Here is a 144,179-nt window from a genome sequence, read left to right as displayed (position 1 = left end):
AGTTGTTTGTGCTACTTTGAAAACTTTCAAGTAAATTCTATTAGTCATAGTACTGTAAAGTTTCAAAGTATATCTTTATTTTAGAGTTTGGAAACCTAAATGGTATTTTTCAACTGGTGCAATTTCACTGGAATGATAGAGTTCTATAGTTATGACTTATATCTTTTAACTGGGGTATTTCTCACAATTAGGTAGACTAGAATACATATTCTAATTCAGTGCACTATAAAACAGGTTCTGGGCTTGCTTTCACTTAAATTCAAAAATCCAGGACCTGTTTAACCAGGTCATGGCACAGTAGATAGAGCATCAGCCTGGGACACTGAGGACCCAGGTTCAAAACCCCAAGGTCACCAGCTTGACCATGGGATCATAGACATGACCCCATGGTCACTGGCTTGAGCCCAACAGTTATTGGCTTGAAGTCTAAGGTTGCTGGCTTGAGCCCGCCAGTCAAGGCACATATGAGAAGCAATCAGCAACAACTAAAGTGCTGCAACTATAAGTTGATGCATCTCAGCATCTCATCTCTCTCCCTTCCTGTTTGTCTCTCTCTCTCTTGCTAAAAAAAAAAAAAAAAAAAAAGTAGGACCAAGCCTATAAGAGACTGAGTATTTCCTCTTAGGTCGAAATGGCAAATAGTTTTCATATAAAGAGTCAACTCTGATAAACATTAAAATTGATATTGGGAAGGCCTCTGGAAGGAAAAAGCTGTTAACAATTAGTAATGTTTGCCACAGACAAAAGAATAGTAATGACTCTGAGATGCATTTATACTCTTCAAAATATAGTTCTCAATATCTCTTTGTTTTCTTTATTTTAGTTAAATTTTAATTTACATCAAATATATATACATATATATGTATATATGTATATACAGTTAGAACAGCGGTTCTCAACCTGTGGGTCGCGACCCTGGCGGGGGTTGAACGACCAAAACACAGGGGTCGCCTAAAGCCATCGGAAAATACATAATGCATATCAGGTATTTACATTCTGAATCATGAAATAGCCACCAAAATTATTTTTTGGTTTGGGGTCACCACAACATGAGGAACTGTATTGTGGGGTCACGGCATTAGAAAGGTTGAGAACCACTGAGTTAGAAAGTCAATAGCAGGGGTCCCCAAACTATGGCCCACAGGCCGCATGCGGCCCCCTGAGGCCATTTATCTGGCCCCTGCCACACTTCCAGATGGGGCACCTCTTTCATTGGTGCTCAGTGAGAGAAGCACAGGATGCATCCGCGTACTCTATGTGGTGGCACCGCAAAGCACAGTACTACTTCCGGTGATGCAGGATGCACGCATCATGGCTCCAGAAGCGCATCATATCACTTGTTACAGCTAGCAGTGACAAATATGGAACCAGACATTGACCATCTCATTAGCCAAAAGCAGGCCCATAGTTCCCATTGAAATACTGGTCAGTTTGTTGATTTAAACTTACTTGTTCTTTATTTTAAATATTGTATATTATATTTGTTCCCATTTTGTTTTTTTACTTTAAAATAAGATATGTGCAGTGTGCATAGGGATTTGTTCATAGTTTTTTTTTATAGTCCGGCCCTCCAATGGTGGGGGACAGTGAACTGGCTCACTGTGTAAAAAGTTTGGGGACCCCTGGTCAATAGTCATAATTAGAAAGCCCCATAGAAAGACAAAACGCAACAGAAAGGCTTATAATAAAAAAGCAGTTTCTTAATCAACCTCACCTACTCCTCAATTTCATTTTTCTAAGTCAGTATTTTTTTAACTTATATTTTTTAATTGAATTTATTGGGTGACATTGGTTAATAAAATTATACAAATTTCAGGTGTACAATTCTCTAGTACAATTCTCATCTATATATTGTTTTGTGTGTTCACCTTCCCAAGCTGTCTTTTTCCTTCACCCTTTATCCCCCCTTTACCCTTTTCTGCTTTCCCCCAACCCGCTTTCCTTCTGGCAATCACCATACTCTTGTCTGTGTCTCTGCATTTTATTTTTTTTTTTTGCTTAATTCTTTTACCTTTTTCACCCAGACCCCCACCCCCTTCCCCATAACAATTGTCAGTCTGTACTCTGTATCTATGAGTATGTTTTCATTTTTTTGTTAATTTATTTTGTTCATTAGATTCTATATACAAGTGAAATCATATGGTATTTGTTGGCATATTTCACAGAACTAGAACAAACATTCCAAAAATTTATATGGAACAACAAAAGACCCTAAATAGCAACAGAAATCTTGAGAAAGAAGAACAAATTTGGAGGAATCAGACTACCTGATATCAAACTATACTATGAGTCCATAGTTATCAAAATAGTATGGTAGTGGCATAAAAACAAATATATAGAACAGAATTGATAGCCCAGAAATACACCCACACTTTTATTGTCAATTAATATTTGACAAAGGAAGCAAAAATATACAATTGGGTAAAGATAGTCTATTCAATAAATGGTGTTGGGAAAATTAGATAGATACATGCAAAAAAAGAAAACTAGACCGCCTCCTTACACCATACACAAGAATAAACTCAAAATGAATTAAAGACTTAAATGTTAGACTCTAAACCATAAACTCTTAGAAGAAAATATAGGCAATAAAATCTCAAATATTTCTCAGAGCAATATATTTTTTAAATTTTTTAAATCATTTTTTAAATTTTTTATTATTCTGAAGTTGGAAACAGGGAGGCAGTCAGACAGACTCCCGCATGCGCCCGACCGGGATCCACCCAACATGCCCACCAGGGGGCGATGCTCTGCCCCTCTGGAGCGTCACTCTGTTGCAACCAGAGCCATTCTAGCGCCTGAGGCAGAGGCCACAGAGCCATCCTCAGCGCCCGGGCTAACTTTGCTTCAATAGAGCCTTGGCTGCGGGAGGGGAAGAGAGAGACAGAGAGGAAGGAGGGGGGGTGGAGAAGCAGATGGGCGCTTCTCCTGTGTGCCCTGGCCGGGAATCGAACCTGGGACTCCTGCATGCCAGGCCAACGCTCTACCACTGAGCCAACCGGCCAGGGCCTTAGAGCAACATTTTTTTCTAATTATCTCCTATAGCAAAGATCACAGTAGAAAAAAAAAACAAATGGGACTACATCAAACTAAAAAGGTTTTTATAGCAAAGGAAACCATCAATAAAATGAAAAGCAACTCCCTAAATGGGAGAACATATTTGCCAATGATATAACTGATAAGAGGTTGATATCCAAAATTTATAAAGAACTTATAAAACTCAACACCAAAACACCCAACAATCCAATTGAAAATGGGTAAAGAAACTGAATAAACACTTCTCCAAAGAAGACATACACATAGCCAATTGACACATGAAAAGATGCTCACCATCACTAATCATTAGAGAAATGCAAATTAAAACCACAATAAGCTATCAACTCACACCTGTCAAAATGGCTATCATCAGTAAATCCACAAACAACAAATGTTGGTGAGGATGTGGAGAAAAGGGAACCTTCATACACTGTTGGTGGGAATGCAAATTGGTTTAGCCACTGCAGAAAACAGTATGGAGTTGCCTCAAAAAATTAAAAATAAAACTTCTTTATGACCCAGTAATTCTACTTCTGGGAATATATCCAAAGAAGCCTGCAACATTAATTTTAAAGACAATATACATTCCTATGTTGATTGCAGCATTATTTACAATAGCCAAGATTTGGAAGCAGCCAAAATGCCTATCAGTTCAGTAATGCCTCAGTTTTTGTCATTGACTTCTGTTATTGTCGGTTTCAGTTTTTGTTGATTTTTTTTCCTGCGAAAAATTTGTCTCGGTTTTTGTCAGTTGCCTTGGATTTTGTCGGCATGCCCATGTGACCTCGCTGCTATTTTTGTGAAAACAAAGGGCAACCCAGGCATTCTCCTGCTCAGTGTGGCATTGCTTCTCATTGTGTGAGCATCACCGCGCATCTAGCCAAACAATTCCATTGCTTTCCAGTGTTTTTGTGATTTTTCTTATTGATTGTGAGTGCTAATACTACAATTACATGTAAGTGATTACTGCATATACAGTATTGGGTGTAATGTGTTTATTTTGTGTTTTTCAGTTTTAAAATGTACATAACTCACGTAAGATAAAAATCACATGTACTCTATTTTCATTGTCCCTATTAACTGTTTCCCTTGCTAATAAGTTAACCCTTTTCTTTTAGCTCCAACATGGGGCCAAAGAAAGTTTCCAGAGCCAGCAGCCCTTTGAAGAAGAAAGCCAGGAACACAATCGAGTTGAAGAAGGAAATCATTGAAAAATATGAGAGTGGCTTCAAGATTGCTGAAATCAGCCGCATGTACAGGAAGTCACCATCCACAATAAGTTCCATTGTGGTGAAAAAGGAAGCAATAAAGGAGGCTAATGTAGCAAAAAGTGTGAATGTGCTAATGAAACAGAGATCACAAACAACTGAAGATGTCAAACAGTTATTATTAATCTGGATCAATCAAAAACAGTTAGATGGCGATTCTGTTTCAGAGGCCATCATATGTGAAAAGGCCAGACTGTTGTATGCTGATCTCATTAAGAAAATTTCTGGGATGAGTGCTAGTGTACTTAGTGATTTTAAGGCCAGCAGAAGCTGGTTCAAAAAATTCAAGAGGCGCACTGGCATACACAGTGTTACTAGGCACGGCGAAGGTGTGAGTTCGGACAAGTCTGGGGCCAAAGAATTTGTGTCCGAATTCAAAGATTATATAGAGGCTGAAGGATTCATCCCCCAACAAGCCTTCAACTGTAATGAAACTGGCCTCTTTTGGAAGAAAATACCAAAGAGGACGTTCACTACGCAGGAGGAAAAGGCACTGCCAAGACATAAACCTATAAAAGATAGACTAACTTTTGTTGTGTGGTAATGCCAGTGGTGATTGTAAAGTGAAGCCCTTACAACTGGTGTACCATTCAGAAACTCCTAAAGTGTTTAGCAGAAACAATGCTATTAAAAGTAAATTGTGTGTGATGTGGAGGGCAAACAAGAAAGCATGGGTCACGAGGCCAGTTTTCATTGAGTGGATGAATAAAGTGTTTGGCCTGAGTGTGAAAAAATACTGTACCTCCAGGATAATCAGTTGTCCCGTAAGTGCCTCCTGGTAATGGACAATGCTCCTGCACATCCTCCAGATCTGGAAGACACATTGTTGGAAGCGTTCAGTTTTATCACAGTGAAGTTCTTGCCTCCTAATACCACACCACTCATCCAACCCATGGACTAGAATGTCATTTCAAACTTCAAGAAACTGTACACAAAAGCAATGTTTCAAAGATGCTTTGAGGTGACATTAGATATAGAATTGTCCCTAAAAGAGTTCTGGAAAAAAACATTTCAACATTGTCAACTGCATTAACCTCATAGAGAAGGCTTGGCAGGCAGTGACATGCAGAACGATGAACTCTGGCTGGAAGAAATTATGACCAGGATGTGTGCATGAGATGTTGAAGGGTTTGAGCCTTCCCTGATGACCCTACACATGTGGTGCAGTCAATTGTTGATTTGGGGAAGTCCATGGGTCTGGAGGTGAGTGGTGAGGATGTGGAAGAGTTGGTGGATGACCTCAGTGAAGAACTCACCACTGAAGAGCTGCAAGACCTTCACCTAGAAGTGCAGCAGATGGCAGATGAAGAAGTTGCTTCAGATGAGGAGGAAGAGACAGGGGAGAATGTGTCTTCTTCAGAGATTAAGGACATCTTCTCCCTGTGGAGTAAGGTACAGGGGTTTGTGGAGAAAAATCACTCAGACAAAGCTGTCACAGGCTGTATCTGCAACTTGTTTAATGATAATGTCTTGCCCCATTTTAGGCAAATCTTAAAGATGTGGCAAAAACAGACCTCTTTGGACAGCTTTCTTGTGCGACATGGGTCCACTGACTGAAGCTGGTCCTAGTGCCAAAAGATCAAGAAAGGAAGTGACCCCAGATAGTGCCTTGATATCTAAGATCCTTATGGAGGAGATTCCCCTTCCAAACAATAATATCTGCACCTCTCTCTCCCCTCCTTGCTATCTTCCATACACCAAGAAAAGTATTCGGAAAGGTAAATGCCAAGATAAATGTTCATTTATTCTTTACATTAGTCTTTTATATTCATTTTATATTAATTTCTTATTGTTTTTAGTATTAAACACTACATTTATTCTCTATAAAATGTGTTTTTGGTATGTATTTTGGAGTGTCTAGAATGAACTAATTGGATTTACATTGATTCATATAGAAATAACAATACTTGCCTCGGTTTTCGACAGTTTTGGATTTTGTCAATTGTTTTTGGACAGATTTTTTTTTTTTTACAGGGACAGAGAGAGGGATAGACAGGGATAGACAGACAGGAATGGAGAGAGATGAGAAGCATCAATCATTAGTTTTTCATTGCGACACCTTAGTTATTCATTGATTGCTTTCTCATATGTGCCTTGACGGGGGGCTACAGCAGACTGAGTACCCCTTGCTCGAGCCAGTGACCTTGGGTCCAAGCTGGTGAGCTTTGCTCAAACCAGATGAGCCCACGCTCAAGCTGGCGACCTCAGGGTCTCCAACCTGGGTCCTCTGTATCCCAGTCTGATGCTCTATCCATTGTGCTACTGCCTGGTCAGACTGGATGGATTATTGATGAAAATCTAAGTATCACTGTACATAAATGGATAAAAAAGCTGTGGTTCATTTACACAATGGAATACTACTCAACCATAAAAAAGGACGGGAATCTTACTTTTTGTGACAGCATAAATGGATCTGGAGAGTATTATGCTAAGTGAAATAAGACAGTAAGCTAGTATTTTTTAAAAATATTTTTTTCCCATTGATTCAAGCAAAAGAGAGAAAGGGACAGAGTGAGAGGGAGAAAGGGGAAGGGAGAGAGAGAGAGAGAGAGAGAGAGAGAGAGAGAGACATGAACTTGTTGTTTCACTTAGTTCCATTTAGTTGTGTACTCATTGATTGTTTCTCCTATATACCCTGACCCAGGTTAAACCTGTGACCTCTGAGCCCTGGGTAGACATTTTATCCACTGAACCATCCAGCTAGGGCCTATTTTTTAACATATTTCATTTAAACTTCTTAAGTTACTTTTTTGGTATTTGCCTTTATAGTTCTTAGGGTTGTTAGTAGTAAACAACAGACTGACTCCAGATATTGAGTAGCTCTCGGGGATGCCCAGCTTCCAAGAATGACAGTTAAAACAATGCAGCAGAACTGCCCTGAAAAAAGAAACACATTCTACCATGACTAGCCCCACTGATTCCAATTCTGCTCTGAAACTCACCCTATGGCCCCCTCCGAAGCTGAACGATGCTGTCACAGCGCTCACCACTCGTGTTTCCTATACAGGACCACCTTCCGCCTGTTCTTCACATCGTAGTCAAAATCTCATGTTGAGTGTGGTGGTGAAGTCCAGGTCACAGGTGTTTGTGTTAGCTGCAAAGGACACTGAGGAATAGAATTTTCTGGGTGTATTTTGAGAAAACAGGGCTCATATGGCAACGAATTCCCCCAAAATAATAGTATGTTGTTCAAAAGGTGCTGGACAGCTTGCAAAGAAATGACAAATAGCTACCATGGTTTTCACATTTCTAAAGAGCAAGTTTATCCTACTCTTGCATTTTGTATTTTAGATGTTAACCAGGCACTCCCCGCTGTTAAGTGGGCATTCCTTGCTGTTAAAGACAGATCCCACTCCCCTGAACACCACAGAGACATCCCCCTCATCCACCTACATAGATAGCGGTGTCACATTTTTTCATAGATTAATATAAATATTTGGGTTTACATTAGTTGATCTATGTAAACATTACTTTTACCTGGACCAAGTGCTTTATTACATTCTTTTCTTGTATAATGTTATGTTTTCTCTGGAATGAAAAAATTATCTTCTTCACTTGTGAGGGCTTTGAGGAAGAGTGGTAGTAAAAGCCTAATGAAACCGGCACAGAAGCCTGTAGCCACAGGGCATCAGAGGCTGAGGGCTTACAGGAAAGAGAGGGAAAGCTCTTTAGGAACTGGAGTAAAGGGATCTCGCTTTGCAGCAGCAGAAAGTTTAGTAATGCTGTTTTAACTTGGAAAGTAGAACATGAACCAGGTGATTTAGCTAAGGAGAGTTCCAGAAAAGGTGTTGGAGGTGCTACCTGGTTCTTTTCTTGTTGGTTATAAGAAAACTAGAAAGCCTGGTGGTCATACGAAATGACCGCTGTTCTAGATATTATAAATTGTAATTAAAATGATTTGTGCAAAGGTGTCTGCTAATTCAAACTGAATTACCCAGGGCAGGCAGCGAGGACGCCCCTTTGCTTACTGCCCCACGGGGTTTCCCCCTTCTACTTGCTTAATTGCTTAAAGTAGAGTGCAATGAAGGAAACCACTGGCGGTACATTTCTTAAGAGCCAGCACTAGCTCAATAAATAAAGGTGATTTAAATAATAAAATGTTAATTCACATGTCAAAGATCTCTTTGTACACAACATTTCTTGTGTAGATCTTTCCATCATTTTTAAGCTCGCCTTGCAGAGGACCATCAATTATTTTTAATTTTACGTTTGTTCTTTTGCAAACTCTTGAACAGGCAACATAAAGTTTACCGTGTCCAAATGCAGGCTCAGGTAAAAAAATGCCAACATGCTTAAGCGTTTGGCCCTGAGACTTATTGATGATTATAGCAAAGGCAAGTTTTACAGGAAATTGTCTACGTCTCAATTGTAACGGCAACCCTGTTTGAGATGGAGCCAAATCAATTCTTGGAATGACATGTATTTCACCTTTAGAGGAGCCAGTCAAGGACTTAGCTATTATGACATTATTTTTCAATTGGAGAACCTCTAGTCTTGTACCATTGCAAAGACCCCTTCTGGTGTTAAGATTTCTTAACAGCATAATAATTGCTCCAATCTTTCAGTGTTTTCAAATATGACAGCCACTTCGTTGGCTTGCTGGACATTATACCACCTTTGATCTAAGTTACGATCACAGACAATGGCCATGGCAATGCTGATTGCTGGCTCATTGCTTGCTATAGCATTAGAGGCCAACTTTTTTTCAACTTCGTGCATCATCTTATATGCAGTAGCAAATGGGTTAATATCTTGAAATAATTCCCCCATTTCATTAAGTAAGGTCTCAGGAACTCTTTTATTCCATTCTAAACGTGCCAAACTGGCTTCTGAGGGATCAAGTATATATAATTGAGCAAACTTTCTTTTTCCGTCAGAAGGATGCAAAGTTCCAGTTTGATGGTAAACTTGACCATGAAGTCGAAGCAATAAAGTCCTGGTCCAGGCAAGTCAATTGGTTTGTTTCCCATGGACACAAAAGCAAACGAACTATTAATGGATCGAATGCTATCCATGTACTGTTTGCTATTTGGATGCTGATTAGTCAATAATTTATTGAAGAGTGGTGGATAATTCTCAATGAGTGGAACTACAATGTTTCCATACTTGCAACATTGAGAAAATCCTTTCTTGCCACGGTCAAATCGATTAGTTTCTAACTTGAAGTTTAAGGACTGACAGTGTTCACATTTAATATTCATGTCACCGGAGGAATGCTCAAAAATTAAAGTTTCTCCATTTGAAACTGTTTTAATCCTTTTTGCGTTTCGGTCAGCATTACTCTGTCGTTTTTTTTGCATTTCTCTCCTGCCTTTGTACAAGAGACTCATTTTGTCGAGACAGGCTTTTTTGTCTTGCATCTGAGGCAAGCCTTGTTTCTCTATGCTCATCAGTCTCATTTTGCCAAGAAAGATGCATTTGCTCTGCGACTGAAGCAAGCCTTGTCTTTCTCTGCTCAGTGGTTTCTTTTTGTCGAGAAAGTCATTTCTGTGCAGCTTTAGCTCCTTTTCTCTCCTCTTCAGTGCTGTATTTTCTAGGAGGCATTCTTAAAAGAAATTACATTAAGACGTAGTTTTTATGTAAAAACAGATGATTGCCAATGCAAACAAATGTTCACCTTCCCCCTGACCCGCTCAATTTGCATTCAGCCATGGCAACTTCACCCCATTAGCTAGTAGGGTTACGCAAGCAACCAATAAGCTATCGGCGACAAACAGACACTTAAGCCGCATATAATAAAGATGTGAGAGGAAAAAGAAAAATGAAGGGAAAGCTTGCTAAACACAGAGAAGCCAGAACTTGATGGCTTTGAAAATTCCTAACCTTTCCAGATGGCAAACAAAGCTAAAATGAAGAAATTACAACCTTTTCCAGCAAAGATCAAATCTAGGTCATTTCCAGGAAAACATGGTCTAGCGATGAGGTTGAGAATGTAGCTATAAAATATCTTGTTTACAACCTCATAAAGCAAGCGTAAGATCTTTCTAGGCTTCAGAATTGTTCAAACAATAGAGTTTCAAAGAAGCTTAGGGATATTGTCCTTCCATATTTCAACAGAAGGCCAAGATAGAGAACTTACCATGAAGGGATTTGTGGGTGGGATGTTTACTTAATGAAGTGAACTTTAGTAAAAATTTCTAAAAATAATTATCATTAAAGAAACACTAGCAGCTTAGACTGAAGGAGAGAGACTGTGCACTCGCGCACACGCAGACACACACGCATGCACACGCACGCATGCACTCATGCTCATGCACAAGCCAAAATCTTACTGAGAAAACTACACAGATCTAAAACAGGCTACCTTCCAGGCAAAGGAAGGATGAATCAGAGGATGGAAACACGAACCCAAAGGGTAGAGCAGAGAGCCATGGATAATTATTCCTAGAAAGGAGTAGAACTGAGTTCAAAGCAAAAAACTTCTAACATGTACATGAGTAGGTTTCAGAATTGCTATATAACAGTGATTGCTTTAGGCCTTCAATTTTTCCTCTTTTTAAACAAAAATCTCCAGAGCGATTATCCTATGCCTGTTCCATATATGTTTATTGGGTATGTATGTGAGCAAACAACTTGTTTCTTTATCTCACAGGACTGGAGATAGAAGGAACTGAACTCAAGGAGCTGCACTTAAGAAATGACACCTGAGCCTGACCAGGTGGTAACACGGTGGATAGCACACTGAATTGGGACCCAGGGGACCCAGGTTCGAAACCCAAAGGTCATTGGCTTGAGTGCAGGCTTACCAGCTTGAGCACGAGGTCACTGGCTTGAGCATGGGATTACAGACATGACCCTCTGGTCGCTGGCTTGAGCCCAAAGGTCACTAGCTTGAGTCCAAGATCACTGGCTTGAGTAAGGAGTCACTTGCTCTGCTGCAGCCGCCCGGTAAAGGCACATATAAAAAAGCAATCAATGAAAAACTAAGGTGCCGCAACAAAGAATCTCTCACCCTTCCTATCTGTCTGTCCCTGTCTGTCCCTCTCTCTGTCTCTGTTATAAAAAAAATGACACCTGAGAAGCCTCATCCACACCTTGATCTGATTAAGATCACACATGTCTAGACTATAAGCTGATGCTGTGAAGGGTTGAGACTTGAGGCTGTGGGAGGGTGTAGGGTTTGGGTGAGATGTGTATATTTTCCATATAGAAAGGATTTTAATAATTTGTGACCAGAGAACAAGTGGGAATAGTTTTAAAATATAGACACAAATCATTCGAAATGTTTCTCTCCAAAAAGTGGGGTCTAATTTGCCTCCACCTGAGTTGAGACTGGACTTGGTAGCTTAGTGCTAATGAATAGAATATAGTAGAAATAATAGTGTGTGACTTCTAAAACTAGATACAAAAAGGCATTGGAGCTTCCTCTTACTATGTCCTAGATTACTCTCTCTGGGAGAAGCCAGCTGCCATGTCATTAGGATGCTCAAGCAGCTCTATAGGAAGGTCCGCGTGGTCCATGTGCAGCAGGACTGAGGTCCTCTCAGGAAATATGTGATGTGAGCGAGCCATGTTAGAAGCTGATTCTCCAGTTCCAAACAAGCCTTCAAATGACCACAATCCTGGCCAATATCTTGCCTGTAGTCACATGAGAGACCCTGAGCCAGAATCATCCAGATATGCTACAAATTCATGATCCATAAAAGCTGTACAATAATATATACATTTGTTGTTTTGAACAACTAATTTTGGACATAATTTGTTACATAGCAATACATGACTAATGTACTATTTTGTTGTTCTCTGCCATTCCTCTTTTGCAATTATAAACAATGCTTCAACAAGCCTCTTTATATGTATATCTTCATGTTTTCAACATATTATTTCTGTAGGATCAATTCTTTTTTTTCTTCTCTGTAAGATAAATTCTTAAAATTGAAAATTTTGGCTATGCACATTTTATTTAAAAAATATTTTTTCATTGATTTTATAGAAAGAGGAAAGGAGAAACAGACAGACAGACAGAAATATTAATCTGTTCCTATGTGTGCCCTGACTAGGGATGGAACCCACAGCCTTTGGGGACAATTCTGTAACCAACTGAACTATCTGGTCAGGGCACATTTTAAATTTAGACATTGTGAAATTACCTCCCCCAAATAATGTAAAAATTATGTTCTTCTAAACATTAGATAAGAGTGTCTATATATCTTTGCCAATTTGAAATGTCTAATTTTTTTCAACTATATAAAAGTATCTGAAATTTTTATTAATTTATAGTTCTTTCAGTGAGGGTAAGCATATTTTTTATGGTTTCAAAAAAGCACCTTGCTTACTTCAGATAAAACTTTCTTTGCATTTTCTTTTTTTTTATATATATTTTATAATTTTATTTTTTTAATGGGGTGACATCAATAAATCAGGATACATATATTCAAAGATAACAAGTCCAGGTTATCTTGTCGTTCAATTATGTTGCATACCCACCACCCAAAGTCAGATTGTCCTCTGTCACCTTCTATCTTGTTTTCTTTGTGCCCCTCCCCACCCCCTATCCCTCTCCCATTCCCCCCTCCCCCCCACTTTGCATTTTCTTATCCCCTAGTCATTCCTCTTCTACAATGCCTAACATACAGTTCAGGATACATAAAAATGCAGTTTTTGAATAAATAATGGAATAAATGAAATTCAGATATACGGAAAGTCTTCACTTAACCCGAAGGAACTGAGTTTTTTTGTTTGTTTTTTTTTTCTTCTGAAGCTGGAAACGGGGAGAGACAGTCAGACAGACTCCCGCATGTGCCCGACCGGGATCCACCCGGCACGCCCACCAGGGGCGACGCTCTGCCCACCAGGGGGCAATGCTCTGCCCCTCCAGGGCGTCGCTCTGCTGCGACCAGAGCCACTCCAGCGCCTGGGGCAGAGGCCAAGGAGCCATCCCCAGCGCCCGGGCCATCCTCGCTCCAACGGAGCCTTGGCTGCGGGAGGGGAAGAGAGAGACAGAGAGGAAGGAGTGGGGGGTGGAGAAGCAAATGGGCGCTTCTCCCATGTGCCCTGGCCGGGAATCGAAGCCGGGTCCCCCGCCTGCCAGGCCGACGCTCCACCGCTGAGCCAACCGGCCAGGGCCCAGAAGGAACTGACTTTTAATTGGGGGGAAAGAAACTTTAGCAACCAATAAATTTAATTATCTTTTTCCTTCCCCTTAATCACTATTCTATTCTCATTCATGAGTTCTATAACTAAGCTCTTTATTTTAAAACCTGTTCAAGCTAATCTGTTTCTGAAGGTGGCAATATATTTTTTTCTCTGATATTTTCCACAGAGCAGAATAGTTATATAACAAATAATTGTGATAATAATACTAGTAACAATAATATAATTATGCTAATTCCAACTATTTTGGGTACCTACTATGTGACAAGTGCATTATATACATAACTGCTTTAATTTAATATTTACTATAGCCTTATAAGTATTGTTATTTCCCACTATAGAAATGAGAAAACTAATGTTTAGTAAGATTAAATAAGTTAGCCACATTTTTTTAATTTATTTTTATTTTTTATTAATTTTACTAGGGTGACATCAATAAATCAGGGTATATATGTTCAAAGAAAACATGTGCAGGTTATCTAGTTGATCAATTATGTTGCATACCCATCACACAAAGTCAGATTGTCTTCCGTCACCTTCTATCTAGTTTTCTTTGTGCCCCTCCCCTTTCCCCTCCCCTCTCTCTCCCCTCCTCCCGCCCCACCCCCTGTAACCACCACACTCTTGTCAATGTCTCTTAGTCTCGTTTTTATGTCCCACCTACATATGGAATAATGCAGTTCTTGGTTTTTTCTGATTTACTTATTCACTCTGTATAATGTTATCAAGATCCCACCATTTTGTTGTAAATGATTCGATGTCATCATTTCTGTGGCTGAGTAGTATTCCATAGTGTATATGTGACACATCTTCTTTATCCAGTCTTCTATTGAAGGGCTTTTTGGTTGTTTCCATGTCTTGGCCACTGTGAACAATGCTGCAATGAACATGGGCTACATGTGTCTTTACGTATCAATGTTTCTGAGTTTTGGGGGTATATACCCAGTAGAGAGATTGTTGGGTCATAAGGTAGTTCTATTTTCAGTTTTTTGAGGAACCACCATACTTTCTTCCATAATGGTTGTACTACTTTACATTCCCAAATACAGTGAATGAGGGTTCCTTTTTCTCCACAGTCTCTCCAACATTTGCTATTACCTGTCTTGTTAATAATAGCTAATCTAACAGGTGTGAGGTGGTATCTCATTGCAGTTTTGATTTGCATTTCTCTAATAACTAATGAAGATGAGCATCTTTTCATCTATCTGTTGGCCATTTGTATTTCTTCCTAAGAGAAGTGTCTGTTCATGTCCTCATCCCATTTTTTTATTGGATTGTGTTTGTTTATAGTTGAGTTTTATGAGTTCTTTGTATATTTTGGATATTAGGCCCTTATCTGAGCTGTTGTTTGAAAATATCATTTCCCATTTAGTTGGCTATCTGTTTATTTTTTTGTCAGTTTCTCTTGCTGAGCAAGAACTTCTTAGTCTGATGTAGTCCCATTCATTTACTATTGTCTTCACTTCTCTTGCCTTTGGAGTCAAATTCATAAAATGCTCTTTAAAACCAAGGTCCATGAGTTTAGTACCTATGTCTTCTTCTATGTACTTTATTGTTTCAGGTCTTATATTTAGGTCTTTGATCCATTTTGAATTAATTTTAGTACAAGGGGACAAACTGTAGTCCAGTTTTATTCTTTTGCATGTAGCTTTCCAGTTTTCCCAGCATCATTTGTTGAAGAGGCTTTCTTTTCTTCATTGTGTGATGTTGGCCCCTTTATCAAAAATTATTTGACCATATATATGTGGTATTATTTCTGGACTTTCTATTCTGTTCCATTGGTCGGAGTGTCTATTTTTCTGCCAATACAATGCTGTATTGATTGTCGTGGCTCTATATTATAGTTTGAAGTCAGGTATTGTAATGCCCCCAGCTTCATTGTTTATCTTTAGGATTGCTTTGGCTATACGGGGTTTTTTACAGTTCCATGTAAATCTGATAAATTTTTGTTCCATTTCTTTAAAAAAATGTAATTGGAATTTTGATGAGAATTGCATTAAATTTGTATATTGCTTTGGGTAATATGACCATCTTGATTATATTTATTCTTCCTATCCAAGAAAAAGGAATATTCTTCCATCTCATTGTATCTTTTTCAATTTCCCTTAACAATGCTTTGTAGTTTTCATTATATAGGTCCTTTACATTCTTTGTTATGTTTATTCCTAGCTATTTTATTATTTTTTTTGCAATCATGAAGGGGATTTTTTATTAGTTTGTTCTCAAATGTTTCATTGTTGGCATATAGAAAGGCTATTGACTTCTGTATGTTAATTTTGAATCCTGCAACCTTACTGTATTGGCTTATTGTTTCTAGTAATCTTTTTGTAGATTCTTTGGGGTTTTCAATGTATAGGATCATATCATCTGCAAAAAGTGATACCTTTACTTCTTCTTTTCCGATATGGATGCCTTTATTTCTTTGTCTTGTCTGATTGCTGTGGCTAGAACCTCTAGCACCACATTAAATAAAAGTGGAGAGAGTGGACAACCCTGTCTTGTTCCTGATTTAAGGGGGAAAGCCTTCAGTTTTGTGCCGTTTAATATGATGTTGGCTGGTGGTTTATCATATATGGCCTTTATCATGTTGAGATATTTTCCTTCTATACACATTTTGTTGAGAGTCTTAAACATAAAACTGTGTTGTATTTTATCAAATGCCTTTTCTGCATCTATTGATAAGATCATGTGGTTTCTGTTCTTTGTTTTGTTGAAATGGTGTATTACAATAACCGCTTTACGTATGTTGAACCATCCTTGAGATTCTGGGATGAATCCCACTTGACCATGATGTATTATTTTTATATGTTGTTGTACTCGATTTGCTAGTATTTTGTTTAGTATTTTAGCATCTGTATTCATTAGACATATTGATCTGTAATTTCCTTTTATTGTGCTGTCCTTGCCTGGTTTTGGTATGAGGGTTATGTTAGCCTCATAAAATGTGTTTGGAAGTATTGCTTCTTCTTCAATTTTTTGGAAGACTTTGAGTAGAATAGGAACCAAGTCTTTTTTGAATGTTTGACAGAATTCACTAGTATAACCTTCAGGGCCTGGACTTTTATTTTTGGTGAGGTTTTTAATAGTTTTTTCTATTTCTTCCCTACTAATTGGTCTGTTTAGACTTCTGCTTCTTCATGACTCAGTCTAGGAAGATTGTATTGTTCTGGGAATTTATCCATTTCTTCTAGATGTTGAATTTAGTGGCATTAAATTTTTCATAGTATTCTACAATAATTCTTTGTATATCTATCATATCCGTGGTGATTTCTCCTCTTTCATTTTGGATTTTGTTTATATGAGTGCTTTCTCTTTTTTCCTTGGTAAGTTTTGCCAAGGGTTTGTCAATTTTGTTGATCTTTTCAAAGAACCAGCTCCTTGTTCTATTAATTTTTTCTATAGTTTTTCTGTTCTCTATTTCATTTATTTCTGCTCTGATTTTTATTATCTCCTTTCTTTGGCTGGTTTTGGGTTGTCTTTGTTCTTCTTTTTCTAGTTCCTTAAGGTGTGAAGTTAAGTGGTTCACTTGGGCTCTCTCTTGTTTGTTCATATAGGCCTGAAGTGATATGAACTTCCCTCTTATTACTGCTTTTGCTGCATCCTATAGATTCTGATATGTTGTATTGTCATTTTCATTTGTCTATATATATCTTTTGATCTCTGTGCTTATTTCTTCTTTGACCCATTCATTTTTTAAAAGTATGTTGTTTAATTTCCACATTTTTGTTGGGTTCTTTTCCTCTTTTTTGCAGTTGAATTCTAGTTTCAAGACTTTATGATCAGAAAATATGCTTGGTACAACTTCAATTTTTCTAAATTTGCTGATGTTATTTTTGTGGCCCAACATATGGTCAATTCTTGAGAATGTTCCATGTACACTAGAGAAAAATGTATACTCTGTCACTTTGGGATGAAATGTCCTGTAGATGTCTATCATATCCAGGTCCTCTAGTGTTTTGTTTAAGGCTAATATATCTTTATTGATTCTCTGTTTGGATGACTGATCTAGAGCCGTCAGCGGTATATTGAGGTCTCCAAGTATGATTGTATTTTTGTCAGTTTTTGTTTTTAGGTCAATAAGTAGCTGTCTTACATATTTTGGTGCTCCTTGGTTTGGTGTATATATATATTAAGAATTGCTATGCCTTCTTGATTCAGTGTCCCCTTAATCATTATGAAATGGCCTTTTTTGTCTCTGAGTACTTTTTCTGTCTTGTAGTTATCATTATCAGATATGAGTATTGCTACGCCTGCTTTTTTTTTGGATGTTATTTGCTTGGAGTATTGTTTTCTAGCCTTTCACTTTGAATTTGTTTTTATCCTTGTTGCTTAGATGAGTTTCTTGAAGGCAGCATACAGTTGGATTTTCTTTTTTAATCCATTCTGCTACTCTGTGCCTTTTTATTGGTGAGTTTAATTCACTTACATTTAGTATAATTATTGACACTTGTGGGTTCCCTATTGCCATTTTATACATTGCTTTCTGTCAATTTTGTGTCTTGTTTGATTCTTCTCTTTTGTTTTTCTATTCTTTGTTTTTGTTTGGTTGTATTCCATACTTCTTTCCTCTGTTGCTATCTTTTTTAAATCATGTGCTTCCGTGGTGGTTTTTTCAAGGGTGGTTACCATTAAGTAATGAAAAGGGTTCCTAACCTGTTCATTGTAATGCACTATTTTGTGAGTACTACTTTCCTTCATCGTTCTTTGCTACTATTAATTTCCATCCTCCCCCCTTTTTTTTTGTTTGATTTTGTTGTCACAGTTTAAATTTGGATTTATTGTTTTCTTAGTGGAGCTTTTACTTGTGGTTTTGTTTTGTTTTGTTCTTTGTATCTGGTTGGAACACCCACTTTAGTATTTCCTGGAGTGGGGGTTTTCTGATGATAAATTCCCTCATCTTTTCTGTATCTGTGAATGTTTTTATTTCTCCTTCATATTTGAAGGATAGCTTTGGTGGGTGTATTTCTTGGCTGAAAGTTCCTCTCTTTAAGGACTTTAAATATTAGGGTCCACTCTCTTTCTAGCTTGTAGAGTTTCTGTTGAAAAATTTGATGATAATCTAATGGGCCTTCCTTTATATGTTGTATTCTTTTTGTCCCTGGCTGCCTTGAGAATTTTTTGTCGTTGGTTTGTGCCAATTTTATTATGATATGTTTTGGAGTAGTTTTGTTGTGGTTAAGAAAACTTGGAGTTCTGTTAGGTTCTTGAATTTGAGGCTTTAGTTCTTTCCACAGCTTGGGAAGTTCTCATATATTATTTGTTTGAATATGTTCTCCATTCCATTTTCTCTCTCTTCTCCCTCTGATATACCTATTATTCTTATGTTATTCTTTTTGATAGAGTCAGATAACTCCTGTAGAGCTTTCTCATTTTTTTAAATTTTTTGAGTCTCTTTCTTCTTCTCTCTGTTGTGCCCCAAGTTGTTTGTCTTCTATTTCACTAATCCTACCTTCTATCAGGCCTGTTCTATTAGCTAAGCTTGTTACCTCATTTTTCAGCTCGTGAATTGAGTTTTTCATCTCTGTTTGATTTGTTTTTATAGTTTCAATTTTCTTGGTAATATATTCTTTGTATTCGTTGAGTTGTTTTCTGAGCTTCCTAAATTGCCTTTCTGTATTTTCTTGTATATCTCTGAGTATTTTTAAGATTTCTATTTTAAATTCTCTGTCATTTAGCTCCAAGTTTTCCAATATATTAAATTTTTTCTCCATAGATTTTTCCTCATCTATCTGTGCTACCTCTCTGTATTTTGTATCCATGATATTCAATTTCCTTTTCCTTAATGGCATCTGAGGGTGGTTTTGTTGATAGTACTTTGCGTTTAGTGTGGAACTGCTGGAGGCTTCAAGGATAGATTTTTCTGTCTCTGGTTGAAGATCTTGTTGAAGTTTTAGGGAGATTTATCAGTATCGCTCCTTACGGCGCCATTTCTCTAATGTCACCTCCAAGTTAGCCACATTTGTTTAGTTAATAAATAGAATTGGAATTCCAACTCTTCTTTGTCTGAATTCTAAGTTCATATTCTTCTTATAATGCTCAGCTAACTTTCTTAGATATAAATCATTTGTAGAGTTGTTTTCACATATTGTATGCTCAAAGAAAAAGAGGGCTAAAGAAAAAAATTCCACAATTTAAAATTATGAGCATTGAAATTACATGATTTTTCCATCCTAGAAGGCACTGCATACAGCTATTGATTCTCTTTTCAGAAGAATGAACATTTTTCTTCATGGTTTACAAACTTAATTCAACCATCAAAGGGTAAATGACTTATACCCAGTTAAAGTAAGAAAATGCAACCAAAACATTTAACTATGAAAAGGAAAAGAAAAGAAAATGTGTTTTCTTTTCACAATGAATATCAGTTTCTACCATCGAGAAATTTGTGTCAAGCTGAGAAAATTCTCTCAATCAGTTCAGAAATAGGATTGCATAATGAATTTTAACACAACACCAGGATAATGAGGTTGATACCTTCTTCACGAAGCAATTTTAAAACTTTCAGAGATAATTTGGGTTTCTGGATATTGAGGTCACCACAGACTGAAGGAGAGTAGATTTTTCAGGTGACATTCCAAAATGTTTCATCAGTGTGTTGTAAATTTATTTTTAAGAGAAGATAACTCCTCTAACTTGTCAAAAGTTATTTTCTCACAAGTCTTATACAAAATCATAGCACTGTAGAAAGCAACCATGGGGAGTGAACAGCACAGTATGATGGCACCAATGAACAAGAGTTCATGGTACACATTTCACTGCTTCCTTTTCTGATATATTTCTCAGAGTTTTCATAATTGGCATCCAGGAAAAGAAAAAGAAAAAAAATGTTTGGGTTTTATTATTTTCCTATTGAATGTGGCAAACTCATGTTCCCTCAATGCTAAACTTGGCTGTCTCCTAGAATAGTGTTTTATTATAGGCATAACAACCCATATTCAGTAGCACCAGCAACAATGCTAACATGCTTTACACAAGGAACACCAAGAGGCTTAGTGGTGGCAACATGAACCTAAGCAATGAGAGTCCTGGTAGTCCTTTTTCTTCCACCTGCATGTTGTTCCACATGATCACTGAAAGGCGACACTAAAATGGATAAAACACTGGTATCTCCCTAAAACAGGTGCTGCAGTCTCTCATGATGATGACAAAATGTTTATTCATTAATACTTATTTAAAGTACTTCTTTATATATCTCTAGCTGAGTTTTATTCATCCAACTGCATGTTAACCATTGTTTAGAGGCTAACCAGAAAACAGCACTCTCAGATGCACTGGAAGCAATTCTCATTTCATAGAAATTCATTTCAACAAAATTAAAATAATTTTAATATTAAAATAATAATAATTGAATTTCCTAATATAAAATCCTGAATTATATATTTTAAAGCCATATTCTTTTAAAAAAAATGGCTATATTGTGTTTTTTTAATTTTTCACTAACATCACAATTTATAGCAGATGGGAGTCTGAAATTGAATCATAATTATTTAACCCAATCATAATTTTCACCCTTCTATTCCCACAAATAAAGAGTTGAGGGAACTTAAAGACATTTATATATAATAAAATGTGAAAAATTTTAAAATAATATAGAAAGGAGTACCATTTCTGACAGTATGTTTGACAAGATATCCAAATAATACTCATTAAACAAATAAAATATTACATAAAATATATGTATACTGTTGAGTTGGAATGAAGAAATAGAATCAATATATTCTAAAACCCAAGTGAAAGCAAAATCTCTAACAAAGGAGAGAATGCTAAAAGAAGATTTTCCCTGAGTGCTTCTGCTTATCCTATAGTGGCTACTATGCAGAAGGCAATAGGATAGAAGCCCAGGACTCGCCCAGGTGGGGATTCCAACAAGAAGACATCTGCATAAACCTGGGATCCCACAAGGCCCTGTAAGCACATGAGGAACTATAAAAGGAAATGAGGCACAAAAAGTGAACCTGAAGGTATTCAAATTTTTAAAAAAATTACTTAGTAGGTTGGAGGATCCCAAGATGGAAGACAGAATGTGATAAAAGAATCTAATTGTGTTATAAATATCTGAAATAACCTCACTGAAAAAGACGGGTGTACAAGGTGCTGACTAAATAACTTTGGAAATGAATAGAATCTGTAAGACCAGAGGCAAAATTAACTGCACATAAGCACTGTACTCTAATCAGTTAAATTGTTTCCCACTTCTAATGGGAATTCTAATACTACCATACCTGTACTACAGTTGGATAATTAAGTAAATTAGATGGTGGAGGGCAGAAGCCAGTTTTCTACTGTTGCAGTAGGAGTTTATAAAGGGAGAAGGCTAGAATACTCTATCTGCACAACAGATTAGAGGTAGAGACTGCAGGAACTACTGTTTAGCCAAATCAAGATACAAATGGCTACATATTAGAAATATTTATAGATATTTGTATTTACATGAATTAGTATAGATACATACATTTCTTTGATTTGTTGGCTAAGAGGGCCTAGAATCAATGATACACAAATAGCAATGAGCACACCTACTGTCCAAACTTGGTTTCTTTTTTTAAAAAAAAATAAATTTTTATTAATGTTCATAGGGTAACATCAATAAATCAGGGTACATATATTCAAAGAAAACATGTCCAGGTTATCTTGTCATTCAATTATGTTGCATAACCATCATCCAAAGTCAGATTGTCCTCCGTCACCCTCCATCTAGATTTCTTTGTGCCCCTCCCCCTCTCCCTCCTTCCCTCCTGCGCCCCCTCCCCCACACCCCCGGTAATCACCACACTCTTGTCCATGTCTCTTAGTCTCCTTTATATGTCCCACCAATGTATGGAATCATGTAGTTCTTGGTTTTTCCTGATTTACTTATTTCACTCGTATAATGTCATCAAGATCCAACCATTTTGTTGTAAATGACCCGATGTCATCATTTTTATGGCTGAGTAGTATTCCGTAGAGTATATGTGCCACATCTTCTTTATCCACTCTTCTATTGAAGGGCTTTTTGGTTGTTTCCATGTCTTGGCCACTGTGAACAATGCTGCAATGAACATGGGCTACATGTGTCTTTACGTTATCAATGATTCTGAGTTTTGGGGGTATATACTCAGTAGAGGGATTGCTGGGTTATAAGGTAGTTCTATTTTCAGTTTTTTGAGAAACCACCATACTTTCTTCCATAATGGTTGTACTACTTTACATTCCCACCAACAGTGAATGAGGGTTCCTTTTTCTCCACAGCCTCTCCAACATTTGCTATTACCTGTCTTATTGATAATAGCTAATTTAACAGGTGTGAGGTGGTATCTCATTGCAGTTTTGATTTGCATTTCTCTAATAACTAATGAAGATGAGCATCTTTTCATATATCTGTTAATGTGTTGGCCATTTGTATTTCTTCCTGGGAGAAGTGTCTGTTCATGTCCTCTTCCCATTTTTTTATTGGATTGTGTTTGTTTGTTGTTGAGTTTTATGAGTTCTTTATAAATTTTGGATATTAGGCCCTTATCTGAGCTGTTGTTTGAAAATATTATTTCCCATTTAGTTGGCTGTCTGTTTATTTGGTTGTTAGTTTCTCTTGCTGTGCAAAACTTTTTAGTCTGATGTAGTCCCATTCATTTACTATTGTCTTCACTTCTCTTGCCTTTGGAGTCAAATTCATAAAATGCTCTTTAAAACCCAGGTCCATGAGTTTCGAACCTATGTCTTCTTCTATGTACTTTAGTGTTTCAGGTCTTACATTTAGGTCTTTGATCCACTTTGAATTAATTTTAGTACAAGGGGACAGGCTGTAGTCGAGTTTCATTTTTTGCATGTGGCTTTCCAGTTTTCCCAGCACCATTTGTTGAAGAGGCTTTCTTTTCTCCATTGTGTGTTGTTGGCCCCTTTATCAAAAATTATTTGACCATATATATGTGGGGTTTTTTCTAGGCTTTCTATTCTGTTCCATTGGTCTGAGTGTCTATTTTTCTGCCAATACCATGCTATTTTGATTGTTGTGGCCCTATAATATAGTTTGAAGTCAGGTATTGTAATGCCCCCAGCGTCATTCATTTTCCTTAGGATTGCTTTGGCTATTCGGGGGTTTTATAGTTCCATATAAATCTGATGACTTTTTGTTTTTTGTTCCATTTCTTTAAAAAAATGTAATTGGAATTTTGATGAGAATTGCATTAAATTTATAAATTGCTTTGGGTTAAAAGGCCATTTTGATTACATTTATTCTTCCTACCCAAGAACAAGGAATATTTTTCCATCTCATTGTATCTTTTTCGATTTCCTTTAACAATGCTTTCTAGTTTTTGTTATATAGGTCCTTTATATTTTTTGTAATGTTTATTCCTAGCTATTTTTGTTGTTGTTGCAATCGTAGAGGGGATTATTTTTTTTTGAGTTCGTTTTTTAATATTTCATTGTTGGCATATAGAAAGGCTATGGACTTTTGTATGTTAATTTTGTATCCTGTGATCTTACTGTATTGGTTTCTTGTTTCTAGTAATCTTTTTGTGGAGTCTTTGGGGTTTTCGATGTATAGGATCATATCATCTGCAAAAAGTGATACCTTTACTTCTTCTTTTCCGATATGGATGCCTTTTATTTCTTTCTCTTGTCTGATTGCTCTGGTCAGAACTTCTAGCACCAAGTTAAATAAGAGTGGAGAGATAGGACAACCCTGTCTTGTTCCTAATTTATGGTGGAAAGTCCTCAGTTTTATGCCATTTAATATAATGTTGGCTGATGGTTTATCATATATGGCCTTTATTATGTTGAGATATTTTCCTTCTATACCCATTTTGTTGAGTGTCTTAAACATAAAGTTGTGTTGTATTTTATCAAACGCCTTTTCTGCATCTATTGATAAGATCATGTGGTTTTTGTTCTTTGTTTTGTTGATATGGTGTATTACGTTAACCGTTTTATGTATGTTGAACCATCCTTGAGATTCTGGGATGAACCCCACTTGATCATGATGTATTATTATTTTTAATATGTTGTTGTATTCAATTTGCCAGTATTTTGTTTAGTATTTTAGCATCTGTATTCATTAGACATATTGGTCTGTAATTTTCTTTTTTTGTGCCGTCCTTGCCCGGTTTTGGTATGAGGGTTATGTTTGCCTCATAAAGTTTGTTTGGAAGTATTGCTTCTTCTTCAATTTTTTGGAAGACTTTGAGTAGAATAGGAACCAGGTCTTCTTTGAATGTTTGATAGAATTCACTAGTATAACCATGTGGGCCTGAACTTTTATTTTTGGGGAGGTTTTTAATAGTTTTTTCTATTTCCTCCCTGCTAATTGGTCTGTTTAGGCATTCTGCTTCTTCATAACTCAGTCTAGGAAGGTTATATTGTTCTAGGAATTTATCCATTTCTTCAAGATTGTTGAATTTGGTGGCATATAGTTTTTCATAGTATTCTACAATAATTCTTTGTATATCTATCATATCCGTGGTGATTTCTCCTCTTTCATTTTGGATTTTGTTTATATGAGTCCTTTCTCTGTTTTCCTTGGTGAGTCTTGCCAAAGGTTTGTCAATTTTCTTGATCTTTTCAAAGAACCAGCTCCTTGTTCTATTAATTTTTTCTATACTTTTTCTGTTCTCTATTTCATTTATTTCTGCTCTGACTTTTATTATCTCCTTTCTTTGGCTGGTTTTGGCTTGTCTTTGTTCTTCTTTTTCTAGTTCCTTAAGGTGTGAAGTTAAGTGGTTCACTTGGGCTCTCTCTTGTTTGTTCATATAGACCTGAAGTGATATGAACTTTCCTCTTATTACTGCTTTTGCGGCATCCCAGAGATTCTGATATGTCGTATTGTCATTTTCATTTGTCTATATATATCTTTTGATCTCTGTGCTTATTTCTTCTTTGACCCATTCATTTTTTAAAAGTATGTTGTTTAGTTTCCACATTTTTGTTGGTTTTTTTCCCTCTTTTTTGCAGTTGAATTCTAGTTTCAAGGCTTTATGATCAGAAAATATGCTTGGTACAATTTTAATTTTTCTAAATTTGCTGATGTTATTTTTGTGGCCCAACATATGGTCAATTCTTGAGAATGTTCCATGTACACTAGAGAAAAATGTATACTCTATCACTTTGGGATGAAGTGTCCTGTAGATGTCTATCATATCCAGGTGCTCTACTGTTTCGTTTAAGGCCAATATATCTTTATTGATTTTCTGTTCGGATGAACGATCTAGAGCCATCAGCATTTATTGAGGTCTCCAGGTATGATTGTATTTTTGTGTTTTTTTGTTTTTAGGTCAATAAGTAGCTGTCTTATATATTTTGGTGCTCCTTGGTTTGGTGCATATGTATTAAGGATTGTTATGCCTGCTTGATTCAGTATCCCCTTAATCATTATGAAATGACCATTTCTGTCTCTGAGTACTTTTTCTGTCTTGTAGTCAGCATTATTAGATATGAGTATTGCTACTCCTACATTTTTTTGGATGTTATTTGCTTGGAGTATTGTTTTCTAGCCTTTCGCTTTGAATTTGTTTTTATCCTTGTTGCTTAGATGTGTTTCTTGAAGGCAGCATACAGTTGGATTTTCTTTTTTAATCCATTCTGCTACTCTGTGCCTTTTCATTGGTGAGTTTAATTCGTTTACATTTAGTGTAATTATTGACACTTGTGTGTTCCCTATTGCCATTTTATAAATTGCTTTCTGTTAGTTTTCCATCTTCTTTGATTCTTCTCTTTTGTATTTCTATCATTTGGTTTTTTTTGTTTATATTCCATACTTCTTACCTCTGTTGCTACCTTTATTAAGTCATGTGTTTTTGTGGTGGTTTTTTCAAGGGTGGTTACCATTAAGTAGTGAAAAGGGTACCTACAATATTCATTGTCGTTCCCTATCTCATGAGTGTTTCTGCACTTCATCGTCCTTTGCTACTGTTAATCTTTGGCCTCTCCCCTTTTTTTTGCTTTTGTTGTCACAGTTTAAATTTGGTTTTATTTTGTTCTTGGTGGAGCTTTTACTTGTGGTTTTGTTTTGTTTTGTTCTTTGAATCTGGTTGGAAAACCCCCTTTAGTATTTCCTGGAGTGGGGGGTTTCTGATGATAAATTCCCTCATTTTTTCTGTGTTTGTGAATGTTTTTATTTCTCCTTCGTATTTGAAGGATAACTTTGATGGGTATAGTATTCTTGGCTGAAAGTTCCTCTCTTTCCAGACTTTAAATATTGGGGTCCACTCTCTTCTAGCTTGTAGAGTTTCTGCTGAGAAATCTGATGATAATCTAATAAGCTTTCCTTTATATGTTGTATTCTTGTTTTCTCTGGCTGCCTTGAGAATTTTTTCTTTGTCATTGTTTTGTGCCATTTTCATTATGATGAGCCTTGGAATAGGTTTGTTTTGGTGAAGAAAACTCGTTGTTCTGTTTGCTTCTCGAATTTAAGGCTTTAGTTCTTTCCACAGGCTTGGGAAGTTCTCATCTATTATTTGTTTGAATATATTCTTCATTCCATTTTCTCTCTCCTCTCCCTCTGATATATCTATTATTCTTATGTTATTCTTTTCGATGGAGTCAGACAATTCCTGTAGGGCTATCTCATTTTTTAAAATTTTTGAGTCTCTTTCTTCTTCTCTCTGTTGTGCCTGAAGTTGCTTGTCTTCAATGTCACTACTTCTACCTTCTATCTGGCCTGTTCTATTAGCTAAGCCTATTACCTCGTTTTTCAGTTCATGAATTGAGTTTTTCATCTGTTTGATTTGTTTTTATAGTTTCAATTTCATTGGTAACATATTCTTTGTGTTCATTGAGTTGTTTTCTGAGCTTCCTAAATTGCCTTTCTGTGTTTTCTTGTATATCTCTGAGTATTTTTAGGATTTATATTTTAAATTCTCTGTCATTTAGCTCCAAGGTTTCCAATATATTAAATTTTTTCTCCATAGATTTTTCCACATCTATCTGTGCTACTTCTCTATCTTTTATATCCATGATATTCAATTTTCTTTTTCTTAATGGCATCTGAGGGTGGTCTTGTAATAGCCCTAATGAAAATTAATAAAGAATAAAAAGTTAAAAGAAAAGTAAAAATGGAAAAAAATAAAAAAAACAATAATAATTTATTATTCCCCCCCCCTCCCTTTTTTTCTTCTCCTCTCCTCCTCTCCCCTCATTCTTAGGAAAATATTGTGATGAACTGTGAATTATATTATGCTAAATGGAACAAAAACTGCCTATAACGGAGGACCTGAGTTGGGGGGAAGTGTTCAAGGGGAAAAAAAGGAAGTAGGGACCCACAAAATGCAAAAAAGGAAAAAATTTCAGTCAAGTATATAATGATTTGCTTGTAAGTAATGGTCGACTAAGAGATATAATAAGACAGATAAGAGGGAAATAGGAAAAAGAGAAAAAACTACTGTATTAAGTGGAGCAAAAACTAAATAGAATGGAGATCCTGGGTTGGGAGGAATGCTAATGAGTTAAGAAACGAGGTAAAAGGCACCCAAAATGCCAGAAAAAAAAAACTTGAGTCCCAAATTAAATAATTTGTTTGTGATTGAGGATTGAATGAGAGGAAAAGTAAAAGGAGAAAAGAATAAACTAACAGAGAGCGAGAAATAAGAAAAAGGGGAAAAGGAAAAGAAGAAAAAAAACAAAAAGAGGGAAAGCGAGTTAAGGGTTTGGGAGTGTAACCTTCATGGAGAGTAAGGAAGAAGAAAAGAAATAAAATGTAACACTTATGGGTAGTGTAGTTCAAGAAGAGGAAAGAATAAGACGGGCAGAGAATAAAAGGACCAAGGTGGAGGAAATAGAAATAATAATAATAAAGGGAAGAAGATGAAAGTAACAAAAAAATAGTGAACGAAGTTATAAAGTCTGTGGATTTTTCTTGAATTTGAGAGGTTAACTTCTTCCTTTTTCTTTCCTCTCCCTCTTCCTGGTCGGTAACTCTGTACCCCAGGCTCTGCACCTGTGGCACGCTTAGGTAGAGATTTGTATTGATGAGACTCTACGGTGATGTCATATATTAGGCTTCAGTCTCATTGGTAGTCAAGGCTTGTTAGCATTTGCAAGCTCCGACAATGAGAGAGTCCATTTTCCTGGAGCCTCTCTCCTAGTCTCTCCTTCCTGAATTAGCAGCCTGATGATCTAACTATGAGGCTGCCGCTGCCTCTGCCTGGGGAGTAAGAGGCTCAAAGAGATGGCAAATCCCACTCTATCCCCACTCAACGCAGGTATCTGGGTAAGGCTCTGGCAGTTAGAGCCACCAGTGTAATCAGGCGGAGCTGGGAGCCAATTGCTCTCAAGGTGACTTTCTATGAGCCTCCAGGCCTGTTCATCACCCCTAGCACTCTATGAGACCACTCTCCCAGGCTTTCTGCATTTTGAAACCTGTTTTGGCTTCACCGTCAGTGTGTGAAATTCCTGGACGCTTCAAGGATAGATTTTTCTGACTCTGGTTGATGAACTTGTTGAAATTTTGGGGACATTTGTCAGTTGTGCTCCTCACAGCACCATTTCTCTGATGCCACTCCTGCAGAACTTGGTTTCTAATTGATTTCTAAATAAAAAAAACCCCCGTAGTTTCTTGGAGAAATAGGACTAGAGCAAGAATTATACGTATACAAGATGAGCCTGGGACACCTTATAATGTCAGAAAGTAATGAAGTGCTAAAAAAAAAAAAAAAAAAGGAAAAGTATAACCCACCCACTATTTGGAAAATATGGCAAAGAAAAATAGAGTTAACTGAAAGAGCTCCTAATGGCCAAAGCTGGAACAATTTGAGAAACAAAATAAAGTAGCTTTCAATTATAATTCAAAGTATATAATAAATATCCATGAATTTATACTGATATAAATAAAAGGGAAAATGAGACAAATCTTCTATGCAAAAGAATTCTAATTTATATAGATACTCTACTCTTGAGATGCTGATGGAGTATAACTCACCACTTCTTCACAGTGGGCTTGTACATGATGACTCCATCTAAAGAGTATATATTGGAAAGGGAAGGGAGAGAAACTTTACAGTGCAGAGATCTGACCAGCACTACCTCAACCAGGTGACTAAGATCAACATCAACAGTCATAAATCATGTTGATAGTATGTACACTTGATATAATACAATAAAAATAAAAGTTTATTTCTATGATCTTCTTCCCTCAAACCCATAACAGTTTAGTCAGGAGAAAAACACTAAAGTCCAATTAAGGAACATTCTACAAAATATCTGACCATCACCTCTCAAAAGTGTCAAGATCATCAAAAACAAGAAAATTCTTAGAAATGTCACAGCTAAGATATGACTAAGAAGATATGATAACTAAATATAATGTGCTGTCCTGGCTGGGATCCTGCAACAACAAAAAAAGTAATAAAACCTGAATAAAGAATGGACTTTAGTAATAATACTATATCAGCATTGGTTTATTAATTGTGACAAATGAAATACTAATATGAGATGTTAATAATAAGAGCTGCTGGATGTGGCATATATGGGAACTCTATTATCTTCACAATATTTCTATTAATCTAAAACAATTCTAAAATTAAAAGTTTATATATATTTTTAAAAGTTCTAAAAATGAAACAGCAGAAAACATGCCCATCTTGACTTTGGCACTAGGTGAAGGAAAATTCTTTCTCTGGAAATCTGTATCATAAACTGACCCTAATACTTATTTATCATTCATTCTTATTATCTGCACTATCTGAATAAGTACCCAGGGAAGAATTTACTGTAAAGTGGTGTGATGTTGGTTATGTATTGAGGCAACTCTCAAAAGCAAATGTAAATCTTCCCTGCAAGACTCCAACCTCAACCCTAGCCTCAAATATGTCAAAAATAAAGTTGCCTCTCCCCAAAATTATCTCATAGTAAAAAATTGTAAAACACAGAGAAAACAAGACAATATGATATGAGTAAGAACTAGTGGCAATGAATCCCAAACATTTCAGAGATTGGAACTGGAAAACACAAAATAGAAAATGACTGTGAAATACATTTTAAAAATTGAAAGAGAAGCTTGAACATTTTAACTAAGAAATGAAAATTATAAAAAGTGACAAAGATAATTTGCAAAATAATCATTTTATTATTTTTTTATTTTAAATTTGACAAATACTTCTTTGGTATCCACTATATACCAGGGCATGTACTACTTTCATAAATATCTATTTTTATTTTCTTAACAAATAATTTTATAAATAGTACTAATGTTGTAAAACCTTCATATTAAAACATTTTCATTATTTTTTCTTTCCCTATGCTCTGGAAAATTTCTTTTGATTGTTCTCCAGTTCACAAATTCTCTCTGCACCTATATCAAGTATACTGTTACACATCCCTGTTGTGTTCTTAATTTGGGATATTAGTAATTTCTTTTTAGTTTTAGAATTTCCACTTGGTTTCTTCTCAAATATACTAGTTTTCTTTATGTTGTTTCCTGCATATTTTTTTCAATCTTGTTTTTATTGCTTTAAACATACTATCTATATTTTTTATAATCTTTGTTTGATTCGAATATCCAAGCTTCTGTGGTTGTGCTTCTGTGGTGTCCCTGCTAGGTTTCCTCATTACTCAACCATATCTGCCTCATATACTTTTGGTCATTTCTGATTATATTTTATATCTTATTCTGACTGCTATGTCCTCCAATTCTCTTTCACAACTAAGCTCTCACCAGCTCCCTGGTCACACTCTTCCCCTTCCTTAAACTTAGGAATGTTCTGCTTTCTTCATTAATTGCACCTGAAAAGATCTAATAATAGGTACGTTTCAGGGTAAATTTCCTATGCAGTTACTTTAGGGGTGGGGATACAAGCAGGGCTTTGCATTTTAAGCCTTAAGTGTTATCTTGAAATGAAAGCCTTTATTTCTATTAAATTGAAGGGGGGGTTATTCTATATTTAGTTTTCTTAAAATCCATTACAATATATGTTCTCTCACATACTTATGCTTTGCAAGCCCAGCCCACCACATTCATTCTTTCTTGTGAAAACATGGCTTTAAATACACATGTATTGTAGTTACCTATGCAAGATTCTGACTGTTAAAGAAACCTACTCAACATTTGAGATGGTTTGAAGAGAACTGAACTTGGAGTAGGATGGTCTAGGTTCTTCGCTGCACTCGAACTAGATGTGTCATCTTTGACAAATCCTTTTATTCTCTCTAGACCTTAGGATCCTAATCTGCTTGAAAGAAGCTCTGACACCTGTTATACTATTGTCACATGGTGCTTCTGAGCATCTAAGGAACTAATGGATATGAAAGTACTTACCAATGGTAAAGAGCTATACAGTGTGAGTGATATCAAACATCCTGAAACATAAAATTTCATTCTGAGTTCCATTTTCCCTTCCTTGGGTCAGAATAAATACACTGACCCATTCAGTTTAGACAAGAATAAAGAATAAGACTAAGGTTTTCAGAATAATGGCAAGTTTCAAGTTAAGATAAAACGACTACTCTCTTTCTTCAATCATAATATGAGAGCTATGGAACACTTATTAGAAATAATAACCTGAGTTGCTTTTACACAGTTCATCTATGAAACTCCATTTGTCAAGAAACAGCAAATGGCTTTTTGAAATTCATTTGAATTTCCCTGAATGGAGGGATTGCCATTGGTTTAAAAATGATACTCATATTAAAGTAGCAAATTGTTAATGTTATGAAAGTGGAATGCAAATAAAAGGTTTTAGGAATTAGACATTAATCGACTGTATGTATTGGGAAGGAATTCTTTCTAAAAGAGACGGAAGAATATTTCCCAGACACAAAAGTCAAGTGCTTAAAAATATCACTCAATACATAAATCACACATCCGTACATGTGCTCATTCTTTCCCTTCATTTCTTCGGAATCAGGACTGTGAGACAGAGCTGCTGTCATCAATTATTCTTGGAATTTGATGAAAAATGGAAAAAGAACTTGGAACCACTCTGGGTTCTACCCCACTCAGGAGCTACTTCCTTCTTCCTAAAAGGGAGGCAAGACCGTCCGCTGCGCTCACTCGCTGAGATGTTCCAGGGACCCAGGGCGTGGTAGGTACAGTTGCCGTTCTGGCGACCAGAGCAGCTGTGCACTGACCGCTGTTTAGGGAAACCCAGCTCTTCCCACGGGAAGATACTCTGGTGAATAGAAACGCAGCTCTTCTTACCCCAAGTCTATTTCTTTTTCATACCTTTTCAAATGTAGGAGAGGGGAAGGGCGAGGGAAATTTTAGAAACTTGGGTGCTGATTCCGCGGCCCCCCCCCCCCCAATTGTTTACATTTTGCTCCTTGTTTTGTTTGTTCGTTCGTCCAATCAGCAAATATTTCTCAGACCCTTGCCGGGTGCCGATACCGGGCTAGGCAGTGGGAGCCACAACTAGGAAAGGACTCGGGCTGTGCTCTCAGGCAGCCCTTCATCCAGTGAGCAGACACTAGACGTAAAACTGTGGGACGGCGATGATGCGCTTGCGCGGGAAGTTCTCGCGGCCGCCGCGCTCCGCGGGCCGCTCCCGCCGCAGCCTCCCGCCGCAGCCTCCCGCCGGTCCGCCCCCCACCCCACCCCGGGCCGCTGCGTCCCTATGGCAACCAGCGGCTGTCAGGAGGGTGAGGCAGTAACTGCCGGGCAGGAGCGCGGCAGCCTGCGGCGGGACCCTCGGAGCGGGCGGAGCAGGTGGGCGGGCGGGCAGTGACCCCGGCGTCCCTGCTCTCGGGGCCGCAGACCTCTGCGGAGAGTGCGGCGGTGCAGCGCAGGTAACCCGGCCCGGCCACGCCTCGCCCCCACACCCTCCCTCAGTCCGCCGACTTCCCCAGGAAGGCCGGCTGCCCCGTGGAGGCTGGCCTTGAACCCTGCGCGGGTCGGGGCTGGTGGCCTAGGTCACGACTGGGGCGCGCGGCGGGTGGAGAGACCCCAGGATGCTGGAATGGCCCTTGTGGAATCCACAGCAGAGCTTCTCCCTATGCTTAGTCGGTCTGTATTCTAGTTGTGTGGCCATGGGCAAATCACCTAGCTTCTCGGTGGCTCAGTTTCCCTGATGTTAAAATGAGGGATTTGAGGACATACAAATGAATGTATTCATCTGTCCATTTGTTCCCACCTCTGCTCCTCTCCTCTCCACACACAATTCCAGGGTCTCTCTCTCTGTGTGTGTCACTTTCTACTGATTGATTTTTAGCGAGAGAGAAAGTGGGGGGTGGGGGAGAGAGAGACAGGAACATGGATCTGTGCCCTCACAGGGGATTGAACCGGTAGTCTGAGCTGGAAGATGACGCTTCAACCAACAGAACCATCTGGCCAGGACCCAGGGTCTCTTTTAAATACTTTGATTTGAGAGTGACATGAACCCAGGGGTTTTTCTCCTTTTTCTATCATCTTGAATGCTATTTAAATGATTTTTATTCAGTAATTTAGAAGAGTTGAAGTTCTTTTCAATACTTTGTTCATTTATCCTTGTAGATTGGTTTCCAATTAAAACTTTTTTTATGGAAAAGCGTTTTTTCTCTTTTTACTTTATGTAAGTACTAACACCCCTATTTTCTCAAAAGGGCAAGTAGGTGCCCACAGAGCGTTAGAGGAATTGTTCAGATTTCTATTTTTAGGGAATTCTAGTCTTTTTGTCATAAATCTCTAACAAAACCCAGAAAAGGCCAAATAAAGAATTTACTCAAATAAAGGCAAACCTTTAGGGAACCAATAAAAAAGGAAAGTCTGAGAGCATTTGGCTGGAACTCCTCTTGAATAGGAATTCTATTTTATTGATCTCATGTACTTGACACCAAGCTGTTTCGTATACAGTGCTCCTCTGAGTCATGGCTAAGCCAAAATCAAATGCATGGAAAGACACACACACACACACACACACACACGTGCAAGTTTCTACATTTTGTAGAACCAAGAGCAACACTCAGAAAAACTCATACTAAATGGTTTCCCAAAAGCAAAATTTTCTTGTCTTATAGGTTAATAAATGTTAGCATTTTAGGAACCTAAACCATTTTCCCCCTTACAGGTTAAACATTGAGAAATATAAATCAGATGCAGCAGTTTTTCGACATGGAGAACCAAGATCATAATACAATGGGGTAAGCACTAAGAAATTTCTATTTAATAAGTTAGTACTAAACTCTGCCAGAAACTCCCTCATGATACAGGAATTTTGAAATTTAGTGTTAACAAAAGAATATACCACTTTTGGTGAGAAGGGTGTAGGGAAATTTAAATGACTTTGAGAATCCATAGTTTGAGTCTCCAACTTTGACTATGGATTTGCAGTCGAAAGTCAACATTTTCTAACTTTTGGTGAGGTTTTTAGACTTTTAGAGTGATGGATGTGCACACGGGCCCCACGTGTTCCTGGGTGTCCACAGTGTGGCAGCCCCTGGCCAGCCGGCTCCTTTCATGCTGCACAGATCTTTAAGCATCCCTCCACACTTGTCCTTAAGGCTGAACGCAGCCTTACACACAGCCTCAGAACAGACTTAGCTTCTCAAACAGCAACAAGAACTGGATATCTTACCAAAAGTTTTAAGGAGAGATAAGGAATAGAATTTGTATAGCATTTGCCATCATAAAAAAATTAAGTTCAAGGCTGGTTTTAGCTCAACGTTTCCTTCAAGTCAAGTTCACTTGTTAAAAAAATTAAATTCCTTTCCATAAATATCTGTCCCCCCCTTTTCCCTGTCACCAGCACCACAAAAGTCCCTCTTCCTCTTGTTTAATTAGCTAACTAGCTACTGTCTGATCCCAGAGCTTAGTGGGGGGGGAGGGGGTATGGTGGGAAGGGTGGTACTCTTGTGCCTATCTTGACTGTGACTGATTTTGCACTATTCAAACCCCTTCAGATGTCTCACTTTCAGTTTTTCTGCTGTGACCATGACTTTGACATCAGGCTAGAGAAAAGCTGCACAAGCTTGGATAATTCTAATTATCATTTGTTTAAGTCCTACGGCATACTCCTCCTGTCCTGCTAGGCATTATTGTCATTTCACAACTAAGAAATTGGGCATATTAGTTTGAGTATAATCTAAGCTCTTGTAACAAAGAGACCCAAAAATACAGTGGTTTAAATAAGATTGGCATGCATTTCCATTTCATGTACAAGACCCGACCTAAGCAGGGCAGGGCTGGTAGAGCAGCTCTGCCCTCCTCACTACATGATTTCTACCTCTGGGCCAAAGTGATTGCCTCAGCTCCCATCATCATGACTGTAGTCCTGTTAGAGGAGAGGGGGAAGGGCAAGAGGAGAGAGAAACCATTCCTTTAGGAGAATGACTTTGAAGTGGTAGGCCTCACTTCTGTTCACTTCCCATTGGCCGGAGCTTAGTCCCGGAGCTACAGTCAGCTACAAGGAAGTCTGGAAAATGTGTCTCTACTGGACAGCCGTAAGACCAATTAAAGCTTAGAAGTTCTATAATAAAAAGAAAAATGGATATTGGTGGAGAGTTAGCAGCCTCTGCCACATTGAGCCAAGAAAGATAGAAAAAAATATATAGGAATAAAGCAGGAACTTTCCCCTAATATACAACTAGTTAGTGGAGGAGGTGGGATTCAGACACATCTGGCTCCAATCCTTGCATTCTTTGCTACATTGGAAATGGATAGCAGTGAGATGTGGGCGCAGCCTGCCTCGTATCTGTAGCAGAGTCAGGTTAGCATTCTGGATTGAGCAGGTGGTAGGTGCTTGGCAAGGAAAGCTAAGATGCAGATTGGAGGTCTGAAACCTAAGGTTGGGTACCATATATCACTCCATTCCCATTCCTCTTTATTCATTCTTTTGGTAAAAAGTATGGAGTATTGAATGCATGCCAGGCACAACATTAAGCACTATGGTTTATACAAAGATCATTAAGAAACAGACCTTAAAGAACTTAGAGTTTGGTAGGGAACTATAGACTTTGTTTGGGTACAACGTAATTACAAACCAGATGTGAATGAGAATTACTAGAGATTGCCACCAAGAACTGCTCCAATTGTCAGAAAAGACATGGGACCAGACATTGTCCACCGTGGTCTCCCATGCTAGGTTGGCTTTGTCTCTGTTGCACATGCTATTGAGAAATATGTAAAAATCTAGATCATGAAGACAATCAGACATCATTCATCAAGGATTTGTTATGTAGTTATCAAACCATGTCACCTACGTACACAGTAGTGTTTTGTGGAGCAACCTTCATTTAACAAATATTTATCTAGAATCTACCATGAACCAGTCATTGGTGGAAGCACCAGGACAACAGCAGTGAACAAAATAGAGACCACTGCTCCAAGGGGCTTGCACATTAGTGGGAAAGATGGTGGCGTATACAAACATGTTTCATACAGTGATATAAAGAAAATGAAGTCAGCTAAGGAGGAGAGGAATAGAGTGTGAGTGGGCTGATTAAACAAGTATTCTCTGGTAAAATGTTTCTTAAGCAGAGATTACATCTGGGCAAAGAGAGTTCCAGACAGCAGGAACAGAAAGTACAAAGGCGAAGGTGTTCTGTTTTTCACAGAACATTTAAAATGCAGGTGAATCATTATTCTCTGATATCCGGGTTTTAACAGAGTTTAATTTTAATTTATCCACGATTTCTCTGAATTATAGGTGTTCTATCTGTGCCATTATAACCTAAACTTTTTTCTAATTGAAAGTCATACTTGGCCCTGGCCAGTTGGCTCAGTGGTAGATCATCGGCCCAGCATGTGCAAGTCCCAGGTTTGAGTCCTGCCAGGGCATACAGAAGTGACCATCTGCTTCTCCACCACCACTTCTCTCTCTCTCTTCCCCTCCCACAGTTTGATTGATTCAAGCCCAGTGGCCCTGGTGCTAAGGCATTAAAAGTAGCTTGGTTGTAAGTATGGCCCCAGATGGGCAGAGCATCAGTCCCAGACAGGTGTTGCGGGGTGGTTCTGGTTGGGATACATGCTGGAGTCTGTCTTTCTATCTCCCTTCCTCTCACTTGGAAAAGAAGAAAAAAAAGAAAAGAAAATCACACTTAAGTGAGTTTGTCCTTTTTATTTGTTCTTAGAGTATATGCCCAGAACATAAATAATTATGGAATGAATAAATGATCTATTTATTGACCTTTAAAAAGTACCATGTTTAAACTTTTTTATACATTTTAAAACTTTTCCCAAAACTTAAAATTTTGAAAAATTTAAATTTTAAATAGAGTCCAAGGAATAACTAAGGTATTCCAGAAGGGCTCTGGAACACATCAAAAGATTTGATTTCTCTTCTTACAAAAGAGAAGTATTAAAATAATTAGGCTTCTTTTTCTGTGTTGAAATTATATAGCAAGCACTGCCAAATAAAAAATAACATTGAGCCTTCTTTATGTTGTATATGTTATAAATGTTCCTACAACATATATGAAATTGCTGGAAATGTGAGATGTCCTGACATAAGATTGTCTGTAATCAAAATTGAGTGACATACTAAAATGACTGAACCTGAGTATCAGATCGTGGCACACGTGGATAAAATCCATTCTATTTTTGCAAAAAATGACCCCTCCTTGTCATGCTTTTGCCAGCCCGATGTTCTCGTAACATGGCAGTAGTCTGCTCCTAAATGAGGGGAATTAAAATGTGTAAACAATGACTGTGAGAAGCCCAAGATGGCCACTGGGTTAACCCAGCTCCTTGGGGTTATTGTTTTTGTTTTCACATTCCTTCATCCACTTTGTACATTGAAGCTGGACTTCATTCCACTGTCACTTGGTTCAGGTTATCAATATAGTCTTGTTTTTGTGTTTTGTGTGTATGTTTTCTGGATAAGTTGAAGCTTTCCCCTGAACTGATGTCCTCACAATGGTAAAGAAACTGTTAGAAAATGTGTCTCCCACTTGGGGTATACCTTCCAGAAGTGGGTGATTAGGCACCCACTTCACTGAGCAAATCACGTGCCCCTTAGTGTCCTTGGCATGTGGGCTCTTAAACAATAGGATCACTTTAGATTACTTGTTAGCTGAACAAGGAAGTGTTTGTGCTGTGGTCAGCTCATCACAGTTTGGGTCCCAGGGGACACAATAACAAAATTTATACTTTATTTCTTGTCTTGAACATCCAGAATGCCCTCTCTGCGGCTCAGGGACCGTTATGGAAGAGGTAGGCATGTGAGACTGTGAGAGCCAGAGAAGAGGAGCACAATGGGTAGGCAGATTTGACTCCATCTTAAAGCCAATCCTCCCTCTTAATGGAAACTGGACCCAGCTGCCCTATTTTCCTCAAGATTGAGGAATGAACAACAAAAGGAGGGGATTGTAACAGAGTGAAATGCTCTGCCTTTCTAAAGACTTGAAGCCATTTTTCAGTAGCTTCTGTTTAGTCTTGCATATAGACATGCTAATCATTAAAGGAATTCTGCTTTGGCTTGAGTTTTACAAAAACACTACATACTTCCCCATGAGATAGGGGAAGTGTGTGTGTGTGTGTGTGTGTGTGTGTGTGTGTGTGTGTTTATTTATCAAAGACTTGCGGGGACTTTATGACCGGACTCACATCAACTAGGGTCGGCAGACTGAACACTGTCTCCCTTGGACCCCTCACGGCACCCAAGTGTCTTCTGTAGTCAGTCACCTCCTGCCACTCCAGTTTCCTTTCCCCCTATGCTCACATAAAAGAAATCTACATTCTGTACTTCCTTAAGATGAGTTTAAGGCACCACTTTGTCTTTCATCTTCTTGGTTGGCACCTCTCAGTCAATAAACATGACTCCAGACAGAGAGAGAGCACCATGTCTAGCTCTTGCTTTGTTTTTGTCATTCATGAATTTCTACTCATTAATTCGTCCTTTTATGATTTATTTTACTTGTTCTTCTGATTTTTGAATTGAAAAATATGGATCAGTTATTTTCCTGATTCCTGGATTTCATGATTTCTTTAAATAATTAAAGCTAAAGTTCTTCTTAAGTATAGCTTTACTGTAGTCCATAGGATTAGTGTTCCCACTGTCATTTTGTAAATAGTCTATTATTTCAGTTTTGATTTCTTATTTGGCTTAAGAGATATTTAGGAGATATAACTAATGATGGGGTGGATAATTATTTTTTTGTTATTACTTTCTAACCTCCCTACCACCATGCTCATAGAATATGACCCAGGTGATATTTCAGTTTCATTAAGACTATTCTTGTGATCTATCGGATGGATGATCAACCTCTAAAAATGTCCTTCGAGCATTTGAAAACAACTATATGTGCACTATTGGTTAAGTAAAAAGGTTAAATAAGGTTATACATATATAATCAAATCTTTAATTGTTATTATGTTTAAATTATGTTTTTTAAATCTATCATTACCTTACTTTTGTCTATTAGATCTGTCAAAAATTTTAAGAAAGATCTTTACCATAATTATGGTTTTGTTTTTCTTGTATTTCAAGCAGTTTTTAAAAAATATATATTTTAGTGTTCTGTTCAATGTATAAATATTGAGGCCCACGGATGTTATATTTTCCTGGTATATTATGTGATTTAGCTTTATAAAATATCTCACAAGTATAAGTTAATGCTCTTGTTTATGTTCTACTTTGCTGGTACTGATATTGCCAATTCTATTTTCTTTTTAATTTACCTTAGTCCATAGTATCCTTGATTATCCCTTTGTTTTCAATATTTTTTAAATCATATTGTATCTCTTGTAAATAGCCTATGGTTAGATTAAAATATATATATACCTTAATTGGAGAGTCTTTGCCATTAAAAAGAGAATTTTATGATCATTAATATATTAATGTTTGACCCTTTTTATTTCTGTAACATTTGCTAGTCTTATCTAGTTTTCTTTTCCATCTTTTTCTTCAGAAGTTCTATATCCTATTTTATAAGTTGTTTATTATCCTTTTTTAGAAACATTTTAAATTTGGAGTCTCTCTTGGCTTACTGACTTTTTACTGTAATTTTGACCTCCCTCAACCTTCTTCCTTATTTCCTTCCTTCCTTCCTTATTTCCTTTCTTCCTTCCTTATTTCCTTCCTTATTTCCTTCCTTATTTCCTTCCTTCCTTCCTTCCTTCCTTCCTTCCTCCTCTCTCTTTCATTCTATCTTCCTTCCTTCCCTCTTTCCCTCCTTTTCCCCTTCCTTCCTTCCTTTTCTCCTTCCTTCCTTCCTTCCTCCTCTCTCTTTCATTCTATCTTCCTTCCTTCCTTCCTTCCTTCCTTCCTTCCTTCCTTCCTTCCTTCCTTCCTTCCTTCCTTCCTTTCTTCCTTCCTTGTTTCCTTCCTTCCTTCCTCCCTCCCTCCCTCCCTCCCTCCCTCCCTCCCCCCTCCTTTCTTCCTTCCTTCCTTCCTTCCTTTCTTTCTTTCTTTCTTTCTTTCTTTCTTTTCTTTTCTTTTCTTTTCTTTTCTTTTCTTTTCTTTTCTTTTCTTTTCTTTTCTTTGTTTTTTAAGTGAGAGGACGGAGGATAGTGAGACAGACACTCAGACCAGGATTCACCCAGCAACCCTCCTCTGGGGCTAGTGCTGGAATCAACTGAGTTATTTTTAGCACCTGAGGCAGCCACTCAATCCAGTCGAGCCCCTGGCTGTGGGAGGGGAAAAGGGAGAAAAGGAGGAGTGGGAGGGAGAAGCAAATGGTCCATTCTGTTGTGTGTCCTGACTGGGAATTGAACCTGAGATGTCTCTACATCAGGCCAATACTCTATCCACTGAGCAAGCCAGCCAGGGCTGACCTCTCTCAACCTTAATAAGACTTAACCTTTAGTAATACCTCTGCTTCCTCATTCTCTTATCTTACCTCTAAGAAATCATCTGGATCTCTAGTTCCTGGGTACTATTAATTTATATATAAATTATTACCTATAGAATAATGTTCATTATTATTTTATTCCTCTTTTAAGAATCCTTTTTAACAGCTGTAAGTTTGCTTTATTACTATTATTTTATTATTATTATTTTTTTGTATTTTTCTGAAGCTGGAAACAGGGAGAGACAGTCAGACTCCCGCATGTGCCCAACCGGGATCCACCCGGCACGCCCACCAGGGGCGATGCTCTGCCCACCAGGGGGCGAGCTCTGCCGCGACCAGAGCCACTCTAGCGCCTGGGGCAGAGGCCAAGGAGCCATCCCCAGCGCCCGGGCCATCTTTGCTCCACTGAAGCCTTGGCTGCGGGAGGGGAAGAGAGAGACAGAGAGGAAAGAGGGGCGAGGGTGGAGAAGCAAATGGGTGCTTCTCCCATGTGCCCTGGCCGGGAATCGAACCCAGGTCCCCCACACGCCAGGCCGATGCTCTACCGCTGAGCCAACTGGCCAGGGCATTACTATTATTTTATACACAAAATATTTTCTGTTCTTAATTTTAAAACATGTTTTATTTCATATTTAATTGAACTAAAGTATTTCTTAAGTAATCTTTTCATAAACGTGAGCCTTGGCTGGACAGCTCAGTTGGTTGGACCATTGTCATGAAGCTCAGAGGTTGCTGGTTAGACCCCCGGTCAGGGCACATAGAGGAGCAGATCGATGTTCTTGTCTTTCTTCTCTCTCCCTGCTTCTCTATCTCTCTAAAGAAAATAAAAGTGAACATGAGTAGAATGCTTATTAACTTTTTATTCAATACATGTCCAAATGTCTTATTTTTACTTTTAAACACAGACTTGGTAACGCTATTCCCCATTGTCTGAAGAACTGAGTGTTACAGATGAGAAGGCCAGTGCCAGCTCACCCTCCTTTTAGGGTGTTTTTTCTCCTTCTTTTTCTTAATGTTTAGAGGCTTATAGGATTTATTTTTATCCTTGGAATTTAAAAATTTATCAGGATAACTTTGTAGGTATGGATCCTTTCTTAATAATCTTTCACATCATTTGATAAACACTTTAAGGATTCAAAACTCTTCTACTCGGTAACATTTTCTTCTGTTTATTGATTAATAAATCTCTACCATCATGTTTCAGTCTCATCTCCTAGGACACCTAGAGCTTTTCCTTTTTTCTCATAATTTCTATTATTGTCTTTCTTACTCTATGTTATAGAGGAATTTCTTGAGTTTTGTCACTTTTATTTCAGCAGTGTTTGTATTCTGTTTATATTTGCCTCTACTAAGATCTTTATTTGTGGTATTGGCAACCATGATTTTATTTCCAAGAACAACGTTTTTGTATGTTTATTTTGTTGTTCCTTTTACATTCTAAATTTCTTTTTCAAATCAATGCAATATACCATTGACTAAAATTATGAATAAGATTGTTTGAAATTATCTCTTGATTTTTATAGCAACTTCCTGACAATCAGTTATTCTGTGGGTATGATGACTCTGGTGTATTTCTCTACATCCTTCAGTTTGTATCTCTCCCCAAACCCTAACAACTTCACAGCCTCACTGCTAGCCTCTGCTGCTCTGAAAGAGAATTTGATTAGGTTTTCCAGAGAAATCTGTCCACCAACTACCATGCAGTTGCCTCTCCCTGAGGGCTCAGGCAGAGCCACCAGCCACGATGTTACACAATCTAATATATTCAAGGTTATTAAATCATATATTTAATAAACTTATCTCTGAAGGTCATTTCTAAATGGTAATTCCACAGATGCACTGAGCAATGCTAGGGTATGAAACACATACATAAAGTCTCAAAATGTACAAATTCAGGAGAGTTGTTTTATAAAAATGTCAATTTCCTTATATAAGTGGATGCACATATGATGGATTACTTCTTTAAAATATCATTTCTAACTGAAAGAACATTTATCCAGATCTTACTTTACCTAGTTATACATGTATGAAGTTTAAAAAGTCATTTGATTCTTTATCAGTTACCAAAAAACAACCCTCTCCCGTTCCCTCTCCAGAGGCACTTTCTTCTGGCTGATTATTTTGGTATTTACCTCTGAATCTCTAAACAACATGCTTACATTGCTACTTCTTGATTTTTCAGTTAAAGACATTATTTATTGACATTCACAATGGTTTTTATGCTACGTAAACACACACATGTGCGCACATACACACACATGCATGAACACACACAGTCACACTTGAGATTCCTTCATTCTCCCAATATATCATGATTTTGGTTGGGTCAGCATTCACTTTGCCTTATAGTGACTTCATGAATGATCTTTACTGCTGAGCCATATAGTATACTGTGATTATGTCTCCTTTCTTGTACAATATTTTGTATTTCCTGGAGTTAAAACTCTAGTATCATAATTATAATTTTTTGACATTTTCTTCTTTCTGCATAATTTTCCTCAAAAATGTCTATATTTAACCTAGTTGTGTGAGTATCTTTCTTCAAATGGCTGTGATTCCTGACTGCTTGTTCCTATTAAAGAGTGGTAGAGTCAGAAACTGACAAAGAGCTCCAGTGTACCTGATGGGGCTGGTTACCAGGGGTCTTAGTACGATCATCAGCCCAGTCTCTGTCAGTGATCTGTCTCAGGCTGATCAGAGCCAGAAGACACTCTTCTCAGTTCTCCTGATTGGAGGGTATAAGTTGGACTGCCAGTATTAGCCCCCTACTTCCAGATATATGTACCTATTCGGGTTGCTCTGGGCTTTCTCCACTGCCAGCTCCCGTCATTTTTGTCCTTGTAGCTTTAACTTTATAGATTAAAAATATCCCTTGCTTTATTTTAGTAGGATTTGGGAAGGGAACTAAATGTGTTTATTTATCCATCTTCAACCAGAAAGTCTCATTTTTCTCTTCTGAATTATTTACTTTTTATTCTGTGACTTCATCTCACCCATTGATCTCATTCATTGAATCTTGCCAAATCTTTCCTAAAAATCTAGGTACTGCTACATGATCTGCCAAATTTTTTATCTGCAATGAAACTCATATTTTCAAAGAACCAAAGCAGGTAAATATTAAAGCATCAATTCTTGCATCTGAATTCAGAGAAATCCTTTAAAGCACTGCTCTTCTATGTGTGCATCCTTTTTAAAGTGTCCTTTCCAACTCTGAAATATATTTACTGATAATCACAACTTTACTTCCCAGTTTCTTATGAGTTAAATACAGTTTCAATTATAGTTTGTAAAAAAATTCTCTGATAAGTCAATATATTGGCAGTTTAATAAGTTGTAGTGATGTATTCTTTTTGCACACTGATATTCTTTTTAATTTGATTGATTCTCTTGCCTCTGCTGAATGGCCCAGACTATACCTTATTCTTCTCCCTCCATCATATTTTATCCCCACCTATCCACACTACCCCTCTTCAGAATAATCAAATTTGACAAGTTCTAGTTCCTGTTTCTCTGAAGGAGAAAGGTGAAGTAGACCTGGCATAAATGCCTGATCTGTGGACCTTTGGAGGGAGATCTTGAAATGTTAGAACAATGCTGAGTGTTTGTAGGAATTCAGTGACTGGTTCAGAAAGGGAAGAAGGAAACTAGGAAGGAGGGAAGTCTGGGAGAAAGGGAAGGGGGAAGGAGAGAGAGAGGGAAGAAGGAATGAAGGAAAGAAGGAAGGGAGGGGGGAAGAAGGAAGAAAGGAAAGATGGGAGGGAGGGAAGGAAGAAGGGGGAAAAGAGGGAGGGGAGAGGGAGAAGGGACTGAGGAGGTAGGGGGGGAGGGAGGGAGAGAAAGAAGGTAGAAGGAAGGAGGGAGGGAAGGAGGAAAGGACAGGAAAAATTCCTTTGAATTGAGAGACTAATTGAGCCGTCCACAAACCATCAGGCTGAGTGCCTTGGAGTGGTAACAGAAATGTGTAGAACACCGATAACAACGGCTGTGTCCCTCTTTTAAATAGCTTCACAGTAACCGCCATTACATTTCAGAGGCCAGATTTTGTTCCATGGCCTTGCCTAGCTCCAGGGGAGACTGGGAAATGTAGTTGTGTTTTTAGCTGGACACATTTCCACTCTGAAAACTTCAGAGCTCTATTAGTATGAAGGATGGATGTTATGTAGGCAACTAGTCACATAGAAGATAAGAATAAGATACAGATTTGGAAGTTATCAGAATGAGCTGGCAGCAGAAGGTTCATTAGAAATTTCTAATGTTCAGGAAATAGAATATTTCTTAGTTTTCTAGCATTGGAAAAACAGATTTTATCAATGTTTGCCTAATTTTTTGCTGTTAGGCTCCAGTGAGATAGTTGGTTCTAGTTTTAAATAGAAAATGGTAAAATGACTATCTTCATTGCAATCTCTCATCAAATAGACCTTTTAGAAAGAGGTAATTTTAACTGTCCTAGCAAGTGGCTTATAGAACTCATGCTACTTGTATAGATAAACATTTGTTTATTATTATAAAATCATATATTTATATGTATTAATATGTTTCAGATGTATAAATTTATGAGGACTGTGAAGTTACTTATACTTCTAGATAATTATAAAAATTACCCTGAAGAAAGGACAGTGTCTGCTAATATCTCACTGCCTTCTTAACCTCATTCAATCTATGAACCAAGATATTACTCAGAATGTGAATAGTTAGTATAGAAAAAGTTTATCTATAATGTAGATGTCTTAACAAATCTTCCATTCATTTTAGAACATAAAAAAGGAAACTTTAAATTTGTATGCACCTCCCTGGCCAGTTGGCTCAGTGGTAGAGCGTCGGCCTGGCGTGCAGGAGTCCCAGGTTCGATTCCCAGCCAGGGCACACAGGAGAGGCACCCATCTGCTTCTCCACCCCTCCCCCTCTCCTTCCTCTCTGTCTCTCTCTTCCCCTCCCGCAGCAGAGGCTCCATTGGAGCAAAGTTGGCTAGGGCGCTGAGGATGGCTCCATGGCCTCTGCCTCAGGAACTAGAATGGCTCTGGTTGGAACAGAGCAACGCCCCAGATGGGCAGAGCATCACCCCCTGGTGGGCATGCTGGGTGGATCCTGGTCAGGCGCATGCGGGAGTCTGACTGCCTCCTCGTTTCCAACTTCAGAAAAATACAAAAAAAAAAATTTGTATGCACCTAGAATTCTGACAAACATTGATAAGACTTGGAAGCTATCACATTGCATCTTATTTCTATAAATGTCTTCCTTTGATGATGATGATGATGAAGGTTTCAGAATAAAGCCTTTCTAAGTACATTTAAACATGCTTTTGGGGGATAGTGGGATTTATACCTCCTCCACACCCCAACATTAAGCTTACTGCAAATGAGAAAGAAGAATGGACTGAATATGAGCCACCACCTCAAATATGCAGCATAAATAAGAATTGTAATATTGCTAAGCCAGCAAACTAATAATAAAGTAAATAACATTTTTTGGACAACAAGGAAAGTGTTTGAGGAAAACCTACTTTTAGCTACAATTCAATAGATAATTTTAAACAAGGGCAACTCTGAAACTTGGCCTAAAAGTCATAAAGTAATAAATCTTTCACTTTACTATTTTAGGAGACAGCTGACCAAAGCAGGCTGACATCACAGACATGTCTACCAGGGTGATTCTGGGACTTCTCTTGGAGTCTATCCCGTTCGGTTCTATTTATGTTTCTGGTGTTACACAGTATTTGATGTACAGAATAGGGCCTGTGAGCCACCCCAGAATAGTTAAATTATATTTAGTATAGCTAAATATACAGTAATATCACTAAGACATATACATTTATACATTTTAGAATGAGTTACATTAAACTATTTTGAAAAGGTTAAGGCAATATGGTTGCTCATCAACCTTTTGGAAACTCATGTTTTAGACTGTTCCACATTGCATGAAGTACTTTCCTCTACTCCTTTCTCTGTGCTTCCCTTCTTCTCTCCCTCCCCTTTTTCCATGACAACTTCCATATTTGTCCTTTAAATCTCCTCTTCTCTTTCCTGAGCTGAAGATCCATTTCTATTCTGATTATCTCTTTTATGTCCCTCTTTTCTTTTTACCAACCTATTTATCCCCTTCTACTTTCCAGATTGGTGATGGGTAGACTGACCCTACATCCCAGTTTTCTCAGAACAATCACTGTTTACACCTCTTTTCCTGGCATAATTATTATTAATGCACTTTTGATTTCAAAATTATCTTGGTTTCAATAACAGATCATAAGATCACCATAACTAACTGTTTGCTGAAGGTTTGCTTTTTCAAAAACCTGCATGTGGTCCTGGCCAGTTGGTTCAGTGACTATAGATAGCATCAGACTGGCATATAGATACCCTAAATTCAAACCCTGGTCAGGCACACAGAGAAGAGACTATATGCTTTTCTCCCCCTACCCCTACCCCTTTTCTTTCTCTTCCCCTCCTGTAGCCAGTGGCTCGAGAGATTCAAGCGTTGCCCCAGGTGCTGAGGATAGGTTGGTCAGTCCGAGAGAGCGTCTACGTCAGGCACTAAAAATAAGCTTGGTTGATATGAGCATCAGCCCCAGACAGGGGTTGCTGGCTAGACTGCATGCCAGAGTCTGTCTCAGTATCTCCACGCCTCTCAATTGAAAAAAAAAAGAATCTTCTTGTAAGCCCATGTGGAGAGACACATAGGTCTATGTATCTTAAACCAGCTCTATTTACTCTGAATGACTTTCTACACATTCCATTCCCTGCCCCCTCCCAACATACTCGCCACTACCATTTCAATTTGTCACCAGCTTTCTATTTTGCTCCCTCTTTATCTCCAAATTTGGTATTCTAATATTTTAACTCTAGGCTCACCAGACTGATGTATCACGCTGTGAGTCTCAGCACGCCCCCTCCCCCCTGGTTGAAGGCATTGGACCTCTGGCCTGACCCCAGGACCCTTCTCTTGTGAATTGCCCCCAAGGATAAGTATGATAAATTGCAGGGCCATGGTCTGTATGTCTTAGTGTAGTGCATTAAACACAATCTACCCAGTCCCCAAGGCTGGGAGATTCAGGATTTTTCTTCTTTTTATCTCCTCAATCAACTTTTCTAAAATCGGGATAATAACCTACTTGATGGAGTGTTTGAGGATCCATGAGAGAGGGTTCAGGAAAATAGTTAGCATAGAGTTAGCATTTGACTAAAGGAAGAAATGAAAATATAAAAATTTTAGTGCCCATATCTGAGAAGGGGGCTAAACTAAGCCCTTTTTTTTATTTTATTTTAAAGTTTACTAGATTTAAGGGCAAATATTGGTACTATTGAGCATCTGTTTCTATTATCTCTAGAAAACTGTGGAAGGGAAGAGATACAAGAAGATGGGACAATTGAATTTCTACAGGGAATATTAAATTTGACAAATGAATTTGATGTAAAAATGAATTTGACTAAATCGTATGTAAGAGTTTGAGAGAAAGCACCGTGGCTTGTGAGCACCCTGGCGAGGAAGCAGCGGCGGGGACGCAGCGGCGGGGACGCAGCATGGGCGCCCTGACCTCGGAGGCGGGACGCAGCATGGGCGCCCTGACCTCGGAGTCCGCGTCCCAGGCCAGTCTGGCCTGCAGGCTAATGTGCAGGCAACATACGGGAAGTTGTATTCCTGCTTTGGAATGCTATTTTGCAGGGACTTTCATGGCATTTTGAGGGGAAGGAGAGAAGAAAAAAATAGGTTAATTAAGTGGATTAGAATCTGATTATAAGAAAAGAAATAATCACTAGATCACTGTCATTCTGAAGGGCTTGGTAGTGTAATGCCATAAGGGTCTGTCCTCCATCTTGCCCTTCATGACATTTACAACCACTTGTATGTAAAAACACCTGTATATATAACCAGCAATGTTCACCAAATTTGCAGCCGACACAGAACTGGGAGGTATAGTGAATATCATCTCACAGAAACAGGATCCCAAAATATAAGCTCAGATGTTCCTCCTTTAGGAAGGCTCCTGCGATAGCCCACACTGTCCACGTCTGTATTCAGGCCTGCATTTCTATTCCCCAAAGAGCGGCATGTGTTCACCAGTTTCTTATCGTTCTACCTGCCTTGTAAGTCTCTGTCTACCCACAGGCAGTTTGTCTTGTGCCCCTGTCTTTCCCAATTCACACGTGGACAGCACTCACTTAATGCACGTTTGTGTCATTGCAGAACCAATCATGTCAGGCCATATTGAGAGGCTGAAACTGTCGAGCTAAAATTTAATAAAAATAAATATAAAGACCTGCCCTTGGTATTCTCCTCAAAAACTAAATAAGCACAAGACAGTGACTAGGTAGCTTCACTCATAGCATGTATGAAAAAGAAGTAAGGTGTTTAGACAAAAATGAAAGCACCTCGAAATGGTATGATAGCACTGCTTTTCCTTCCTCTTCCCCAATTCAGAGCTGATCTTCATCTGCTTGTATAAAAGTATACAGCACCTAAACAAGGGATGTGAGAGTCCCTCTGCAAGATGATTAGGTCACACCTAGGGTAGTATGTTAAAGTTCTGAGTGATATATTTCAAAGAGGAAATTGAAAAATAGGAACTGTTCAGAGGAAAATCACCTGGGTTATGAAAGGCCTGAAAATCTTAACTGTTGTCATTCATTTTTTCATTCATTCAACACGTATATATTAAGCATCTAGTATTTTTCAGGCAGTAAGCTAAGTAGTGAGTGGTACAGAAAAAAAAATCTCTGTGAGCAGTTGAAGGAAATAAAGATACTTCTGGAAATAAACAAAGTCCCTTCAAATAAGAACAAATGAAGCCTTTTTAATTTAGAGCTTGCTAGAACAAGGGAGTCAGCAACCGGCACTTGTGTTTGGCAGAGACTCAAAGGCAGGCAGGGGAGTGGAAAAGCTCTATAGTAAACAAAAGGCTTCAGGCATGCTCTTGGAAGCTGTTAGCACAGAGACGCTGGAGGCAGAATATTAGAAGTGGGGCATCCTGTGTGATTGATTTGGGGATCACATTTGGCTTTCTCCAATTAGTCCTGAGATGGAAGTAGGGGCAAAAATTAAGGAAGCTGTCAGTCCTTTACCAAATCTTGACCATTCTAAGACTACTGCTGTTGAAGTTCATGTTCAGTCTCTAATTCTGAATGTTGAGAAGACTCGGAAGAATCTGGACGTACATCGATAACTGCATTCATCATATTGATGACTATATTCAAGTACTGTAAAGTTGACTATTTTGAAAAAGCATTTGTTCGGAATAATGCCAGTGGATCAAATTAGGACCAGTGGATGAAAAAGTTCTTCAGTATAAGAAAAAAACTTTTGAAAACTCATGCAATCTTAGTCAGTTGTTATCTGCTAAAGGAAGAACTCAGACATAGGTTGGATGACCTTTGGCAACGATATTGCAAAACAGATAAAATACCTTGACATGCCCCATAACCACTTTATATCTTTGGTACCAATGCAGAATCTTGGGCCCTGTCCTAGACCTGCTGAATCTGGTGGCTGGGGTATGACAGATGATTCTCTTAGGAAACATTTGTGGAAGATATGCAGACATTGTGTGGGGAATTGGACTAAATGACTTGTAAAAGTCCTTCCATCCCAAGAGTGTAATAACTTGCATAGCATAGTCATAACCAGGAAATAAACCATTCATTCATTTATTTAACAATATTGATTGATTGACAATATTTATGTCACACTTTACTTTAGGCCTATATTTTAATTTCATTAGCATGGTGCATTCCTACATGCCAAGAAGATAGTGATAAGAAGAACTCATTTGTGCATTTTTCAAAGATTTATTGAGCCTCCGTTATGTACTGAGGCACTGTGCTGAGCTCTGGTGACAGTGATGAACAAGACTGATATAATCCTTTTCTTTCAGAGCTTATATTGCATAAAAAATAAAACATATTTACAGTAAAGGGTGATACATGTTGTGATGAAAAAGAAAATGGTGTGAAAACCACCCTTTTTATTCTGTTGTTTCTCTCCCACATCATAACTCCAATTAAAATTCAGTTGAGTTTTTTATAGACAAATTAGTACTTACTTTCCTCAGATTTGTTTTTCATTTTAAGTAAAATTTGAGAATATTTGGGCCTTAGCCCAGGAATGCTAGAAGACTTCAGAATGGCGCTTTGTTTTTAAAAACTCTCTGCTGTTGGATAAACAATTCACAGGAACATCCTTGTTCAGGTTGACCCTGGGTATTTTAGAAAGTGATTCCAGAAATTCTGAACTGTTTGGGTTCTAGTACCTGTTTCTAACTCTATTGCAATGAAGCTAATTTGTATTATATAATTTAAGCAAGTTCTTATTCAAAGCACCATGTCTCTTCCTGTGTGGTATACAGGAAGGAGCTTACGATGGGAAGCAGCTGCCTACAATCTAGCTCCGGCTCTTCCACTAATTAATGTCTGACTTGGACCTCACTGGGCCTCAGTTTTTTAAAAACGCTAGATGATTCTTAATAGGCCTAAAAATTCTGATCTGGTGAAACTAAATGAAGAAATGTCATTTTGCACCTGCATCTCCTCCTGCCTTCCCTACAGTGTCGCAAATATATCAGAAGCCCCTTCACCACCACTGAATGGATACTGAAATAACTAGCTTTTCTGTTATGGACATGTATGTGTTCCTTTGACTGCAGGTGAGGCTTCAGTAGCTACTGCTTATCCAGTCTGAATAACACTATGCCAGGCCCCTGGGAAATCCTTCATCTTCTCTGAAGGAGAACTCTGCCCTAGAAGCACCCAGCAACCTTTCTTCTCACCAATTCTCATTCTCTGTAATTCTAGTTATCACCGTGGGTTTTGTTTCAAATACAACCAATTATCAGAGCCTCTAATACTGACCCCATTGTCCAAAGACTTCCATTCCTTTGCCCGTACATGCCTGATCACATTTCTTTCAAACAGACACCAGTCATATCACACTAAGTTCCCTTACTGAGGAAGCAGCCTGTAGCCAAGGTAGTACCTTTGATTCTGGTCCTACCTTGACAGGGCTTGCTCTTCCATCCCTGGCAGGTACAACTGAAGTTCCAGATTGCCTGCCGTCGGATCTCCTCAAGTTATGATAGACATAGGTACATGGATATTCACACGTAAGAATACTGAACCATTTTTCTTTTCTTCCTTCCTTCTTTCTTTCCTTCCTTCACTCCTTCCCTCCCTCCCTCCCTCCCTCCCTCCCTCCCTCCCTCCCTCCCTCCCTCCCTCCCTCCTTCCTTCCTTCCTTCCTTCCTTCCTTCCTTCCTTCCTTCCTTCCTTCCTTCCTTCCTTCCTTAAGTGAGAGGAGGGTAGATAGAGAAACAGACTGCAGCACGTGCACCAACCAGGATCTACACAGGAACCCCCATTAGGGCCTATGCTCAAATAAATCGAGCTATTTTTAGCACCTGGACCAACCTAGCTATCCTCAATGCCTGAGGCCAACACTCAAACCAATTGAGCAACAGGCTACAAGAGGGGAAGAGAGAGAGAAGGGGGAGAGAAGCAGATGGTCACTTCTCACATATACCCTGATGGAGGATCAAACCTAAGGTGTCCACATGCAGAGCTGACGCTCTGTCCACTGAACCATCCGGCCAGGACTGAATCATTTTTCATAGTTAGAATTTTTCCTTAGAATTTGTATGCTCTAAACCAGGGGTCTCAAACTCAACTCAGCATGTGGGCCGCAGAGCAAGATCACAGCCGTTCGGCGGGCCGCACTAGGTCTACAAAAGGCAACTGTTACACAACACTTTTCTCACTGCAGTTGAAAACAAAAAAAAATCAGTACAACAAGCACAATAGTACATGCAGTTTACTCAGTGTCACAAAACGACCAGAAACTGTAGTTCGCATCACAACTGCTGTTAACTAAGCTAATATCTAGCTAGGATGCTAGAGAAATGAAAAATACAAGTAGGCCCCTAGGCTTACTTAATTTTATCCAAAATATTTTGAACTTCATGGATTAGTCTGCAGGCCACACAAAATTGTTCGGCGGGCTGCGAGTTTGAGACCCCTGCTCTAAACATATTATTTATTTGTTTGTTTGTTTAGCTATCTTTTATTGCAAACTTACTTCTGATATAACCCACAGAATATGTTTTCATTTTAGAACTTCCTTGTCTAAATCAAAACTTTTGGTTCAGGCAGACCACTTGCACTAAGAAGAGATATGGACAATGACTTTATTAGTGTGTTGTATTATAGTATGAAAATATCACTTAAAATTTTAATGTATATACACTGTTAGATCCGAAATTAACTTTTGTGTTTCATTTTAAATATTAATATCAACTTTTGGACTACTTCTTATTTACATAATTGAACAATTTGAGGAACTAATGATTTGTTCAGAGCAATGTAAGTTTCCTTGTCCTCACATTTAAAAATGTATTTTACTTTTCTACGATTGGCAGAGATTCTCCTTGGGAGGCCGAGCTTCAGGAATTAATGGAACAAATTGACATCATGGTAAGCAACAAAAAATTGGACTGGGAAAGAAAGATGCGGGCTCTGGAGACAAGATTAGATATCCGGGATCAAGAGCTGGCAGATGCACAGACTTCTTTGGATCAGAAGGGTCAAGAGGTACTGTGCACTATTAATTCCTCAGACTGTTATAAAGAGTCTTTAGTCTCTGGGCTATGGTTTTTATTACACATAGTTTTTATGAGGCATCAGCAATAGCCGTTATTGCTTGAAATTCTGCTATAAGTGCAAAATGTGTTCTATCAGAATAAGTGACAGAGCCTAAACTCAGTTTGCTGATGCAGACAGAAATATAGTATCAATGTCATCTCGAAAAGCAAACAAACATTCAGTATGTATGTGAAATAAATACGGTTGACAAGCAATGATGGCAGTGCTTTTACAGCTGTAGAAACAAGTTTATAGTTGGCAAAGCTGGATCCCTGGGCAAGACAGAGTTCAAGAGCATCTGCACTTTTTAATATACTAGAAAAATGTTTCCTGAAAGAAGTGAAATGTCAAGAGTTTGGTGAAGGGTGTGTGTGTGCATGTGTGTGTGTACCTGAGCATCATTCACACGCGTGTCCTCGGCCCTGCGAGGCTGCTTAGGTTGCACCAGAATGGATGAGTGCTCTCAAGCCCGCGGAGGAGTTGAACACCATATGCTTTACCTGGGGTGCACTTTTGTGTCTGAATTTTTCTTTCGTGCAAGGCAAAAGAGGAATGCTTACTAATCATATGCTGAAACATCATCAGTCAATGAGTATAGCAGCCATTTTCCACCTTTATTGGCCTCTCACTGGAACTTTTTGGCATAGTTAACTGTCTTATTGTTTGGCATCATTAACTTATTTATTAGCTTCTGGTTTCCCTTCACAGTACTTATGCAAGGGACTATTATCTGACTTCCATACCTGTAACGACACAGATGTATAAACAGGTGCCTCACCTGCTTTTTACATAGACAAATTCTAAGCCAAATTCCTAAGAACTCCTGTTAGACAATTCCTTTTTAATATGTTAGTTCTTATTAAAATGTAACAATTATTCCATTGTCCTACCAAAGCAGAGCTCCCATTGAAGGCCATGGAGCTTAAAATAAGAGCTGAATCTGTAGATAGAGGTTCTGCCCAAGTAACAACACAGCTTGCCAAAAAGATAATGCAAAGTAAATTCTAAACCTTAATTTAAAATGTGATGGTGATAAGAATCTTTTGTCAGACCTCCACACCGTACTGTCCTGGTTTGTACCCAGTGGAATAGTGCCAGCAGGGCTTGGTTTTTGTGAACTTAATTGATAGCTATTTTAAGCACTGCAGTACAAATATTTGTTCTTGGCTTGGTACAGCAGTTTTATTTGAATTGTACCCCTCTTTTGCATATTTTTAACTTTGTCAAGCAAAATTTGGTAAAATCAAAATTAAATTTTATTCTTAATGCAGGTGGGATTACTTAAACAGAAGTTGGACAGTCTGGAAAAATGTAACATAGCAATGACTCAGAATTATGAAGGACAATTACAAACTCTAAAAGCTCAAGTAAGGAGACTTTTATTTAATATCACACATTTTGATATATGTTTTGACCTATAAAATTGTGTTAATTTTATTAAAATGGATTGTTTTTAATATGAGCAAAAGTTCTTATATTTTAACTACAGTTTATATGTTTGGCCCTGTCTTTCACTGTTTTATATATATTGATTTTGTCTTTTACTAGATTATCAGCTCTGTATCTCTTTAACTGTTAGCACAGTGCTACTCTGACACTTTCTATCAAGTGTCTTGTTAATTAATTATGTGACAAATAGCTATGTGAACAAAAACAACAGTAAAAAAAAATTACTATTTTGTAGACATTACTCCCTAATGGGGAAGTTCTTTTTTCTATGGCAATTTAAAATATGCATGTTTGCTATTATGAAATAGATAATTGAAGGAGCAAAACTGGGCTTTATTATTTTGTTACTGGTAGGCTGTCTCAGAAATTACAGGGCTCTGTATACCTGATGAGAAGAATACTGATTTCTTTCTTATTTATCCCTATATAGATGTTCACTGTGTTGACAAGCAAAAAGTCTTCTCTCCCTTACACAAATAACACATAGGGCAATAATCATCTGAGAGTATCCCAGATCTAATAGATGATATATCCTTGCTTAACTTAGTAAATGAATCAATGGAAAACATGGCTTGATTATGAAATGATACTTTACAACCAACTTTTTTAGAGTGCAAAGATTTCATAAATAATAATACAGTTAAAGGAGCCCAAAGTATTTAATGTTCCTCCTTAAGTACCTTTTTAAGGGAGGTTACCAGCCATTAGTATTGGAATATGAAACATTTGATGCCACATAATAAATATGATCTGATAAGACTAGCTCTTAAGTCTTAGACATTTTGCCTTCAATTTAAATAGCTATGACTAGGTAGTAGCTTGAATTATGAAACTTTTTATGATTTTTTTTTTTTTGCTAAGACTGAGCATTTAACACTTAAAGTCAATCAACCTTGCATTTTCTATAAAGATAAAGCTCTACAATTGCAAAATATTAAATTACTATAATTTTTCAGAGATCATGATCCAGAATAAGTTCAAAAATAAAAAATAAATTTAAAAAATATAGGAATTTAGATACAAGTTAAGTACGATTTCTAAACTATATTTTAGTTCAGTCATACTTACAAAATTTTTAATTTCTGGCATTTTTTATGTCTGTTGTTAAAAACTTTTTTGGGTCTTGTTTACAGATTTTGTGCAGTCATTTTAATACAATGTGTCCATAAATTCATGGTGCACTTTTGACCCGTCACAGGAAAGCAACAAAAGACGATAGAAATGTAAAATCTGCACCAAATAAAAGGAAAACTCTCCCGGTTTCATACCTATTCAGTGCAGTTCGATGTGGACTCACACACAGATTTTTTAGGGCTCCTTAGGTAGCTATCCCATATAGCCTCTACAGACTCGTCACTGACTGATGGCCTACCAGAACGGGGTTTCTCCACCAAACTGCTGGTTTCCTTCAACTGCTTATCCCACCGAGTAATGTTATTCCTATGTGGTGGCGCTTTGTTATAAACGCACTGATATTCACGTTGCACTTTGGTCACAGATTTGAATTTAGCGAGCCACAGAACACACTGAACTTTCCTCTGCACCGTCCACATTTCGACTGGCATGGCCGTGGGCTGCTCTGCTGTATACATGATGTTACGTCATCATCTGCACATGCGCACATGCTACCACATCATCCTACAGAAACTGGGAGTTTTCCTTTTATTTGGTGCAGATTTCACATTTCTATCGTCTTTTGTTGCTTTCCTGTGACCGGTCAAAAGTGCACCATGACTTTACGGACACACTGTATATGAATCCTTGCTATTTGATGCTTTGCTTGGCTTTTGGCTAACCAACAAATATTTTTATAGCAATTTCACAGAAATTTGTTCTGTGAAACACTAATACTGAAAGTTTAGGAATTGTTGACTCCTCTGTTCCTGGATATTCACAGTGCATATTAGCATATTACGTGCTGTGAGAATTCCTACTTTAAACAAATGCATTTAGTCTTTTTAATTCATCATTTTCCAAATTTATTTGACTTCAGAACCCTTATTTTTCAAACTAAAATCTATTAAAACTGTAGTACAGTATTACAGTGTAAACACTGTAAACATGTAGTTCATTTTGGAAACACTACCTTATTGTTGAGAGAACAGCCATCTGCCTCCACTGTCATTTTCTGCTTCTCTTTTTTCCTCTGGTTACAAGAAAGGAAGAAGAGAATTAGGGAGGGAGAGCAGAAGACAAAGAAAGAGTGAAGGAGGTAAACAAAGAGAAAAAAGTACTATATACTTGACTTGGTTTGCATAATAACTAGTAATGTGTCATTTTTCTAACCAGAAAATGCTGTCTTATGGCAAACACGCTTTTGTTGCTGCTAGCTTACTCTACTGCTTCCTTCTTTGGAATTCCTGGCTTATTTACAATTTTATTTTCCTAAACTATTTTAAGGCTATACTTTACAGCACTCTGCATTGAATAACTCAACTCTATCAAAGCTTTCTTATAGAAATTGCTTTTTTTTTAAAAAAAAGGGTATATTTTATTTTTCTTCTAACCATTATAAAACTTTAATATATATGATTCCCACTTCTGAAAAGATGGAGTAAATTTACTTTTCCCTATTCCTCCTGCTAAATGCAACTAGAAACCCTGGTCATTATTTATAAAATAGTTTAAGAATACTCTGAGAAGTAGAGTGAAGATACAATCAATTAGGATCTTGGGACCCAAGGAACAATATGACAGTGAGTTCTCTGGCATTTCTATTTGCTTCTTATGTCCCAGAAAGGGTAACAGAGAAGCCAGCAACCCAGACTTTAATGGGCACAAACAAAAAGAGCCCCAATGAAAACCTTCTCTCTTCAGCCAAAAGACCAGTAAAAAGACAGCCTATTAAGATCAAACATGATTACTCCAGTGAAACAGCTCAGAAAATGACTACAACCCCAAATCTAACCCACCAGCAGACCAGCAGAGTCTTAGTGGACAGCCTAGGTTTCCACGCTCACCAGGCTATTATGAGGTAGCAAATATCACCATGTCCCACCCCTGCCTGGGAGGGATCAAAGACTGAGGACTGAGTGAAGAGCCAGGAATTTCATTACTACTGAGCATTAACAAAGACCTCCTCAATCCATAGTGGAGACGATGTGAAGAGCCTGGATTTCTATGCCCATCTGCAGTTGATAAGGCATGCCTTCTCCTCCTCCTACTCCTCCTCCTCCTCCTCCTCCCCCTCCTCCTCCTCCTCCTCTTCCTCCTTCTCCTCCTCCTCCTCCTCCTCGCTGGAATGGTATTGGGGAAGCCTAAAAAAGAATCAAGATGTTCACCACCCCTTAGTGGTAACAAGGCTACTTTGCCTCAGTACAGTATCACTGAAGGCCATGTGAGAAGCAGTAACAAGGCACCTATGCCCCTCCAATCAAGGTGGTGTGAGTAAAAGATGACTGAGAAACCAGAAGCCCCTCTCCCACTCAGTAGTAATAAGGAACAACTTTCCATGGTTACTAATTCCATGACTTTGACTTCTACTGCCAGCTGGAAGTAATAAGGTAGCATTCCATTTTCCCTGCTGGAACATGATCTGAAGAAGACTGCTAAAACACAATATTTAAGTAAAATCTGAATTGTCATGACACAATACCCTAAAATGTGTAAGTTTCAATAAAATATGGGTCATTATACCAAGAACCAGAAAGATCTCAACTTAAATGAGAAAAGACAATCAAGTAATGCCAACACCAAGTTGTTACCTGACAAGGATTTCAAGTAAGCTGGTATAAAAATGCTTCAATGAGGAATTCATAAACATACTTGAAACAAATGAAAGATTAAGAAGTTTTAGCAAAGGCATAAAACTATAAGGAACAATCAATTATAAATTTTATAACTGCAAAGTACAATAACCAAACTAAATTTTTTTTTCAAAGAATGGGCTTAAAAGCAGAAAGAGGAGGAGAGAGAAAACAATCAATGAACTTGAAGATAGCAAAATAGAAATTGCCCAATCTGAGCAACAGAGAGAAAATGCACTAACAAAATATTAACCTCAGAGACATGTAGTACTAGAAGAAAAGATTGAAAATTGGTGTCATCAGAGTCCCAGAAGGAGAAAAAGGTGGGAATGAAAAAGTATTGACTGAAGTAATGGCGGGAAAGTTTGAAAATTTAGCAAAAGATATAAACCTACAGATTCAAGAATCTTAGTGAAACTCAAACATGATAAATCCAAAGAAAGCTAGACCAAAAAGAACTCCTCATAGTCAACATTCTGAAAACTAAAAGATAAAGAAAAGATCTTGGGCAGCAAGACAGAAATAACATCTTACCTCTCAGGAAAAACCAATTCAGATAACAGATTTCTCATCCAAATCCATGGAGGCCAGAAAAAAGTGAAACTTTTTTCACTTATTGAAAAAACAAAAATATCAACTCAAAATTTTATGTCCAGAAATTCTGTCTCAGAATGAAGGGGAAATTGAGGCATTCTCAAATGAAGGAAAACTAAGAGAATCTGTTACCAATAGACCTACACTAACAGAACGGCTGGCAGGAGTTCCATTCACAGAGAGGAAATGATAAAGAAACTTGAAACATCAGGAAGGAAGAAAAAACACTGGAAAGACTGAAAACATGGTTAAACACAATAGACTCTCTTTCTCTTGAGTTTTCCAAATTGTTTGACAGCTAATACAAAAATTAAAACAATGTCTAATGTGGTTTTTAATGTATGTTGATGACATACTTAAGACATTAATATTATAAATGGATATAAGGGTAAAGGAACATAAAGAGAGGTAAGCTTTCTATACTACATTTGACCTGGCAAAATCAACACCAGTAGACTTTTGTATTAACAATGAATGTATACATAACATAATGCCTACAGCAACAACAAAAAAAGGTATACGAAGAGATATATTCAAAACACTCTAGGTAAATTAAAGTGAAATTATAAAAAATAGTGAAATAACTCAGAGGAAGACAGGAAAGCTAAAACAGGAAAAAGTAAAACTGGAGAACAAACAAAACACTTAAAAGAGGGAAAGGGGGGTGGGGGAAGTTGGAGGAGAGTAAAGGGAGATAAACAGTGATAGAAGGAGACTTGACTTGGGGTGGTGAATACACAATACAATATACAGATGGTGTATTATAAAATTGTACACCTGAGGCCCTAACCGGTTGGCTCAGTGGTAGAGCAGATGGACACTTCTCCTATGTGGCCTAACCGAGAATCGAACCAGGACTTGCACACGCCTGGCTGATGCTCTACCACTGAATTGGCCAGAGCGGAATAATTCTGTATATTGATTGTGGCTGTGGTTGCACAATTCTACACGTGTGATAAAAAATGGCATAGAACAGTACACATATGTTGCACTGACGCCAATTTCCTGGGTTTGATATTGTCCATAGTTCATTAAGGTATAAATATTGGGAGAAAATTGATGCAGACGCTATAGAACCTCTCAATAATATCTTTATAACTTCCTGTGAATCTATAATTATTTGCAAATAGAAAGTAAAAACAAAAAAACTTTTGTTAAAGTTATAGAAATTTCCTCACAGATTTTAATAGACCATGCTGCTTTAATCTAATATTTGACAGAAAAAGAAATAGGAAAAAAAAATACAATCTAAATTATAAAAAAGAATTATTGGTAAGAAAAATATATCAGTTTTTATATTTAAACTTAAGGTTAGTATAAGTAAGTCATTTATACTGTTTTTGTCTTTTGAATTAAGTATTTAGGTTTTCTTGAATAAAGTATAATCTGGTTATTTTATATAGATTGAGATAATGAAATTAAAATCAACACAAGATGGCACTAAATAAAAGTAAGAAAAAACTTGTGTTTTTTTTTAAATTATGAGCTTTGCAACATATGCTTAAAACAAAACTGAACAACACATTTATCAAGTGAATGATTGTTTAACTGTGCAGTTTATGAATTTGAAATTTACATGAAAGGTGAATTGTGTTCAGCTTCAATAATTTAGTTTTAATCCCTGGTTCTGTCTTCATAATTGGAACATTTAAGCTCTACTACATTTTCTAATCATGACTTAAATTTTTAAAGAGGTGCAGAGAAAGAGAACTATAGTGAAATCAAGTTAGAAATTACCAGTAATAGTAAAATGTTAGCATTCTTTATTATTTACAGTTTTGTAAACTAACTAATAGCTTTGAAAAACTGAGATTACACCAGATGAAACAAAATAAATTTCGACGAAAAGAGTCATCACACTTCAAAGAAGAAATACCCTTCAAACTGAGTAATTTGAACCAGAAGTTAGAGGTGAGCTATATGTTCTTAGTTTCTTGGTGTGTATTAAAGATTGATTGCTGTTGTTGTGGTGGTGGTGGGCTATTTGTCTCTAGGGTGCACAATGGTGTGTGCAGCTGTGGTAATGAACACCATTACAGATGAACCTCTCATTGAATATATTTTCATAGTGCACCTTCCCTTCAGGCACTCAGTGAATTAAAACATCACTTTGATTTATATATCCTTTACACATATCAGCATTTTTGGAGAGAAAAAAAAGTGCAAAGAAACTGCAGATGTTGAGTGAAATTGAAGGACATCCCTGGGGTCTATTAGAGTGAATATCTAATAAATCTTTTTTCCCCCCATAACCGGGTTCATGAATATTTACTGTAGAAGGTTTTAAAAATAAAAAACATAAAAACAATTCACAAACCCACTACCCCCAAAATATCATGGTATATTATCCTGAGTATTTACTTTAAGATCTTTTTATATGCATAAGTAGGGTTCTATCTAAATTATTCTTACAAGAGAATTTGGATAATGCTGAAAAAATGATTTTGTACCCTCTTTCATTCAATGTTATATTCTTTTCTTTTTCTTTCTTTTTTTTTTTAAAGAGAGAAGATAGATTCCCACATGAACCCTGACCAGGATCCACCTGGCAACCCTGGTCTGGGGCCAATGCTCAAATCAATTGAGCTATTTTAGCACCTGAGGCTGATGCCCTTGGGCCAACCCAGCTATCCTTAGTGCCCAGAGCCAATGCTCAAACCAATTGAGCCACCGGCTATGGGAGAGGAAGAGGGAAAGCAGGGGGAGAAGGAAGAGGAGAGAAGCAGATGGTCTCTTCTCTTGTGTGTCCTGACTGGGAATTGAACCTGGGATGTCCATACGCCAGGCCAGTGCTCTATCCACTGAGCAAACCAGCCAGGGCCCAATGTTATATTTTTTCATCTGATATTTAGAGGGCACTATTATGAGGCACTATTTTTAGGGATACATCAGTAAACAGTATCTTGAATATTTTCCTGAAAACCCAATTTTAATGACTTGCTAGTATTTCATATTCTACATTAACTACCAATAAACCTTATAATGCCTAGTTAACTATTACGTACTTAAATCCCAATGAAGCCTCATAACGATTTTCAGAACAGAACCTGAAGTGTCAGCGGTTTTTATTTGAAGAAGTAGTACCACTCCAATATAGGCACCGCATATCACCTAGAACTTCAAAAATCTGAGTACCTAAAAAGGTCTACAATGTCACAGATGTGCTTTTTCTTCCTTACACTCTTGGTCATTCCTTTTATTGGTCATATAACAATGTATATAGATTCTACTATAACTTCATCTTTAACATTAGATGAGTTCCCAGGGCTGCTCAGTTGTTTTTCTTTTTTAAAAATTTTTCACTGAATGTATTGGAGTGACATTTGTTTCAGGTATACAATTCTATAATCCATCATCTGTATATCATACTGTGTTAACCACACCAAGTCCAGTCTCCCTCCATCACCATCTGTCCCTCCTCTACCTCTTTCACCTTCCCTACCCTGTTTTCCCTCCTGTCATTCCCAGACTGTTGTCTGTGTCCATACATTATTTTCTTTGCTTAATCCTCACCTTTTCCACCCAGCTCCCCAACATGCCTCCCCTCTCACAGCTCAGTCTGTTCTCTGTATCTGTGGATCTGTTTCTATTTTGTTTGTTAGTTTATTTTGTTCATTGGATTCCACATATAAGTGAGCACATGTGGTACTTACTTTTTTGTGACTGGGTTATTTCACTTACTGTATTTCCCCATGTATAAAAAATATAAGACGTTCCCATGTATAAAATGCACATTAATTTTGGGGACTGAAATTTGAAAAAAAAATGTATTACATAAAGTTATTGAACTCAAGTTTTATTCATAAAAAAATTCATAAAACAACTCATCACTGTCAAAACTCCCATCCATTAGCTTATCCTCATCTGTGTCTGATGATGAATCACTGTCTTCAACAATGAGTGCAAAAACAAGCACGAAAAATGGGAAATGCAAGTTAAAAAAAGCTACAACTACTGTATAAGATGTGCCCAGTTTTTAAACCTCAAATTTTTCCAAACAATATGCATCTTATACATGGGAAATATGGTAGCTTAATACTTTTCAGGTCCATCAATGCTGTCACAAAAGATAAGATTTTCTTCTTTTTTAATGGCTGAGTAGTATTCCATTGTGTCAATATACCACAATTTTTCCACTCATCTGCTGATGTGAACTGCTTTCAAATATTGGCTATTGTAAAAAAAAAAAGCTGCAGCTGTTATAAAGTACCGTACCTCAATTCCGTGGGTTTGCGTAGAGACACCAAGTCCAGATGAATTTTGAAGAGTTTTATTAAAGGAGGAGATTTATTAAATATGCCGGCCGCATATGACTGACACGCGGCAGTAGACCCAAATCGTGTGCAAGCTCCAAAAATAGTTCAGGGGCTGTTTATATACCCTGATCACACACGGGCGGGGGGAGGGGGAGAGCATGAAATCATGGCACAAGCTGACATTTGTTTAGGGGATACTCAGAAACATTAAGACTTTCAAGGTAACACAATCAAAGATGTTTACAAATCTTTCAGGGTTCATCTTCCCTCATTAGCCTAGAGGTATTTTACTCTCAAGATTCCAGGAAGGGGGGGGACTACAATCAATGCAAGGTGGTATATAAATTCTGTCTCCCATTGAAAGAGAAGTTTCTCTGTTAACCTTTATTTTAGATTTAAAACTAAAGGACCCATTGTTCTTGCAAGCCAGAAACTTCTACATTTTTCTCCCTCCTCTCCCCAAAGGAGGGACAGGACAAGAAAGCCTGACCTTTCCTCCCAGAATATCAATATTATTTTTTTTAGCTTTTTGGTACCTTACAACACAGTGAACGTAAGTGTACATATATTCTTTCAAATTAGTGTTTCAGGTTTCTCAGATACATTCCCAAAAGAGAAATTGCTGGGTCACAAGACAGTTCCATTTTTAATTTTTTTAGGTAACTCCATACTGCTTTCCACAGGCTGCACCAATTTGCATTCCCACCAATGGTACAAGAGGGTTTCCTTTTCTCCACATCCTCACCAGCACATGTTTGTTGATTTATTGACGATAGTCATACTGACAGTTGTGAGGTGATATCTCTTTGTGGTTTTAATTTGCATTTCTCTGATGATGAATGATTTTGAGCATCTTTTCATATGTCTATTGCCATCTATATGTACCCTTTGGAGAAGTGTCTATTCAGGTCCTCTGCCCATTTATTAATTGGATTGTTTGATTTTTGGTGTTGAGTTGCATAAGTTTTTTATAACTCCTTAACAGATGTATCATTGACAAATATGTTCTCCCATTCAGTGTTGTCTTTTTATTTTTTACTGCCTATATTTTCTTCTAAGATGGTTTTGAGTCTAACATTTAAGTCTTTAATCTATTTTGAGTTTATCCTTTTGTATGATATAAGATGGTGGTCTAGGTTCATTTTTTGCATGTTTTTGTCCAGTTTTCTCAACACCACTTATCGAATCGACCAGTGCTTTTCAATACCTGGTCCATGGAGCAGTGCTGGTCTACCAGAAATTTCATGTCGGTCCCCAACTAGTTAACCACGCTGATGTATGATTACAGACCATCATACAACATTAGGTTGGTTAGCCTTGGCTGGTTGGCCCAGCAGTAGAACATCAGCCTGGTGTATGGAAATCCCTGGTTTGATTCCCGGTCAGGGCACACAGGAGAAGCAACCATCTGCTTCTCTACCACCGCCACCCTTTCCCCTTCTGCAGCTATGGCTCCAATGGTTTGAACAAAGTTGGCCCCAGGCACTGAAGATGGCTCCATGGCCTCAGGCCTGAGGTGCTAAAATGACTCAGTTGCCAAGCAACAGAGCTGCATGCAGCCCAGCTGGGCAGAACATAGCCTGGTAGGGGCTTGCAGGGTCAATCTGGTCAGGGTGCATGCAGGAGTCTGTCTCTGCCTCCTTAAAGGAGTCTTGTCTCTCACTTAATAAACAAACAAAACATTAGGTTGACTAACTTTTGTGGACCAACGTGTAGATCAACACAAAATTTCTGATGGACTGGCACCAGTCTACAGACCTGCAGTTGAAAACCACTGGAATAGACTATATTTACCCCATTATATATTTTTGCCTTCTTTGTCAAACATTAACCAAAAAGGCATAAGTTTATTTCTGGGCTCTCTATTCTGGTCCATTGATCTATCAGTCTGTTTTTATGTGAGTACCCTGCTGTTTTGATTATTATGACATTGTAGTATAGTTTGATTTCAGATAGTGTGATTCCTCCAACTTTTCTCTTTTTTTAAGATTTCCTGTGACTATTTGGGGTCTTTTGTGGTTCCATATAAAATTTTGGGATATTTGTTCTAGTTCTGTGAAATACGCCATTGGTATCCTATTAGGAAGTGCATTGAACCTATAGATTGCTTGGATAGTATTGACATTTTAATGATGTTAATTCTTTGAACATATACTTCCACTTATTTGTACCTTCTTTAATTTCTTTCATTAGTATCTTATAATTTTCCAAGTACAGGTATTTTACATCCTTGGTTAAATTTATTCATAGGGTTTTATTTTTTTATGCAATTGTAAATTGGATTGTTTTTTTAGTTTCCATATCTGATAGTTCATTATGGTGTATAAAGATGCAACTTATTTCTGAATATTTATTTTATATCCTGCTACTTTACTGAATTTATATATCAGTTCTAGTATTTTTTTTTGGTGGAATCTTTCGGGTTTTCCATATACAATATTATATATTTGCAAATAATGACAGTTTTACTTCTTCCCTTTTTTTAATTTTTAAAATACTTATTGACTTTAGAGAAGAGAGAAGGGGAGAGAGGAAGAGAAACAGGAGTCAGTCTGTCCCTGTAGGTGCCCTGACTGAGACTGAACCAGCAACCTCCACACTTCAGGATGATGCCCTGACTAACCGAGCCCTCTGGCCAGGGCTACTTCTTCCTTTTTAATTTGGGTGCCTTTTATTTCTTCTTTTTTGATTGTTATGGTTAGCACTTCCAGTACTATGTTGAATAAGAGCTGACATACCTGTCTTATTCCTGGTCTTATGAGAAACACTTGTAGTTTTTGCCCATTGAGTTTGATGTTAGGTGTGGGTTTGTTGTATGCAGCCTTTATTACTTTGAGGTATGTTACCTCTATTCCCACTTTGCTGAGATTTTTTATTATAAATGGGTGCTGGATTTTATGAAATGCTTTGTTTAAAATCCTTTGTTTGTTCAATTTTTTTTCCTGCTCTAATTGGGTATTTTCTGCTACTTTGTCTTCCAAATCACTGATTCAATCCTCAGCTTCATCCAACCTACTCTTTATTCCTTCAAGTGTATTCTTCATTGCAGATACTGTATTTTTTATTTCTGACTGATTCTTTTTATTGTTTCTATGTCCTTATGCATGTTGTCTCTTTATTGAAGTTCTTGCTAACTTTACTACTCACTAAATTTCTTGAGCATCTTTATAATCCATTTTTTAAAAATCTGTATTTATTAATTTGCCTGCTTCCATTTTCATTCAGTTCTTTTTCTGAACATTTCTCTTGTTCTTTCATTAGGGACATGTTTCTTTGCCTCCCATTTTGGCTGCCTTTTTGTGTTTGTTTCCAGGGAGATGGGCTATGATCTGGGATGAGAGTAGCCCCCATCCCAGAGCCACACAACTCAGTCTGCCCTGGATTCTGCCCAGACCTCAGCAAGGCAGAGCCACCAGGAATCAGGAAGTTGGGGCTGCTGGGTGCCTGGAGAGTGGAGTTAGTGGATCTCTTGAGATGAGGAAGGGCCAATCAGGTTCACGGAAAAGTGAGGGGAATGGCCTCTGCCTCAAAGTCACATATCCTAGTCACTGACACCCCTAAATCTGCCTAAATCTCTGCAGCCCAGCCCAGGCAGTTTACTCCTTCCTCATCAGATTACAATCTCAAGAGGGTGGGGCTATGGAGAGTGCAGAGGATGGGGCTTTTGCTTTCCTTCAAGCTGATGCCATAAGGAGGGTAGTGCTCTATCCAAGAAAGATGGTGTCTACAATATGGGAGAATGATTAAGCACAGGTAGACTGGTGGCTGTCCCTTGAGCTCTCTTTCCCAGAGCCACAAACCCCAGTCTCTTCTCAAATGACTCTAGTCCACTCCGCCCTCCCTCTTCTGGAGCTCAGGGTGAGTGTCTATGAACAAGATTTTGTGCATTGGCCCTTTAAGAGGGTGCCTGTGTCTCTAGCAGACTCCTGTCTCGCCCTAGAGGAGAGAATCCCTGCTGATTTTCACAGCCAGATGCTATGTGGGTGCTTCTTCCAGGCTCTGGAACTCTGAACAGGGGAGACTATCTTGGGTTTTGACCCCATGCTTCTCAGGGTAACATTTGCAGCTAAGATATGCCTCTGGAATCTCAGGTATGGCCTGTGGGAGTGAGACTAGCCCTTTTCATATGTCCACCCTTGCTACCAGCCTTGATATGGTTTCTTCTATAAAGCCTTGGTTATAAGATTTCTCTTCAGCCCTTGCCAGGTGGCTTCAAGGATAAAGCATCAACCTGGAGCACCAGAGGTCACAGATTTGAACCCTGAACAGAGCATGTATGAGAAGCAATCAATGAGTACATAACTAAATGAAACAACTAAGTGAAGCGAGGTGATGCTTCTCTCTCTCAAATCAATGGAAAATTTTTAAAAAGAGAGAGAGACTTCTCCAGCTATTCTCCAAGTTGTTATACAGGTTGATCGCTGTTCAGTAGTTTTTTAAATGATCTCCAATTGACCCTTATCATTTTATCTCACTCAGTTTCTTTCACCCTAAACCCCAGCTTCTACCAAGCCCTAGTCAATGATTTTAGTTTTTTTTTTTTCTACTTTGTTGATGTTGTTCTGTACTTCCCAGTCACCCAGGTAGGCACCTCTTAGGAATCTCAGATCTGTTCCTTTCTCTTATTCTTTATATTCCAGTCCAGGTTTTCCCCTCTGCATTATCCAGTGTCTCTTATCTCCCTCTTCCTCTTATCTAATTTTCATTGTCCGGTTTTATACTTTATCACCTTACTCTTCAATTAACAGTTCCTCTTAAAATTTCACTCCTAAATATTTTTAAGAACAGAAGGCCCTGGCCAGTTAGCTCAGTGGTAGAGAGTCAGCCTGGCTTGTGGATGTTCTGGGTCCGATTCCCGGTTAGGGCACATAGGAGAAGCGCCCATCTGCTTCTCCACCCGTTCTCCCTCTCATTTCTCACTCTCTCTTTGTCTCTCTCACTCTGTTTCTCTCCCACTCCTACATCCATGGTTCAATTGGAGAAAGTTGGCCCTGGGTGCTGAGGATGGCCCCATGGCCTCTATCTCAGGTGCTAAGAAGAGCTCAGTGGAACAACACCCCAGATGGGCAGAGCATTGCCCCCTAGTGGGCTTGTGGGGTGGATTCCAATTGGGGTGCATGTGGGAGTCTGTCTCTACCTCCCATCTTCTTACTGAATTAAAAAAAATAAAGGAGAAAAAAAGAATCTTGGATCATAGCCCTAAAACCAGTCTGTTAAAATAATTTTGTTTGAAATTTGGAGTTTTAAATTTTATATTCTACTGAATAATGAATATACTCTTAAATGCAAATTACTGTCTCTAAGTAAGTTTGACCCTCTAGGAAAATTCAGCTTGCATGATCCTCTGGCTCTTGCAGTGGTGTAACTAGACTGGCTTTAGAAATACTGGTCTCACGAAAGGTAGCTAAAGATGTGCACTGTATCCACATGTGCTTTCACTGATTATCTATTTGATTGACTCTCTTGGGGTTTAGTGGAAAAACCACATACATAAAAATTGTTCAGACAGAAAAGCCTTATTTTAATATGAAGTATGTTGTGTGTATACATTTTACACCTAGGAAACTATATATTTATATAAAATTATAGTGGAAATTAGTCACAAAATATGATAATATGTATTTGTACAAAAATTTTAAAGCACACTATATAGATAGTTTAATCTGTATAATTATGGAAACACTTCATGCACCTGTTTTTACTTAGAGCCATCTGAAAGATTAATACATAAGAAAGGACTGTTCCAGTTTTAGCCTGTATCTAACCTTTTTTCCATTTGGGACAAAAATTTATGCACTGCTATAGCAATAGAACAGTAGGAAACAGCATGTTATAGTGGAAGAACAGGACAGTTTATAACTTAAGACAGGTCCGACTGACTTATTTCTTTTTCCTGAGACCTTTGAGCAAGTTGTTAACCTTACAAAGATTTCATTTTATCATCAATAAATGGGGTTGAAAATGTTATAAGGCAACATTGTGGTTATGGAAGAAATATATATATATATATATGTATATTAAATGCACACTGAAACATTTAGGGGTGAAAATACATGAGGTCTGGAAGTTGCCTTAAAATGCTCCCAACAAAAAATTTTGAAGAAAAAGGTGAAATAAAAATGGACTAAGTCAATGGTAGTTAAACTGAAGCAGGGTGCGTGGAGGTTGGTTATACTCTCTACTTTTATGTAACTATGAAAATTTTCATAATAAAATGTTAAAACTATCTTATAGGTGGAGGCTTGTAGAGTCTCTGATCTGCAGTAATTATTAAAGAAATGTTTGTTCCATTTCTCAATATTTAGTAGAGGAATTAAAAATATGTGTGTATATAAATATGTAAAATAATATATAAATAAAATAATGTAGCTCCCACTAGAAACTCTAATTTTAATAACCTCAACCCACTCTCAACTTGAAAGACCAAGAAAAGTCTTTCCAGCCATGGAGAACTTAGGCTGGAGGTTTCAACAAGTAGTGCACTGACCCTCTGGAACCTTGGCGGACACCTCCAGTTTCTACAAAAATTATAAAGCTTTCCAGGTCTCTTCAGGGCCTCATCAGTACTGGATATTTTGTGTTCACTCACTGATTTTTAAACTGATACATCTATAAGACCAAGGAAGCCAGGACTGTTATAAGCTTCTGCTGACATCTCTGTGACACACATTTCTAGCCTTGCTTGGCCTCCTTTCTGTCTGTTGCAGAATTTGTAAGTGATTGAGGTTCATGTAACTGCCTCCTCCTAAAGCAGGGGTCCCCAAACTACGGCCCACGGGCCGCATGCGGCCCCCTGAGGCCATTTATCCAGCCCCCGCCACACCTCCGGAGGGGGCACCTCTTTCATTGGTGGTCAGTAAGAGGAGCACATTGACCATCTCATTAACCAAAAGCAGGCCCATAGTTTCCATTGAAATACTGGTCAGTTTGTTGATTTAAATTTACTTGCTCTTTATTTTTAAATATTGTATTTGTTCCTGTTTTGTTTTTTTTACTTTAAAATAGGATATGTGCAGTGTGCATAGAAATTTGTTCATAGTTTTTTTTATAGTCCGGCCCTCCAACGGTCTGAGGGACAGTGAACTGGCCCCCTGAGTAAAAAGTTTGGGGACCCCTGTCCTAAAGCATGCTGGGAAATACTTATTTTTCAAGCTTGAAAATTTTGGGGTGGGTGTTGCTAACTATTAGTATTATCTGAAAAATATGAACTGTGTAAGTCAACCTTGCCCACATTTTGACTTCTGATTCCAAAGACTCCTTTCTAGATTAAAAGTAAATAGCAATTTTTATGTCTTGGATTGATTTGAAATGTTACCTATTTCCTACTAGAACCAAGTTTTATAAATTTGTCACTATTACTAAGGACACTTTTCATGTACCTAATTTTAAATTGTTGAATGTCAGAATCAAAGTCAATAACTTTAAGTAAACTGTCAGTTTATCTTAACATACAGTTGACCCTGGAACAACAAGGGGGTTAGGAGTGTCAGCCCCTACCACATGCAGCCAAAATGTCATGTATTTCTTTTGACTCTTTCAAAAATGTAACTACTAATAGCCTACTGTTAACCAGAAACTTGACTGATATCATAAATAGTTGATAAACATTCTGTATGTTATTGTATTATATACTGTATTCTTACACTTAAAGCTAGAGAAAAGAAAATTTTACTAAGAAAACTTTAAGAGGATGTGAGGGCGATCTGGCTGCGACATCTGTCACCCCATTGATCGCCAGGGTTGATTCAGTTGATCTGGCTGGCTAGGCGGGTGTCCCCTTCCTCCCTCACAGTTCCATGTGCGTCCCTCCCGAAGCTGCGCGCTAGGTCGAAGAGGACGACCTTCCCCGCTAGAGGAGAGGACCGTTCTTTGGTCAAGGGTATACAAGTAGCTGCGCTCCCCTGCTAGAACTTCCAAACAAGTCTCAAGAAAACTTTAAGAAAGAGAAAATATATTTACATTATTTATTGGAAAAAAAAAACACATGTAAGTGGACCCATGCATTTTAAACCCATATTGTTTAAGGGTCAACTGTAGTCTATTTATCACGAAGTATCATTATATATTTTACAAGGGGTCATTCCATATTTCTCCAACCTTATTACCACCACACAGTTTCAGGTCACCTTTAAGTTACTGTAAAAGCCTCCTATTTTATAGCCTTTCTTCACTGACTGTTTTGGAACTTGTGGATTTATAAAATAAAAATTTCCCCAAGTGTTCTTTAAAATCAGATCTCTATAGAAAACATGAAACTCTATATTTTTCTAATTTTAAGCAAGGTGTAGCTTTCATTCTCTATATAAGTATATTTGTTTTCCAGCATAACCAGTTCAGCCATTTTATTTCTCTTCCAAAACAACACTACTCACTGTGGCCAAATGAATTATTCCAATTTGACATATTGGAGATGGCTTAAATAATCACAACATCCTCTGCATGGCTTTTATGTGACACTACATTGCACTTGTTCTGTAAAATTATTTATTTCCATGTACACTTCCCTAATGTAGTACATATTCCTTGATTTTTTTCTTTCAAAAAAATTTTAATCATTAAACATTTCCAAATATTCTTCGCTCTGCCCACTTGATGAGCACTAAGTGCTTAATAAAAATTACTGAGTTGATGATTGAAAACATCAATCTATTTATGCCATGTATCTATATGCAATAATAGATAGTCAAAGACTTAGTAGCTATAGGATTTGTTTCCAACCATTTTGTTTTCTTTGCAAAATTTAGTGAGAAATGTTTAAATTCTAGAAAGTACTATATTAATACCATACTTCTGCTTGCATATTCATGGAATATAAGTGATGTCTGGCATCTAGTCAGGCACTGTGAGGAATACAAAGATAATGAAATACATAGTCCTTACCCTTAAGTTGCTTACAGTGTGGGCCCTGGCCAGTTTGCTCAGTGGTAAAGCATCAGACCAGTGTGTGGATGTCCCAGGTTCAATTACCGGTCATGGCACACAGAAGAAACACCCATCTACTTCTCCACTCCTCCACTCCTCTCCACTCCTTCTCCTCTAGCTTCTCTCTCTCCTCCCCTCCTGCACCAACAGTTCCATAGGAGTGAGTTGTCCCTGAGCACTGAGGATGGCTGCATGCCCCCTGCCCCAGGCACTAAGAAGAGCTCGGTTGCTGAGCAATGGAGCAACACCCCAGATGGGCAGAGCTTCACCCCCTATTGGGCTTGCAGGGTGCATCCTGGGTGGGGCACATGTGAGAGTCTGTCTCTCTACCTCCCCTCCTTTCACTGAATAAAAAATAAATTTAAAAACAAAGTTGCTTACAGCATGGGCAAGAAGATAAGATACAGTGGCCAGCCCTCAGCAAAATTGAGGAGCAGTGAAGTCTGGTATTCCCAAAGCCACAGCACGTTGTGAGCAAAAACTAGAAGAACTGAGCATGCTGTATCAAGCTATTTCTACCACTTCTTCCCCAGGTTAGCCTAATTGGTACTGCCTAAATGAAGACCTAGATTGTTTCCCAGAATGACTTGATATTGGCTTCACCTTGGATGGTAGCTTTGAAAGCCACAGGGACAGTCATTAAATCAAGAAACAAGAAACAGGTTTGGTGACTGAGCATAGAGAATAAAAGAAGAGGAGAAACGTCTGGTGTTAGCTCAGGAAGTCAAAAGGAAGTACCAGATGCAGGTTGTTTGAAACTTCCTTATAACTAATCAGCATTTGTTATGAGATTTTTTTCTTCATTTTTAACAAATAAAATGCTTAGTTTTTATACAAAGATTAAGTTACAAATTCCATATTTTTGTAGTAAAAACAGATATATCTAAGCAATAAATCCAAAATGGGTGGTTTAATGCTTTTTTGCTTTTCTAGTGGGGAAAAAGAGCACTTTTTTTTTCAGAATGAAGATGTGTAAATGAAATGAGCCCTCTTCAATAATTTTCTCAAATTTATGTTTGTTCCTCTACTTTTTTAAAAGGAATTTAGAGCAAAGTCGAGAGAATGGGATAAGCAAGAGATACTGTATCAGACTCATCTGGTTTCTTTAGATGCTCAACAAAAATTATTGTCTGAGAAGTATAATCAATTTCAGGTACTTTAATACTATCCTCTAGAAGAAATTAGAGGTTAAATATTACTATCTTTGCCATTCAGCATGAAATTGTTTTTCAAATAGAAAGGCCAAGTAATAGAAAATAACCAGAGTAGGTCTGACACTGGTTAAAGTCCTAAGTGCATGAAATATTGATAATGGTAAGTTTAGTCTACATGTCTCCAAGGATTGTGCTATTAAAAGTGTCAATTGTTAATAGTGTGTGTTTTTTGCATGCCTATGTGGAAGTCGCTCAGAAAGTTTAGTGTTGCTTGCTCCTTGCCCTCAAGACCTTGACAGCCTAGACACAGAGATAATACATGTCCTGATTTAATGACAAAGTGAATGGAAAGGATCAAAATCCTTTTCGAAGTCAAAGAAGAGAAAAATTTGAGCTCAGCCAGAAAACATCCGCCAGTAGGGGTGGAACTGAGCCTTGAAGAGTGGATATGTTTTGAGACAAGAGAGGATGTGCTGTGGTGGGAAAAACATAGGCAAAGTCACTGAGGCAAGAGAAGCAAATTCTGGAAATGGAAAATGGGTCAGTTGGCAGGGAGTCAGTGTGGGTGGGAGGTATAGATGAGTAGTAGATGGTAAGCATAGTGAATTGGATGGAGATTGTAGTAAGCCTTTAATGCTTGGCTAAGGAATTTTGAATTTTCATTAAAGCCAATAGGAAACTATTGTTTGGTTGACATACTTATTTTTCACTCTTTCTTTAAATTAAATGAATTATATGTCATACATTTTCCCTGAATTCAACAATACAAACTAATGTAATGTAAAATTAATAGCCTCAACCCCTACTCTATTTTTTTTATTGATTTTAAACTTCCTTATAACTAATCAGCATTTGTTTACATTTTTTATTGTGTTTACATAGATTCCAGTGTTGCCCGAATGCATCCCCCCTTGCCTGTATTCCCCTCAACATCTCCTCTATCCCCCTCCCCATTACGCCCTCCCCCCTTCCCTTCAGGTTTATCCCATCCTATCATCCCCTTTCCCTCTGTCCTCTTTTCCTCTGGTCCCTTTGATCTCTCCTCTGTCTCAATTCCATTCCTCAGTTCACATTGTTAATTTCATTCCTCAAATGAGTTAGGTCATATGATTTTTTTCTTTTTCTGCCTGGCTTATTTCACTTAACATAATAGTTTCCATGTCCATCCATGTTGTTGCAAAGGTAAGATTTCCTTCTTTTTCATGGCCCCATATTATTCCATAGTGTATATGTATCACTGCTTTTTAATCCACTCATCCACTGACAAACACTTGGGCTGTTTCCAGATCTTCTCTATTGTGAACAATGCTGCCATAAACATGGAGATGCATTCCTCCTTTTAAAACAGTGCTATGGTGTTCTTGGGGTATATTCCTAAAAGTGGGATAGCTAGGTCAAAAGGCAGTTTGATTTTTAATTTTTTGAGGAATCTTCATACTGTTTTCCACAGTAAAATACACCAGTCTGCATTCCCACCAGCAGTGCAGGAGGGTTCACTTTTCTCCACACCACGTCAGCACTTATTCTGTGTTGTTTTGTTGATGAGCACCATTCTGACTGGTGTGAGATGATATCTCATGGTGGTTTTAATTTGCATTTCTCTAATGACTAGTGATATTGAGCATTTTTTCATATGTCTATTGGCCATCTGTATGTCCTCTTTGGAGAAGTGTCTAATCATTTCTTTTGCCAATTTTTGATTGGATTGTTTGTCTTCCTGGTGTTGAGTTTTACAAGTTCTTTATAAATTTTGGTTATTAACCTCTTATCAGATGTATTGTCGAATATGTTCTCCCATTGTGTAGTTTGTCTTTTTTTTGTTGTTCTTACTGTCTTTAGCTGTGGAAAAGCTTTTTAGTTTGAGGCCCTGGCCGGTTGCCTCAGTGGTAGAGCGTCGGCCTGGCGTGCAGGAGTCCCGGGTTCAATTCCCGGCCAGGGCACACAGGAGAAGCACCCATCTGCTTCTCCACCCCTCCTCCTCTCCTTTCTCTCTGTCTCTCTCTTCCCCTCCTGCAGCCAAGGCTCCATTGGAGCAAAGTTGGCCCTGGGCGCTGAGAATGGCTCTGTGGCCTCTGCCTCAGGTGCTAGAATGGCTCTGGTTGCAGCAGAGCAATGCCCCAGATGGGCAGAGCATCGCCCCCTGGTGGGCATGCCGGATGGATCCTGGTCCCGGTCGGGTGAATGCGGGAGGCTGACTGCCTCCCCATTTCCAGCTTCAGAAAAATACAAAAAGGAAAAAAAAAAGCTTTTTAGTTTGATATAGTCCCATTTGTTTGTCCTGTCTATTATTTCCCTTGCCCATGGAGATAACTCAGCAAATATATTGTTGCGAGAAATGTCAGAAAACTTACTGCCTATGTTTACTTCTAAGATGCTTATGGTTTCACAGCTTACATTTAAGTCTTTTATCCATTATGAGTTTATTTTTGTGAATGGTGTAAGTTGGTGGTCTAGTTTCATTTTTTTGCAGGTTGCTGTTCAGTTTCCCAACACCATTTGTTGAAGAGGCTGTCTTTACTTCATTGTATGCTCTTACCTCCTTTGTCAAATATCAGTTGTCCATAAAGGTGTGGGTTTATTTCTGGGTTCTCTTTCTTTAATCTATATGCCTGTTCTTATGCCAGTACCAAGCTGTTTTGATTACAATGGTCTTGTAGTATAACTTGATATCAGGAAATGTGTGATACCTCCCACTTTATTCTTCCTTTTCAAGATTGCTGAGGGTATTCATGTTCTTTTTTGGTTCCATATAAATTTTGGAATATGTGTTCTATATCTTTGAAGTATGTCATTGGTGTTTTAATTGGTATTGCATTGAATTGATAAATTGCTTTTATAAATTATAAATTTATAATTTATATAATGTCTAATATAGACATTTTAATGATGTTTATTATTCCTAACCATGAGCATGGTATATGCTTCCACTTGTTTGTATTTTCCTTGATTTCTTTTATCAATGTTTTATAATTTTCTGAGTACAAGTATTTAATCTCCTTGGTTAAATTTATTTGTAGGTACTTTATATTTTGGTTGCAATAGTGAAGGGGATTGTTTCCTTAATTTCTCTTTCTGACAGTTCGATGTTGGTGTATAAAAATGCCTCTGATTTCTGAGTAATTTTATATCCTGCCAACTTGCTGAATTTATTTTTCAGGTTCAGTAGTTTTTTGACTGAGACTTTAGGGTTTTCTATATACAATATCATATCATCTGCAAATAATGATAGTTTTACTTCTTCAATTTGGATGCTTTTTATTTCTTCTTCTTGTCTGATTGCTGTGGCTAGGACTTCCAGGACTATGTTGAATAAGAGTGGTGAAAGGGGACATCCCTGCCTTGTTCCTGATCTTAAGGGGATTGCTTTTCATTTTGCCCATTGAGTATGATGTTGGCTGTGGGTTTGTCATAGATGGCTTTTATCATGTTGAGGTATATTCCCTGTATTCTCACTTTGCTGAGAGTTTTGATCATGAATAGGTGCTGGCTTTTATCAATGCTTTTTCTGCACCTATTGAAATTATCATGTGGTTTTTCTCATTCTTTTTGTTTATGTGATGAATCACATTGATTGATTTGTGAATATTGTACCAGCCTTGCCTCCCCAGAATAAATCCCCCTTGATCATGGTGTATGATTTTTTTCATATATTGCTGGATCTGGTTGGCTAATATTTTGTTGAGGATTTTAGCATCTAGTTTCATCAGGGATATTGGCCTATAATTTTTGGTGTGTGTGTGTTCTCTTTGCCTGGTTTTGGAATCAGACTTATGCTCACTTCATAAAAAGAGCTTGGAAGAATTTCTTTCTCTTGAATTTTTTGAAATAGCTTGAGAAGGATAGGAGTTAGTTCTTCTTTGAATATTTGGTAGAATTCACTTGTGAAGCCATCAGGCCCTGGGGTTTTGTTTTTTGGGGAGTTTTCTGATAACTGTTTCGATCTCATTTGTTGTAATTAGGTTGTTTAGGTTTTCTGATTCTTCCAGATTCGTTTTTAAAATATTATATGTTTCAAGGAATTTGTTCATTTCATCAAGGTTGTCTAATTTTTTGACATATAGTTCTTCATATATTTTCTTACAATCCTTTGTCTTTCTGTTGTGTCAGTTTTATTTCTCCATTCTCATTTCTAATTTTATTTTTATTTTTTTTGGTGAGTCTAGTTAAAGGTTCTTCTATCTTGTTTACCTTTTCAAAGAACCAGCTCCTTGTTTCATTGATCCTCTGTATTGTTTCTTTAGCCTCTATGTCATTTATTTCAGCTCTGATCTTTATTATTTCCTTCCTTCTACTACCTCTGCCTTTACTTGCTGTTCTTTTTCTAGTTTTTCTAGATCCAGAGTAAACTTGTTTACTTGAGCTTTTTCTAGCTTCTTAAGTTATGCCTGTAATGCTATGAACTTCACTCTCAGTACTGCTTTTGCAGTTTCCCATAAATTTTGAGTTGTTTTATGCTCATTATCATTTGTTTCTAGGAATTTTTTATTTCTTTTTTAATCTCATTGTTAACCCATTTGTTATTTAATAACATGCTATTTAGTTTCCAAGTGTTTGAGTATTTTACAATTTTTCTGTTGTGATTGATTTCTAGTTTCATGCTATTGTGATCAGAGAAAATTCTTGATATGATTTCAAATTTCTTAAATTTCTTGAGACCGCTTTTGTGCCCTAATATGTGATCTATCCCAGAGAATGTTCCATGCGCACTTGAAAAGAATGTATATTCTGCTGCTTTAGGGTAAAAGGCTCTAAAGATATCTATTAAATGGAGTTGTTCTACTGTGTCCTTTAAGTCTGCTATTTCTTTGTTAATTTTCTTTTGAGGATCTATCTAGTGATGTTAGTGGGGTATTGAGATTCCCTACTATTATAGTATTGCTGTTGATCTCACCCTTTAAATCCATCAAAGTCTGCTTGATATATTTAGCTGCTCCTATATTAGGTGTGTAGATATTTATAATGGTTATATCTTCCTGTTGGATTGCTCCCTTTATCATTATGTAGTGACCTTCTTTATCTCTTACTATAGCCTTTGTTTTAAAGTCTATTTTGTCTGATATAAGTATTGCTACCCCAGCTTTTCTTTCATTTCCATTTGCATAAAGTATTTTTCCATCCTTTTACCTCAGTCTATGTGCATCTTTTGTTTTAAGGTGTGTCTCATAGACAGCATATGTATGAGTCCTGTTTTCTTATCCACACAGCTACCCTATGTCTTTTGATTGGATCATTTAATCCATTTATGTTTACATTTAAGGTTAGTGTTGATATGTAGTTGTTTATTGCCATTTTATTCTTTAAAACTGTATTCCTCTTTTGCTATATTCTTTTCCCCCTTTGATCTGTTTACAGCTGGCCCCTTAATAGTTCCTGTAGCATTGGTTAGATTGTAATGAATTCCTTGAGCTTTTTTTTTTTTGTCTGGAAAGCTTTTTATTTCTCCTTCAATTTTAAATGATAGCCTTGCTGGATAAAGTAGTCGTGGTAGTAGGCTCTTGTTCTGCATTACTTTGAATATTTTTTGCCATTCCCTTCTGGCCTTAAGTGTTTCTGTTGAGAAGTCGGATGTCATCCTTATGAGGTTCCTTTGTAGGTGATAGCCTTTTTATCTCTAGCAGCTTTTAATATTTTCTCTTTATTTCTTAGCTTTGGTATTTTAATTATGATGTGTCTTGGTGTAGATTTCTTTGGGTTTCTCTTTAATGGAATTCTCTGTACTTCTTGAACTTGTGTGATTTTTTCCTGCATCAATTTAGGGAAGTTTTCAGCTATGATATGATTGAACAAATTCTCTATCCCTTGTTCCTTCCCTTCTTCAGGAACCCCTATGATGCGGATGTTATTTCTCTTCATGTTGTCACAGAGCTTTCTTAGAGTTTCCTCAGACTATTGAGCCTCTTTTCTTTTTGCTGCTCTGCTTCCATGCTTCTGTCTATCTTGTCTTCTAACTCACTGAATCCATCCTCAGCTTCATCCAGCCTGCTTTTAATTCCTTCCATTGTGGTCTTTATTTCTGATATTGTATTTATCATTTCTGATTTTGTTTTATTATTTTAATGTCTTTTTTTTACTTGCTATCTCTTTATTTAGGTGTTCATTATGTTCATCTATTGTTGTTCTAAGATCTTTGAGCATCCTAACAATCACTATTTTAAACTCTGCATCCAGTAATTTGGTTATATCTGACTCATTCAAGTCCTTTTCTGGGGATTTCTCTTGATTCAATTAAGTTGTATTTCTCTGCCTTCCCATTTTGTCTGTGTATAAGAAGGGTGTGGCCACTCTAGTCCAATAGGTGTGGCCTCTGTGTTCTCTAGGTGTGGTCTGTGTGCAGGCTCGCCACCCTCTCTGCCACTGCCTCAGGCATTTGGGCATAGGTGTTGTAGGCACTGGCTGGCTGCTGATATCACTGCAGTTTTCAACTCTCTTCCAGGGGAGGGGCTGTGTCATGTGCCCAGGTTACAAGCCTCAGCCTTTGCCCTGCCCCTGTGGGTGTGGCTGCACTCACACATCAGGCTACAAGCCCCAGCTCTGTGGTCCAGGCAGGGCTGCGTGCCTGTGCTCAGCCACGAGTCTCTGCAGTTTCCAGGCTTTTGCCTTTTTCCTGCAGGCAGGATTGCAGGTGGGCCCACAGCCAGCCGGACCACTTTCATGTGCCTCTTCCACCCCTGCTGGGTGAGACTGAGCTCAAGCCGGGCCTCAGTTGTGGCCAGCCCGGCTTCCACCCCACCAATGGGACTGCACTTCTGCATTCTGCTGCTGCCCTCCCTTTGGCTATCCCTCAGCAGTGTCAGTGGGGGCACTGCAGCTCAGACCCTAGCATTCAATACTGTATTCCTTAAGGCTCCCTCCTTCTAAGTGACTCTACTCTGAATGCCACAGAAGAGCTTGTTTGTTTGGCTGGTGTCCTGCTTCCCTTTGCTGGTATTGCTCTTTCCAGGGGAAATACTCACTTCAGATTTGGGAAGTGACTCAGCCCAGGGGTTAGGGTGACTTCCCTCCAAAGTGTTTCTCCCTCTGCCTCCTAGATTACATTCTCTTCCTGCTACTCTGGTTCTCTCCACTCTTGTCCCCTGGAGCTCCAGGTGAGCGGTTGTGAAAGAGATTTTCTGTGCGGTCCCTTTAAGAAGAATCCTGGGTCTGAGAAATCTGTCTCTTTTTCACAAACAGTATCCTGACTTGTTTCTCATCTAAATACTGTCTATACACTTCTTCAAGGCTCTGGGGCTGCAGGCTGGGGCTTTTGTTCCTGAAGCCCAGGACCCTCCCCTCTCTGCTAAATTCACTTTCCGCCACATGAGTCTCTCTGGGCTGCCATTCACTCCTGGGAGCTGGGCATCCCTCTCCATGTTTCTGCTTTTCCTACCAGTCTCAGTGTGGCTTCTTTGGTATTCCTTGGTTAAAGAGTCCTCTTAGTTTAGTCCAAAGTTGGTCTTTCTAGATGATGGTTCTTAAAATTAAGTTGTAATCCACTTTGGTTCTGGGAGGTGGAAGTTGGTACGTCCACCTACTCCATTACCATCTTGCTGCTCCTACTCTATTTTTATCTATTTAATATAAACACTGTTAACAGGTGTTTATCTTTACTACTTTTTCTTTTGTTTGTACAAATATGTAAAAATATGTATTTGTGTGGAAGTTTAAAATTTTTATTTTTTATTTAATAATAAACCATAAATATCCTTTTGAGTTACTACATAAAATTGTACTTAATTCTGCATAGTATTTTATAGTATATAGTAGATATATATATAATATATATCTTATATAATATAATAATAATATAATCTTACATAATATACCATAATTCTTTTAATTATTTCCTTATTGATATACATTCAAGTTGTTTCCATTTTTATGTCATTACAAAATTGTAACAATACCATTTATATATGTTACTTTTAAGTAACTGTTCTTTTCTTTTGTTAGATAAAAATTATAGAAATAATTGCTGAACCATAGGATATATCCATTCAAAGTTTTAATAAATACTAGCAGATTACTTTTGAAAAGGTTATAGTAATTTACAATTCATGAATGGGTACCCATACTCTCACCCGAGTACAATATTAACAGTCTTTTGATTTTTACCAATTTAATGAACTGATAGTAAAATTTGCTTGATTTGCTTTGCATTTCTCTGACTGCTCATAAGACTGAGAATCTTTTCATATGCTTCTTAGCCTTTTTCATTTTCTCTTCTGTGAATTGTCTGTTCATAAATGTTGTGCATTTTTCCTTTGTGTTGTCTTTTCCTTATTGATATGTAAAGTTTTAGTACATGAGGAATTATTAACCCTCATTTTATGAACTGACAACATTTTTTTTACAGTCCAATTGTTTTTGTGTCATTTTGTGTACTTTTGGTATTAGAGACATTTTGTGTGTGTGTGTGTGTGTGCGCGCACATGCGTGCACACACACATTGGATGTCATTTTATTTTATTTTATTTTCAATTACAGTTGACATGCATTATTATATTAGTTTCAGGTATATATCCCAGTGATTAGACATTGCAAAGTGATCATCCCAATAAATCTTGTACTCATCTGACATCATGCATAGTTATTAGAATATTATTGACTATATTCTCTATGCTATACTTTACATCCCCATGACTATTCCATGACAACCAATTTGGAATTCTTAATTCTTTCACCTTTTTCATCCATCCCCCTAATCCCCTCCCATTGGCAACCTCAAAATATTCTCTGTATTTATGAGTCTGTTTCTGTTCTACTTGTTTATTTTGTTTTTATAGATTCAATTGTTGATAGATATGTGTTTATTGTCATTTTATTATTCACATTTTATATTATTATTATTATTATTTTCCTCCTTCTCCCCCCCCCACATTTTCCTTCTTCTTCCTAAAGGAGACCCTTTAACATTTCGTATAATACTGGTTTGGTGGTGATGAACTTTAGCTTTTTCTTGCCTGGGAAGCTCTTTACCTGTCCTTCAATTATAAATAATAGCTTTGCTGGAAAGAGTAATTGTGGTTGTAAGGTCCTTGCTATTCATCACTTTGAATATTTCTTGCCAATTCCCTCTGGCATGCAAAGTTTCTGCTGAGAAATCAGCTGACAGTCTTATGGGAACTTCCTTGTAGATAACCAACTGCCTTTCTCTTGCTGCTTTTACAATTCTTTGTCTTTAACCCTTTTTATTTATGATGTTTCTTGGTGTGGGGTTCTTTGGGTTCATCTTGTTTGGGACTCTCTGTGCTTCCTGGACTTCTATGTCTATTTCCTTCACCAAGTTAGGGAAGTTTTCTGTCATTTTTTCAAATAGGTTTTCAATTCCTTGCTTTCTCTCTTCTCCTTCTGGCAACCCCATGATGAGAATGTTACTATGCTTGAAGTTGTCTCAAAGGCTCCTTATACTATCATTATTTTTTGGATTTTTTTCTTCCTATTCTGAATGAGTGTTTTTGCTTCTTTATATTCCAAATCACTGATTTGATTCTTGGCTTTATTTACTCTACTGTTGACTTTCAGTAAACTATTCTTCATTTCAGTTCATGTAGCCTTCATTTCTGACTGGTCCTGTTTTTGGTGCTGTTGAGGTTCTCACTAAGTTCATTGAGCATCCTTATAACCAGTGTTTTGAACTCTGCACCTAGCAAATTGCTTGTCTCCATTTTGTTTAGTTCTTTTTTTGTAGTTTTGTTCTGTGTTTCATTTGGGACATATTTTTTTTCTCCTCATTTTGTTAGCCTTTCTTTGTTTGACTCTATGTCGTAGGTAGAGCTGCTATGTCTCCCAGGCTGGTAGAGTGGCCTAATATAGTAGGTGTCCTGACCTGTAGGGTCTGGTGACACAGCTTCCCTGATTACCCAAGTTAGGCACTCGAGGTACGCCCCCACGATATGGACTTTGATCACCCTTCTCTTGTAGTTGAGCCTTGATTGCCGTTGGCATATAAATGGGAGGGGTTTATGCCAAGGCTGATCAGCTGCAAGGACTGGCTGCAACCACTGATCTCCAGCCACTGTGGAGGATCAGCTATGCCGGAGCCCTCCCCCCCAGAACAGGACTTACATCAGCAGGGCTCTGGTGTACATTGAGTCTGCCCCTTGAGTGTGTTGCTTGTGCAAATGGCTGGGTCATGGTCTTCAATGTCATCTGAAACTGTCTACAGTGTGTGCTAGCTCTGGGTCCTCCTGGGAGGTGCAGGCCAAGGTCAGCCACCACCTATGTACTGCCCAAAGCCAGCCAGCATGAGCTACAAAGCAATTTGCAGGTGGCTGCTACTTGTGCTGGATGTGGAGGTGCCCAGGAGTGGCAAAGCTGTGAACCAAGGCCAGCTGCTGCCAGTGCCAGGTCACTTAGCAAAAAGGTATGGAGCTCACAGAAGCCAGATACTGCTTATTTGAGAGATTTAGGAAAATGTGGATTATGTACCAAAAGAGACCATTCATATGGAAAAACCACTGGAAACAGCTTGAGTGGGCCTGAAAGCTGGGTTGGTGGGGCCTCATGGAATCACTAGGGTGGAGCAACCAGTGTGAGCCATGTTGTTGAAGTCTCAGATATGGCACCTGCCTGCTGTCTCCGTGAGGGTGGGGCTCATCAAATGCCATCATTTCTATCTAGCAGAAAGTGGCCCCTCACTCTCAAACTGATACTGTGTAATTCAGTTTCTCCCCATATGTCTCTGGTGCCTTTCAAGCTTCTTCCCCTACCCTGGCTCAGAGAGAGTGAGTCTGAGGTAGTCCATGCACAGGTCCTGTAAGAAAAACTGCTTAGGACTCTAGCAGCCTTAATCCTTGCTGGTTTTTACAGCCAGAAGTTATGGGAACTTCTTTTCATGGCACTAGACCCCTGGTCTGGGGGCCTAGTATAGGACTGGGACCCCTTGCTCCTCAGGGGAAACCTCCATTACTGAGATGGCCTTCCCAATTTTTAGCTGCCACATGTGGGTATGGGACCAGCCCTTTTCTGTCTCTGCCCCCCCTCTTACCAGTCTTGATGTGGCTTCTTCTTTAATTCCCTAGTTGTAGAACTTCATTCAGCCAGAAGTCAGGCAGTTCTGAATGCTGATTGTTCTGTAGTTAGCTGTAATTTTGATATACTGTGTTTGCCTGGGCCACCATCTTGACCAGAAGTCCCAGGACATTTTGAACTATTGTGTAATTGAATCTATAATTTTCCTCTTTTATATATTCAAGATTTTTTCTTATGAATAAGAATTCCTTACCCCAGGAGCCCTGACCTACTCTACATCCTTGCTCTGAAATTATATAAATATATTTTCTCTTTATGCCATCTAAAATTGAGGTTTTGGAATAAATACAAGACTGAATTACAAAGGGAAAAGCTTCATTGTCTAATATATTTAAAGATGCTTTTCCTATTTTTTTTCAATTATTCTTGAACTTTATGAGACTTAAATATGATATTCTCTATTTAATTGACACATTTTTTTATATTTCTCAGAAACAGGCACAAATTTACCAAACTCAACTAAGTGGTAAAAAACAGTGCATAGAAGAAGACAGCAGCTCTGAAATTCCTCAGCTGATGTGTGAACCAGAGCCTAGTTGTGAAACAAGTGACAAAGATGAGTTTATTATTGAGAAATTAAAATCAGCTGTGAGTGAAATGGCAATAAGCCGGAATAAGTTACAAGATGAAAATCAGAAGCTCTTACAGGAACTGAAAATGTACCAAAGACAATGTCAGGTAAATATGTTTCAACTAACATTGCCCATGATTTGTGTGATAGCTCAGCAAGTATATGGATTAGAAAGCTAATTTTATATTACATGTGTAAATTCAGTTCATATTTCCTTTTAGTGATTCTCCCTTGATGGGCAAATTCATTAATCCCAGAGCTACTTTGCCCCATTAGAGTGAACTTTGGTTCTGCAGTGGCATCATGACAACGTACTGCAAGTGCCATATAAGAGAGGTCACTTACAGAACTTTGGACCGAAAACCATGAAACCATGAGCCTTCAACCCCACATCCCCTCTGTCCTCACTAGTCATTCTCTGACTCTGCGCCTCTTTGTCTTGCAGGAATCCTGGATTGAAGATCCAGGAAATTATTAAGAGATCAACATTTTAATAAACTCAGAGAGAAGCATGGGGGTCACTCCTGTGATTTTTCACTGTTAACCTTACCATAATCATTCATCAAACAGTAGCCTGGAGTTATAATAGTTTGTTTTTTGCTACTTTCCACATTGGGAGATGTGATAGATGGTTTTTCCAAGCATTAATTTAAAATGTCTTTCTATTTTGCAGTCACTTAGATTATACAGCATTCATCAAAATTGGTCATTATCAATTTCTTTACTAAATATATGTTTTTTATTCATGGATATCCCAGTCACTTGAGACATTCTCTGGTTTTATCTTCCATTCTAGGTCTTATCTCCCACATCCAAACATTCAGCCTCTTTTCTTCATTGGCCCATTTCTTTGTCCCACTCTATTCTCTCCCCGAACTTCTTCAGATCACTATCTGAGCAGACTTTCACTCATTTCTCTAAGATATTCCATCTCTGGATCTTCTTCTACTTGAACTCCGAGGGCCATTGATTAGTCTAGGGTCAACTCCTCATTGCCCCATCCTGCTATGTAATATATGGGATTATATATGGATTAGTCCTTTAACTTCCTTCTCTGTAGCAGCTACTCTGCTGTATTCCTCTTTCCCCTAGTTTTCAAGGGCACAGAACACAACGTTCCCAGCTTCTCCTATTCCATGGCATTTCAAAGAGAAGTACATCTCCCCCTTCCCAAAGTCCAGCCTTGTTTGGGAGGGGTTTCTTATTCTAATACAAATTAGAATACAGATGTAAACAAACAAACAAACAAACAAAGGTAAGCCACAAATACTTAACACTGAGAAAGCCATACATTTTCTAGGCATAGAAAGGTATTGGTGTTGCCTCTGGCTTCCCTGTAATATCAATGAGATTAGCCTTTACTCTTGCCCTGGAGGTTGTCTAGGGGGTTTCTAGTGTTTAGCTCCCCCGTCAGCCTACCCACTCCTGTTGAAGCTGGGTTTTCACAACTGCTGGTGTTCTGATGGACTCTCTCCCTTTCAGAGGCTGCTTCTCATTCATCTCCCTGGGTTGGGACAACTGGTCATGTCTCTGGCACATTTTTTTTCATGTGTTTCTTTCATTTTTTTTTTTTAGATTTTTTTTTTTTTGGTTTTTATTTATTTTAGAGATAGAGAGAGAGAAGGAGGGAGGAGCAGGAAGCATCAACTCCCATATATGCCTTGACCAGGCGAGTCCAGGGTTTTGAACCAGGGACCTCAGCATTCCAGGTTGACGCTTTACACACTGTGCCATCGCTGGTCAGGCCTCTGGCCCTGATTTAAAGACAACTTAAATTTACATTACACAGCTGTCATTGTGTTGCTGGAGTCCCCTCCAGGATCACAAAAAATAAATACAGAGATTATTTTCCTGGGTAATTCCTGAATATTCTCTCCAGGTCAGGTTATCCCACACAAACTAAGAAGTTCTCAAGTTCTCTTTGTCTCTTCTTGAAGTCGTTTGGTCTCTGATCTCTAGAAATCTTTTGTTTGCCTGAAACATATTTCATAAGTCTGGTTCTACCCTTCAGTGAGGGTCAGCTTCTTCACTAACTCAGTTTCTCTTAACCCCAAAAGAATTCTGTTTGGGCCTATTACAGCATCCGAGAATATCCATAGGCTAAGGTTCAGTTTTGGGGCTTTGACTCACTTGTAGACTAGAAATTGCTGCTGTTACCCCTTATTCTAGAAAGAGCCTCTGTTTCCCTTTCTGGGAAGCAGGACTGACTCTCTCTTCGTAATGCTTTCCATGAACAACTCCATCTTGCTACATCTCGGGACTCGATCACTTATATTTCTCAGGGAAGTAAGGTGGAGAATCTTGTTAAAAGAAAGAATGTTACAAATAGAGGAAGAGTGTACATTGAGAAACATTAATGTTAAATTCCCATTCCTATTATAATCTTCACTCTCACTCCACATAAATGTCTTAAACCTGTGCTCCTCACAGTTATCACACTGACACACTCCTACTGTCAAGAAGAGAGAGAGCGCAACCACAAAGTCTGAACATCTATCAGGAATTTAGAGAGCTCGAGCCTCCGGATGGCCAAGGCCACCCTATCCTTTAGCAATATCATTTAATTGACTTACCCTCCTGACCCAAGATCAACAGGATGTGACTCACACTTCCACCCAAGATTTATACAAACTTCCAGGGACTTACACATACTCTTAAGGGTCTATGGGTTGTCTGGGCTAAGGAAAAGTCCATGTTACCCACTTTGACTTTTTCTTATGTATACATATATTAATGTAATTAATAACTTAAATGTCCTTGAATATATGTAAACAAAAGAAGTCAATATAATTGTGAAATATTTTTTATTGATATTTATACTAAAGATTATAAAATAACTATTAATTTTCTAATTGTGATAATTTTCCTTTAAGTCACTGGTTCTCTACTGAGGTGATTTTGCTCCCCAGGTGACACTTGGCAATACCTGGGTACACTTTTAATTGGCACCACAAGGATAAGGGGTATTAATGGCACTTAGTGGGTAGATGCCACAGATGTTGCTAAATATCCTACAATACACAAACTAAGAATTACCCAAAGCAAAATGGAAATAGTGCGAGGTTGAGAAACTTTGCTTTAAATTTTGAGATATTCTTTTCCTCAAATCCTTCACCAGTAGTTTTCCAAACCTACTTTGTTATGTTTTCCATAGTTATTGATACGTTTTAACTTGACTGTTAGTTATTGATTTATTGTCCACCAATTCCTGTGAGAAATTTTACAAAGTTATTTTAACAAATATATGTACATTTAAAAATAATTTAGTTATCCCTGGATCTAGGAGCATTATTAAATTCAAACTAAAATTTTTATTTTACATTTTACAGAAGAATTGCATGTGTTAAAAAATAAACCAAATTATTCTGGAGTATGTTACACACAGATACAGACACACACACATACAAGGTTTAATTCTAATGAAAAGATTTTTGAGAATTTGGTTCAAAAAGTTTGAGATAAGAGCTCTGCTCCCAGGAAAACACTATTTTTGATGCATGTAGGAAAAATACTGAAAATAATGCTTTCTTTGAACATTTCTTTATTTCCAAATTTTACTTATGCTTCATTCTTTTGCTTTAGAATAAATATTAAGTGATAATGTATTAATTATTTACCATCTGGTAGCTAATTTGAAGCTTTAAAATCACCGCTTCTCTCAAACCATTAGGCAAATTTCTAACTAAACAGATGAGCCTTAAGCTTGTTTTACTAAATTTGTATTGTACAAAATGGGAATAATTAGAGGTAAATAATCATTGTATCCAGTGCATGTAGTTAAGTGAAGTTTCTCTTTTCTCTTTGCAAAACTGTCCTATGCCAGTGTTCCACATCTTACACGTGAATTTAAAAAGAACCACTTCAATTTGAATTACTGTCACTTACTGTATATATAATTCTCTTTAGTTTACAACACATTTTAATGCCATGTGCATCTAAATGTTTTTATAAATCACATCTTCTCCCCTGTCCTTCTACAACTTTGAAATGTGTCAGTATACATATAAATTTCATTGTGTATATTGAACAAAAATTTTTTTTAGTTTTTTAATAATTTTATTTATTGATTATTTAGAGAGAGAGAGTGAGAAAAAAAGGGTGGGGAGGGGTGAGAAGCATCAACTTGTAGTAGATGCTTCCCACATGTGCCTTGACTGGGCAAGCCCAGGATTTCGAACCAGTGAGCTCAGCCTTCCAGGTTGACACTCAATCCACTGCACCAGCACAGGTCAGGTTCATTGCATATATTTAATTACCGTACTGTGCCACAGTCACACTTGTAAAATATGCACAATTTCTCATTGGAGATTAATGAAAAATAAATTGTTCTGAGTTTTTCCAAATATGTATGCCAAAAAAACTTAACCTTTTTTTTGTTTGCTTGGCATGTCAATGTGCCACTGAGTACTAGAACAACACTGTCCAGTAATGCAAACTGCATATGCAAACTGCATATATAGTTTAAAATTTTCTAGTAGCCACATTAAAAGAATTGATAAGCATTGAGTGAAATTAATATATAATAGCAATATATGTTATTCAACACAACATATATCTAAAGTATTATAATTTTAACATGTAATAAACATAAAAATTATTGAGATATTTTATATTTCTCTGTGCTAAGTCTTCAAAATCTGGTGTGTATTTTTTACTTATAACATATCTCAATTTAGATACTAAGTACTTATCAGAAATACCTCATCTGTACTCAGAGTTCATAAAATTCAAGGTTTTAAAAGTAAATTTATATATGCAAGTTGCTCCAAACAAACTTGGAAGTGTCTCAATAGCTGAAGCAAATACCAAAGAATTATTTTCCTGAATATCTGCATCCACATTAAAAATAATTGATTTAACTTTTATGCGGAAGCACACCAATTTCAAAACTATATCTCAGTTAAATTCACTAATTCTTCGGTCAACTCAGTATTATTAACATTGAATTCAAAAGACTATTGCATAAGTCAAAACACAACTCTCACTTTATCAATATCAACAGAGCCTCTTTTATAGTCAGTTTAAATACTGCTGTCAATTATGATAAAAATTTTTGCATATTTTTTTAATATTAATATTTTTTATTAAATTTAATGCAGTGACATTGATAAATCAGGGTACATATGTTGAGAGAAAATATCTCTAGATTATTTTGACATTTGATTGTGCTGTATACCCCTCCCGCAAAGTTAAATTGTCTTCTGTCACCTTCTATCTGGTTTTCTTTGTGCCCCTCCCCTCCCCTAACCCCTCTCTCCTTCTTCACCCCCTCCCCCCTCCCCCAACCCCCCCGCCCCTGTTGCCATCACATTCTTGTTCATGTCTCTGAGTCTCATTTTTATGTCCCTTCTATGTATGGATTCATCTCAGTTTTTTTTCTGATTTACTTATTTCACTCCGTATAATGTTATCAAGGTCCATCCATGTTATTGTAAATGATCCGATGTCATCATTTCTTATGGCTGAGTAGTATTCCATAGTATATATGTACCAAAGTTTTTTAATCCACTCGTCCTCTGACGGACACTTGGGCTGTTTCCAGATCTTCGCTATTGTGAACAATGCTGCCACAAACATGCGGGTGCATTTCTCCTTTTCGAGCCGTTCTATGGTGTCATTGGGGTATATTCCTAAAAGTGGGATAGCTGGGTCAAAAGGCGGTTCGATTTTCAGTTTTTTGAGGAATCTCCATACTGTTTTCCACAGTGGCTGCACCAGTCTGCATTCCCACCAGCAGTGAAGGAGGGTCCCCTTTTCTCCACATCCTCGCCAGCACTTATTCTGTGTTGTTTTGTTGATAAGCGCCATTCTGACTGGTGTAAGGTGATATCTCATTGTGGTTTTAATTTGCATTTCTCTAATGATTAGTGATGTTGAGCATTTTTTCATATGCCTATTGGCCATCTGTATGTCCTCTTTGGAGAAGTGTCTATTCATCTCTTTTGCCCATTTTTGGATTGGGTTGTTTGTCTTCCTGCTGTTGAGTTTTACAAGTTCTTTATAAATTTTGGTTATTAACCTCTTATCAGACGTATTGTCAAATATGTTCTCCCATTGTGTAGTTTGTCTTTTTATTCTGTTCTGGTTGTCTTTAGCTGTGCAAAAGCTTTTTAGTTTGATATAGTCCCATTTGTTTATCCTGTCTTTTATTTCACTTCCCCGTGGAGATAAATCAGCAAATATATTGCTCCGAGAGATGTCGGAGAGCTTACTGCCTATGTTTTCTTCTAAGATGCTTATGGTTTCACGGCCTACATTCAAGTCTTTTATCCATTTTGAGTTTATTTTTGTGAGTGGTGTAAGCTGGTGATCTAGTTTCATTTTTTTGCAGGTAGCTGTCCAATTTTCCCAACACCATTTGTTAAAGAGGCTGTCTTTACTCCATTGTATTTCCTTACCTCCTTTGTCAAATATCAGTTGTCCATAGAACTGTGGGTTTATTTCTGGGTTCTCTGTTCTATTCCATTGATCTATATGCCTGTTCTTATGCCAGTACCAGGCTGTTTTGAGTACAATGGCCTTGTAGTATAACTTGATATCAGGAAGTGTGATACCTCCCACTTTATTCTTCTTTTTTAAGATTACTGAGGCTATTCGTGTCCTTTTTTGGTTCCATATAAATTTTTGGAATATGTGTTCTATATCTTTGAAGTATGTCATTGGTATTTTAATTGGTATTGCATTGAATTTATAAATTGCTTTGGGTAATATAGACATTTTAATGATGTTTATTCTTCCTAACCATGAGCACGGTATATGCTTCCACTTGTTAGTATCTTCCTTGATTTCTTTTATCAATGTTTTGTAATTTTCCGAGTACAAGTCTTTAGTCTCCTTGGTTAAGTTTATTCCTAGGTACTTTATTTTTTTGGTTGTAATTGTGAAGGGGATTGTTTCCTTAATTTCTCTTTCTGACTGTTCATTGTTGGTGTATAAAAATGCTTCTGATTTCTGAGTATTGATTTTATATCCTGCCACTTTGCTGAATTTATTTATCAGGTCCAGTAGTTTTTTGACTGAGACTTTAGGGTTTTCTATATACAATATCATATCATCTGCAAATAATGATAGTTTTACTTCTTCTTTTCCAACTTGAATGCCTTTTATTTCTTCTTCTTGTCTGATTGCTGTGGCTAGGACTTCCAGGACTATGTTAAATAAGAGTGGTGAAAGGGGGCACCCCTGCCTTGTTCCTGATCTTAAGGGTATTGCTTTTAATTTTTGCCCATTGAGTATGATGTTGGCTGTGGGTTTGTCATAGATGGCTTTTATCATGTTGAGGTATGTTCCCTGTATTCCCACTTTGCTGAGAGTTTTGATCATGAATGGGTGCTGGATTTTATCAAATGCTTTTTCTGCATCTATTGAAATTATCATATGGTTTTTCTCCTTCTTTTTGTTTATGTGATGAATCACATTGATTGATTTACGAATATTGTACCAGCCTTGCCTCCCCAGAATAAATCCCACTTGATCATGGTGTATGATTTTTTCCATATATTGTTGGATCCGGTTTGCTAATATTTTGTTGAGGATTTTAGCATCTATATTCATCAGAGATATTGGCCTATCATTTTCTTTCTTTGTGTGGTCTTTGCCTGGTTTTGGAATCAGAATTATGCTCGCCTCATAAAAGGAGTTTGGAAGTCTTCCTTCCTCTTGAATTTTTTGAAATAGTTTGAGAAGGATAGGAGTTAGTTCTTCTTTGAATATTTGGTAGAATTCCGTTGTGAAGCCATCGGGCCCCGGACTTTTCTTTGTTGGGAGTTTTTTGATAACTGTTTCGATCTCCTTTGGTGTAATTGGTCTGTTTAAGTTTTCTGATTCTTCCAGATTGATTTTTGGAAGATTGTACGTTTCAAGGAATTTGTCCATTTCATCTAGGTTGTCTAGTTTTTTGGCATATAGTTCTTCATAGTATTTTCTTACAATATTTTGTATTTCTGTTGTGTCAGTTGTTATTTCTCCTCTCTCATTTCTAATTTTATTTATTTCAGTCCTCTCTCTCTTTTTCTTGGTGAGTCTACTTAAAGGTGCATCAATCTTGTTTACCTTTTCAAAGAACCAGCTCCTAGTTTCATTGATCCTCTGTATTGTTTCTTTAGCCTCTATGTCATTTATTTCTGCTCTGATCTTTATTATTTCCTTCCTTCTACTACATTTGGGCTTTACTTGCTGTTCTTTTTCTAATTCTTTTAGATGCAGGGTTAAGTTGTTTATTTGAGCTTTTTCTAGCTTCTGAAAGTGTACCTGTAGTGCTATGAACTTCCCTCTCAGCACTGCTTTCGCTGTGTCCCATAAATTTTGAGTTGTTGTATGCTCATTGTCATTCATTTCTAGGAATTTCTTTATTTCTTCTTTGATCTCATTCTTAATCCATTCATTATTTAACACCCTGCTATTTAGTTTCCATGTGTTTGAGAATTTTTGAGCTTTTCTGCTGTGATTCATTTCTAGTTTCATGCCGTTGTGATCGGAGAAAGTGCTTGATATGATTTCAGTCTTCTTAAATTTGTTGAGAGCACTTTTGTGCCCTAACATGTGGTCTATCCTAGAGAATGTACCATGAGCACTTGAAAAGAATGTATATTCTGCTGCTTTAGGGTGAAAGGTTCTGAAGATATCTATTAAATCGAGTTCATCTAGTGTTTCCAATAAGTCTGCTGTTTCTTTGTTAATTTTCTTTCTTGAGGATCTATCTAGTGATGTTAGTGGGGTATTGAAATCCCCTACTATTATAGTATTGCTGTTGATCTCGCCCTTTAAATCCATCAAAGTCTGTTTTATATATTTGGGTGCTCCTATATTAGGTGCATAGATATTTATAATAGTTATATCTTCCTGTTGGATTACTCCCTTTATCATTATGTAGTGGCCTTCTTTATCTCTTACTATATCCTTTGTTTTAAAGTCCAATTTGTCTGATATAAGTATTGCTACCCCAGCTTTTTTTTCATTTCCGTTTGCATGAAACATTTTTTTCCATCCTTTTACCTTCAATCTGTGTGTGTCTTTTGTTCTAAGGTGTGTCTCTTGTAGACAACATATGTATGGGTCCTGTTTTCTTATCCACGCAGCTACCCTATGTCTTTTGATTGGATCATTTAATCCATTTACATTTAAGGTTATTATTGATATGTAGTTGTTTATTGCCATTTTCTTCTTTAAAGGTGTATTCCTTTTTCTTTTTTTTTTTCTGTATTCTTTTCCCACTTTATCTGTTTACACCAGGCCCCTTAATATTTCCTGCAGCATTGGTTTGGTTGCAATGAATTCCTTGAGTTGTTTTTTGTCTGGGAAGCTTTTTATTTCTCCTTCAATTTTAAACGATAGCCTTGCTGGATAAAGTAGTCTTGGTTGTAGGTTCTTGTTCTGCATTACTTTGAATATTTCTTGCCATTCCCTTCTGGCCTCAAGTGTTTCTGTTGAGAAGTCAGATGTCATCCTTATGGGGGCTCCTTTGTAGGTGATAACTTTATTTTCTCTTGCAGCTTTTAATATTTTCTCTTTATCGCTTAGCTTTGGTATTTTAATTATGATGTGTCTTGGTGTAGGTTTCTTTGGGTTTCTCTTTAATGGAGTCCTCTGTGCTTCTTGGATTTGTGAGAGTTTCTCTTGCATTAATTTAGGGAAGTTTTCAGCTATGATATGATTGAACAAAGTCTCTATCCCTTGTTCTTTTTCTTCTTCTTCAGGAACCCCTATGATGCGGATGTTATTTCTCTTCATGTTGTCACAGAGCTCTCTAAGAGTTTCCTCTGACTTTTTGAGTCTTTTTTCTCTTTTCTTCTCTGCTTTCATGCCTTCATTCCAGTTGTCTTCTAACTCACTGATTCGATCCTCTGCTCTATCTATCCTGTTTTTAATTCCTTCCATTGTGGTCTTTATTTCTGATATTGTATTTGTCGTCTCCAACTGATTCTTTTTTATACTTGCTATTTCTTTATTTAGGTTTTCAAACTCCCCCTCCATTGTTGTTCTAAGATCCCTAAGCATCCTTACAATCATTATTTTGAACTCCGCATCTGGAAGTTTGATTATTTCCATATCACTCAGTTCATCTCTTGAAAGTGTCTCTTGTGGTTTCATTTGGATTGCACTCCTTTGTTTTCTCATCTTCTTCTTTTTTTTTTTTATTTGTAGAGTTGATTGAGTCTAGGCTTGGTGTTGTCTGCCTCCAGTTTTCAGTTGTGTTATTTTTAGGTCTTCGTGGGTTGGTATCAGCTATTATTTGTAATCCACTTTCGGATTTGGGCAGCTTTGAAGTCTTGATTTGTTTGTTTTTTTAACAGGTGATAGTCTTGTTAACTGATCTCAGCAGGGGGCTTCCTTGAAACTATCCAGGAATGCTGTGGGTGTAACCTGAGACGATGAAGGTCTCTTCCTCCAACTAATCTCACTGGGGGCAGGGTTTTTTCTCTCAGCTTCAGTAGGGGGAGGTGTATCTCAGATCTCCATGGAGACCTGAGTTACTGCCCCTCCTCCCCACTTCTTGTTTTCAGCTGTGTCTTATTGTGCTGATTGGAGCTGGATAGATGTCCGGAGATCTCTGATCCGGAAGCACTTCAGCTCTGTTTGGTGAAAGGTTCAGTCCCTCCCCCAGCTATGGCCGCCTCCAGCACGAATGAGTCAGCTTTTTTATTTTGTTTCTTGCATACCTTAGCCCCTCACAGTCTGTCCCTCTCCCTGTCTTTTCCACTTGGGAGATAAGCTGGTCTTTTCAACCCACCTTGCTCCCTGGTCGCCAGGTAAGTGGCTGTGAGCAGTAGTTTCTGCTCTTTTTCCTCTGTGAAATCCTCTCTGGGCTCTCAGCCTCACCCCCCTCCTTCCCTTCCTGTAAGCAGAGGAGATTCAGGCACTCCTTACCAGGATTATTGTGGCTTCCTCTTTGCTCCTTGGTTTTTGAGAGCTGTTCTTGCAGTTTAGTGTTGGTTTTTCATGCTGATTTTTTCTAAATTGATTTGTATTCCAGTTTGGTGTTGAGAGCTGGGTGTCTGTGCATCCGCCTACTCTGCTGCCATCTTCTCTCCCCCAAATTTTTGCATATTTATTATATTAGGAAAATATATCAAATAATCACTATTAATTTGTATTATATACTTTTAATTTTAACATAAATTCTAATATTTGTATAGCTATATCACAAATAAGATTTTTTTCTTAATTTTAATTCCAAGTGTCACTCTTATAGTTACTTTTTCATTAACAGTGAACAAATAGACCCCATTATTATTACATTTTACAGTGCTTCAGTTAACTGTACCCACAGCGATACCACATTTCCCTGGCCTGGAGTTAGAGCCCTCTCATGCCCACTTCCCCAAGGGAAGGCAGGCCCCTCTTCCACATGCTGCTGCACGGTAGCTTGACCCCTGGCGGCAGGTTTGCAAAGCAGGGAGCTCAGATAGTACCTTCTTCAGTTGGGCAAAGCAATGGATGACTTTCACATCAAATTTATTTGTGTTTCTACTTACTAAATTATTGTTCACATTTCATTTTGAAATTCTAACTTTATCTTTAAAATCCCACTATTTGAAATAGGCACTTTATCCAAACAAATCTTTATCTGAACAAGTCTAATAAATCACCTATTTGAATATACTCTTATACTTACTTCAAAGCCAGCCAGGAACTTCTGGGGCTAAAATATTGTGACTAGGTACTTCACTGAACCCAGGTCTCCGGTCTCCTGGAAAATAATGTGTAGGGTTTTGGTCAAAAAGTTTATCTGGGAATGCGTATGTTCTATATTGTCACCATTATATTTCTAGGCTTTGTGAATTTTTGGATAAGAATTAATGAATAAAAAAGCATATATCCATCTATATAAGCTTGTACATGTATTTTCAAAGCAGTGTTATTCGTAATACTGAAAAGAAGAAACTCCCAAGTGTCTATAAACTAATGAATAAATAAATAAAATGTGGAATAATACGTGCAATTCAATATTATTTATCAATAAAAAGGAATGAAGTACTAATGCACACTACAACATGAATAAACCTTGAAAACATTATGTTAAGTGAAAAAAGCCAGTCACAAAAGGCTGCACAGTGTATAATTTAATTTGTATGAAATGTCCAGAACAGGCAATTCCATAGCAATAGATCATACCTTAGTGATTGTCAGGGGCTGGGGGGGGGGGGGAATGAGAAGTGACTGCTAATGGGTATTAGGTTTAATTTGGAAGTGATAAAAATGTACTAGAATTAATTAGTGATGCTTGCACAAATTTGTGAATATACTAAAATCCACTGAATTGTATACTCAATGAATTTTATAGTATGTGAATTATATTTGAATAAATCTGTTATTGAACATATTTTTAAATTATTAAACAAATGACTTTTAAAAATACTTGTAGCCTGACTAGCCGGTGGCGCAGTGGATACAGCATCGGACTGGGATGCAGAGGACCCAGGTTTGAAACCCCAAGGTCGCTGGCTTGAGCACGCGCTCACCAGCTTAAGCATGGGGTCACTGGCTTGAGCATGGGATCATAGACATGACTCCATGGTTGCTGGCTTGAAACCCAAGGTTGCTGGCTTGAACCCAAGGTTGCTGGCTTGAGCAAGGGGTCACTCACTCTGCTGTAGTGTCCCAGTCAAGGCACGTATGAGAAAGCAATCACTGAAAACTAAAGAACCACAATGAAGAATTGATGCTTCTCATCTCTCTCCCTTCCTGCCTGTCTGTCCCTCTCTCTGTTTCTCTCTGTGTCTCTGTCACACACAAACAAAAATACCTGTAATGTTTTCTGCAGCCTTTATCAGCAGAGGAACCTCCTGTCTTCAGAACACCCCACTCTGTCTTTGCTATTAAGTTGTAGGTGTGGTTCACTTACTTTGCATGAAACAAATTATCTTTATGTCTTGAATATTCTAGCTGGACTAGTAAGCAAAAGATCTGGATTTCTATTTCAAAGTCTGCCACTTATGAGCTGTATAAGTTTGGATTAAATCTGGCCCTCACTTCCTCATCTATAAAAATGGCAATGGATTTGATGAGCAGGGTCAGGCACACTTAATAAGTATTAGTATCCCTGTATAATTCAGTGGAAGATATCTGTTGATGTGGAAGGACTCTGTCATTTCTCTCTCCTAGAGACTAGCCAACTACTGCTAGAGAAAAATCATTCAACAGGTCATAGTCACAACCTTGAACAAGAACTCGACACTGCCAGAAATCCTACTGTGTTGCTCCAATCAGTTAACTCCAATTCCCAACGCAGGCCATGTCAAACCTCCTTCATTCTCAAAAATCACTCCCAAACCCAAACCTCCACCTCTCTTTCCACCATCAGCATCCAATGTTGGCTTTGTCTTCACAGGGAAGATTGAAGCCACTGGCAGCCATTGTCTTATCGCCCCATATCCAAATGCCTGAACTTGTCTAGGTTCTGTCTTCCTCCCTTGCTCTCCTTTCCTACTGCAAAAGGGAGGGATTCTCTATTGCTTCCACTTGTGTTTTCACAACACTCCCACTTGTGCTGTGGGACCCACCACCCACCTTCTCAGGAGGCACCATTACTATTACCCCCCCCCTCTTGACAGCTTTTAAACTTGCCAGAGTCTCTCCTACTAACAAAAGAAAACACTCTGTTTCTACTTACCAGCTAAAGTAGGGCTGCTATTGGGCAATAGTGGAACTATGACTTATAATTTACCTTGCTGACCAGCTTTAAAATTAAATTTTTCTTGGCTATGTCAAGTTTAAATAGGAAGTTATTTCATTAATCCAAATGTCAAGCATTGATATTTTATTCATACTTTGTTTCTCTCTTTCAAAGTTACACACAGCATGGCCATATTTGATTTTCTTTGTCATTATCACTAGACTGTCAGCTCACTGAGGACAGATTTTTTTGTCTGTGTCACGTGTTAAGTACATAACAAGAGCTCAGTAAGTATCTGTTGACCGAATAAATGAAGGAATGAAATTCTGTGAGACATAGCCAGCAAAGGACTATCAGTTCATTTGAAATTAGGCTGGTTCAGAGGTGTTAAACATTTTTAAGTGTGTTGTTATACATCCTGATATCCAAATATAAGCACTGAAAATTTTTGACGTTTTTATTTAGGCCATGGAAGCAGGACTTTCAGAGGTGAAAAGTGAGTTACAGTCACGTGACGATCTCTTGAGAATTATAGAAATGGAACGATTGCAGTTGCACAGAGAATTATTAAAAATCAGAGAGTGCCAAAATGCTCAAGAAAATAAGAAAAGGTATATTCTTTATATTCAGCAGCTGGAGAGAAACTGCTCAAAACATGATGTTTGACTTTTAAGAGTTTTATATTTGAAACTAAAATTAAAAGTTTTGTTTTATATTAACATGCTGTTGTTAATTATTAGATAATATTGGATATCATAAATAAAGTTAATGATTATATTATCTTCAAAATTAATATATTTATTTACCTAGAAAATTGTTTTATGTTCTGATTTATGGATACTTATGTGTTATAAATTTTTCTTAGAAATTTTCTTAGAAATTGTACTCCTCAGGATATTGTTGAAACAATGACATAGAGCTGGTATTTAATAATATATAAATATAAATATGATTTATTCCATGTTCTTGAAATGCTTTTATTTTGATTGCCTGTAAACCTATTATCTTTTCATCTATAAATCTTGTATTTATTTTGGTCTCCACACTGACCATCTTGTCAGTTTCATTAAGGATTTTATTAGAATATAATTTTTCCTCTTTTAAAATCAGACAGATACTGCATATCCCATGGCCACAAAGGAAATGGACTGCTAAGGATTATTAAATGTTTGTGCTTGTGAATAGATGGTGTGACTGTTCCAACCATTCACTGATGCTCTGATTCTCATTAGAACTTGAGTCCTTCTCAAATTTGAAGGTCAATGCTAAACCAATGATAGGATTTTAAAAATTGAATAGCCAAATGGTGAGGGATATTTTCTTAAAAGATGATTACATTGTTTTAAAGATAATAATTATTTCTTCAAAGTTGTGGTACTTCTAGCATGTCCTTGATGCCTGCCCTTTGTAACAAATGGCAAATTATATTCTTTCTTCTTTCTTTTTTTTTTTTTTTTTGTTCGAGACCCTGAGGTTGCTAGCTTGAGCATAGGCTCATCTGGTTTGAGTAAAGCTCACCAGCTTGAACCCAAGGTCACTGGCTTGAGCAAGGGGTTACTCGGTCTGCTGAAGGCCCATGGTCAAGACACATATGAGCAAGCAATCAATGAACAGCTAAGGTGTCACAACGAAAAACTGATGATTGATGCTTCTCATCTCTCTCCATTCCTGTCTATCTGTCCCTATCCATCCCTCTCTCTGACTCTCTCTGTGTCTCAAAAAATAAAGACCAAATCTCAATTATGAAAGAATTTTTTGGAAAAAAAATTCTTGTGTATCTCACCAAGGATTGTAGAATGCCTATTAGACAGTCAGCATGATTGAGTGTTATGTATAGTACAAACTATGTATCATCACCAAGCATTAATAAATCTATTAGAAATATATATTATGTGCAAGGCACTGTTCCAGTGTAGTGAGTTGATGAGAAATGTCTTCACCCAAAGAATGCATATGCCTAAAATCATAAATTTCCAGGAGAGCAAACCATTCAACCATGTCTCATGGTTTTATGAAGAGCGTTGTAGGTACTTTCTAGGGAGCTATCTTACAAGGCCAATGCTGAATTCCAAACTTTGCCAACTTTCCTTCAAAACATGATTTAATCTAAAGTCTTGGCAGTTATTCACAGATTTGGCCAACATGATTCTTTCACTATGCCTACTTGCCATTCTTTATTTAAGTTGGTATTTATTTTGGTCTCCAAACAATATCTTTCTCACTAGGAGGGTATTACTCAGTTCTAGTAGTCTGAGATTTTATGAACAGATATTTAACTTTTTACAGCTTCCATTTTTATTTTAAACTTTGGGCACAGTCTTCTCAGCCTTCATCTTTCCCATTGAAAGTTTCTAATCCTACTTTGTTCTTGTAAGAATGTGGTTTTGCCCTTTCTATTATTTTGGTTTCTTTTATTTGGACTCTATTTTGTCTTCATAGATGTATTAAGGTGAAGCAGCCTGGACTACTGAGTGTAGACTTACAATAGTTTTATTGCAGTACCATTATAATGATTTTATTCATTATCAGGACTTTTCTCAATAAAAGCTAAGATTTTGTTAGCTTTTTCTTTTTTAGTTGTAGAAGCCCTTGGCTGATACATTTTTTAAGAGTTATTAGAAATAATTCCAACACTCCTTTCCTACATGACAAATGATAGTCCCTTTATATATTTATATTACCATTTGATATTAACATTACTATTGTCCTTTTCTACGAACTTGTCCATATTGAAGTTTTATATCTGCTCTATTCACTCACTTAAATTTATAAGATTATCATGAGTTTTTACCATTCAGTTTAGCATTATACTCCCTGAAACTGCTTCAGAATAATTGGAAAAAAGGAAATTTCATTTTTACCTCTTCCAAATCATAGCAAATAAGAAAATTTTAAGATCTATCTTGAAATAATGTTTTAGGAGAATACTAGGTTAAATACAATATATTGTTGAGTGAAAAACACACAAGAAGACTGAAAAACAATGTGTACAGTACATTCTAATTATATGGGAAATGTTTATATATTTATACAGGTGCATAGGAAAAAGAAGACAGTATACACATAAATACTGACAATGTTTTTCCTGGAGGACATTATAGTAGTGTATATTGTAATATATTTTGTTTTTGACATTTAACATATATATTTGATAGTGAAATAAAAAAACAACAATCCAGTCTAAATACATGTACCTCAATGATATCGCTATTAATTTATATCTTTTAAAAAGCCCTTTATTTTTAACCTCTTCATTAGTTATTTTCTATTATTACTCAGATTTTGTTTTGTTTGTTTATGTGATTAGAGTTTTTGATTTGTGGAACCTTTTAAAAAGTTCTCTGGAAATCTAAAATTGTACTCACTTATAAGTGGGTACATTTCTCAAAGCTCTGAACTCTACCAGATTAGTGAGAAAGCATACTGCTTTCCGTGCCTAGTTATTTTTATTCTTCCTGCCTTAATGACTTTCATTTTAGCAACTTCCGTGATGTAAACATACCTACTTACACTTCCCCAAGCATCCTGTGGAAATTGTACTTTTCATACTACGATAGTTCTCTGCTTTTCCTCTCTAGTATCCATATGTGGTTGCAATTCCATTTTATAAATTGAACAAAGAATAGATGTCGTTGAGCTTTCTCTGGGTAGACTGTCAGATTCAATCATTTTGGAACACTTTTACGGCGTCATTTCTCCCCTCAGACTTCTCCTCACGTAGTTTCTTTCCATGATGGGGAAGCAACTCTGGTGTATTTCCTTTTTTAAATGGGTTCCCAAGCTGTTTTTTTTTTTATAATTATAAAGACAGTCTTTTCTTCTTATTGAAAAATCTTATCTATATATGCAAACCCAGTATTCTGCCAATTTTTAATGTATAATTGAAATTTCATATTAATTGCTACCGTTTTTTCCCACTAAATCGATTTGCACTCAGTTAACTATATAAACACTTATGGAATCTGAAAGCAGCATAGTCTATCTCTGCAATCTACAATGTCTAAATTAATAATATAATCCTAACAATTCATCAAGTTATTCTTAATTTTTATTCATTTGAATTTGTAGACTTGAACCATCTTATTCACCTATTAAAGAATTAGAAAGGCAAAGCACAGAGCTGTTTTCAGTGACCCCAGATCAACCAAATCATGTCAAAGAATATAACAAGGTATGGAAAACAATGAGCTCCATTCTTCCAGGTATATCTGAAGTCTTCAAATAGAAAGGGGGAAGGGGATTTTCCTTCTCACTCCCTTCACTCTCCTTCTATATTTTCTCCAAGCTGCTAAAACTGACCTTCAGTGTGCTGCTATAAAAACCACAAACTTTGGACATCACTCTGCCACAGGGAGTCTATCTGTGAATGTGGAGGGCCTGTGGCTTCATGAGAAGTAGCTTATAGCAAGATGTATGAGACCACAGACTTGGGCTCTGGACCACATGTTAGGTACAAGAGCTTGGGGAAGTTGTGTATGCAAGTTGCTCAGGGTCCCCATTTTTAGGATGGATACGAGATAAGTAGTACCTACCTCATAAGATCGTGATGAAGATTAAATGAGTAATGATAGCTGCTACTTAAATAGCACTTCCCATGTGCCAGGAGCTGTTCTAAAGGCTTAACAAATCCTAATTCATTTATTGTTTACAACCATCTTATAAGGTAGGTATTAATATTATCCTCTATTAGTATTTGAGAAAACTAAGGCACAAAGAAATTAGGTAATTTCCCCCAATATTATATAGCTAATAGTGGCAGAGGCCAGATTTGAATCCAGGCAGTCTGGCTCCAGAGTTCATACTCATTCCTTAAGTTAAAAATTCATAGAGTAATGCATGTGAAGTGCTTAGGAAAGGCCTGCCTAACTCAGAGGGAGCACCTGGTAAACATTGACTGCTGCTGTTATGGGCTGCACCCACATTTTGTCACTGAGCACCTAACATGTGCCAAGTGCTCTTCCAGGAGCTAGAAATTCAGGGCTGGATAAGACCTGGTCGTATGGTCCTCAGCTCCTAGGAAAAGCACATTCTCTCCCCTCTTCCCAAAAATCCAGTGGTGGCTTTCTATCATGAGTTTAGGAAGGCTACCACCCACTTCTCTGGTTCTTTACATTTGACAATCACACAGAATATTCAATGCTATATAATCTAAACAGCTGATAAAATCAGGAAAGAACTGGGTTTGGCTTTGAATTATCATCTAGTGCCCAGCACAGTGCCTAACACACAATAAGTGAAAATAAATGTTTAGAGAATATTAAGGCAAAGGTCTCCCATAATTTTATGGGGTCATAACTTCAATTATTATCTGGATAAGTTCACCAAACATTTCTTGAGCATCCAGTAGGACTATTTGCTATTCTTCTTATTTCTGTAGGAAATAACGGTGATATGGAGGATAAATCCTGTCTCCCAAAGAGTTGACTGTCAGGCAACGATTAAGCATGTAGAAAAGGTGTTGTGAATCAATCACCATTTTCCTTATATTTCTCACATACTCTTATAAACTCGATTTTACTGATTTTTTAAAATACAATTTTAAAACTGTTTTTTACTGGTGCCCCTAGTGAATGCATTATGATAAAATGTTGATTAAAGCCACTGAAAGCATAGCTACACTGTTCTTAACCTAATGGATTTAGAAAGTAATAAAACTTTAAGTTATATAAGGAATATATTGATTTTGCACAATTTTGATATGGAAGGAGAGAATACAAGGCACAAATCTCTTTATAGGCTCTTGGAGGCCTGTAGATAATGCCTTGCTGTGCGAGAAAGGTAACAGATGAATTGTGTATAAATAGCTACAGCTTCCAGGAAGTGTTTGCGGAGAACATTTTCATTCTCTTGTAATAAAACCAGCAAGAGCCATGTATTGTGTATCTTCTTTTTTCAACATTGAACTATTTTTAGTCATTTATTTGTGATAAAACTGACATTTTCAATAAAGCCAAAAGTCATTTATAGCTAGGCAAATTAATCTCATTTAGAAGGAAGTTTTGCAATATAGCATGTTGTTTTAATGAATGTTATGAAAATAACAAAATAGTTTACCCCATTTTCACAATAGCATATTCATTTTTTTTTACATTTTAAAAGTTCCATTTTAAGAAAATATGTATAAACTACACCTCAGAGATGAAACAGCAAAATTCAGATTGGGACCAAGTACAGAACGACTTAGTTGTTTCATCAAATTAGACGGAGGGGGAAAATACCCTTATTCTTGTAGAGATATGTCCTGAAATGTTTACAGATGAAATTTTAAAAAAAGGATATTTTACAAGTAAGTGCCCTGGGGCCCTGCCAGGTAGCTCAGTGCTTAAAGTGTCCACCAGGAGCACCGAGGTCCACCTCAGTCAGGTCATGTACTAAAAGCAGTTACTAGGTACACAACTCAATGGAATGAGTTGATGCTTTCTCTCTCTTTCTCCAATCCCCTCTCTCCCTCCCCTCAACTGCCATCAATGGAGGGAAAAAAAAGTAGGTGCCTTGGGGTCAATACATATCCATCTCTTTGTACATGGTCTCCATATAATTCTCCACCTTCCTTCTCACAACACACTCAGCCCCAGCCACTCCAAACTCCTTTGGGTCCACCCAGTGTGAGTGTTCATTCACCCCTGGGCCTTGGCTGTGTTCTGTGCCTGGGAGCCCTTCCCCATCTGTCTTCCATCCGGCTTCTGTTTGTTCCTCAACGTTTGGTCTGATACCCCCTCCTCTGGTAGTCCTGTCCTGTCATCCCCAGTCTGGGTTAAGAACCCCTCCACTCCCTACAGCCTCCACTACATCCCGCTGACATCAATTGCTACACTGTGTTGTATTGTTAATTTTCCGTTTACCAAATGGACTATGACCTTTTTCTTTTAGATCAATTATTGCATATTTTACCTCTAAACCTAATGAATTAGAGACAGTGAGTGATCTGTAGAAAGATGTACCATCTGTAGAGGCTGGACTAAGACAGTGGTAGTAGGAATGGAGAGAAGGGGTGAGATTTCAGAGAGGCTGAAACAAAAGAGATGGAATTTGCTGCCTGACTGGATTTGGGAGGATGAGGGAAGGGAGGAGTCCAAGGTGATCCAGAGGTTCCTAACATGGAAGGCTGGGCAAAGGGTAAGAATAGGAGCCTCCACAGGCTACAGAGAGGAGGTGATACATTTTCATGGACACATTAAGTTTGAAATTTATTATAACATGACTCTAAAAAACATAGTGTTTATTCACAAAAATAAGCACAATGTAATAAAACAAAACACTGAAATCAAAGCCACAAATCCTAGGTTTTAGTCCTAGCTCTGCCAGTTAGTAGCTATATGACTTTGAGCAAATTACTTACTTTCTCAAAACCAATTTTCTTCTCCATAAAAAAAGGCTTGCTCTGGGTTGTGGGCTCAATGTTCTCCTCCCACACCACTCTGGAGAGGTGGTTCAGTGGGTAGAGAATTAAGTTACACAAGGTAAGTTCCTGGTCTGCTGCACAGCACAGCACCTAGAGTTAACAGCAGGTACTGAGCACTTAAAACTTTAAGAGGGTAGATCTCATATTAAGTGTTCTTGCCACACACATGTGCACGCACACACACACCCACGCACATACACATGCACACACACAAATTAAACAACAAAAGGACACTAAAAAACTTTTGTAGGTAATGATATGATTATTGCCTTGATCATGTTGCCAGTTGCACGAATGTAGGTCCAGACTCACAAAATTGTGTACATGAATTACGTGCAGTTTTCCTGTGCACCAATTATACTTCAAAAAAACTGCAGAAAAATGTTTGATGATACTTTCTTCACCTTCTTGCCAAAGTAGTTATTAGCGTCAGGGGTAGGTGATGATTTATGTACAATAGAAAATGGAAGTAAGAAATGAAAATCTGTCTGACCAGGCGGTGGCACAGTGGATAGAGCGTCGGACTGGGATGCGGAGGACCCAGGTTTGAGACCCCGAGATTGCCAGCTTGAGCGCGGGCTCATCTGGTTTGAGCAAGGCTCACCAGCTTGAATGCAAGGTTGCTGGCTCGAGCAAGAGGTCTCAGTCTGCTGAAGGCCCGCGGTCAAGGCACATATGAGAAAGCAATCAATGAACAACTAAGGAGCCACAACAAAGAATTGATGTTTCTCATCTCTCTCCCTTCCTGTCTGTCTGTCCCTATCTGTCTCTCTCTCTGACTCTCTCTGTCTCTGTCACACACCAAAAAAGAAATGAAAATCTGAAATTGGAGGCATAAAAGAAAGTGAATCACTAATTTAGGTATTAGCACTGATCAGAAAAGGAGGGTAGATGGGGCTTGCTTAAGTTTTAAGATAGGAAAAGAAGACATCATGACTAATAAAAGCTTTGAGCTGCTGTATAAAAAGACAGATGTGTTCATATTCTCTGGACTGTGTCTGCCACAGGTCAAAAGCCATCTCCACCAGGAGGGAGAGCAGCATGGCTCCGAGCAGGAAAGGATGAGGAATGAAATCTCGGCCCTCACAGAAGAGCTTCGACAGAAGGAGATGGCCATAGCAACCATCATGAAGAAGGCTGCCCTTCTTGAGAGACAGCTAAAAATGGAGTTAGAAATAAAAGAAAAAATGTTAGCTAGACAACAGGTATGTAGGCGGGCAGGACAGCATCTGTCCGGGCCATTCCTGATCAGTGCAGAGTAGCCTTCATTACAGAGTAGCACGAGCATTGCGTTTCTCGGTATTGTCTCTGAAACCAGCATCACAGAAATGCTTAGTGGAGTCACATAAACCTTTGTAAGATAATGCAAAGTGTCATAGAAAAAAAGAACCAGGCAAAAAACTGAAAGCACAAGATAATTTCATTACATTTCACCCTGAAATTTTCCTGTGACCCATAGTTTGATCACCTCCCACAGTATGCCATAGTCAAGGATTTCTTCCTGAATTTGTTTTCTGTAGTTTCCTTCCATTAACATTTTTATTTTTATAAAAAGTCTCTATTCTAGTCTTTCCTAGATACTTCCCAACCCCATTTTATATATTTATTTTAGGGTTTTAAAAATGGACGTTGAGCCTGGCCTGTGGTGGCGCAGGGATGAAGCTCGACCCGGAACGCGAGGTCGCCGTACCTGGTCAGGGCACATGCTAGAAGGAGCTACAAGTTGAGGCTTCCCACTCCTCCCCCTCCCCTCTCCCTCTCCCCTCTCTCAATCGTTAAATTTTAAGAAATGGATGTTAAAACATGAAAATTAGTTCATATTTTCTAAACATTGACAATGACAGCATAGTTTATGGGAGAAAAACAGCAATTAGAACATTCTGCTGTGAAAATAGTGCAAGTAGCTTCTAAGTCTTCTTCTCTCCCTCTCTCCCTCTCTCCCTCCTTCCCTTCCTTCCTATTTTTTTGAAATTCCCTTAATCCTTGACTAATCATCAAACTGGTGACCGACTATTCAAAGCATAGGATTTATCTGCTCTTTTTTACCCCAAATCTAGAGGATTTTAATAACTTTCGAAGCATTTGAGGGTAATTTTAGAAATAACATTGGCTGTTTAAATCTGTGTATTATAAAAACAAGAAAAGAGTCAGCCTTTGCCAACTTTAAGACTTAAACTGATTAATTTGTACAGTACATATAAAAACAGCACAGATGGGATAGATATTGGTTGTACCTATAAAGGAAAATATATTTTACACCTGTTGATAGTGATCTGAGTAGTTGAATTATGAATTTTATTTTCACCATTCTTACATATTTTTAGGCTTCTGTCAAAGAGAATATATTTTGTAATTTACTAAAATAAGTGTTTTTATGGGAAGTGTTCTATATAGCAGTGAACCCTAGATAAATAAAAAGGGAAGATATTGTGTTCTAAGTATTGTCAAGTAGAAGAAGTAAGAGGAAAAAATAAATTATGAGACAAAATGAAGCAGTCACCAAAGAAAAATGTTGAGCTTGACCTGTGTTCAGGAAATTAGGCAGAAAGAAGGAACAAAATTAAACAGGAAAGTCATATTTGCATATTGTAAAACTGAATCAGGTAGTGAAGAAATTTAATGGACAATGTTAGTCAAATGTGTTTTTAAAATTGTGATTTTTCTGGTGATATATGCATACAATAGAAAATTGAAGTGAGATAAGGAATTTGGTAATTGGGGAAAAATGCAAATAAGTCATTATTGTAAATTATCTATTTTTAGCTTAGCACTGATCAGAAAAGATTATAAAGTGGGGTCTACCAAAAGCAGGCAAACTAAATGAGAAAACGTGGTTTATGACAATCATGCCTAAGAAGGAGTTCTCTTCACTACATTTAGAAAATATTTAAACCTGACCAGGCGGTGGTGCAGTGTATAGAACATTGGACTGGGACTCAGAGGACCCCGGCTCAAAACCCTGAGGTTGTCAGCTTGAGTGCAGGCTCATCTGGTTTGAGCAAGGCTCACCAGCTTGAGTCCAAGGTCGCCATTTTGAGCACTTGGTCAGCTGGAGTCCCCCCTCCCCCCATCAAGGCACATGAGAAAGCAATCAATGAACAACTAAGGTGCCACAACAAAGAATTGATGCTTTGCTTCTCTCTCCCTTCCTGTATGTCCCTATCTGTCCCTCTCTCTGTCTCTGTCACCAAATAAAAAAAAAGAAAAGAAAAAGAAAATATTTATATTAACAAAAGTAATTGTAATAAAATTATGAACTTTTATTATGAATTTTACATTCACATTTACCTACTCATCGCCTTTCAGGTCTCAGATATGAGATATAAAGCTTTCAGAACTGAAAACACACATCTGAAAGGAATGATGGGAGATTTAGACCCTCGACAGTACCTGGTAATATGATGAAACCATGCAGTAAATTGAACAGAGATTACTTAGTTGGTCAGAATTATTTACTGAGCTCTTCCTACAGGTTGGCAAATTATCTTGCACATGGGTTGAATTTACTTTTGTCTTCAGGCTGAAACATTTAAATTTCTGGTTTTCTGCCTTGTTTTCTTCTTGTTTAGGGCTTAATTCTGCTTTTTTCTTCAAACATGCTTCTTTCTTGCTTTTGCTCTTGCTGTTGCTTCAAAATCCTATATTATATCCTACTTGGCCTGACTTGATTGTCAACCTTCCCCTCGATGAAACCGCCCCTGAAAGTCCAGTCAGAATGAAGTGTTCCATCCACACTTGTTTTGTATTTTGATCTGACTTGTTTTGTAGCATCTCACTTCCCCACTAAATGGTGAACAGAAACTTGTCCTATTCTTGCTAATATGTGTAACACCAGTACCTCACAGCATCAGGGGTATAGTAAGTGTTCAGTGAATATTGGTTAAATAAAAAGGATGAGTAAATGAATGATTGAGAACTGACATTGTGGTTTTAACCAGTGGCTCTACAGGTTTACACAAGGCATCTTAAACAGGCTCTGTGCCTTTCATTTAACTGTTTAACAGTTGACTAGGATAATGCTTATTTATTGAACTAATGAAATATGATTGTTACCTGTTTATCACTTATTTGCTCTGAACAGAAATTCTGAAATAAAAGATTTTCCCACTATTCAGGGAATGGAGAGGGTAAGAGATAATATGGTAATTGCTTAACGGGGCCTCACTCTCAACTGTGAAATGAGGACATTGGATTAGTCTTCCCCACAGTCCCTGCTTAAGCCATGAGACTATATTTCTGCAATAGTATGTACTTGTTCTCATAATAGTCTATATTCTAGCATCAAAGGGTAAAAGTATTCTGGAACCATTCTGCCTTTTTCTTTGGGCCTGGTTATGGGTCCTGTGATTGGAGTACTGTAGATGGATAAAAAGTAAAGTGTATGTGGTTTCCCTTTCTGTTACATAAAATCTTTGTGACACTTAGGACTTTTATTTTTAAACACTGGACACACAAAAGTTAAATTGGATCCTGCCCCCATGAGTATCGTTATTCTTTCACAAAATGGTTTTGTGTTTTTTAAAAAAAATGTTTTGCCCTGGCCACGTTGCTCAGTGGATAAAGCATTGTCCCAGTGTGCCGAGGTCATGGGTTCAACCCCTGGTCAGGGCACATACAAGAAGCAATGAGTGCACAACTTAAATGGAACAACCAAGTGGAATGGCGAGTTGATGCTTTTCTCTCACTCTCTCTTCCTTCTCCCCTTCCTCACTCTTTCTCCCTCTCAAATCAATGAACAAGTTAAAAATGTTTTTATTTGTGTATTCTGCATCTTCACAGCCCTCTGAGCCTGGTTCACTTTGGCTTTTGTAGGCATTTAGCTTTGTTCATTTATTCTTTTCAAGAAAAAAAATGAAGATGTGTAAAGAAGTTAATGATCCTTAATTCTCCCCTCAGTTCTAGTTTGGACTCCCGAGACATCCGGTGTAGCATTCTATAATGTTTTCTTTGCTGATGTACACATATACAGGGGATGAGTTGAGTGTTCTTTTACCAAAATAAATGTATACTATACATTTTTCTAAACTTCCTTTTGACTATATATCATAAACATCTCTACAAATCAGTAGAAAAGTGCCTTTTGATTTTTTCTAATTTCTTAGGAAAAAGTACATATTTAGGTAAAATATATATAATTTTTAATAAAGTGAGTCATAAATTTACATACTTGTGATTTTAGTGGTCTTTTACTTCTCCTTTCTTCCATTTCTCTATGCCACCTCATACTCCATCTACCAGATAACATGTTATTTAATATGTAACATTTTGTACTTTTTCATATATATGAATTCATATATGTGTATGAATATATATATATAAATACATGCACATATACATACATGAATATGTATGTAGCCATATATACTTATTTAAGGGTTTTAATTTTTTAATTGGATTACATGATACAGACTTTTCTGTGCCTTATTTTAGTTCACTCAGCAATATTTGCAAATCCTTACAAGTCAACTGGTTAGGTCTACTTCATTTTGTATAATGGCTTATAATATCACATGATGTGAATGTACAGAATTTGTTCAACTATTTTTCAGAATTAATTCACTCATAATTAATTCAACTCTGTTTCTAAGTCTTTTCACAATAATACTGTAAAAAATCCTTATACATATATCTTGGAATAACTCTGTAAGAATGAATTGTTGATTCAAAGAATGTGTATGTTTTAATTATAAAACATTTATTGTCAAATCATATTTCTACCTTTTTCTTTCATCTTTACCAGAAGTAAATGTTACAACTCTCTCAATTTTTTGTCAGTCTGACGGGTATAAAGTGGCTTCTCAGTAGGACTTGAATTTGCATACATTTTTTACATTTATTTGGCAATGTACCATGAATTTGTTATATTCTTTGCTCATTCTCTGTTGGGCTGTTCTTTTCTTGTCAATTTATAACAGCACTTTTCTAAATTTATTGTTTATAATTTTATTTACAAATTCTTTTGCCATTAAAAGTTTCAAACTTTTGTCAAACATGTATATCTTTTTGCTTATAGAATCTGAATTTTTCTCATTCCTTGAATGAGATTCTTTCAGTGCCTAAACAGTATTTATAATTTTAATGTTTCTTTCAAGATTTCTACATTTTTCATCTAAGTCCTTAATACAGTTGAATTGTAATTTTTCATGTCATAGAAAAATAGGAAGCTAGTTTAAATTTTTATACCAACGTGAAGCTCAATTTATCTAGTTTCTCCTGGTAATTTCCTGTTGGATTCTGTTTAGAATTAAGTCTATATATTAATTTTGACAGAACTGATATTTTTATGATAGTGTATTTTCCTATCCAAGAATATGACATGCCTTTTCATTTCTTCATTTATTTTAACTCTTCAATAAGAGCTCACAATTTTCTTTGTATAGTTTATGTGCTTTATTTTAAGTTTTCTCAAGTATATTATAATTCTTGTCACTGTTGTAAGTGGAACATTTTCCTTTTTCCATATGTAAGGACTTACTGCTAATATAGAAAAAAGGCTAAATTAGCTGTTAATTGTAGTGGGAATTTTACTTGAGATTCTTAAGTTCTTAAGATACACAACTGTATCAACAAAAAGTTTCATTCTTTTTCTATTGTTCATATTAGTTATTTTTGTCATAATGTAAGAGAATGTTAAATAATAATATTCTTCCAGAGCATATTAAATAATAGTGATTATTGATAAATTTGTCTTAATTCCTGATTTTAGATGAAATTATTTCAGTGTTTTACTGTTTGGGATAATATTTGTTCTTTATTATATCTTTCTATCCCTAATTTACTTAAAGTTAAGATTTGCTGTCAGTTTTTTTTAATACCTTTTCAGTATATGTGACAACATGTGGATTTTGTTCATTAATTTGATGAAATGTAATAAACTATGGTTGGCAGATATTTCCTAATATTGATCCACCTTTGAATTCCTGGATTGAACCTTCTTGATCATTGTATTCAGTAACTAGAGCTGCCGTAACAAAGTACCACAAACTGGGTAGTTTCAAACAACAAAAAATTTATTTTACACTCTGGAAGCTAGAATTCTTTTTTTTTTTTTTTGTATTTTTCTGAAGCTGGAAGCGGGGAGAGACAGACAGACTCCCGCATGCACCCGACCGGGATCCACCTGGCACGCCCACCAGGGGGCGACACTCTGCCCACCAGGGGGCGATGCTTTGCCCCTCCGGGGCCTCGCTCTGTTGCTACCAGAGCCACTCTAGCGCCTGGGGCAGAGGCCAAGGAGCCATCCCCAGCGCCCGGGCCATCTTTGCTCCAATGGAGCCTCGGCTGTGGGAGGGGAAGAAAGAGACAGAGAGGAAGGAGAGGGGGAGGGGTGGAGAAGCAGATGGGCGCTTTTCCTGTGTGCCCTGGCCGGGAATCGAACCCAGGACTTCTGCACGGCAGGCCGACGCTCTACCACTGAGCCAACCGGCCAGGGCCTAGAATTCTTAAGATGTCAGTGAGGCCATGTTCTCTCAGAAACCTGCAGGGAAAGGTTCTTCCTTTACTCACTATAGCTTCTAGTGATTGGCCAGCAATCTTTGGCAGTCTTTGGCTTACAGATGCATCACTACAATCCTGTCTTCTTTCCATTTCTTTGTATCATCTCGCTTGTCTTTCTTGTATCCAGATTTCCCTTTTGTATAGAACACCTGTCATATTGAATTAGGAGCTTACCCCAATGACATCATTTTCACTTGGTTACCTCTATAAAGATCCTATTTCTAAATAAGGTCACATTCTCAGGTGCTAGGGGTTAGAACGTCAACATATCTTCTTGGGGGGGAGTTTCTAAATTCAAGCCATACAGCCATAGTCTAAGATTTTTTTTTTCTTGCATTTTTCTGAAGCTGGAAACGGGGAGGCAGTCAGACAGACTCCTGCATGCGCCCGACCGGGATCCACCCCACATGCCCACCAGGGGGCATCGCTCCGCTGCGACCAGAGCCATTCCAGAGCCTGAGGCAGAGGCCACAGAGCCATCCCCAGCGCCTGGGCCAACCCTGCTCCAATGGAGCCTTGGCTGCAGGAGGGGAAGAGAGAGACAGAGAGGAAGGAGAGGGGGAGGGGTGGAGAAGCAGATGGGCGCTTCTCCTGTGTGCCCTGGCCAGAAATCGAACCCGGGACTCCTGCATGCCAGGCCGATGCTCTACCACTGAGCCAACCGGCAGGGCCAATCTAAGAATTTTTATGTATTATTGGATTCTATGTGATAATATTTTATTTAGAAATTAAGAGAAATAAATGAGATTTGTATATAATTTTCTTTTTTTCTACTTGTTTCAACATTATGCTGGCTTTATAACACAAATTGGAACCTTCCATCTTTATGATGGAAAAGAGTTTAAATAATATTGGAAATAATCAGTTCTTTAAAGTTTAGAAAGAGCCTGACCAGGCGGTGGCACAGTGGATAGAGCGTCGGACTGGGATGCGGAGGACCCAGGTTCGAGACCCCGAGGTCACCAGCTTGAGTGCAGGCTCATCTGGCTTGAGCAAAAGCTCACCAGCTTGGACCCAAGGTCGCTGGCTCGAGCAAGGGGTTACTTGGTCTGCTGAAGGCCCGTGGTCAAGGTACATATGAGAAAGCAATCAATGAACAAGGTGTCGCAATGAAAAACTGATGATTGATGCTTCTCATTTCTCTCCGTTCCTGTCTGTCTGTCCCTATCTATCCCTCTCTCTGACTCTCTCTCTGTCCCTGTAAATAAATAAATAAATAAATAAATAAATAAATAAATAAAAAGTTTAGAAAGAATTTAGCTGTGAAACCATCTGGATACTGAAATTTCAATGAAGTAAATCTTCAATTATCTTTCCATTCTCTTTTATGATGCTTAGTATATTCAAATTTCCCTTCTTAGTTTTTTTTGTGTGTGTGTGTGTAATTTGTATTGTATTGGAAATGTTTACCCATTCCAATTTGTTTCTTTATTATCAAAGGAAGTAATATTCTACACTTCTTTTCATCTCTTCTGTATTCTGTGTTTATTTTCCTTTCTTACTCCTAAACTTGTATAGTTTAGGTCTCTCACTCTTTTTTTAAGTCTGACACATAAGGGGATTATTTTATTAGTATTCTAAAGTATCGGCTTTTTTATTTATAAACCTAGATTAAATTTTATGTCCTCCATGAATTTGTCTCCGACTAGTATAGGCCCCACTTATTTCTCCTTTTTTTGACTTTCTTTCACATACTTAGTTATCAAAATTTAGCCCTAAGTCTTCTTTTATTTTTTTTAATTTTTTGTATGTGTATGTATTTTTGTCTCATCAGTCATAGAATTCTTTAGAAAAGAAGTGAACTATATTTTATACATTTTCTTCATACAGGGTTTGGTATACTGTAAGGCTCATTAAATACTTGCGGGTTTGGCCCTGGCCGGTTGGCTCAGTGGTAGAGCGTTGGCCTGGCGTGCGGAGGTCCCGGGTTCGATTCCCGGCCAGGGCACACAGGAGAAGTGCCCATCTGCTTCTCCACCCCTCTCCTTCTCCTTCCTCTCTGTCTCTCTCTTCCCCTCCCACAGCCGAGGCTCCATTGGAGCAAAGATGGCCCGGGCGCTGGGGATGGCTCCTTGGCCTCTGCCCCGGGCACTAGAGTGGCTCTGATTACAACGAGCGACGCCCGGGAGGGGCAGAGCATCACCCCCTGGTGGGCGTGCCAGGTGGATCCCGGTCAGGCGCATGCGGGAGTCTGTCTGTCTCTCCCCGTTTCCAGCTTCAGAAAAATACAAAAAAAAAAAATTACTTGTGGGTTTATGAATCTCACCTGTAGTCTAAGAGGCGTGAATAAATTATCATGAAAACCATTGTCAATATGATTAAAAAGATGAACAAAGCCTTGTTTTATCTTACTTCCTGCATGATCTCAGTCCAAATAGTTGTAACTGTTCATTGATTAAAAAGCATTTGATTTCCTACTTGGTGCAACATAAGTTAACACACAATTATACTTTCTAGTATTCAGTATTTTTTCATACATATTAATTTAATCTACTCAATGTTTTGTTGTATTTTCCATGAAGGGAAGATGTCTCTTTCATATTTGATTACTTCTTTAATACTTAGCACATACATATACAGTATTTATTTGTTTAAAGATTGGTTAATTGAATATCATAAATGGAATATCATTGATGTATGGTCCTCAGTGTGATACTTATTAAAATAGTATTTAATCATATATATTTAATGTATGGTTAGAATTCATATGGAATATTGACTTTGTAACTGATCTCTACTTTTTTGCATGTGATGATTCAGAATTGGCTTTGATAATTGAAATAGTCAAGCCACTCTCCAAAGAGAAAAATCTTGTATCTATTAAATTACAAAAAATAGTTTAGTATAATTCTTTCCTCTTTAAAATTTTACAATCTATTATGTCACTTATTTAGCACTCAGTTTAGAGATTGCATGAAGAAAACTCCTATCTATTATTTGTTAATTATATAGTTAGATAATTAGTTAATTCCTTCTGAAATAATTGGAATGAATAAATACAGAATTAAATCATTGGTGCTGAAATTATACCTCAAGAAAAAAGAAACAAAATATTTAAATCATTATTTTTAGGTCTTCTAAAATACATTGTATTTGGATAATATTAAAATAATTGTTTTTTTTCCTTTCTAGACGAGTGGAATTACTGATATTAAGGTAGGTTATTTCTAAATAACTAGAGCTTTGAGAATTTTTCTGCTTGACTAACTTTGAAGCTCCCTGCTAATTTATACTTAGGGAAAGAAAATTGTAAAATGCCACCCACCAATGGCAGGAATAGCATCCCTGGATGTAGTCATGGACACCAGCACACTGGGGCCTGTGGCAGCACCCATCCTCCTGTGGAGGATGGACTGGTGGGACTGACCACTATGTGTAAGCTTTCCACAGGTCTCAGTGAGATTCTTCGAACAGTAACAGAGCTAGGAAGAGGCTCTTGGCTCTGAAAAAGATGTTTTCCTTGGATTTGTGCAAACAGTTAACTGCATGGAGAAAAGTGAGGGGTTGTCCTTTATTCTGCTCCTGATTAGCTAACAAAGAATTGAGTCTTCATGATAATTTTTGTGATTCCATATTTACTTAGACCTGTAGTTATAGTTATCACATTTTCTTTCATTTAAAGTGTCCTAAAATCAGCTTTAATCAGAACTCAGAATTTATGGTAAATTTTAACACCAATTTGCCTTTCGCTATCCATAAAGTTTGCTAGATAAAATAATAGCATAAAAATTAGTACCCTCACCAAGTATCTAAAACATCAATTTACATACTGAAAATCAGTGGATGAACCATAAAACATGATTAAAGCCAGTCCTGTAGAAATGCTTTATTAGCCTACTATTGTGGAACACACATGAATTTAAAAGAATAGGTGCACGTACAAAATACTATTATTCAGACACTTCATTAGTTCAACTTGCCTAATGCTAGTGTGTCCAGAGTAATAGGCACCAGAGGTTTTGCCATTTCAAGAATAAATGGATTAAAACTATGGAACCCTAAAATTTTGAGGAAAAAAATTGAGATAAAAGGTCTATAAAATAAACCACAGAAATACAGAGATAGAATCTAATCAATGTCTATTTTCACATAATAACCATGTACCAGAGGATATATTCCTGAAATTTCTAGAGAAGTATTTAAGAAAAACATGAAATGAGAGAGCTAAAAAAACACTGTTGTCCACAAAAATGGAGTATGTTTTAAACGTAAATCATGTAAGTACATCAACTGTATAATTCTTCCAGGTCATGCTCATAACACTTATTTAATTTTGGAACACTTAGGAAATTGTGGCCTTGTTAAAAGTTGTTACTATTCTTCTTAATTACTTTAACACTAGGCCAAAAAGAGTCACAGATAAAGTCTAATTTTATAAGAAAAAGCTTAAATAAAATTGTAATTGAGTAGCAGACCATCAATAATTATACATTTTGAATAGTACATATTTTTTTAGAAATAAAATTTTGTATCTTTTTTCATTACCTTTTCCAACCAGATCTGCTCATATGAATATTATCCTTATGAAGGGCAAAGTTTTGTAAGACTCTGCCTCTTTTATATTATCGTAATTCTGTTCTAATTTTAGAACAAACAATTCTTTCTATCTTAAAGCAGATCCTGATTACTCTTATCTGCACTGGTGTATCTCAAATGAACAACTGTTGAGATACACTACAAGCAAGGGCTTAACAAGCAGAGAAATACCTCCAATGGTCCTTCTTTTTCAAAGGTCACCGTAGTCAATAGATCTAGAAGCGTATAACCCTGTCTGTATTATTTTGAGGAAGTTTGACTTTCTGGAGTATTTCCCTTCATTCAAAAGTGAGACCTTTCTAAAGATTTATAAGCTTCTATTATACATTAGGCAGCAAACAAAAAATGTACTACAAAGGCTTATTTTTTGAAACAAAAAAATAAGACAAATAGGTAAAAGAGTTTAATACCTAATACATATTGAAGTTTAATACCTAAATTTAGAAACTTCAAAATGAAAGTTCTAAGCCACACTCATCCATAGTCTTGCAGACTTTTAGCCACAGAAATTGGAAGCTTCAAAAGAGGTACAAGGTACCTCTTTTTGTACTAAAATGTTACCCTTCTGACAGTAGAGAACTATTATTTAATTAGCAATGACATTGTTCCCAGACATTCAGGTCATAGGACTAGAAAGGACTATGTAGAGTCATTTAAAGCATTTTCATTGAGAAATATCATGTTTTTTTAAAACTGAGAAGTTCATACTCTCCCTAGGAAAGTTCTTACAGCATTTAATTCAAACAGCATCAGAGATCTTTTTTCCTTGCTGAAAACTTCTCATTTTGTAATTTAAACATGTTTCTTATTCTCTTTTGAAGACGCATTAAAATTGAGTGGCCCACACCAATTAGTAAAACTTTATCATGAAGCTACATTGCTCAAAACTGTGTGGCTCTGGCACAATCTCGGCTGTTAGCTCATTGGTTTAGAATGGTCCAGAATCAGACCCCAGTTATGTGGATTTAGTATATAATTTGTTATATCACCCAACAGTGGAGAATCAATATAGGCTTTTCTATAATGACATATATTATTTTAATAAGAAAAAAATAATTTCAAATTGAAATCTATGGTAATTCTGGTTCATTATTAACACTAGAAAGCATAACGTATAAACACAAAAACTTAAATATAGCGAACTTACTCTAGACATGGGGAAGACAGTGAGTGAGCCCTTTTCTGTATTGGAACATGGGCAGTAGTGTTTGCATTGCTTTTACTGCAATGTGTTCAGGGGCCACTGTCACTGAGTGTCCTGAGGATGTGAGCGGGGGAAATGGCATTTAGCTGGTACACAAGAAAAGAGCCACATCACTCAAATGAAAGGGCCTTTCCAGCCCTTCCAGGAGTTCAAATGTACAGAAAATATGCAACACTTACGAGGAACAATTTTTTTCAGTGATGGTTGATTTTCTTCTCTAGAGTACGGACTGCACTAACAGGGAACGTTCAAGGTACACAACTATTAACAAACTGGAGTATGAAAATGAAAGGCTCCGGGATGACCTCGCAAAACTTCATGCCAGTGGACAGTCAGCGTGGGCCCACCACAATGCCTATGAAGACATGGGACACTATGCCTATCACGGCCAAATAAAAGTGGAAAAAAATGAAGATAGGTATGCTGACTCCATTATATAAAGATAGAAATGTGTAAACATTTTATTGAAATTATTTTTAAACAATTCAAATTATAACTTTACACATATTCTCTTCAGTTTAAATTTTACAGTGGTAATACAGTAGTGTAGAAACATTGTTTTATATGAAATTAGGTGTTGTCAATAGCTTTCCAAGCATAACAGTGAAATGGGTAGAATGTTACAGTAAATTTTAATCACTTCAGAGCAATCTTATTCACTATGTGGTATACAAAATATACAAATATATATTCTTACTTTTTATGTCATAGGAACAGAAAACCTAGATCTTAATATTACATATATTGTTCAAACAAAATAGAAAATATAGGAATTTTATGCTCACTTCTGACTTAACTTCAATACACTTTATATTGACACCAACAATAGCAATAAGCCACTGGTTATCCATCAGGGAAATAATCAATGGGTTGTCAGAGACCTTCTCGGAGTGAAGAGAAGTACATGGAAAATCATTATCTGCTGGCCACACAATCCCCGTGCTCTTAAAAATGTCTTAGTTCAAAATTTAAGTAAACATGTATCAACCACAAAATTAGACTAATTTATTCAACTTCAGTAAAATATTTATGGAGTCAAAACTGTCTCTGGAGGTTTTTCACTGTTTTCCTAAACTTGGAAAATGCTCAGTAAACCAAACAAGATCCTTTTCTATGGGATCTCTGAGTTATTAATATGCTTCGGCTGGTCTGAAGGTAGTGAGTTATCTCAACTGATTGTTCATAATATGCTAATGTCTCTGTGAGTGTCCAAGAAGGGGGTTGGTATGTAACACTTCCCAAACGTATTTGGTATCTGATTAATTAGCATTCCATGGTGCTGAGCAATGGTGAAATAACAAATGGTTCAGACCCAACTTCAACACAGTCTTTGCTCAGAAGCTTAGCATACTTAGCACGAAAGCCTTACATACCACTTTTATATAAAATAATGTTTATAATCTTGGGAAATTTACCTAACCTTTATAAGCCTCAGTTTCCCAATTGACAAATACAAATAATAAGCTATTTTTGTGAGAATTATAAGGAGAAAACACAGTTTCTTGTGAAACAAATATAGTAGTTCCTAAATGTTAGCCATTACTATTGGTATTATTACTAATAAAATTGTTAGTGTTTATAATATTAATACTTCTCCCACAATTTGCAATGTCTAAAAAGCATGTTTTGATGGATAAATGTTTGAATCTGACTTTTCCTCAAAGATAGTCCTGTGGGGCAGGGCAATGCCAGGCTCATCTTTGTAACTAAGCATGTCCAGTGTTCAGATATATAATCCATAAATCCAAGGGATGTACTACAAAGAATACTTGTTCAACAACATTCTTGTGGATGTAATACAGCTCTCTTCTATTTGCCACCACTTCAGCCCTGTAGGTATTAAGATATATCCTAATCTGATGCATGAAACAGCAACTACTCAAAAATGCTAAATTAATACCCTCTCTTCAAGTGCTTAAAGAAGGAAATGAGGGAAGATGAGTTATTACCCCAAAAAGCTCTAGTGGTGGGGTGTTCTGGAGGAGGGTGGGGGGAGCAGTATGGGAGGGTGAAAGAGGTCACTGAGATGGTCATGGGGCCAGTTCTCTGATGAATGCGCCCATGTTAACTGGCCACTATAACTGCAAATCTGTCTAAAAGGGGTCTAAACTTGATTTGGGTGGAAGAATATATTTTACAATATAGAATAAACCCTTCACAAAAGGCTTCCCTACTCTGTGGATTCATTTTTCCATGGGTCAAATCATGACCCCACGTCTACAGTTTTCTCATTGTAAGAGAAAAGCAGGCCCCTAACAATATTATAAAGAATCTACCCAGGTATGTTAGTCACTGGTCTATATAGAGCACCCATTAATGTGCAGAACACTGTTTCCTAGTCTTGCTTGATGGAATAACTTTGAAAGACTTAAGTGAGGGTACCAGGTTTTGTTGGTTAAACAAAAGACAGGTTTTCTGCCGTTTATTATTTTTTAAAGTATTTTATTGTTTGGATTGCCCCTTTTTTCTCTTTGTTAAGCAGTACAGAATGTGTTAAAAGTGCCCAACGAAAACAAGGCAGTAGGGGACACAAAAGCAGCACACGAGGAAAAATGCTCAGCAGGAGATGATCTTAATAAGCAGTGTGGACTAGTATTCTGGCTGCAGAGCCTGTGTCCTCCCAGTCTCGTTTGTTGAAAGTTTCATTAAATTTGTTTTAATGCTTTGTCTGATTTCAGTGTTCTCCAGTGACCTGGTTTTTTTAAAAGAAACAGCATTTCAAATGTTCTGAATAAATTATTACCATATAAAAGCCACTATGGGGAAAGAGTTGTTCAGATGCGAGGACACTGTGAACTCACCAGTGGAAACTAGAAAGCACATATCCATTAAATTTAGCAAGTAGAAAATGAAATATTCTTTCTTTTCCTCACAGCACAGCTCAGTGAAGTCAAATAGTAAAAGCTATATATAGCTATATTTTTAGACATAAAAAATTGAAAAATACATGTTATATTTACGCATCAATGGCTGATGCAAAAAGGTCTTATTAAATTATTTGAGAAAGGAAAAAACCTTTAGGTAAAAATATAGGAAGATAATGTTCCACAGAATTTTAAAGCCTATAGATTAACTTTTAGCTACTTCTTGCTTTTAACTAAAAAAGATTCGTATAATACCTTGTTAAAATAATCTTTGGTCTATTCAGAAGCAACTCAATTTTTGTTGTTTGTTTTTCACTCCTGTTAGAAGTGACAAGTTTTTCCTGCTCATCCACTTAAAATGTGAAACATTTTAGGATATTACAAAGGATTTGCTTTCTAATAAGACAGTAATTTGGAAGTTTTTAAAAGAATTATGCCCTGGTTGATTGGCTCAGTGGATAGAGCATTGGCCCAGCATATAGATATCCCAGGGTCAGTTCCCCGTCAGGGCACACAGGAAAAGCAACCATCTGCTTCACTCTCCCTCCCTCTCCCCCTTCTCTCTCTCTTACCCTCCTGCAGCCAGTGGCTTGATTGGTTTGAGTGTCAGCCTCAGCACTGAGGATAGCTCAGGTGGTCCAACCTGTCAGTCTCAGGCACTAAAAGTAGCTTGGTTGAGTACAGCATCAGCCTCAGACCAGGGTTGCCGGGTGGATCCTGGTCAGGGTGCATGTGGAAGTCTGTCTCACTATCTCCCCTCCTCTCACTTAAAAAAATATATATGACTAAAATGTAATTGAATTGGATGAGGATGTACTGAAGATTTTTAAAGTATTTTAAGTTAGAGTTTTGAAGTTTAGAATAATTTACGAGCTAATTTGGAGTAGTGATATCTGGAGCTATTAATATATAACTATAATGACAACTCAATTTTGTAATAAATGGAGTTTTATCTCTACTTAAGATACGTACTTAAAATGTGAATTTATGGTTTTAAAAGTTATATCATGAACTGGAAAAATTTTAACAATCATAAACATTAATCATTAAAATTTCTTCAAGTCTAGTTAATAAATTAAAAGTTTCTAATACTAAAAACCACAAAGTCAGCAGGTTTGTCATAACCACTCTCACAGGATCCCTGGTCAAGGAACAGTCATCTAGAAGAGAAGTAAGTTGACAAAATTTTGTACCATGGTGTTACTCATAAGGAGCAAAACATAGCAGGCTGGACAATTCTAGGCCAGAAAATAAATGAGCAGTCCATAGACCAGGGAGCATTATGTGGAGTGTTAGGAGGTAAGGCTGGAAGCAGGTAAATTAGCATCGTTGTGAAGGGCTCCTTGTCCATGCTGAGGACAGTGTCCTGTAGCCTGGAGGAAATCAGTGAAGGGCCAGGAGTGGATGGACAGTCAGACTGCCCTGAGAACTGTGCCAGGAGTTGACTCAGGTCTCAAGTTGGTACAGTTCTCCCCAACAGCAATCAGATCCTCTCTCCTGGCAAAAGTAGGCAGTGTTCTTGGAATATTGCCTATAGAAAAGATAATTGAACAGACCAGCTTGTGAGAGGGTATTAAAAGCCTTCAGAAATAATTTTTAAGATGGTTTTTAAATTGATATACTTAGCATTCTATGCAGGGCAATTTTATGAAGTATTTGAAACGCTGTATTCTTGAAGAAGAATGTGTCAGACATAAAGATGATTTAAAGCAAAAGTACTTTACTTCATAATGTAGTCTTTCCTTTCAATCTCTACATTTTATTGATCTTACAATAAAAATAATTTTTCTACATAAATTTTAGTAATTAACACCATAAAACTGTATCTCTACATTATCCAATAGAAAATGGATAATTGAGACAATTATTTAGATAATTTAGGACAAATAATACTTTTCTCAAAATCTCTGTATAGTAGAGGTTACAAAGAGATGCCTATTTCTTGAATCACTTCCATCATTATCCTCCTTTTCCCCGTGCTTTGACGTGTAGATGGGAGCCTCTCTCAGAAGGTCCAGCTGAAGGGCCTATGCAGATGTGCAATGCAATTGTTATCATTCTGTTTGATTGTGGGATGTTTCATCTGATTGTGCACGTCATAAACTGTGTTATTTCAGTTTAATTTGTTGTTTTGTTTCCATAGTAATTGTAGTTTGAGAGAAAAAACTTTAAAAAGATAAGTAAAAATGGAACACATGTTGTATTTGTTTTTATGGACTAATTTACAGATGCCTCATTTAACTTTTATTTGTATGCATAGCTTTGAAAATGTTCGCATAATAAGAGGCAAGTCTATATGGATAGTCTTTGGATAAGAACAGAAAAAATTAATGTAAATTCTTTTGAATTGTGTGAAATTAAAATATGAAGCCTTTGAAAATGGTTGATCAATACCTGTGGAGAATGGAATTAGTAGTAAAAATAAAAAAATTTAAATTGAAGGGGTTTTATGTTTTCAGGGGTCTTTGGTGATTTTTATTAAATTTAAACCCTGTTTTTATGAATTAATGCTCAGAAAGACATTTATTTAGTCCCAAACAGCCAATACTATCAGGACATTTTGGGTACAATTTTAGGGTAAATTGATTTGTTTCTCTGTTTTATTATTCATTTGTTTTGTCAGCAAACCAAAATTTAAAATCTCACTGGTATTTTTTTCAGTTGCATTTTCTACCTTACATTTTAGCACAAACAACAAATTCTGTACTGTGCCTTTCATCTGAATTGTGGGTTCAGTTTTTATACAACCTTTTTAATCCATGAAAACATTAAAGTAACAGAAAGATCAAGTCACCTGTCCAAGATCAACAGTGTGGAGGAATTTAGGAGATGATGTAAATTGAAAACATGGTATAAATTATTAATTCCTATAGGAATGAGAATTATTATTTACAAAGACTTGTTCTAGAATTTTTAAAAGTATAATTCTGTTAAGAAAGCCAGTGAGGTTAAGTGAAATAAAAAATAGGAAACAAGTATCTATGCAGAACTGTCAAGGGCAGTATTGTTAGCTGTTTTGAGATTTTTCTCAAACTGGCTTCATGGCATTTAATTAAGTAGCAAAGATACAAAAGTAAAACAGAGAGGGAAGAAATGTAGACAGTAAGGATAGTAGGACATTACTATACTATATATTACTATACAAAGTTTTCTGCTTCATTATTAATCATTCTAAGTCTTTTAAGTTGAGTAAAAATTATTCATCAGGAAAATTATTATTTTTTAGGAAAATTATTTTTTAAGAAATGTCTTTTTAACATATTTTTTATTGATTTATTTTAGAGAGACAGAAAGGGAGCGGGGATCAATTAATTGTTCCACTGATTCATTCATTCATTCATTGCTTCTTGTATGTGCTCTGACCTGGGATCAAACACTCAACCTTTTTTTGTTTGTTTGTTTCATTAATTTTTATTTATTTTGTCAACATAGATTCAAGTGTTCCACTGAATATAACACCCTCACCCCCCACCACCATGTTCCTATTTAAATTTAAGCCCCTTTTATCTCCCTCCCCCTAACTTCTTCCCACCTTCCCTCTGGGATTTGCTGTCCTGTTATCTGTATCTCTGTAAAATATATATATATATATATATATATATATATATATATATATATAAATATATATATATTTATATATATTTATATATATATACACACACACACACATAATTTCACTAATCCCTTCACCTTCTCTGATCCCATCCCCCTCCTCCTCCTCCTCGCTGACAGTTGTTGTTCTGCTCCCCATGAGTCTGCCCTGCCTCTATTCCGTTCCTCAGTTCACCGTGTTCATTAGGTTCCACATATAAGTGAGATCACATGATATTTGTCTTTCTCTGCCTGGCTTGTTTCATTTAGCATAATAGTCTCCAGGTTCATTCATTGCCATTGCAAAAGGTAAGATTTCCTTCTTTTTCACAGCCATGTAGTATTACATTGTGTATAAGTACCACTGCTTTTTAATCCATTCGTCCACTGATGGACACTTGGGCTGTTTCCAGATCTTCACTATTGTAAACAATGCTGCAATAAACATGGGGGTGCATATCTTCTTTTGAATCAGTGATTTGGTATTCTTAGGGTATATTCCTAATAGTGGGATAGCTGGGTCAAAAGGCAGGTCCATTTTTAATTTTTTGAGGAATCTCCATACTGTTTTCCACAGTGGCTGCACCAGTCTGCATTCCCACCAGCAGTGCAGGAGAGTTCCCTTTTCTCCACATCTTCGCCAGCATTTAAATTGTATTTTGTTTTGTTGATGAGCACCATTCTAACAGTTGTGAGGTGATATCTCATTATGGTTTAAATTTGCATTTCTCTGATGATTAGGGTTGTTGAACATTTTCTCATCGGTCTATTGGCCATCTGTATGTCCTCTTTGGAGAAGTGTCTGTTTAGTTCTTTTGTCCAATTTTTAATTGGATTGTTTACCATCCTGGTGTTGAGTTTTAGAAGTTCTTTATAAATTTTGGTTATTAACCCCTTATCAGACGTATTGGTGAATATGTTCTCCCATTGTGTAGTTTGTCTTTTTATTTTGTTTATGGTGTCTTTTGCTGTACAAAATCTTTTTAGGTTGATATAGTCCAATTTGTTTATTTTGTCCTTTATTTCACTTGCCCTTGGAGATATATCAGCAAAAATATTGCTACAAGAGATATCGGAGGGTTTACTGCCTATGTTTTCTTCCAAGATGTTTATGGCTTCATGACTTACATTTAAGTCTTTTATCCATTTTGAGTTCATTTTTGTGAATGGTGTAAGTTGGTGGTCTAGTTTCACTTTTTTTGCAGGTAGCTTCCAATTTTCCCAACACCGTTTATTTATTTATTTATTTATTTCCATTTTTCCAAAGCTGGAAACGGGGAGGCAATCAGACAGACTCCCGCATGCGCCCGACCGGGATCCACCCAGCATGCCCACCAGGGGACGATGCTCTGCCCCTCTAGGGCATCACTCTGTTGCATCCAGAGCCATTCTAGCGCCTGAGGCAGAGGCCACAGAGCCATCCCCAGCGCCTGGGCCATCCTTGCTCCAATGGAGCCTCAGCTGCGGGAGGGGAAGAGAGAGACAGAGAGGAAGGAGAGGGGGAGGGATGGAGAAGCAGATGGGCGCTTCTTCTGTGTGCCCTGGCCGGGAATCGAACCCAGGACTCCTACACGCCAGGCCGACGATCTACCGCTGAGCCAACCAGCCAGGGCCCCCAACACCATTTATTAAAGAGTCTGTCTTTACTCCATTGTGTGCTCTTACCTCCTTTGCCAAATATCAATTGTCCATAAAGGTGTGGGTTTATTTCTGGATTCTCTGTTCTGTTCCATTGATCTGTATGCCTGTTCTTATGCCAGTACCAGGCTGTTTTGAGTACAATGGCCTTGTAGTATAACTTGATATCAGGAGGTGTGACACCTCCCCCAAACACACAACCTTGGCACATCAGGATGATGCTCCAACCAGCTGAGCTATCCAGCCAGGCTTCTAAAGAAATATCTTTTTTATTTTTTTTTTACTGTTTTATTGTTCTTGTTTGTTTGTTGTACTGAACCATCATCTCAGCAGCCCCTTCACTTCCATCTGCTGTTGCTTACGTGTCTTCCCCTGTCCATTTCCTTGTTTTGGGCCCCTTCCTCCAGTTTCACACCTATTCCATAGCATTTTATCTTTCCCTTTGCCCCTGTCAGCTCCAAGTTGGGAATTTTTATTGAACTTATTGGGGTGACATTGGTTAACAAAATTATATAAAGTTCATGTGTACAATTCTATATTATATCATCTGTATATTGCACTGTGTGTTCACCACACAAGTCAGGTCTCCTTCCATCACCATTTATTCCCCCTGTGCCCTCTTCTACCTCTTCCACCCCCCTTCCCCTCTGGTAATCACCATATTGTTGTCTGGGTCTATGAGGGATTTTTGTTTGTTTGTTTTTACTTAATCCCTTCACTGATTTTTCCCCCTGTTAGACATCAGAGAAGTTAAAATCCATAGCTATATAAGCAAACAGATGTCCTTGGTAGCAGCAGTGACAACCATTCCTTGTCTTTTAGACGTAGCCAAGACAGTGAGCCAAACAGAAGTGCAACATCTTCATTGGCACCTTTGCCAGTTCAAAGGAAAGAAATGACAAGCCCTTTGGTTAGTGACGAAGAAGTTTTCCCACTGGTAAGTTGCTGGTTGCGGATTTTTTTTCCTTTAATGGTGATTACTCTTACACTGATACCAATACACTGATGTGTACATAGTTATTTAAAAAACACGCTGCTGCTTGAGTCATTTGGCCATGCCTATCTACAGAAGGAAAAGACATCCATAACAGCTTCATGAAGTATTTCAAGCAATAGTTATTCAGCGCTAGTGCAGGTCAGAATTACAGTGACATTTTTAAAAATGCAAGTTTTGGGGACACTTCCCTGGACATTCCATGAGCCGTCAAGGATCTCTCAGTTTTAAAGAGCTATAAGTGCTCTTTGGTGCCTGTTTAGAAAATCTTTTCTATTGCTCTGACATGCAGAGAGAAACATGCACAAATCAGAACTAGACAGCTTGGTGAATTATCACGAAGGAAACACATCAATGTACCTACCACCTAGATAATAAATAGGACAGTTGTAACCCTCCAGGAACTCCTCTCATGTCCCCCTCCAATCACTCCTTCAACCCGCTCCCAAGATAACCACTATCCTACCTTTTAGCATCACAGTTTAGTTGTGGCCATTTGGAAATTTAATATAAATGGTATCATACTATATGTGTTCTTTTGTTTCAGGCTTCTTTTGCTCAATACTGTTTATGAGATTGATCATCCATATTGTGTTACATGACTATAGTTTATCCATTTTTGTTTCTCTATGCAGGGGTCCCCAAACTTTTTATACAGGGGGCCAGTTCACTGTCCCTCAGACCGTTGGAGGGCCGCCACATACAGTGCTCTTCTCACTGACCACCAATGAAAGAGGTGCCCCTTCCAGAAGTGCGGCGGGGGCCGGATAAATGGCCTCAGGGGGCCGCATGCGGCCCACGGACCGTAGTTTGAGGACGCCTGCTCTATAGTATTCTATTCTTTATAAACACTACGTGCAATGATACTACAATTGAACCATTCTACTGTTAACGAACATTTATATCCTGATTAAGGTTATTACCAATAATGCTGCTAAAATCACTGCATGTGTCTTTTAGTGCATGTGTATAATTTCCATTGAGTAGATACCTAAGCAGAACTGCTAGGTTATAGGATATGCATAAGGTCAGCATCAGGAGATATTGCCAAGCTGCCTTCCTAACTATCTGAGCCAGTTAACTCCTCAACGAGAAATGTGTGAGGGTTTATTCTATATTTTTTTCCAACACTTGGTAGTGCTTGACCTTTTTTTTTCTTTAGGAGAGAGGAGGGGAGATAGAGAGACAGACTCTCACATGTGCCCCAACTGTCATCTACCTGGCAACCCCCATCTAGAGCTGATGCATGAGTACCAAGCTATTTTTAGCACCTGAGGCTGACACTCGGACCAAGGAGCTATCCTTAGCACCCAGGGCCATGCTCAAACCAATTGAGGCACTGTCTGCAGGAGGGAAAGAGTGAAAGAAGGGAGAGAGGGAGAGAAGGAGAAGCAGATGATCACCTCTCATATGTACCCTGACTGGGGATCAAACCCAAGACTTCTGCATGCTGGGCCAATGCTCTATACACTGAGTCATCCAGCCAGGTGGTAGTGATTGATCTTTTTAAATTTAGCTTTTATGGCCAGTGATTAGTAATATCTTATTGTGGTTTTAATTCTTATTGCTCTGGTGACTAATGAGGTTGAGCACATTTTCATGTATTTTACCATTTTGATATCCTCCACTGTAAAGTGTCTGTCCAATCTTCTTGCCTAAGTTTCTATTGGCTTAACTTTATTCTTATTAATTTGTATAAGTTCTTTATATATTCTGGGTATAAGCCCTCTACTGAGATATGTGTTGCAGACACTCTCCCATTCTTACTTGCTCTTCACTTAATGTTATCTTTTGATGACCACAGTTTTTAATTTTAATACATTTAAACTTATGAATCTTTTTCTTTATAGTTAATATTAAAAATATTAATACCTAAAGGTATCCTATTTAAAACTTTTGCCTGTCCCAAAGTTATTAAAATATTATCCTATGTTTTCTTCTGGAAGCTTTGTCTCTTTACCTTTCGTATTTAGATCTATATCTGGAATTCATTTTTGTATGTGGTACAAGGTAGGCCTCTCAGTCCTTTTCCCCAGGGAACTATGCACTTGAACTTGCACATGTATTCCAGTCCTGTAGATGCTTTTGAATTTTTTTGTGTTCGAAATTAAGAAAATGACAGTTTGTTTTCCTGCTTTCAAATCTTTATACCTTTATTTATTTATTGCCTATTACTGTTTTCCCTTCTCCATAAGTGACACTGATGTCACCTGGTCACTCAAGCCAGAATCTAGGTCCAGGGGTCCCCAAACTTTTTACACAGGGGGCCAGTTCACTGTCCCTCAGACCATTGGAGGGCCACCACATACAGTGCTCCTCTCACTGACCACCAATGAAAGAGGTGCCCCTTCCGGAAGTGCGGCGGGGCCAGATAAATGTCCTCAAGGGCCGCATGCGGCCCGCGGGCCATAGTTTGGGGATGCCTGATCTAGGAAGTCATCTGTCTGAGGTCAGTCAGGTTCCCCAGATTCTGAGATGGAGACTCTTGTGAAAGTGATTCGTTAAGAGTATTCTCAGCAGAAGAGTGAGTGAAGTAGACAAGGGGAGGGAAGGGAAGCTAAATAAGGATGAGGTCTTAGCTAGAGGTTAGCTTAGCTTGGTCTCACCAGGGGTTTGGAGCATGGATTGCACAACAGAGTTGGCTCCCCGCGGTGGGGACAAGAAGTCTGGCATTGTGTGCCCATGTCAATCAGTCTTGTCTCTGAGATGGAATGGACTGAAGCAGGTATTGCAACTTGGCAGATGAGGTAGGAGGCTCCACTTCAGCTGAAGACAGGTCCCAGAGAAGTGGCCGCCTGTGAGCTAGCAGTCACCGCCGCAGTGCTGCAGGGTAGATGCACCGGCCTGAGGGTCTGAGTAGGGCACCACCAGCAGCCACTATAGTCCACTTTTCAAACTACTCAGATCTATGTTCTTTTCATGTTGTTTGGATTCAGGCATAGCCTCTCTAAGACTCTGGCTGGTCGTAATTTCTGGGAATACTTATAAGAGGAGGGCTAGTGGGACACACTACATCCCTTGATGCTGTAACTGGTCTCAAGGACTAATACTCACTATCTCCTCACCCTTTCCAGATTCCCTTCCCCCTCAGCTGGCACCTCTGTTGGTCCAGGTGGCTCACCTTGTGGGGTCAGCCCTTGATTTCCATGATTATCAGGATGTGTTTTACTATTTACAGTTAAAAGTAGGCATGAGAGTACCAAAAGGCCTCCTCAGTGGATTACCTAAATACCAAACATATTTCTCTTCACCTCCATCATGTAGTAGAAGTCTTACTACCTCTTTGTGATGATAGGGGTTTGTTACCTTTGCCAGTAGAGAACCTCCTTCCTGTGCTTCTGGCCTGTTGGAGTCCCAAGTGTCTGGGTGCCAGCCAAAGCCTTACGTTCACTGAGATTCTTCTAGGTCTCTTGGTGGAGGTTCCCCCTCTGTAAACCAACAGAGCCCAAACATACAGAGACAGAAGGCACAAATTCTCTTGAGTTGGTCAACAGAAGTGATTGAGAGTAGAGCCATTCCTCCTCCTTTTTGTTCCCAGACCCATGTATTCTAACTGTCAGAAACACAGAAGCAGAAGCAGCTGGTTTAACGTCTCTACCAAGTCCAGAAGAAGGCAACCCATCCTCACTGGGTATCATTTCCAAGCTGATGCCTCAGCTGTGCCTTATGGAGGCCCATCGGGTAGCATCCGCTGGATGGTGCTGTGTGTGGTAGGACCAGTGGGTACCATGGTCATGCCCCTGGTCTTCTGCTGTAAAGTAGGTTCCTTTAGGTCTCATGTCACTATATCACTCACTTTGTGAGTGATAGTGGTGTTGGCCAAGACAGGAAAAGAAAACCTGCAGAATACATGTCAGTTCTGGTAAGGATAAAACATTGCCCTTTCCAAGATGTAAGGGATCTGATGTGATCTAATTGCTACCAAGAGACAGGTTTGTCTCCTTGAGGGATGGTGGCATATCAAGAAGACAGCTTTAGTCTTTACTGCAAGTCGATCAGACATTCAATGGCAACAGTAGCTAGATTAACTTTCCTGAAAGGGAGAATATGCTATTGGGCCCATATATAATGTCCATTGGCATGGCCAAGGAAAGAGGCCAGGTCAAGTCATCCTGTCCACTTCTGACATACTCTGTCCCAACTCAGGCTCACTAGCATGACAGGAACTTTTTTGCAAATAGTATACAGTTTTCCGCTGCAGATGGCATGGTCTCGCTCCAGTATCTTAAGGGTCTGCAACAACTCTTCCTTATTGAAACTGGCTAGAGGCTCCACATGGCATCTTTCTCTAGCAGAGATTATTCTAGTAAGTCATTTGGCCCAAATAGCAGGCCTGTTGTACCCCTTTCCCAACCTGCAGCAGAACCCTTTCTTTCTCTGGGCCCTGCTGAAAACAAAGGAAAATAAAAACAGCCTTCTGTGTCACCCAATAAATGAGTTGGACTATTCCACCTGAGTGGAATACACTGCCTCCAAAACCTGAAGAGACCTATCAAGCTTTGTGCTTCTTTTGTAGTGATAAGAAATGAAAGGTACATTCATTTGTGCTTAAGAGGAGACATGTTGATGTGCTCCATATCACTGGATACCCGAAAACACCATGTCAAGTCCCTGAATTGTTTGTGGGGTTTGTCTTTTACTCTGTGGAGCATGTGTCTTGCTAAGCCTTCTGTATGCTCACCACTTCTTGTTCATCAGGCCTTAGCATGATGTTAATGCTAATATATCATTGATGCCTTACTATCTGGAGTCCTTGGAATGTCCAGATGGTCCAGGCTCCTTCAGAATTTATCGTGACAGCATCATTAACATAACACATAATGTTGGGGCAAAGTCATGGGCGTGTGCTGTGGTCTAGCCCTTGTGAATGCTAACTGCTTCTGGCCCTGCTCCTTACTGAGCACTAAAAAGAATGCCTGTGCCAGATCCACAGCAGCACACCAGGCACCCAAAGCCCTACTCTTGGGCTTCAGACGAGATGCTGGGGTGCGTCTCCCGCACGTTCGCAGTGCCCCACTACCAGCGCCACAGTCAACACACTTTGGCAGAGGCCAGACTTGTGAACTAAACCTCCCTATACCAAAGTTCACCTGCATACCAACTGTTGACTTTTCAAGCCCTTTATAAAGTCCCATTGTTCCCAATAAAACAACAGTTGAAGAGGTGTCTAGGGAACACGGAACTAGAAAAATTAAGTACAAATTTTCCTAACTTATTTTAAAATTATTTTGAATGAGTGCTATAAAATTATCTAATATTACCCTTTATTCCTCAGACACAGGGTGTGTGTGTGTGTGTGTGTGTGTGTGTGTGTGTAAAGGTAAGCACTGACCAGGTCACAGACTAGTAGATGAGCACTTCCTGATCACATAAAGGTGGGACTGGGCGCTCAGCACAGAGGTGCTCTCAGCTGCAATTGGACAAACAAGATCCCTCCCAGCTCATGGCCTTATCCACTTAGAAGCCACTCTCCGCGCCCCCCACCCCCACGGGGAGGGGGAGGGGGGGAGTCATGCAGCCAGTCCTCCTCCTGTAACTCCAAGCAGCAATTAGCCTCCTTTTAAAGCCAGTTCTTAATTTTTTTCTATGTAAGATTTCTTTGCACCATTCTACTACTGTACAATCTTTACTTCAGCTTTTAAGTTGCCTGTTTTCACATGTAAATCATTGGCTTTGCAAATTAGTGCAGTACGTTTTACGTAAGTTTCATGGTAATTACGTCATCCGTGCATTTGCAGTTGGACGCTCTAATATTCATTTCTAGAGCTTTGTAATGTAACGGAGCTGTGATGTTCAGGTTCCCTGAGGATTTCATTAGAGACTGCATTGCCCTAGTAGAGGGATTCCAGCTTCAGGGGTAAGACTATATTTCATTAGGGGTTGCGGTGTTTGACACTATGTCAGGGAGAATGCCGAGAAGCAGGAAGAGTTAGAGGGCCTGCACATTCGTCACCTGACTTCTCTCTGCCCTTAGTCCCCCCCAGGGCTCTCCTTCCCGGCGTCCTTGGCTGCACAGCATTTCCTTCTGGAGGAAGAGAAGCGAGCGAAGGAACTTGAAAAACTTCTCAATACCCACATCGATGAACTGCAAAGACACACAGAATTTACTCTTAATAAATACACCAAGCTGAAACAAAACAGACACATATGAGCTTTTAAACTTTTTTGTTTGTTTGTTTCCCCCATCCCAAGAAAAAAGGCTCTGGCAAAATATTTACAGAGCTGATTAATGAAACTGAGAGGTTGTTGTATTTTTTTTGAGTAAATCATTTCTGTAAGGCAGCTAGAAAATAGTAAGTATTTTGTTCGATAAAGCCATTTAAATTTCTACATTAACATAAAAAATTGTTTGGCTATAGTTACTATAAAATAATTATCATTACTCCAAAAAACCTGTTTTCCTAGTCTACACGTATTTTAGTATTAAATATGCAGTTATTTCCCACTTGAATCATGTATACTGAAAACCCGTTTCCTCCGTAACGACACATGAGGGAAAAGGAAGCACTGTATTCCAAATGTAAATGAGTCAAGTGCTGTGCAGGTTTACCAGTTGGAAAACTCAAGCATTTTTAAAACTGAAAAATATAAAGTATTTTGAGCTATGTGAGCATCCTAAAACTCTTTTAGGAAAAAAAAAATAAGATCTAGCTTTACTATTCCTGCATTCATCTCTGTAATGTCTCTCTGTTTCAACAGAATGGAATGAGCTATTTACACGCTTAAAATGTATGTGCCAAATATTACTGCTTTCCTGTTAATACTAATTACTTCATGGACATGAATGAGATAAAGAAAATATAAAGCATTGCCGTTGTTACATTCTCTTTTGTAATACCTCTGTTTTCAATAAAAGAATGCAAAAATCTATGGACTGATTGTAAATATTCCAAATCTCTATAGAACAGTAACAGTATGGTAGTGAACAATAAAATTCAAGTAACAAATATACACACACGGTGATCCAGTATTCTTTAAAAATGATGTTTTATATAAAAATTGTGAAAAATCGGCCCTGGCCAGTTGGCTCAGTGGTAGAGCGTCGGCCTGGCATGCAAGGAGTCCCGGGTTCGATTCCCGGCCAGGGCACACAGGAGAGGTGCACATCTGCCTCTCCACCCCTCCCCCTCTCCTTCCTCTCTGTTTCTCTCTTCCCCTCCTGCAGCGAGGCTCCATTGGAGCAAAGATGGCCCGGGCGCTGGGGATGGCTCCTTGGCCTCTGCCCCAGGCGCTAGAGTGGCTCTGATCGCAACAGAGCGACGCCCCGGAGGGGCAGAGCATCGCCCCCTGGTGGGCAGAGAGTCGCCCCCTTGTGGGCGTGCCGGGTGGATCCCGGTTGGGCGCATGCAAGAGTCTGTCTGACAGTCTCTCCCCGTTTCCAGCTTTGGAAAAATACAAAAAAAAAAAAAAAGATTGTGAAAAATCCTGGATGACGTCAGAGTAATGGCATGGTAGGAAGCGATACCGATAAATCTCCCCCAAAACTCAACAAGATCTTCAACCAGAAACAGAAAAACCTATCCTTGGAGCCTCCAGATGTTTCGCAATACACCCGAAGGTATGGTCGAGCGAAAAATTGGCTAAATATATAATCAAACCCCGAAGGAAATAGGGAGTAAGAAATGCTCTGCCTTCCTCACTAACCTAAATAGGGCTGCTTTCACTGGGAACTGAGAATATAGAAACTAAGGCGGGCAAAGGGGGTGAACAGATCCAGGCCGCGGCACAAACGTCCAAACCAGGCTGTGGCACAGAGATCCAAGCCAAGGAAAAACTGTGCCTGTGGCAACCTGGGTAATACAGCTAACACTCACACCAAACCCAGACAAAGAAAGACAAGTGGGGCAGCCACTTTCCCCGATCTCCTGTTCGGCGCGCGCAGATAGTGAGTGAGAGATTCCTTCAAAAGCCCCGGGAGGGGGCGCCCATGATACCCCACAGAGTCAGAGGCCTTTGTGTGGGCTGAAAGCGGAATCTCCAGGCCGCCCCAGTGCCCTGAAAAGCCGCGCACAGGAAGGGAGCAAGAGCCAATTCCAACGCTGGAACTTTTCCGTGCGGGCAGGGGTTTCACTCAGAGGGTGAAGCAGACGGCCTGATATCCTGGTCTGCATGCATGGAGAGTGGGAAAGAGATTCCTTCGAGCACCTCAGGAGTGGGAGCCCGTGTTATCCCACAGAGGAGCAGAGTCAGAGGCCTCTGTGTGGACCAAAAGCAGAATCTCCAGGCCGACCCACCGCCCTGAAAAAGCCGCACTTGGGGAGGGAGCGAGAGCCGATTCCAATGCTAAAACTTTTCCGTGGGGGCGGGGGTTTCATTCAGAGTGTGAGACTGCCAGCCTGATATCCTGGTCTGTGCACAGATAGTGAGCCATGGTTCCCTCCAAGCACCCCAGGAGTGGGTGCCTGCCCATGTTACCGGACAGAGTGGCAGAGCCAGAGGTTTTTGAGTGGGCGGAAGCCCCGCCTGATTATGCTAGCAGCTCTGACTGACTGAGCCTTAGCTAGAGCCCTGTGCTGAGTGGGAATAGAGTGGGGAGTTGCCAGCTCTTTGAGCCTCTTACTATCCAGGCAGAGGCAGCAGCAACCCCATAGCTGGATTATCAGGCTTCTAATTGTGGAAGGAAAGACTAGGAGAGAGGTTCCAGGAACACTCTCACAATGAGAGACCCTCTCACTGTTGGAACCTATAAACGCTAATGAGCCTCAACTGCCAACGAGACTGAAGCCCAATACATGACATCGCCATAGAGAATTATCAACTGCAAACCTCTTCCAGAGCGTGCCACAGGGGCAGAACCCGGGGTACAAAGTCACTGACCAGGAAAAGAGACAGAAAAGAAAAAGCAAGACGATAACCTCTCAAAATCAAGAATAATCTGCAGACTTTATAACCTATCCCATTTTATTATATTTGTTCGTCTGTGTCTCTTTTATTCATTTTTGATTTTTCATTTGTTTTTTTTTTCTATTCCAATTTGGTCATTTAATTCTCTCTCAGTCTTACTCTCACCTCTCTTTGAACTACACTAGCCCATAAGTGTTACATCTCCCATTATCTTTTCTTTCCTCCTCCTTTCTCTCTATGAGGGTTGCAATCCAAAACCCCTAACTCTCTATCTCTCTCTTTTTTCTTCTTTTAGTGGTTCCATCTTCTCTCTCTCTCTCTCTCTTTTCTCCCTCTATATTAGTCTCTTCCTTTCTCCTTTACGTCTTCTCTCATTCAAACCTCAATAACGAACAAATTATCTTATCTGGGACTCAAACTTAAGTTTGTGGCATTTTGGGGGATTTTTACTTCACCTTTTTAACTCATTAGCAGTGCTCCCATCCCTGGCTCTCCATTTTATCTAGTTCTTGTTCCACTAAATACAATAGTAATTTTTTAATTTTCCATCCCTTTTTCCTGTTTCCCTCTTATTCCTCTCATCATAACTCTTAGTCAGCCAACATCTAAAAGCAAATCATTTTATTCTTGACCCAACTTTTTTCCTTATTTGCTTGTTGTGGGCCTATACCGCCCCCTTTTATATATTTTTTTCTTTTATTTATTTTTTTTTCCTTTTTTTTTCTTTTTCCTTTACCCCTTTATTACTTCTCCCCAATTCAGGACCTCCACTACAGGTATTCTTTGTTCTATTTAGTACAATATAATTCACAGTTCATCACAAGATTTTCTCAAGAAAGAGGGTAGAAGAGAGGAGAGGAAAAAAGGAGGGGAAGGAATAATTCCCTTTTTATCAAATTTTTATCTTATTTTGTTTTTCTTTATTTAATGATTAATTTTTTTAAAAAAACCCTCAATTTTTTTATTTTTTTAACTTTTTATTCCTTATAAAATCTCATTAATACTATCAACAAAATCACCCTCAGATGCCATTAAAGAAGAGAAAATCAAATATCATGGATACATAAGAAAGAGAGGTAACACAGAGAGATGAGGAAAAATATATGGAGAAAAAATTTAAGATACTGGAAACCTTAAAGTTAAATGACAGAGAATTTAAAATAAAAATCCTAAAAATACTCAGAGATATACAAGAAAACACAGAAAGGCAATTTAGGGAGCTCAGAAAACAACTCGATGAACACAAGAGTATATCTCCAAAAAAATTGAAACTATAAAAACAAATCAAACAGAGATGAAAAACTGAATTCACGAGCTGAAAAACGAGGTAACAAGCTTAGCTAATAGAACAGGCCAGATAGAAGAGAGGATTAGCGAAATAGAAGACAAGCAACTTGAGGCACAACAAAGAGAAGAAGAAAGAGACTCAAAAATTTAAAAAAATGAAATAGCCCTACAGGAATTATCTGACTCCATCAAAAAGAATAACATAAGAATAATAGGTATATCAGAGGGAGAAGAGAGAGAAAATGGAATGGAGAACATACTCAAACAAATAATAGATGAGAACTCCCCAAACCTGTGGAAAAAAACTAAAACCTCAAATTCTAGAAGCAAACAGAACTCCAAGTTTTCTTAACCCCAACAAACCTACTCCAAGGCACATCATAATGAAATTGGCACAAACCAACTGCAAAGAAAAAATTCTCAAGGCAGCCAGGGAAAAGAAGAATACAACATATAAAGGAAGGCCCATTAGATTATCATCAGATTTCTCAATAGAAACTTTACAAGCTAGAAGAGACTGGACCCCAATATTTAAAGTCTTGAAAGAGAGGAACTTTCAGCCACGAATACTATACCCATCAAAGCTATCCTCCAAATATGAAGGAGAAATAAAAACATTCACAGATACAGAAAAGATGAGAGAATTTATCACCAGAAAACCCCCACTCCAGAAAATACTAAAGGGGGTTCTCCAATCAGATACAAAGAACAAAAAAAAAAAAAAAAAAAAAAAAGCCACAAGTAAAAGCTCCAAAAGAACATAACAAAACCAACTTTAAACTGTGACAACAACAAAAAGAAAGGGGGGGAGAGGATGGAGATTAACAGTAGCAAAGGGCGATGGAGTGCAAAAGTACTCACAAAATAGTGCACTACAATGAACAGGGTAGGAACTCTTTTCATTACTTAATGGTAACCACCATTGAAAAAACCACCACAGAAGCACATGATTTAAAAAAGATAGCAACAGAGGAAAGATGTATGGAACACAACCAAATAAAAACAAAAGATAGAAAAACGAAAGAGAAGGATCAAACAAGACACAAAACTAACAGAAAGCAATCTGTAAAATGGCAATAGGGAACTCACAAGTGTCAATAATTACACTAATTGTAAATGGATTAAACCCACCAATAAAAAGGCACAGAGTAGCAGAATGGATCAAAAAAGTAAATCCAACTGTATGCTGCCTACAAGAAACTCATCTAAGTAACAAGGATGAAAACACATTTAAAGTGAAAGGCTGGAAAACAATACTCCAAGCAAATAACATCCACAAAAAAGCAAGCGTAGCAATACTCATATCTGATAATGCTGACTACAAGACAGCAAAAGTACTCAGAGACAAAAATGGCCATTTCATAATGGCTAAGGGGACACTGAATCAAGAAGACATAATATTTCTTAATATATATGCACCAAACCAAGGAGCAAAATATATAAGACAGCTACTTATTGACCTTAAAACAAAAACTGACAAAAATACAATCATACTTGGAGACCTCAATACACTGCTGACGGCTCTAGATCGGTCATCAAACAGAGAATCAACAAAGATATAGCGGTCTTAAACAAAACACTAGAGCACCTGGATATGATAGACATCTACAGGACATTTCATCCCAAAGTGACTGAGTATACATTTTTCTCCAATGTACATGGATCATTCTCAAGAATTGACCATATGTTGGGCCACAAAAACAACATCAGCAAATTCAGAAAAATCAAAGTTGTTCCAAGCATATTTTCTGATCATAAAGCCTTGAAACTAGAATTCAACTGCAAAAAAGAGGGAAAAAATCCCACAAAAATGTGGAAACTAAACAACATACTTTTAAAGAATGAATGGGTCAAGGAAGAAAGAAGTGCAGAGATCAAAAGATATATACAGACAAATGAAAATGACAATACGACATATCAGAATCTATGGGGTGCAGCAAAAGCAGTGATAAGAGGGAAGTTCATATCACTTCAGGCCTATATGAACAAACAAGAGAGAGCCCAAGTGAACCACTTAACTTCACACCTTAAGGAACTAGAAAAAGAAGAACAAAGACAACCCAAAACCAGCCAAAGAAAGGAGATAATAAAAATCAGAGCAGAAATAAAAATAGAGAACAGAAAAACTATAGAAAAAATTAATAGAACAAGGAGCTGGCTCTTTGAAAAGATCAACAAAATTGACAAACCCTTGGCAAGACTTACCAAGGAAAAAAGAGAAATAACTCATATAAACAAAATCCAAAATGAAATAGGAGAAATCACCACAGACATCATAGATATACAAAAAATTATTGTAGAATACTATGAAAAACTATATGCCACTAAATTCAACAACCTAGAAGAAATGGAAAAATTCCTAGAACAATACAACCTTCCTAGACTGAGTCAAGAAGCAGCAGAAAGCCTAAACAGACCTATTAGTAGAGAAGAAATAGAAAAAACCATTAAAAACCTCCCCAAAAATAAAAGTCCAGGCCCAGACGGCTATACCAGTGAATTTTATCAAACCTTCAAAGAAGACTCGGTTCCTATTCTACAGAAAGTCTTCCAAAAAATTGAAGAAGAAGCAATACTTCCAAACACATTTTATGAGGCCAACATAACCCTCATACCAAAACCAGGCAAGGATGGCACAAAAAAAGAAAACTACAGACCAATATCTCTAATGAATACAGATGCTAAAATACTAAACAAAATACTAGCAAATCGAATACAACAACATAATTAAAAATAATACATCATGATCAAGTGGGATTCATCCCAGAATCTCAAGGATGGTTCAACATACATAAAACGGTTAACGTAATACACCATATCAACAAAACAAAGAACAAAAACCACATGATCTTATCAATAGACGCAGAAAAGGCTTTTGATAAAATACAACACAATTTTATGTTTAAGACTCTCAACAAAATGGGTATAGAAGGAAAATATTTCAACATGATAAAGGTCATATATGATAAACCATCAGCTAACATCATATTAAATGGCACAAAACTGAAAGCTTTCCCCCTTTAATCAGGAACAAGACAGGGTTGTCCACTCTCTCCACTCTTATTTAATGTGGTACTAGAGGTTCTAGCCACAGCAATCAGACAAGACAAAGAAATAAAAGGCATCCATATCAGAAAAGAATAAGTAAAGGTATCACTTTTTGCAGATGATATGATCCTATACTTCAAAAACCTCCACAAAAAGACTACTAATTTTGTATCGCAGGATACAAAATTAACATACAGAAATCAATAGCCTTTCTATATGCCAACAATGATACATTTGAGAACGAACTCAAAAGAATAATCCCCTTCACGATTGCAACAAAAAAAATAAAATACCTAGGAATAAACATAACAAAGAATGTAAAGGACTTATATAATGAAAACTATAAACCATTGTTAAGGGAAATTGAAAAAGATATAATGAGATGGAAGAATATTCCTTGTTCTTGGTTAGAAAGAATAAATATAATCAAGATGGCCATATTACCGAAAGCAATATACAAATTTAATGCAATTCCCACCAAAATTCCTATGACATTTTTTTGTTTTATGAAGCTGGAAACGGGGAGAGACAGTCAGACAGACTCCCGCATGTGCCCGACCGGGATCCACCGGGCACGCCCACCAGGGGCAATGCTCTGCCCCTCCGGGGCGTCGCTCTGCCGTGACCAGAGCCACTCTAGCACCTGGAGCAGAGGCCAAGGAGCCATCCCCAGCGCCCGGGCCATCTCTGCTCCAATGGAGCCTTGGCTGCGGGAAGGGAAGAGAGAGACAGAGAGGAAGGAGGGGGTGGAGGTGGAGAAGCAAATGGATGCTTCTCCTATGTGCCCTGGCCGGGAATCGAACCCAGGTCCTCCACACGCCAGGCCGACGCTCTACTGCTGAGCCAACCGGCCAGGGCCCCTATGACATTTTTTAAAGAATGGAGCAAAAAATCATCAGATTTATATGAAACTATAAAAAACCCCAAATAGCCAAAGCAATCCTAAAGAAAAAGAATGAAGCTGGGGTATTACAATACCTGACTTCAAACTATATTATAGGGCCATGACAATCAAAACAGCATGGTATTGGCAGAAAAATAGACACTCAGACCAATGGAACAGAATAGAAAACCCAGAAATAAAACCACATATATATAGTCAAATAATTTTTGATTAAGGGGCCAACAACACACAATGGAGAAAAGAAAGCCTCTTCAATAAATGGTGCTGAGAAAACTGGAAAGCCACATGCAAAAGAATGAAACTGGACTACAGTTTGTCCCCCTGTACTAAAATTAACTCAAAATGGATCAAAGATCTAAACATAAGACCTGAAACAATAAAGTATATAGAAGAAGACATAGGTACTAAACTCATGGACCTGGGTTTTAAAGAGCATTTTATGAATTTGACTCCAAAGGCAAGAGAAGTGAAGGCAAAAATTAATGAATGGGACTACATCAGACTAAGAAGTTTTTGCTTAGCAAGAGAAACTGGTAACTTAATAAACAGACAGACAACTAAATGGGAGACGATATTTTCAAACAACAGCTCAGATAAGGGCCTAATATCCAAAATATACAAAGAACTCATAAAACTCAACAACAAACAAACAATCCAATCAAAAAATAGGAAGAGGACATGAACAGACACTTCTCCCAGGAAGAAATACAAATGGCCAACAGATATATGAAAAGATTCTCATCTTCTTTAGTTATTAGAGAAATGCAAATCGAAACTGCAATGAGATACCACCTCACACCTGTTAGATTAGCTATTATTAACAAGACAGGTAATAGCAAATGTTGGAGAGGCTGTGGAGAAAAAAGAACCCTCATTCACTGTATTTGGGAATGTAAAGTAGTACAACCATTATGGAAGAAAGTATGGTGGTTCCTCAAAAAACTGCAAATAGAACTACCTTATGACCCAGCAATCCCTTTACTAGGTATATACCCCAAAAACTCAGAAACATTGATATGTAAAGACACATGCAGCCCCCATGTTCATTGCAGCATTGTTCACAGTGGCCAGGACATGGAAACAACCAAAAAGCCCGTCAATAGATGACTGGATAAAGAAGATGTGGCACATATACACTATGGAATACTACTCAGCCATAAGAAATGATGACATCAGATCATTTACAGCAAAATGGTGGGATCTTGATAACATTATACAAAGTGAAATAAGTAAATCAGAAAAAAACAGGAACTGCATTATTCCATACGTAGGTGGGACATAAAAGTGAGACTAAGAGACATTGATAAGAGTGTGGTGGTTACGGGTGAGGGGGAGAGGGAGAGGGAAAGGGGGAGGGGAAAGGGCACAAAGAAAACTAGATAGAAGGTGACAGAGGACAATCTGACTTTGGGTGATGGGTATGCAACTTAATTGAA

The 144,179-nt window shown here is 37.8% G+C and overlaps 2 protein-coding genes and 1 non-coding gene across 5 annotated transcripts; 2 read left to right on the top strand and 1 right to left on the bottom strand.

The window, feature by feature from the left end:
* The first annotated feature begins 4,161 nt into the window (after positions 1–4,161).
* LOC136319557 (tigger transposable element-derived protein 1-like) lies at positions 4,162–4,848 on the top strand. Its single transcript, XM_066252766.1, has one exon. It carries the CDS (start codon positions 4,162–4,164, stop codon positions 4,846–4,848), a length of 687 nt encoding a protein of 228 aa, XP_066108863.1.
* Positions 4,849–34,336: 29,488 nt separating this feature from the next.
* DEUP1 (deuterosome assembly protein 1) lies at positions 34,337–135,148 on the top strand. 3 transcript variants are annotated; one of them, XM_066253685.1, is made up of 14 exons: positions 34,337–34,412; positions 53,395–53,566; positions 54,889–54,984; positions 61,183–61,317; positions 73,624–73,737; positions 85,181–85,426; positions 99,400–99,545; positions 103,003–103,105; positions 107,344–107,541; positions 109,643–109,729; positions 116,966–116,989; positions 119,795–119,991; positions 128,489–128,603; positions 134,635–135,148. In XM_066253685.1, exons 1-14 carry the CDS (start codon positions 34,366–34,368, stop codon positions 134,809–134,811), a joined length of 1,857 nt encoding a protein of 618 aa, XP_066109782.1. In that variant the 5' UTR covers positions 34,337–34,365; the 3' UTR covers positions 134,812–135,148. The 3 variants fall into 3 exon arrangements, with proteins under 3 accessions (XP_066109782.1, XP_066109780.1, XP_066109781.1); XM_066253683.1 differs by lacking the exon at positions 73,624–73,737; XM_066253684.1 differs by lacking the exons at positions 73,624–73,737; positions 107,344–107,541.
* On the bottom strand, positions 113,694–113,769 carry TRNAG-GCC (transfer RNA glycine (anticodon GCC)). The gene has a single exon. It is a non-coding gene; the product is annotated as a tRNA-Gly (tRNA).
* Positions 135,149–144,179: the final 9,031 nt, after the last annotated feature.

The sequence above is a fragment of the Saccopteryx bilineata genome, chromosome 1 (genome assembly GCF_036850765.1).
Source record: "Saccopteryx bilineata isolate mSacBil1 chromosome 1, mSacBil1_pri_phased_curated, whole genome shotgun sequence".
NCBI classification, from domain to species: Eukaryota; Metazoa; Chordata; class Mammalia; order Chiroptera; family Emballonuridae; genus Saccopteryx; species Saccopteryx bilineata.
Note: the sequence above shows the minus strand (reverse complement) of the source record. Positions and strands in the feature narration are given on the sequence as shown.

Excerpts from the sequence above, each read along its gene's own strand:
- LOC136319557 (XM_066252766.1), top strand. The coding sequence starts at position 4,162 with ATGGGGCCAAAGAAAGTTTCCAGAGCCAGCAGCCCTTTGAAGAAGAAA.
- DEUP1 (XM_066253685.1), top strand. The coding sequence starts at position 34,366 with ATGCAGCAGTTTTTCGACATGGAGAACCAAGATCATAATACAATGGG. Across the intron at positions 54,985-61,182 it reads TACAAACTCTAAAAGCTCAA|TTTTGTAAACTAACTAATAG; the intron begins GTAAGGAGACTT and ends TATTATTTACAG. Across the intron at positions 107,542-109,642 it reads AAATGTTAGCTAGACAACAG|GTCTCAGATATGAGATATAA; the intron begins GTATGTAGGCGG and ends ATCGCCTTTCAG.